This window comes from Ornithodoros turicata, chromosome 2 (genome assembly GCF_037126465.1).
Source record: "Ornithodoros turicata isolate Travis chromosome 2, ASM3712646v1, whole genome shotgun sequence".
Classification (NCBI taxonomy): domain Eukaryota; kingdom Metazoa; phylum Arthropoda; class Arachnida; order Ixodida; family Argasidae; genus Ornithodoros; species Ornithodoros turicata.
The window spans coordinates 92626379-92744123 of NC_088202.1; the positions used below are offsets into that span (position 1 = coordinate 92626379).

Below are 117745 nucleotides of genomic sequence, written 5' to 3' on the forward strand. Positions count from 1 at the left end.
GCTCGTGAGAGAGAGGTACGCATTCGGGCCGCCATGTTGGTGGGCCCTAAAACGCTGTGTGTGCCCATTGGAAACAATGGGAGGCAACAGAGATTGTGAGTATTTATTGCGCTACAGGCGCTGATCATTGTTTGTCGTCACGCGATTTTGTAAGGTGCCAGTATACTGATGTACCCTAACAGTGTTTTGCAGGTGCCCTGCTTTTCGATTCTTAATAACGTTATGTTTTGCATTCCGAAACTAGACTGTCACTGCAGTGCAGCGCTGGGAATTGTACTGCAGCACGTTTCCCAGCCAATATTTCAATCAGAAACGATGTGAGGTTAACAACAACCATGTATATAATATCCTGTGCTGCGTTCTGGACAAATATTTTTCCGTCACGAACGGTCCGGGAAAAGATATACTCATATACTCGCATGACAGAAAGATATCATTCTGTATAGACTCTCAGCCGTTGTTTTAGCCGTGTATGCGTTTAGTATGATTTATATCAAGCATCGCCGCAGAAAGAGTCTTTTAGTGAACGACATGGGTGTCATGCCTCGCACATATGGACACACCGTCAAGCAGCTCAAATAATTACTTCACGCCACTCGTTCGCGCTCGTTAGAACAGTTAGTCAGGTTGTGATGTAAGCTTAATCAATTAACTTACTTAGGAAGTGGTGACACCTGCTTGAGACACAGGACTTATCTCTTTTTGAAGTACAGCCCTTCTATGTTTGTTTGTTGCTTCCTTCATTTGTTCTGCGTATTTGCAGGCGCGGTTGTGCCAAACTGAATGTCCATCCAGCACTGGCTTTGTCATGTTTGTTATGTGAAGCACGTTACAAAAAATGCAGCTCCACATCTGAAACACCAATCAGTATCATCGTCATCTAAAAGGGGCACCGTTGTGAGACCAGACACGCTTTCTGGAGATCTTCTATGGCACTTTCCGCAGTTTGCACAATTTTCTTCAGCATCGAAGTCTCTCATAGGAACCACTTTCATTAATGACTCCCATCTTACCCTTTGATGTGCAGGGGCCCTCTTGCACTACACACGTATGGTCTGCAAATTGCAACAGAACGATTTGGAGCTTGAAACAGAGCTTGGACCTCGTATATCCTGTCTGTGAAGCGTAAACAAAAAAGTCTAACACGATATGCTTTTGTAAAGAAGATCACTGATGATGAGTAAAGAGAGTATACATTTTTCAAGTTCCACATTTATTTCTTGCACTTATGCATTTCAGGATACAATGAACGTGCAGGGAGGTCGCAAAAGACTACATTTATTGTTTTGTGACCTTCCTACAATGACAATATATATTTTAGGGATGACAATGGACAGGTACACTCTCTAAATTTGTAGCACTCAATTTTAGGTTGGAATGAGCAAAGAATAGCAACTTCCCTCCTGATATTTTCTCATATATGCTGAATTTTAAATTTAATGTGATCAACGGTAGATGTAAACAACATCAGTACCAGAGAAATGCATCCTCAATAAATAAATTTCTTCTTATAGCATATATGTGCATGCCTATTAACTGAAACGATTATCACAGTTCCCTGACATGTTTTAATTTCTGAGAGTGTACTGTAGAGGCTGCTTAGATCTACAACAGTTCACACAAGGTATTATATACTGTGAATGCCTTTAAAAATCCCATGTGACACATATGCTTTTACTTTCTGGAGGTGCTGTGGTAGTCAAAGTTTGCGGGCATTACGCAGGTTCTGCACCCATTTCTTGAGTATGTCGAGGCAGCTGTGAAGTAACCTGTATTGATGATTATTCCAATTTTTATGGTGCATCGACAACAAAGGCAATATAATACATCAGAACATTGGTTTGGGTGCAACCAGTTAAAAATGAATGTTGTTTAATAAATGCATTGGACAAATGTTAAAACATCAGTTTAAAACATGGCTTACAATCCCTGTATCTTCTAAAAATTGAAAATATTAAAACCTATTCTAAAAAGAATATGGGGAACTCTTCTAAAAATAATTATAATTATTATATTGCTGGGTGAAGGAGCCTAAGGTGTGTTTCTGATGTCAACATGTATGAAAATGTTCAAATTTGAGAGAGGCTAACCACAGTGCGTGCACTGAGGTGGTTCCTTCCTGTAAAGTAGAAACCAGTGGATGAGGAACTTGATACTTATCTGTACACCCAGTCGTATCACACTGCACAGATTATTCACTGGGTAGTCCACATGACGAAACCTGTATTGACGAGACACCACTTTTGCCTAAAAACTGCTACAAATAGCACGGCACGCTACAAATTATTATTATCGTAACAAGCTGACGGTACAGGTGAGACACAAGGCGTTATCCAAGTCGCGCCACACCACCGTCACGTAGCATTCTGTGTCACAAATCAAACCAAGGCACAAAACAATACCAATACATGAAAAAAGGTGACAATCTTGGTCTAGTTACGACGTAATACCGAACTTGTGCGCGAAGGTAATTCAAAGAAATGAATGTGCACTCGCTTCCGTAGAGAACACCGTGTACCATGCTAGCAATGCATGCAAAAAAAGCGCTCGAGTGCTCGCACATATATTGATGACAACACTACCTGTGTAGTGTAACATGTTCTTTCAAGCATATTATGCACTCAAACAGTATTTGCCACCAGGTAACATGCAAGTGTGCTCGATTGAACCTCGGAAGAGCGATCAAACAACCTGCATCCAGTGCTCGTTTTGAACAAAAAAACACTTCATAATGGTCAACTAAATATACAGAATGGACGCCTATTTATTCCTTGATAAAGAATTACTCACCTGTAGAAATTTAGGCCCTGTATCCTTGCCAGTACGGTTGGTACGACAGTAATTGCAAGAAGTTGCCATGATCGCTGCGGCGACTGTTGTGGGTACAGTAAGATGGCGGCCGGTTTCCTCACGCTCGCGCTCCCCATCCGCGATCCAGCCTTTTACAATCGAGATCAGTGGGTAGAACCGACTGCGGCGGCCAAGGCGGCGGCGAGCCGGCAGCGGCGACTTTTATAGACGGCGCTCGCTATCAACGCTGCTGCGCGTCGTAATGTGGATAGCACAAAGATCGTGCCAAAGTCGCATTAGCTGTCAGTAGCCGGTGGCCGATATCCATTTCTCCATCTGATTCATGTAAATAGTAGCAGGAGGAGACGACGGGTCGGGTGTGATGTGCGCGGTTCATAACAAATTCTAAAGTAATGTGAGCAAACGTTCGCAAAATCTTCAAAATTGTATGTAGGCTGTCGTTCTCACACCCAGAATTACCAAACGTGCGATATCAGCTTTCTCAATATGCGGTTGCAAAACTGTAAGTATCGCCTTATCTGAAGTTCTTGCCTATTTCTCAGCTGTGAGAATTTGAAATTGTTTGAGGTTGTTCGCAACACAGTTGGACTAGGGAGACAGTGCAGGCACGTACGCGTTCGATGACAGATACGAAACAGAGCCACGTAGGGTTATCTAATATGTGCAATTTCATTTCGTTCTATTTTGATGTTATCGATGTTTCGGTGCCGCCCAGTGCTCCGCTATACCTGATTCAAAATTACGGACTTTAATATCGCACACCGCATTCGCCCCAGTGCAAACGCACCGCGCTGCGTGTGCTGTCAATTGACATTCTCATTTAACAGCAGGTACTCTGACACAAATGGCATTGCCTTCCAATGCGTTTCGGTTACTCTCGTTGTGAGTAGTAAAAAACAGAAGCGAAAACAAGATTTTTAAATAACTATTTACTTAAGCAGTTGCAATGAACCCTCAATGGGATGTTAGTGGGTGTACCGTATCTGAAAGGAACGACAGTGGACGCCAGTCCAGATATGGGACCTGCGTTATGGGACCTTGGACCGTTCGATACAGCGCGGCACTGTCGTGACACACAGATGCCTGGAAGAGCCACATCGAAGTTGTCGATTCAAGCCTTACTAACTCGAGACTTGCAAATAGATATTTTTATGAATGGATACAGCAACAGAAGCAGCTGCAGTTAACAGACTGTGTTAGAATATTTAAGGGAACTGCATAAGGATGAGAGTCACTTCCTGCCGCCTGAGCACTTCCCTTCATACTTCCTCATCGGTTTGCCGGATTTTTCACCCGTCTGTGCTAGAATCATGTATTTTGTTGTGCTTGCAATACAATTTCTGTATTAAAAAGGTCTACTCTTTCTTTGTAACAAAGCAGATGGGGGGCCAGCAATATCTCAGTTGCATCGTAGCTCTTGAAGCTGTAGGTTCGGTTAGCCTGCCATATACTAAGCTTATACCACAGGTTTGAACAGGAGTGTAATATGTACACCTGTCTTCAAACCCACATCACATATAATTTATCTTGTTTCAGAATGTCCTAGGATGGGCGCAAACAGGTCGCAGGAGGTTGCGTATCAGGAGGCAGAACCGCACTGGGCACGTTATGGATCCATCAACTTTGACGACGAAGCCCCTGCAGAAGTCCTCAAGGTCGGAGCATCTGTTGGCAAAGAAATTTCACCCGTTCGGCGATTCTTTGCCCTGTTGGCCACATTTGATTTCTGCTTTTGTACCTTCCTGTGGATTTTATGTGCAATGGTGAGTGATATGTCAGCTTGTATTCTGCGTACAAAAAATAGTACAAAATGAAATGGAGTCATGCAGGATAAAATCTGTGAGGAAAAACAAACATGCAGCTTTGCTGTTCAGAAGCAAAAGCTCCAAAAGCCCTGTAAGCTGTAGTGTAGACAATTGGTAGCTGTAACTAGTGAGCATCTGCAAGCAGAGAGAGACAGGGACAAAAAAGCACGCAAAACAGGACAAAACAAGTCGTCTTGTCTTTTTTGTAACTTGCTCAGTACCAACTACCCCACTTCGCAAGTTTGCTCTGTTACCAGTGGTCTCTGCAGAATTGCAAGCATGGGGTTGGGGAGGCATTATTACAGTTACTTTGTAACAGCTTTATGTGTCATTGCAGACATGCGGCTAAAACTGAAATAACAAGGAACCTCTGTAGGGGGTGCACAGGAAAAAAAAGAGATGGGGGTCAGCAAACATTTGGTGGTGGTGGTGGTGGTGGTGGGGGGGGTGAATGTAATGTGGGTGCTTGGGTATATCTCTGACTGTAGCAAAGGAATTTATGTTCTTTTCTGCTCTTACTTTTGGTATGCTACTGTTTTTTCTACTACTATAGTATTTTCTGCTTGATTATTAAAAATTATTTGGTTTCTCATTATCAAGTGTCAAGCTGCTGTCTCTTGCTGCACAACGTGTGTTAAGTCTGTCGGTATTGACGTTCCATGATAAAAGCGTTTAAATAACACAGATGACGAAATAGAGACTATTTCATCACCTGTACTACTTTATCTCTTTTATCATGGAATGGACTTGCTACTTTACATTATGAAATGTCAACCAAAGCAAAAAAAGGACAAAATTGGAAACTTTGTGCACGCATATGGATGACTCTAACGTGCATCAAACAGCATGTAGACGCTGGTGCCAGAGCAAATTGATAGGCCTGTGCTACCACTAGCATAGCAGTAAAAGAGATGGGCAACACTTCAGTGTTTTATTTTAATCTGTGTTATTTTTAACGTTTTTAAAGTAATGCAGCTAAGCAGTTAACTGATTACTTGTCATCTTTGCAGCTCCAGTACAAACTTGTAAGGCTTGTATTTGACCAAGAAGTCCTGGCATACAGTTTTGCCAGCTCATTATTTGACATGGCTGTAAGTATGCATTATGTTGTTTCAATTGTGATATTGCATTCTTAACTTATTTCTGAAAACTTCTCAGTACAACACGTTGAACAAGCCTGCAAAGTTTTGATAACTAGGGCTCTGAGTTTACTTCTTTGCATATTCAGAGGTTTTTTTTTGTGTGTGTTTATTATTTTCAGATAATTCTGAGTTTTATACTGTTGTACAGTAGAATCTCATTAATTTGAAATCGCTTAATTTGAAATCGCTTAATTCAAACTCTCGTCCGAGTCCCGTCCAAACCACATGTATTTCAATGGGGAGACACTCCCGGTAATTCAAACAGACGAGCGTATAAACCGCATAATTCGAACCAACAGCACTCGCGCGTCAGACTGGAACTGGTCACAGTGCCCCCATATCTCCCTGGTTATCTTCCGTATGCTTCCCGTCCTCTTTCTGCTGTTCAAGGACGCTCTGTCCTCTTCACGACAGCAAGGAGTTTACGCGAACGCTTTGATTCTCCCTTTGTCCCTGTCCTCTTTCTCTCTCTTCCTCTTGAGGCCGTGAAGGGTGGAGGAGGTGTGTTCGAGTGCCGTCACTAATTTTTATGACTTCGCGACTGTCAATATCGTTCTACAACTCGTTCACTGCCATAGTTTATTTCCCTAACTTGCACCATGTCAGCAGAGACGATGGCGTGGAGACTGGGCTCTTAACCGCCGCGGACATCATCGACGCCGCGTGCGCCAGCCAAACGAGACCAGATGACCGTTGCGGAGTGTAGCGACAAAGATTCAGGCGACCCAAGCCGCGAACGTGTCTCTCAAACCAGTGCCTTTACCAAGTGCATCTGATGTAGCACCGGCGCTGGATATGACAGTGCGCCATTTTTCTTCCAAGAAAAATGCGGATGCCACGCTTGAACTTGTGTCTGAATCAAAAGCAATGCTAACAGTCCCGCTAAAGGAAACAGTTGCAAGAGCGAAATACTGACTGCTTTCAACCCTAAGTTGCTTCATAGTTTCTGTAAGTGAATTCTTGTGAACATATAAGTCCTGTATTTCCTTCAAAGTCGTAACGGCCGCGACGCTCTGGGAGTTTTCTCCGCATCGGTTCAGCATCAACATCGGTTCGGCATCGGGAACGTAACGGAAACGTAACAGCGGTAGCGGCGGAGTTCGGCAGCAGTAACAATTTGAATTACGCCAATATAAATGCGTCTTGAAGTGACACCGGTAACGCGAACGTAAAACACGACACAAAGTGCGTCGCGACACATCTGCATGCACTCACGGCGCCCCCTTCCAGGAGAGCGTCTCCCGTTAGTTCGAACTCCGGTTTATTCGGACAAATACCCCGGCCCCCTCGAGTTTGAATTAACGAGAGTCCACTGTATGTTATACAGCGGAATCTTTGTCCGAATTTCAGAGGAAAAGTGACTACTTCGAAATGACATACTCAAAAAAGAATGAGAAGCCTTCTTGTAAAACACTTACTGATAAATGGCAAAGCTTGCAGACGATGACATCTGTATCATGCCTAAGGCCCTGGGTTTTCTGCGATTCCGCAAAATATCGTGGAATCCGGAATTTATCGCGGAATCCTTCGTTTGTCACCGAATTTCATGGAATCCCTTATTTTTAGGGGTGTGCGGATATTCAAGTTCTTGAATTCGAATCATATATCAGTCACTCCAAGTCAGGTCCCAAAAGGACGCCATTTTCCCATGTATTTGTTCCTATCCCGATGCGTGCAATGCCGGAGGCCGCCCTTAGATACCCCATTGTTACCAGACGTTGGCTTGCGTTTGATTGTAGCGCGCTAAAGATCCAGTTGAAGCACAATCCAAGCCAGACCAAGTCACCGAAGGAGAAATGGACGACTGCGCCTGCAGCGCCTGGTACGACAGGTACGCTATGTGATGCACGCAGCCGTGCACTAGATCCTTTCGATCGCTCAACACGTTTAAAAACAGGACCAAAAAGTGAAACACGACACAGAAAGTTGTTATACGCGTTTTATTTGGACATATAAAGACTAGATTCATTCGCAGAAACAACAAAAACATTTTGACGCTAAACTTAGCGCGCTGAAGTGATCCGGAACGGCAACAGTGGGGTATCTGGTGGCGGCCTTCTTCGTTGCACACTTTTCCGAGGTGAGTTTGGGGGACCTGCTCCAAGTATTTCATTCGCGAATCGAATACCCAATATTCAGATTTCAGACCCTTGGTGTTGGGGGGGGGATGGAGCTGGAATAGTGGGGGATGGGAGAGGGGGAAATCCGACGCATCAACTGATGTTTTTTGGGGAGCGATCGCCCAACCGCGCGCCCCCTCCCCCCCAGATCTGCCACTGGGTCAGTTGCAATGATTTGTGCAAGTTTGTCATCCAGAGTAGCCCTTCTTCGCGCTGCATGGTTTCGGTTGGTTTAGACTGACGTTGTTTTCCACACTTGTCGTTCTCCCTCTGATAATTATCGAAAATCAATCTGTGCTGCTTCAAATGATTCACTAGAGTCGATATTGCACCTGTCGGTGTCCACAATATATGCTCCACATGCCTTGCATTTTCTGGCTGCTTCAGAGTACTCAACGTAATCCCATGTACGATATCCCTCTTCCTATTTCTATATACCTCTTCGTCTTTGTCGGCGATTCATTAGATGTCTTATCCTTCTTCGTATCCTCTACCTCAAGGTTGATGAGGTTTTTCAGTGTCGAAGAGTGACGCTGTGCGCTTGCTTTCGTTTTGCAAGCGTGTCCCGATGATGCGGATGCCGATTGAGCGGATTGCATTTCGCACATTGGTAGCATTACAAAAATATTCGAAACTTTACATAAAAATCGAGTGTGAATACAGTTCGAATATGGTCATCTATTAGATTCGAATTCGAAGTTCCGAATATTTGCACAGCTCTAGAATAATTGTACGTTATGCCATAATTATTTTGATGTTCCTGATGCACTGTGTTTGGCGCTCGTTCTGTGACACGTGGTTAATATTTTAATATTAGGCAGACAGAAAATGAAATATGCTACTTTTCCATAATGGTGCTCACTTTTGTGACCATCGTCCTATTTCTCCACGTTTTACATATTCTCCATTCCTTCTCAGACGCTTGACACGTTCATTGTTGCCCTCTCAACTGCATTGTCATCTCTGCCCCCACATCATTCTGAATCCTTCCAAGAAAAGTCACAAAAACCCCAGGAAGCATATTCCATAGCTACAGCTAGGGGTTTATTTGACTCTTCTTCCTGCTTTCTGTGCTTTACATGATGTATGTAGTGGAAAGTAGGAGAGGAAATTGAAGGCTATTCCAAGGCTATTCCTATTCCAGGCTTTACTTGCTGCTTTCAGATTTGTTAATTTGTTAATTTTTCTATTGATGGCAAGCAGAAAGTGAGAAAAATGTATAAAGTAGCTGATAATCTGTTGTCATTTTGATGCCTAACAGCACCAAGTCTTACATGATCAAGAGCGAGCTGTCCTTCCTACCAGAAAGTTGTGTAAACGTATTTTTTGTGTCATGTTTTTTTTTCATAACTATTTGACAATATTTATTTTTTCAAAGCTGGTTTCTAGCTATAAGTGGCTTTCTTTTTAAATTATTATTAAATGTGCTTAACCTCTTTGTAGACTACAAAAAAATGATATACTACTTCTCTAGCATTTACACAACTGCTGCTTTTTTGTGCCAATCAGCACTCACCCCAAAGAAGAAGATACAGCAAAAAGAAATGTGACTATGCCCTCTCAGCATACAAGTTTTTACGCATTTCTTGTTTGTATTTTCAAATATAAATTTCGATTCGTTTCGCCATGTTCAGGTAGAAGTGCGGAAATGTTTATTCCGTGGCAGATTAGCTTGAAGAATATTAATCTTGAACGTTCCAGGTGCTTTCTGGAGTGCGATTTGTGGGGCTCGTTGTTGCATACATTATTCTGAGACTCAGACATTGGTCTCTGGTGGCTGTCATGGCAGTTCTAAGTGATGGAGTTGTCATAAGCAAGACATTCTTCTATGACTGGCAGACACAAGTGGCAACCAATTTAGGAGGACTTACTGGTGTACTACTTTTGGTGACTTCGTTTGTGCTTCCGTGGGGCCAGGCATGGTTTTTAGACTACCGTGTAGTGCCCAGTGAAAACAAGGCATCGCAGCTACTTGCACGTGTTGTCAACGATGCATTCCCTCCAGTGCCCTCAACACATCAGCATCTCAGAAGTGATGATGGAGGAACATCTTTCTATTCTCCCGAAGGTGGTGAGGCAAACTTTTTGTATGACTTTGTGTATACACGACGTAGACGCCACTTTTAATTTCAGAGCTTGGGGGAGCTTCAGAGACCGGGATAGTAGAAAGAGATAACACAGGCATGGCATATCGCATCGGGTTTCCGCTGGGATCATACCTTCCCCCTCCAAATTTCAAGAACTGTCTCCTTTTCTACTATCCGTCTGAGGGCTGGGTTTGCAGCTTCCTTTCGCCGAACTGGCAACGATTGCGCTCAAAAATCATCGAGTGCTATGCTCTGGGTGCTCCGAAACGCATGATGTTTGACTATTTTTTCTGATGGGATAGCTCCACTATATTCCTGTCAAGTATCATGAATTTGAGTAAATTCGGCACGCTCTTCACATTGGTGGGGTAAAAATGTGACCTGTACTTGGTAAATTGCAGAGTTCAGTTTGCAAAACACACTTAAATATTTACAAAAACATTTACATAATGAAACTTGCATTACATGACATTCGCATCAGGAGGTGGCAAAAACACAGTAAGAACACATACGGTTGACCGCATGATTCTAGGAGTGAACAAGGGACACGTAACACCAGGTAGTCAGGACAGCATGCCCATCACTTGAGCCTTGGGTGTGAGATGTCCCTTGTTTCCTTTATGCTCTTTTCTGTCATGAATTGCAGTCAGCTTTGCTCTATGTGCATTTCCATTTAGCGGTCCTGCGAGCAAGTTGTGCAATACTTTAGCTGCGCGCTGAACAGTATTAATGTGTGAATAGACACAAAACGATGTCTGACGACAACTTCAACCAGAGAAGGGGGTGTACGGTGTATTTGTACAAATTTGTATGTAGTTATGTGGTGGAATGGTATTTGGAATGCCATTTACACAAGGCCCTATTTACACATCAGCGTGGAAGAGGTGCTTATTTCGTTCAGTCAGCCTGTAGGGTAGTTCAGAGGGGGTAGGCATCTCATTTTGGTTTGGTTGTCTTTACGGAGCTTGAACACTTATTAAACTTCTAACCATTCATGTCACCACATATATGAACCCTGCAACTAATTAAGCAAAGTTGTAAAGCAGGGTAATTCATTTGAACTTGGCATGGCTATATCAGTGCGAAATACACAGACAAGAAAGAACGTAGACGACAGGCTGTTGAATCAACACACACAACAGCGGTGTGTCGTCAACTTCTTGTTTCTTTCCCGTCTGTTTCCTTTGTGCTGATAAGTTAAGTCTATGTAGACAAGAATGTCACTCTGTAACAGTTACATGCTGGTACATGGAAGTTTTCATTTAATGATTCTCCAGCAGAGCACAGACACTATATGAACACACACATGAAACGTTAGTGGAAGCATTGCATTGTATTGAACAGGTGAACATTTTCGTTGAGCTGTGTGGCTTTCCTTCTTTGGTTCTGTGCATTTACATAGCTTTTATTCACTAATGTCGCTTACCATAGGTGATATCATACCAACTTGAGCATTCTATTCTGAGAAATTGTGGTTTTTGCTTCATGTGCCTGTTTACTTGTAGCTCTAATATGTTCTGCCCATAAAATTTTCTTTTGCCACGTTAATTTGAGCTTTGCTATCAAAAGCTGTTGCATGAAGTCAGTGGAGAATTTTTACAATTATTTTGATTTGAAATTAACGGTCAAAAGTCTCAGGATCTTTGAAAACTTATGGTGATAAACATTTCACGTTTATGTAAAAATGAATGGGGTCTTCAGAAATTCATATTTAAAATAAACCTTGCAACATGGCAAACCTTTTTTTTGTGACCCATATAAGATCTATTCAAAACAGTTTCCACTCCATGATGTTCATCGTACAAGTATTGCATTCATTATGAAAACAATTTACTTTGCGACCTTAGAATTGAGACAGGTTGCTATAAATGAGGCTGATGGTAGCTCATAGCAGCATTGAATGAATGTAAACATTGTTTACAAGCTTGGATGCATAGAGAAAGCGTAATCCGTTATGACGATTTTGTCTTGTTCGTAGGGTCAGACAACGAAAGTGTTCCTGAACATGATCTCCATGTAAGAAGTGAGACAAATTATGCTCAGGATAGTAGGGTTCGATTTGAGCAAGACTCACAAATCAAGCAGTTAACCCCTGAGGTTCGTGCTAAGCATTGCATTCTGTATTGCACTGAATAATAAAAACTGTCTAATTTGTAGGAATGGGCATACAGGAAGAAGGCCGAGGAAGCTTTAAATATCGCCTTGAAGATATTTCATGAAAGCAACTGGAAGACCGAGAAGATGGACCATGACGGCTTCATTCAGACATGCAATAATTCGCAGTTTGGAAAAATTTATAAGTATGCGGTACGTGTGCAATTTCATAAGTCAACCCAGATTTGTTTAGGCATTATTACTTCACCATGATCACTACAGGTATCAGATGTATACAGGGTGTCCCAGCTAAATGTGAACATATTACGCAAGAGGCGATAGCGTGCTCTTTCACCCTCTCACGTTGTGGGTGAAGGAAGGTGTCGTCTCCGAAGATGCGCAGTGAACAAAATAAAGAAAGAAATGGTGTTCCTTCACAAATTTTTTTAGGACTATCTATCGAACAGATTTTTGCTCTGAAAACGGCTCCTGTATCAGGTGACCAAGGGGACCAGATGTTCTCATTGGGACAACTTCGTAGCTTTTATAATGAAAAAGTTAATTATTGAAAATTTTCTAATGCCCTCCTAAGGGGTGTCCTTCAGCATATGCTATGTTGCAATTCATTTCATTTTGGAAAAAGTAATGCATATATTAAAAAAAAAAAAGTTCGCATTTAGCTGGGACACCCTGTACAGTGCACCCTAAAGAGCAATAAAGTAAAATAATGCCGGGCCAGGTCTGTAATATGCAAAACACAAATGACGCATTGTATGCACGTTTGGTATGAATATTATTAAAGCCAGTAACATTTCAGGCCAGTATTGTTCTGTTCTATGCACTGCTATGCTGCGTGTGGTGATACACAAATAGACTTGTTTCTGGGCGAAACCCGTTTTTACCCACCTGGTTTTCATCAGCACCACTTTGAGTAAAATGTCTCTAGAAGCTAACTTCCCAGACAGTAGCATAGCCAGAAAAAATATTTTGGGAGGGGTTCTACAGGAACTTTACTTGGGGGAGAGGATTTCACCCTCATTTTCCCTCTCCCAAATGCTCTACCGAAGTACGACGTTGGGTGGGTGGGGGGGTTAACCCTCCCCAATTTGTTGCCACGTTTGAGCCGCTGCTCCCAGAGCACAACTGCGGGCACTTACATGGGCTCGAGCAAACATAGAGTACTTTGCATTCCATTATGCTTTTTGCCATCTCATGTGTTTCTTTTTTTGCACCCGAAGATCTGCTCTTTCACGGGATTGCCCAATTTTTCCCTATTTTATAGCCTCAAAACATAAAACCCGATGTTCCCTCCCTGCTTTGTAAGAAATGTAAAACCCGAAAATATGTACTTCCAGTAGTTTTGGCAGCCATTGCCTCTACAGAGTTTTGTTCATCAATATTGGATGGTAATATGCACTTTCCATGTTTCACCGGGAAAATACAGATCACTACGCAAATGTTCTCATGGCCACTGTAATAGTGAGGTTAGGTTTATCTGTTCTAGTGTAGCTTGTAGCTTTCACTGAAACTATATCCCTTCACAGTAAGGCGTTCCTTATACATTTCAGAATTCTGTTGGCCCTAATTAGCCAATATATATAAGCTAACACAACAATAATTAGCATAGAGCAAACACAAATTTTGGTAGTCATTCTGAGCTTATGTGATGTAATCCAGGGATTTTTCCCAGCATGCCCCAACACTCAGCTAATGCTCCCCCCCCCCCCCCCCCAAAATCTTGCGACATCCCGACAAATTTGCGACGACTGCAACCACAGAGGGGGGAAAAAAAGCTTGGAAAGTGGCAGGGAAATCCTGGGACAATCCATGGCTGTAACCTAAAATTGCTTATATAGGTATATTATAACCAGGGCCTGATCCAGCACTTTCCTGAGGGGGTTGTCTCCTCTGTGCTGCATTCACCACCCAGACTCAATTGAAGCACCCTGTGACAACAGAAATTGAGGGGGTACAGGACATCCAGACCTCCCCCCCCCCTCAATAGTTCCGCACCTGACCATAACTAGTATTGACTGTCACTGAATGCAGACAGAGGTGGCCTTCATTTTAAAGTGAAGCACCTGCAATTCTAGAATTTTTAATGCTTGAAAATTGTACTCGCAGCAATGATGAGACCAGTTGTCCATAAATTTGTTGTTTCTTGTAGGGGTCCCTGCCAGCATCTCCCGAAACAATTTTAGACATTTTGTTCTATAAATTAGAAGAGCAAGTCTACTGGAATCCAAGTGTTAGGGAAGCAAAGGTAACTACTGTACTGACATATCACACTGTTGCGATGTTGGAAGCTGACAGTGGAAGCATGCGTCCAAAAGAGATGGCTAACAAGCAAATATGTTCCTCCCAGGTGATCGAAACTATTGATGCTCAAACAGACATCGTATATATTGTTACAGATGGTGCCAAAGGCTTAGTTTCATCCAGGTGAGTGAAGTTTTGTTAACCGTGCAGCAGTTGAGGTCACAATATGCTAGTACAATACCAAGAATACACAGCTACAAAATTATAAATTTCCATCTCCAGACAGCTATCATGAGCTTGACCGCTTCTTGTATTGTGATTTGTGTAACAAACATACCTCATGGCATGGTTGTGACAGTGCGTGCATAGGCGTTTTAAATGCGTATCGTCCGTGCCTTTTTCTTTTTTACTTTTTCTGCCTTTTTCATCGATAAGTACCGATAAATGCCTGAATGGATATTTTTATTTTGTCAAAACCAAAATTAAAAGAAACAAAACAAAGGAACCGACCAGTCCCTACCTCCTTTCTTCGAAGGAGAATGACAAGGTCGACTGACTAAATGGCCATGGCATGTTTTGTCAATGCGTCCCCACTATCCATGAAGCCAACATAAGGCCCCGGGTTTTCCGCGATTCCGCGAAATATCGCGGAATCCTTTACTTTTCGGGGTGTGCGGATATTCAAGTTCTCGAATTCGAATCAAATATCAATCACTCCAAGTACTTCATTCGCGAATCGAATACCCAATATTCGGATTTCCGAATATCCGACTATTCGCCGAATATGAACGACACCTCCCGAAAGTGGGCTGCACCTGAAGCTTCCCTGCATGAGGCGAAGCCTGCTTTACAAAACCGCCCATGCCGCAGGATCAGCACAGACAGATTGTAGTTTAGCTTAAGATAATGTTAGCACAAGTTTATTGCGCATACTTTGCCTGAGGAAGGGGCAGCATCCCTCCCGTATGCAGGTTAGCGGTGGCAGTGGGAGACTTTGATTTGATGCCTGGGAGTTTGCTACAGCCGAGAAACAAAAAGGGTGTCCTGTAACTTCCACAGGGCATGTATTGTAAGCTCCTTCCTATAATCCTATAAAGTTCCTATAAACTCTGTAGATGCTGACAGATCTTTCAGACGTTAAAAAATGATTGCACGAGACAGACCTCTGTCTTTGTCACAGGAGAACACAAAATATCATGTATGTTATGCTGAGCCACAACCGTGCTTTCTATCTGTAATTTTATAAAATATTTTTGTTCCCATATTATCCGAGAAAATACAGTGTGTCCCATTTCAAGCGGCCTTTGACTGCTTGCCGCGGCAAATCGAGGAATTTACAAGTCGGTGCCACAGAATTTTGAATTTGCCACAGCAGAAAACCAGGGGTGTTAAGCCAACAGTGGAGAACAAACTGGTTTTTATCTTCGCAGCAGCTTCTTACATGTTTGCTGGGCAGCACCTTAGGCCATCCTATCCTGACATTACTTACATCACATGTTTTGAGCACGTGCTTTACAGAGTGCGACAAGATAAGAAATCATTGCATTGCCGTAAACCAGTTTATACCCGCAGTGATAAGAAGGTCTTCCTTAAGTGCCCCTTAAAGACTAACAGCCAGACATTGCTCTACCATTGCAGACCATTATTACCCAGATAGATATATAGATAGACATACACATGGCTGGAAGCAGTACGGTACTTTGCTTCGCTGTCCAACATGTCGTCAGTATAGTTTCTCACAGGACAAAGCTGCTCTCAATAGAACTGCACAGGCTGCTTGCTCCAGAAACACAATTGAAGCTGGTATCTGCTTCCTTAGTGCACGCTCCACTGGGTATGCTCTTGGATAGCATAAAGCAGTTGGAGCGACTGTACAGTGCTATCTACGATGCATTCAAAGTGATAGAAAGTGTATATGTCAAGCACAGGAGGCCGTCCCACAAACTATATGGGGTGCAGAAGGTGTGCAACAAGTAAACAACGTCCTGGAAAGAGATCCTGGTTTCCACGCCTCGACCGTCCTTGCATTTGTGTACTCGTGATGCTTCAACTCGACTCCTGTTTCAGACGATATGCCCTGCAAATACGTTAGTTCACACAAGCGCGCACCGGTCAGTTCGATCACCTAGATCATTATCTGCGTACAAAACGATTCTGGGCGAGAGGAAGCATAACTTTACGTCGAAACACATAGAAATGATGCTGGTTACTTGTGCTTATATGCATTTCAAAGGAGACAACTGACAGTTTCCAAGGCCTGACGTCCCCTATACGAGTTGTTGTGGTTGCTGTCGTGATTGAACTTTGGGGATGGATACCGTAATGCCTGTAGTTCTATTAGAAAGTACAAACTTCCGATGTTTCTTGAAATTCCCGTAGTACGCAACAAACGTCAAGGCTTAGTTTAAGAACTGAGGTTGAGCACCTTATTTTGTGCCAGCTTATCACAGGAGATGGATACGACTATAGAGAACCGGTCTGCCGCACCCTACTTGCAGAACGACATGTCGTACGACTCCTTCGCAGCAGTTATATCACAATATTGCTAGTGCCTTTTTCTAGAAAATATGCGTGCATTTTTTAGCCTTTCTTACTGCCTTTTTAGGTGCCTAAAACACAGTTTCTTTGTGCCTAAAAATATGTTGTCTGGTTATCACAAAAGAAAATATGTGAAAGGATACAGGGCTCTAAAGCAATCCTTAAAATTACCAATGGTCTCAATGGGAATGAAGCTGAGCATGTAGCACACTCTTCCATAATCCTCAAGACAATAAATGAAGGTTTTAACTTGCAGCATGTGTTGTATTCAGCTTTAGCTCAGCTTTGTTGGCAAGGATAAGGCCTGAGTATGGGCACAAATGTTGGGCAACATGAATGCTTATTTATACTTGCAGCACTGGACATGACACAAACTCAGTATGCGTAAAATTAAGTAAACAGCTAAAGCTAAGAAAGCTGTGGGCAGTGATGAACTTTCTCAAGGTGAATATTGTTTCGCATTGAGACTAAAATGTGTAATGCGTTAAAGCCTTTACGATCAAAGCAGTCATATGGTCAGTTTTCGTTGTATGGTGCTATGCAGGTCTGATTTATGCCGCAGTAATATTCTGAGGTACCTCATTTTGCAGGGATTTTGTCAACCTTAGGATGTGGCAGAGAAGAGGAGAATCTTTTTTGATTTGTGTCATTGCAGCTGAGCATGTAAATAAGCCTCCTAAGAAGACTATGGTCAGGTGAGTTCACTGTAAATGTTGTAACTGTGCCAACTATTAATAGGTGAATACATCTCCATTCCAGGGCAGAGCAGGGTCCTCTTCTTTACATGGTTGCACCATCAGAAAGCAATGCTAATGAGAGCAAATTTCAGTGGTTGCTCAATATCAACCTCAAGGTGAGCTTTACCCGCTTTAGTTGACTGTCGGGGTTATACCTATGCTCAGCTTCACGTAACAAGTTGCTTTATACAAGAGGGAGCCCAATATTGTACAGTATTGAGATCTTGCACTGCACAAGGCAAATGTAGAACTCTCTCTCCGGCTTTAAAGCGTCAGATGTAGTAACAGGGGCGGTACAAGTGTTGAAAAACTTGACTGTGAGCAGGATTCCCTAAAAATTACGTGTTAAGTAAAGGCAGAATATTACTGGAGCCTTGTGTTTTAGGGTCAAATCTGGCAAAACCCATTTTTACCCCCCCCCCCCCCAAATTTGCACTGTCGTCTGTAAGGGTAAAACCCTCAAAACAAAGTTGCCACAGTACAAATTCAGGCACGACTGCATGCACTAGAGAGTGCTAAGCACTATGCACTCATCAAAGCTGCTTGGCATCTAGTGTTCATCTGAAATGAATTTTTTTATTTTCCACCCAAAAATTTGATTTCCCACCAGATTTGACCCCATTTTACAGCTTCTAAAATAATACCAGATTTTAACCCCCCCCCCCCCCCCCCCCCCAATTTTTGGAAAACACAAAACCCTGGAATAGAAGGTTTCAAATATTAACGAGAAGAAAAATCAGCTTATATTATCTTCATGCACTACAATGCTGTGGTGAGCTGTGAAGTGTAACTGACCAATCTTTATTGCAAAGACAAATGGTGGGAAGCTCCACTCTACACATATAGTAAATAAAGTTTCGTGGCCACCTGCCTTCACATGCATAGGTGGTGCTTAGTAAAGTTTCCTGAGGCAGGTGTACAAAAGGATCTGTGTGGGAGCTATCTTGCTAAATATGTGTTTTCTTTATAGGGATGGCTACCACAGTACATGATCGACAAAGCAATGTCAAAGAGCATGTTTGATTATGCCGATGCCTTAAAAGCTCACCTAAGGAGCCTTCCTACATCTGAAGTGTGTGCATAAAAGAACGAACCTGCATGTGCACGGAAATATATATTCTTTTACTGCTGTCCACCATCCTGCAGACAGTATTCACTCCTCCTTGCAGTAGATAACACACACACACACAATCTTTTTCTTCCTCACTTTATTGGTTCACCTGCATTACCAGAATCATAAAAACTTACAACGTCCCAAAACATTAGCCTTTTGAGCCACTGCCTTTTTGAAGTTGAGCACTATAATTTGCTTGCAGTTTCTCTTCAAGAGCTCCAATTATAGCTGAAACACAATTCCATAATGTAAATCATGCTTTCCGAAGACAAGAGAAAAAATTTCAGGACAACAAGGAAGTGTATGGGAAGTAGAGCACTGCACGGGCCACATTCTTAGGCCCGGCCTTTCTTTGATTTACCCACTCGGGCCCGGCCCGGCCCAATCCCGAAGGATCCTAAGTACCCGAGAAATTTATAGGCTACATGGCCCAGCCCGGCCCAGTGTATCAGGCTGGAAAATTTGACCGTGGCTAACTAACAGAGGGTAACACAGGCTTGAGCACAACCTAGGCCCGGCCGAGGCCCATAATGGTCAAACCCGAGCCCACCCCAGACCCCCCAAAAGAATGCTTTACCCGGTTTTCGGGTAAGCCTGTGCAGCGCTCTAATGGGAATCCTTACAAAAGTGATGCAAGGCAAAGTGAAGTGGCATTTTGCAATAAGTGTAGTTAAAACACCTCATTTGAAGTGGAGCGTAAAAACTACATGCTATGAACATGCTGTTTGTAGCTGATGGATGTCGTCTTCTCTGAGCCCTCATGATGCTCAGGACACTACCCAACAAGCGGGCACAGAGTATTTAATTCTAGGACTGCTTCTTTACCCTGGAATATGCAGCAAAGTGCCAGAGCTTTGCACGTAACAAAAACTGGAATCACTCAACTTCCAGCATTTGCTCTGTAAATGTCCACCTGCAGTGTGTATATTGCATTTCATTCGTGGACTAGGCAGTTCTCCACCTTAGATGCTGCAAGCCGCATTTGGAGAGCCCTGCATAACTCACTCGAGGACAACTCAGTGGATATCAATCCTTTGAGGACAACCCCCTGCCCAGAAACGCTGTTCACTCCGAAACTCCAGAGAACATCTCTGGGAACGAGTGCAGGCAAGTTGGTAAGAATGCGTACTAGATGCAGCCGACAGGCACAGGAGGACAGACAGGGACAACCACAATCTGTAGGAAACTACTGTTGTGGCTGACATCTGGTTTTCAGAAGGGTTGCAGGGAATTTCTAACTGAAGACCTGCCTGAGAGAAGTGGCAGTGGAGCAATTCCGTCGCTTCAACACACTCCCTAACCTTGCTCCGTGCAACTTCTTGCTGCCACAACTGAAGGGAATGAAGAAGCTAACGAGATTTAAGCCAAATCTTCACAAATGACTGCCATTACGTAGTGACAGCCAGAGGATCGTTTGTTAGTGGCAAAAGTGCCTGAATCACAACAGCAAAGCCACTGCTTCCAAGGAGAGTACGCTCTCTCTCGCGCGCGCAGTCAGATTTAAATTATCAGTCCTAGGAAGTAACAATCCATTGCCATTTCACACTTGATCAATGCAAAACTTCCTGGAAAGCACAAATAGTCTTGCACCACTCTTGTAAAGCTGCAATTATTGAAAACTATGGTAGTCCCAAACATTCTATTCTCCAACTGATTCACAGCAAATAAAAACGCAAGCAGTTTTAACATAACTTACCATCTCTAAGTGAAACCTTCTCCTGAGCAACTTTGTGAATTTGATCGATTTTTTCAGTGAGGTACTTTATTCTTCTCTTGAAGTAGTCCTTAGAGCCAGTAATGTCCTGAAATGTGCAACACAAACTGAGTAAAACTGGCACATTTTGCTGCAGGGTCCCCTCGAACAAGAACGTCCTTACCTTCTCGACGTAATATCCCGTTCCAATATCTAAGGCAAGTTTGTTGATGTCGACTAGTCTACCTGGAACATACATCTGGCATACACACTTAAGGATCAGTCTCATGTAAACATTTCATACGGCTTCACATGTGGGAAGAAAAAAAACAGTCCATTCCAGAGGGTCTTTGAGGATACAGAACTTGTGAGAGGAACCAAGATTTCTTTCCCTTCCGATGAAGGCAGCAGTTTTTCAAGACACTCCGCAGACTCTGAGAACTTGGCCATTGCTAGTTTGAGTCCCTGGAGAGAAGTGCTGAAAAGATCCAATTCCTGCAAAACGTAGGTGTGCTGTACAGAGGACTTGCAAACCAGGCCTTCAGTCATGTATGCAAAGAATCTGTGTAAAGGACTATGCTCCGTAGTGGTGGTACTGCTGAAAGAGTTTGCCACTGTCAGCCTCACAGAGGTGGGCAACATCATAACTAACGCTCTGAAGGAACGTGTGTCCTGGGCAGACTTCTAAGGGAACTGTGCTGACGACAGAGTCTGAGGAAAACCTAGGAAAAATCCCAGACAGCACAGCCGGCACCGCGATTCGAACCCAGGTACCTCCCAGTCTCAACGTGACATGGCCAACATGCCAACCACCCAGCCGTAGTTTGTGTCAGCTGACTAAATTAATCAATTACAGATGCTGACCAATTAGGTGCCCCACGCAACCTATCGAACTGCACCGCTCTACACAATCCCACGCACATCCAAGGGTAATGCAAGAATGTTTCCTCAACGGGTTACTAGCCCGGATGTCATTTGAACAGAAACTTCACGTGTCCGTACCTGCAGTGAACTGGTTAAATAGCTGTAACAGATTAACGTGACTACAAAGATTAGTCGCCAATCTTCGGTGTGTGGGTGTCGCCTAAATGGTGGGGCGCAGGCGTATGGCCGAACAAAAAGAACTACGAAAAACACCGGTTTAAAATATGAAATCGAAGGTGACGTATTTCTTCGTGTTCGTGTGCCCATTTATAGATATTCGTGCTGTGTCCATGTGGGTACAGTTGTGTGTCAAGCTCACTTGGCAAGTTGCACAAATTCTTAACTAACGGCAAAATTGTGTGTAGCTTTGTTCTCGCGGTCTCACCTGATCTACATGTTGCTTTAGCTGAGTTAGAGCACCAATATCTAACATTGAAATAGACAAAACATTAGATTTATCTCCTGCCATGCTTTCGCTACGCGAAAAACAAACTGTTCAAGAAAGGAAAATGTTCAAAAAACAAAAATGTGTTTGCCAGTTGCCAGGCTACCCAGCGTTTTCCACTCGACATAACGACTAGCGAGCGACTACCGATTTCTGATTCACAACAGTTTCAAGCTCAGCTGTTTGAGTTACATAAAGCTGATAGAAACTAAGCTGTTATTACATCGTCATGACATGTCTGGTTTCAGATTTATTTCTTGCATCCAAACGACTGTGTTAAATTGGTTGTCGGTAGTTTCATATGTTTTCAGTACGTAGCGCCTCTCTGTTGTCAAATGTTTCAGCGCTCATAATGGCTGCTCGTTTTGTTTAGTGTGGGATTTCTGCGCCAATAATATTGTTTGTGCAAATAACGTTACGGGATCGCTAACGAGGATACTTTTGACATGGTAAATACGTGAATATGCATTGAATACATTTACTTCTATAGTACGAGTGTTTCGCATTTCCAACATTTTCAAATAAGCGTCACAACGATTTTTTCACTGAAGTTACTCTTGAGGAAACCTCATTTTCAACTTATTCCATTGTCCCGTTTCTTGGGTACCAGTTCGCTGTGTTTGTCGGCTATGAAGCAGCGAATAAAGAAAGAAAATAAACTGGTGACCAAGTGGTTGTACAAGATCGAGTTGATGTCTGCTCCTTATGGCCTTGAACCGCGTTGATAGCCTCCATATGAGAAACAATCATGCGGCATGTTTGTTTTGCTTAACGTCTGTAATGCATCCAATAAAGTTCACAGATGTAGCAATAAACGTCAGTGCAGGTGGTGTGGATGCAGTCCACCCGCCAACGCGTTATTTGTACTTGAAATCGGGTATTGTGCGGTACAGAACCAGTAACAGTGTGTGTAACATTTCTCGTTGCTGTGCGTACCGCCGTTACTCGTCGGGTACCTTGTATATACCAGCATGTGAAAGATGAAAGATTCCTGAAAAGGTTAGCCAGCTGTAGGACATTTTCAGTGACTTTCATCGTTAATTTCTTAGGCAATTTGAGGCTTTCTATGTATTTGTCCTTTCTATGTTGTTCCAGCCTCAGAACATCAGTTCTCTCATATACCAGCATATGTTCTTCTTCTTCCACCACTAGGAACAGTGGCCACCAGCCACACAGGGCATATGTTTCTGATATTCACTCGCGCGTGAACTTCTTTTTCGCATATTCTCTACACGTGCGCATCAACTTAATTTTCTTTCTGTCTTGCTGTATTTTCAAATTTCTTAATTTACTTTTCAGAGAACAACACGAGGCACCTTTCTTTCAGCACGGAACACGGAAAGTGCATTCTGGCATGTCCGATCCAAATAGCAGTGATGATGATGCCTGGTATGCCATGTTGTTTTGTCCTGAATGTTTTCCTGGCATTTTTTATCTTGACATCTTTTTTATTAAGGTTAGGTTAACCGTAATGCACAGTAAAGTACAAGGAATTGGCTAAAAAAAGGAGTTGATGCCAATGAAAGAATTCCTAAAAAATCAAGCGATCCAGTGACTAGAATATGTATTACCAAATCCCAGAGACTACGAAAACAGACACACATGGTTGATGCCATTGAGATCTCGCACGATTGGTATTAAAGTAGTTTTCAGCGTGCGATAAACTGCATGTTTTTTCGTTTCGCTTCTTCTTGAGCATCTTTACTTGCTTTTGAACTTGAATAGTCATGATCAGTACTTGTGCAGTGCATGCAGTGAAGGTCAAGTACGTGGATCACACAAACGCAAAGAAATCCACAATGAAGTGGAAAGGAGAAGGAAAGACAAAATCAACATTGGGATTTTACGGCTTGCGTCTCTGTTGCCAGACAAGGATCCAAAGAAACAGGTATGAAAGGAGCTGCTTTCCTTCTTTTAAGAATTTCTGCTACCAAACAAAAAGGGTAGTTGCACATATTCAACTACACGATAAAAGCTTGGGTTCCCTTTGCATAGTTTTTTTGTTAACGTTTCAGGGTGCATCCACATACAACATTTGTAGAAGTAGTACAGCTTGAGACAAAAGCTTGCAAAACACCGGGATGTCGCATTTCTCTATTGGAGCGACACCCTAGCAGCAAACAGGAGTGTGCACACATACTGAGAGATGGATGGAATAGCCGGTCACCTGTAGGGTGCCGCCCCGATGAAGATATACACCAGTGTTGTGTTCCGTAAACTTTTGTCCCAAGCTGTACTAGCTCCGCACTAACACTATGATAAATTAATCTATCTTGAATGATCGAGTAGCCAAGGGCAAACCATGTTGTGAGGTGCTTGTACAAGTTGCTCTGTTTTTGCATCTGTCCCTAGCAGTGAGGTTAAAGCTAATGAAGCTTGATTGAACTAGAGGTTGTAGTATAAATGAGTTTGCATACAGATGTACAGTGTGGTTCCCATTCTGATATTATGAGGCCTTAGTTTAATAAGAAAGGTGACTTGCACATGAGGGAATTTTGTGCAGCCATGCAGCTGGAGACTGCCAATTATAATCCCAGGTTGAGGATCTGATACTTCAGCCATCTGTATTTGCCTTAATTGACCATAGATGATGTGTACTTTTGGAAGTAAAAAAACTGTCAAACTTTGCTACAGTAAATTCACCATAGTTATGCCACCATATCACACACTTGTTACAGCAGTTTAGAGCAAACTTTGATTGCTGACTAGCATGTCCCTCAACACAATTAGCACACAGGAACATTGTTTCTTGTCGCGTAGAAACACGCTTGGGTTTGCACATGGAGTGTAACTTTGTGAGTCTCAGTAGCTTCTGTCATTTGCCTTTCTCCTCCGACATTTTTGCCTTCTGACTTGTGTAGAGACTATTGATTAATCATACAGCATATGTGGTGCATTGTATAACCTTTCTGTGTTCAAAAACCAAGCCAGTTTGTGGCTGTAGTGGGGGACAAGCAAACTGTATCACAGGTTCACAGTATCTTATAAAGTGATCTATCTGTGCTCAGTGTAACAAGGTCCAACTGTGGAATGTATCAAAGTGTTCCTGTTGTATGCCATTATGCTAAAATGTAGGGGGAACTTCACTTTATTTTTAACCACAGAGCAAGAATGGGATCTTGGAACGGGCATCTAATTACATAACATACTTGAAAAGCCTGAATGAAAAGCTGGTTGCAGATAGAGTCACAGATGTGGAAGGTAAGTTATTTAGGGATGGGGTTTTTATTCTCTTTTGATGTCCTTTAAATGCAATTGGTCACACTGTAAATGATGATGTCAATAACTCATTGAAGGAGTTCTTGAGAAACTTCCAGTGAAGAAAACTATTTGAGGGGACAATTACCAGCCACCCGTATACTACAGGATAGCACCTTCTGCAGTATTTGACTCCAGTATTTGCACTGCAATTAGTAGACTGCAGTATTTGATTTATCCTATGCAGTAATTGAATTTGAAATGCAAATACCAAGTTCCAGGCAAAAGCACACAAAGGGCCGAACCAAATGGTATAGCAGATAACAAAAGTGTTCTAGCAAAAGCAAGATACGAGAAAAGAGCTCTATGCATCCTTTGGCGTTTCTTAATCTCCCCTTTTTAGACGTGGGTCAAAATACAAAGTTACACTGGATTAGAATAAAATGCTTTTCAGGTGTCTCAACCGTAATTTTTCTCATTCCTGCTTTTAAGTTCCACACATTTCTTGCTGCCACCTTTTCCCTTGTATTTGTAGTCAGTTCGCAGTTTGCCATGGTTGGGCCAAATGTTGTGTCATTCATATTCACTGTGTGCACACGTCCTGCCCTGTATTTTCTAACTTTTTTTGCTGCAAACTAAAATTTTCTTAAATAATCACACTAAAAACTGGTTACATGTGTTGGAGTTAGACTTGGAGACATACGTCGTTGATCGTATGTAAAACATGCTGCATGTAAAGTTACCCTTTGTTTCAAGAATAATGAGAGGTCTATTCATGGTACTGATGGCGGAGGAATACAATAGCATGCATACTTTACTGTGCACACGAGCGTACCATACATAGGAATGCATCACCATGTGATACTCAAGATAGTTGGCAAATAACTCTTTCACAGTTCTGTCGCCTGAAACCTCTAATTTAAATGTAAAGACTGTCAAGCAAAAGGTACAGGCCACAGAATTAAAGAAAAACATTTCTTGTGTGAGATGTCTCAATGAGATGGACCCCGTACACCAATATTGAATATGGAGCTAAATTTCAGCCGTGTAACTCGTGTACTCAGTACGGTAACTCTCACCCAGTACTCATGGTTGCCTGTGGTTTCTGGTGCACTATGACACAAATGGTATCTGTCTAGTAACATGTATTTCCTTACATGCCAACTACAGAGGCATCATGCATACAAACACTTTTCATTTTTTCAGGAAACTTCTGTAAATGCCATCATCCATGATTTGATGATACTAAGGGCAGTGCATGGGATAAATGGATCTCCTCTTCCAATTATGAAGCTATTTCCTGTTATAAAGAGGTTTAGCGGAGTTGAACATGCAGAAATGTGACTAGCAGGCTGCGTAACTCAATCATGATGATTTGCAGTAATTGGAATTCTAATCTTGAAAAGAGTATGCGTGAGGTATCAGCACTATTGGTATGCACAGACTCTCAGGTAGAGCAACATAACAATATCTGTTACACCTGTACTTGCGGGGACGCTAAAGTTGAAAATGTTGTAACTTTTAAAAATTACTCCTGTCATGTCTTATAACTTTACCGTCAGCATCCCCATGCACGAAGCGTGACCAGATCATGTAGCTCAATCACCGGCTCACATGTGCACATGAATCAGTGAGGTACTGAACAAGTGGCTCGTATCAGAAATGGCTCAGTATCCAAGTGAGTGTGAGCTCCTGTAATAATAATATTTTAAGACAGGTGTGGTGCCTCTGCAGAAATTTTGTCAGAAAGCCAGTAAAGGATTCTCAAATGGGGGGCCCAAAACTGCTGCCAGAAATGATGAGGTGTCATAATATGACTAATTGGAGAAGTTATATGTCGTCTGGGCTGCTATAATACACACACACACACAATGCATGTGAGCAAGCTGTGTCTATCTTGTTCATACTGTGTGTTCCTCTTACACTGTTCATTGCTTTCAGCTACCGTTTTTGCCAGCTTACGAAAGCAGATCCGGGAGTTGGAGGAGCTGAATGCCAGTTATGTGAAGCTGCTCAGTGTGGCTGGTATTCCCCTCACAAGCTGCCCAGAAGAGATTTGGGAACATGCACCACGCAAGTACACCCTGAAAAACTCTCCAGAGAAGCAGCAGGCTTTGTTATCAGCTGCGAAGGCATTGACTGTCCCTTGTGCTCATCATGGTTCAACCCCAGTAGTGACAGAGTCAACAGGCAATGTGTGTGTGAGTGTTGCAGTGACGTCGGCTACCACGACAACCACCACAACAGCGTGCAGCATGGGTGCTATTGCTACAACAATGGCTCCTACTTCTACAAACAGTATGGTAGTGACACAGGCTCTGCCATCCGCTCCAGTAATGTCGACAACACAACCGCCTGCCATGACTATGTTGCAGCAACAACCCCTGGTTGGCCCCGCGACGGCTGGCAGTGTCATGTCGCAGCCAATTCTTGTTCTTAATGACCAAGGACTGCCTGTGTTGCAAAATGTGGTCACGTTCCAGAATACTTCAATCATCCTCAACCCACAAGGTGCCATTACACGGACACCTGTCTCCGCAGTTTCATTTCCCGGAACTGAAATGCTTCCTGTTCAGATGGCTAACCAACTTACAGATGACCTTAGCCACCATCAGGTAGCAGCACAGTCAGCCTTAGGGGGAATTGTGCAGTGTGACCCCACAAAGCCGAAGGAGACGAGGCTTTGTGGCATGCATACTCCCGTACAAGGAACTGCATTTCTTCCTGGACCAGGAGTTGTTATGAACCAACCTATGCTCTCATTTGGGGCTGGAGCCATGTTAACGAGCCAAAATGCTGCACCAGCTATGGGATCGGCTTTTTTGTTGCCATCGGGCCAAATAATTCCAGTGGTAACACAAGCTCCAGTCATGGCTGCGGCATCGCTTAACCAGCAAAATGCGACGGGCATTCATCCCAGTGGAGGCATTCCCTGTGTCAGTGCGTGTGCCACATCAAACAGTTTTGTGAACGGGATGGGTAAAGTAACAACTGCTCACGATTCCTTGAGGGTAACGGTTACAGGCAGGCCTTGTGCTACAACATGTCAGGATCAAGTTAATAACTGTAGCATATCGTCGGCTGCTTCAGCATGTAGTCCTATGATTGTGCCAGCGGGCTCATCACTACAGATGCCATCAAAGTCTCACGCAACGACCACCTGCCAGTCTGTGCTGTCTTCGAAAACCATCACGTTGCACGAGCATGCAAAGACGAAGACACCATGTGTTGTCCACTCTACCTCAAAGCAGCCATTGTGTTCCATACGACCAAAGCCACAACAGCCTGTGCCGGACTCTAGTCAGAACAAGCCTAGCGGCGTTCGCAAGGGTAACAAGAAGCTCTTGCAGAGGTCACCATCGGAGTCTGTTGCTAAGAAGCCACGTATAGGTGACGCTGTAGCAAGGACAGAAATGGAAGGTGCGAATCGTGGCATGATGCCATTACCAGCTGCCGCCACTTCTCAACCATCGGAGGGCGTAAGCAGTACGAGCAACGTAGTGAGTGGTATGAGCAGCAAGGAAGCGTCTCCCCTGACCACCGACATACTGGCACAAGCGACAGAGTCGATATTCTCTGCAGGCCTGGCAGAGTTACCACCATCTTCGGCTGTAGCAGTGACCAGAGCAGATGCGTGTGGCACAGGTAACAAGGATAGTGCCCCACAGAGCACCGTTTCAAATGCGGACTCGCAGGGAGATGCAAGATCGAGCAGTGTTCGCACATACGGCACTTCAAAATCGGTGGAGAGGCAGAAGGCATCGAGTAACACGCAACACAGCGATGTGTGTGGTAGGCTCGAAGTGGTATCCAATAGTGAACCATCTGTTAGCCAGAACACTGTGCAACATCCTCCTAAGCGAAGTGATATATTCCAACATGCATCAGAGATCACTACAAGAAATGAAGGTGCATGTGTGGAACAGCAAGTAGTTCAGACCTCTGTGCTGAAAGATGTTGACCATTCTGTGCAAGACGCAGTAACGGGGAACAGCGAGCGTAGAGATATTTCAACCTTAAGTTTGCACTCTATTGTGATGGAAGAGAACATTGACATTTCACCTAGTGTAAGCTCCACAACATTCACAGATAGCTATGTCTCTGCGAGTAACAGCCTTTCAGAAAGTATTACAAAGATGTCGGACTGCACTACATCTATCCTGTGTCAGCTCACACCACCAAGCAGCAAGAACAGTGAAGATGGTGGTGGGAAGGCATTTGTGTCCAGCACTGACAGCTTGGCATCTGAGAATGAACTGCCTCTTATTTTGAGTATACCCGATGATGATGGGCACGCGTCACTTAACAGCAACTCCAATCCTGGCCTTTCGTTTCCACCACTGTCTCCTGGAGACCAGCTGGAACAGGAGCTTGGTAACGGCAACAAGGGGGTGGAGAGTTCCAATAACCTCCCCCCTTTCTCACTTACACCCCCAGTAACGCCCGTAGTAACAACAGCAGCGTCTCCTCTTCTGCAGCACCAAGATCTGCCAACCATTACTCCTACTGCAAACAAAGAGAAGAAAACCCATGAGGGCTCTTTTTCAGTCAACTATGCCACTGATGTCTCTGATGCGTACTCTACGTTGAGGAACCAAGTCCAGGCTACACAAACAATCAGTGGCAGTAGAAAGCAACAACAGCAGGGTTGCCAGCATAACGCAGGTGCACTGCAGCCCCTGCAAAGCCTCCCCGCCTCAAAACCGCCTCTGGACAATTCGCACCATAATGCAGGCTTTGTTTCCAGTGCACCTGCAATGCCACAGATGAATGCTAGGAGTCCACATTTCAGCATGGCTTCAAACAGCATTATGCGCAGTTTTGAAACAGAATTTACGACACCAAAAAGTGTTGATACTTCCTTACATTGCAACAAGGCTCCCCCATCTCCGTGTCGAATGGTGAGAGATAACAGTCGATCAGCGACTCCAAACAAAACGCAAGCATCCCAGTTTGCACCTCCTCTCAATCCATACCAAAGTGCACCGACATCGTTCCCATGCACATATCACCTTTCTTCACGTGGGAACATCAACAGCACAGCTCAGAACCACTCAGCAATTTCAAACTACTCAGCAGAAGCGCTCATTGGTCTGTCGACAAGCCAACCACAATCGCTATATCAGGTGTCTCCTGCATGCACTCAGGAGTCTGGTGTTGCACAGATGTTGTCATGCAGTCAATCCGCAAGAGCTCACATCTCTTACTCAGCCGAGAGCCTCATTCAGTCGCAGTCCACTAACAGTAAGAAGGACTCCAGCAAAGATGCATCATTCTCAGGCGGTCCCTCACTTGGTGGAAGACAGCCGTCGTACCAACCGTCTCTGCCACATCAGAACATGCATTCTCATCATGTTGCAGCGAGTACACCTCAGGCTAGTCAACAGCCCATACCAAGCCCAGGTCCCTCGCCCGTTACGCCCGAAAGTAGGCAGCACACGTTGCATCCGTCCTCGTCATGCACTACAGGAAATGCTTCGTATCACACGGTGGTCAGCGCTGCGTCACAGCAAAGCAGCAGTCACCAGCATAACCCCAGTACCATGACACGAGTTCATTCCGAGGGCAGACCACGTTCACAGCGAACTCCATCCTCTACATGCGCAACTGCAAGCACAAGCTATCACACTGTGGCGAGCACTGCACAGCAAAATCTCAGTCCAGTACCTTGTGCTGTGACCTCAGAAAGCAGGACCCACACCCTGCATCCACTGCCACCGTCATCATGTGGATCGCTTGGTACCTACCACATGACAACAGCGCAGAGGAATTCGGCAGGTAGCTCTGTGCGGTACCCTCCTCAAGCATACAAGGACAATGTGCCTCATTCAAGTTCCTGTGCATCGCAGCTGCCCCAACACATGAGTCACAGCTATCAGCAAAATACAGAAAAGAACCCTATTCATGGTGTGATGGCTCAAAACTACCCTTACCCCAACTTTTCAACTGGACATCAAAGCCCATCATGTTTTGGTCCCTATCCACCACCTCCACCTACGTCAGTTGGGAGAATGAATTCGAGCTGCCTCCAAACAAATCCACGCCAGGCTAGCTTTGGAGGCCACGTCCCCACTCCGGGAGGGCAGCAGCACCAACAGCAAGGGTGCTTGTTTTCAAGCACAGCAAACAGCCCCATAATATCGCTTCCTCCAGATCTGAGTGCCCAATGTTCTGGGCCCTCTCCTGTTTTCAGCAGCCTGCCACAGCACTGTAGCCAGCCACCACACCTTGTTAACAACCTCATTCCTACACCATTCCAAATGTCTGGAGCCCAGACAGGAAATTCAGTACCTCCACCAATTTTAGGGGAAGTTGAGAAGCGTCGTGAGAAAGGTGTTGCAGATGGAGGACACTGTGCTGAAGCTGAGAAGCAGAGCAAGTCATCAAAATCAAAGAAGGGCAAATCTTCCTCGAGCATGACCACTCCCGTGGCGCCTCCATACTTCCCGGATTTCTCGAGAAGCGAATCTCATCCCCTGCCACCGCTCCCTCCAGTCTCTTCGTCTCTACAGAAGCCACTTCATAGTGCACCACCAGCGTGGCAGCAGAGCAAGCCCCCGTCACACTGCATTGACAATGAGTGCGGACCCCTGTTTCGGCCGCAGTCGCAGAACAGCATCAACATCAACTTCCATGCGCCCGGTCCACCACCGTTCACGGTAAATCACCATCACCACCATCACCACAGCCCAACGCAGAGGGTCCCACAGGTGGCACCAAATGCAATGCCCAGTGGCGTTTCGCAGAGCCATCGTGGGAACTGTGCTGTTGCTCCATCACATCACGTGCCGAATTTCAACCTCAGTAATATTTTCCCTGATATTGGAACAGGGCCAAACGATGCCGTGATTTCATTGGGTGCGCCAGTTAAGCTTCAGTTACAACAGGAACATGGTGCTGGTGCAGGGCAGCAGTCCAGGGGAGCGTCCGCACATTTTTATCCATCAGGAAGGGTGTTGCACAATTCTTTCAATCCAATCCTTCCGCCGCACAACAATTTCGTTCCTCCGAGTCACCATCCTCCATCGTTCTCTAATGTTATTCCCCCGCTTTCATTCCCCATGCATGAACACTGAATTTCTTGACCCACGTTCAGACTACTCCATTGCTCATGTAGTGTGTTATGGTTACAGATAGAGTCTCTAAGGTGATTTCTCGTGCGTCACATCAGAGAGCATGTAAATTTTTGCTGGCATTACGGTGTTATACATAAGTGCTACGTGCACAGTGATGCTGTGATTGCTAGGGTTCCCAGTGACAAGTGTGATATTTTAGTCAGTTACTGCGAAGTTTTTGTTGCATATTTTGAAGAATAGATTCAGACGTTCTCGTGTCATCCTTAGCACAAGCAGCTGCCTGAGAAATGTATCATTAGAACGCACGAAAGCTTGCGTGTTAGGGTTGGGGGCTGTTAATTTGGGGTGTGCAAATAAAATTTCAATGCAAAAGCAAGTACTAATATCGATCAGTATTTTGGGAGAAAAAGTCTTGGAAGCTTACGTGCTTGCATATTACAAGACCTACTAAAGTAAGTGTCTATACTGGATGCATGTTGAAAGCGATAGTCAGCCTCAGTGAAGCCTGATATTTAAGATTCATCGAGCTTGCCATTGTACATGTTACTTTAAAACTATCGGAACAGATACGTGTGTTCAAAAGTACCAAAAAGTTGCACATGCTTAAAATTGTTAGTACTAGAGCTTTTTTCTTTTTCTGTGTGATATAGCACGTCTTGCAAAAGAATTCATTTCTATTGAAATATGGGATGCGGATGACTCTTGGTGACAGTGATACAGTCACTGTGGAAGTGTAAGTTTAAACGTACTGAGTTTTGATAATAAGCTGATAAAGGCTATGCAAGGGTATTTGGTACCTGTGTAGGTATCGTCAGCACTGACATCCATGGGTACACCAGGAATTGTGTGTTGTATGAGGTTACCATGCATCATGGCCATAACACAATGCAGGAGGTCACTAGGGTGCTGTGTCACACTTTTGAGAACGTCCCTAGTGCAGAAATAAATCTTAATCTATTTCACTAGCAACCGTAGAGCCACTGGAATAGATACATTTTTTGCAAGTTTTCATGGATCTGGTACGATGGATTGGATTGTTTCACTTTTTGCTAAATTAAAATAAAAAATTAAATGTTTTTTGGGCTTTGTGGGGGTGTTACACTCCTTAGAATCCTGCCCAAGTTACTGATGGGTCATTCCAAGTTGAAGGTTTATGAATCTTCGTTTATGCCCTTGTGGGAACACGTTTGTGTCAGCTGCAACTCATATTTTGATACTGATTGCTACTGTTCTCTCAAATACACAATTATAGTGTATATATAATCTGTGTGTAAAGTGGCTCGTAAAGTTCTCCATGTCTGAATTCTCGCATCTGTCAAAGTAGCCAAGTGGCTTTCAAGGACAGTGTAAGTTTTACTGAGTACACTACTGTAGTGAAACTGTTGCAAGAAATGTTTAGGAACGACATACATTTGCATCAAAGTTCTTATTAGCTGTTCTTTGAACGTGTCTGTGTGTGTGAGTGCTGTGTTGTCAGAGAATTGGCACAGCATAAGGAATATCAATATGAAGGGTTTTTTGGCCTGGAGCAAAAGCCAGTTGATAGATCTGACTACTTATAACATCCCCAATACCTTCCACCTAAGGAAAGGGAATCTGAAAATTTATTGCACAAAACATCAGTTGAAAGCACAAGGCATCAAAGCAGCATTGAAAAAGAAAAAAACACTTGAAGAACTGCAGGGGATCCACAACCCACATTCATCTCTTGCACCAATGCGAACAAAAATGTCCCTGCAAACCATCCTGCAATGAAACCTTGCTATTTTGTGACTTAGCATTCAAGTGTAGTTTTCTTTAAAAAATCTCTGATAGCATCTTTCATCATTCAAGTGTAGTTTACAAAAAAAAAAAGAAAATACTAATAGCACCTTTCATTTTTCACTTGTGTTCTGTGCTGGGAATCCTGGATGTCACTGCCACGTATACACAGTCTTTTTCTTGTTGGCACACTAGATCCATCAAAAATATGGGTGAACTTGTGGGGAAGCGTGTCACTATGGTATGCATTACATGCAGTGTGGAAGGTACGCACCATGTGAATGAAAAAATGCGAAATGAAGAGTTTTGTTCTGTTATGTACACTGCTTCTTGTTTTACAATACTCCTCTTGGTATGTGTTATATCTCTTTGAAACCAACGAAACTTGGATTTGGTTATACTACAGCATTATACTCCAATGCAACTGTACCTCAAACAGGAACATTTCTATGAACAGCGTTGTTTGTCACTACGCTTTCCAGCCAGCTAGTTAGGACAGATTGTATTTTAAGCACATGGGTATATTGAATGAATTCACTGGCCCTGTTCTCATGAGATCACTTAGAACAAACTGGACGGAGTTAGTAAACACAGTTCACTCACGTAACAAGCTTCGAGCACTAGCTTGGTCCACTTCTGACTGGTTGGGCCTAAGTAGGTTCACCTGCAGAACCCATGTAAACAACACTTTGGGGAGCACCTAGCTCCTCACAGTAGGAAAAGTGCTCTACAGATCTCTCTGCACATCCTTCCTCCTCCTCCTCCTCCTCATTTTCCAGCCTCTCACCTCCCTTTTCCCTCCTGCTTGGAACGGTCCATGTAGACACATCCTGACGCATTGACAACCATAGTAACCTCGTGCATTCTTTTGCTGTTTTGAGCTGTTTGTTGATGGGACGAGCCTGGTACATTATTGCAAAGTTCCACTGCCTGGAAAGCTCTTTTGAGTTAAGGAATGTGAAAAAGAGAGGCATACACACATGTCAAGGCTGATGATGGCAGGATACATTCAATGACATTGCCAACAGAGTCTGAACTCCTTGGCGTGCTGGATGCAACATTTGTAAATAGGTTTATTTTTACAGAAACATTTTTGGAAAATTTTGACAAATGCTGTACCTTAAATCTTTTACAATGGTAGTCCAGAAGCTCTTTTTTTTATTGTTTTTGGTAACATAAGCTTGCAATTAGACATGCAATACTACTGTTTTACCTGCTGTCACAGGCTTTACGAATCATTGTGCAGAAAATACAAAGATGTTTACAGTGCTATGTTGCTGCTGACTCCCATAAGTAGATCACACAAAACTTTACGTGACATCCTGTACTTTCAAATTTTATGTGCTGTGCCATTATACAGGCAAGACAAAAAGGTTCCACTATATGCCCCCTTACTACATATTTCAATTTGCTTTTGTTCTGCACAGGCAAAACTAACTTCTGGGGAGTGGCGTGAACTATGACATGCGGAGGAGAAATGTTTTTCTTTTCTTACCACTGTCTACAATGTTCTGAGTGGAAATGTCATTTCACCACTGTGTATAGAGTTACTATATGGCGTGTACATAATACTGTAATGGGGAGACAGTAGGTGCACATAATTCCAGTATAGTTATACGCTTGTATCATGTCACAGTAGCAACGTTGTATACTTTCATGTACTACTCTCATTGTGGTTGCAACAACTTTTAGCTGGTGCAAATCTTCGATTTTGATATTCTGCTGCGTGTGCTCAAGACAAACTACACCTTACAATGTGTCTATATTTATTCACCATATTGTCAGATGCTTGCTGCCACACAACCGTGTAAATAGGGCTTGTTCACAGTTGCATTAACATGTGGAAGAGCATCTTCTGCACACTTAATGTGCTCTCCATGAACATCAGGTTCCAGCTGCTCTTGCAGCCACATGGTCCCCCCACTCACACTGTTATTTGCTACACTGTCGTTTGTAGTTGATTTCCAAAAGAATGCTTTGCAATAATGGCTGTGAGATCCTGTAAATATGCTGCTGTAAATTATTAATCATGTACATTATCTCACTGTATAGACAGACATTTCAGAACTGGAATGTTTGCAAGTGTTGATTATTTTAAATGAAAATAAAGCACTTTGTATCTGTCTGGTTAAAATACAAGAGTTTATCTTGTTGGCAAATTTTTCGCTTATATAGGGGTGTGCAAATATTCGAACTTTCGAATACGAATCGCATAACAATCACTAGATTAGGCAGTATTGGCAGTATGGGGGACGACAGAAGTGGGGACCAGCGGGGAGACCGCGCGAAAGGCGCGAGCTCGTCGGTCCCACTCAGGACCGGTTTGGTCCTTTGTGCTACCCACGTGACGCGCGCCGAGCATAGTTCGCTGGAGAGCCGCTACGATACGACGCGTATGTGAAAAGGCCCATTGTTCATATTCGATTCGAGAAATAGGTATTCGATCATTTTCGAATATTCGAAACTGTTTTCGCACGTCCCTGAGGTAAAAAAAAAACGGAACCAAATGTTCAGCAGTTTCGGTTTCCGCATTGTTCAATTGGTTTCATTTCTGTTTCATGCGACGACATTTCGGGATCGGCATGTGACCGCATGGGTCCCTCTCCCCTCCTGCCCGCGCGGAACGCTGAACGTGTCTTTGTTTGTAATAGCGTGGCAAATGCGGTTTCGCTTGCCGTTCAAGACATGTCATGTCACTCCGACAACGTTGTGCCCTGTGTAGCGCAACGGGGGGGGGGGGGGGGGGTTCTGGGGACGCTTACAAAATGCAAAGAACGCAGTAGTATTTGAAGGTACTGTTGGGGACACGGTTGTCTAAAATCAGCACTCCGTGATGTATGCCATCTAAAATGTCCAGTGTTGCATGACTATTCCTTTTGAGTAGAAAACAAGTGCAGCACATGGTCCACCTTCAAATACAATATTCGCACAACACTTTCAAGCACAAGTGAGCTAATATATGGGCCGTGGAACTATACTGACAGAGGACTTTAGCTAACCGTGTCCCCAACAATGCTTTCGGAGCGGTCATCGGCATATGCAAGTTCATGTTGCAAACGCCGACAGGCACGACGACGCCTCTCGTGGATCGAACAACCTTAATCGTATTCACACTAGCGACATTCCCAGAATACTACAGCGGAAGATGCGAAAAACGTCATCCTTCTGCTGTCACGTGAGCACGAGCGCTCAACGTCGGTCTTCACGTACACTGCTAACCGTGGAAAATATCTTGCGACACATCCACACGATATTCCGTAGCAGACGACAGGAAAAGACGCTGACCGCGTCGTCTGCTAAGTGTGCAGGCCGCCAGTCTCGATATTCCTCCCAGTGTATGCTCAACATTACACGGGACGAAACTCTGACTCTATGAGCAGCATTTTCGATTTTTCTTCCACTAGAATCTTCCGTGAGGATGTCGCTCGTGCGAATACAGGGTCTACAGGGTAAGCGTCATACACTGCACTTCTAAGGGAGTACGAACGAGAGACCAACGCACCCAAGAAAGATCAGCCCACGCTCAAAGACCTACCACCTACTGCGTTTGACGGGGCCTCTGCCGGCGAAGAAACGCGCTCTCGATGGCAAGCTTACAACGATGGTCGCCCTTGACCTTCAACAGTAAGCGCATTCTTTTCACTTGCACTGGACTGCACTACCTTGGACTCCACGCAAGACGGGTCTTCGGCAGCTGCACTTTCTAGCTGAAAGGAACTTTATTAGTAATGCCTTTCTTTTCAACAGGAAAGTGCAGCACGCAAATAACGCAGTTGAGATCTGGTGCAGGTGGTGCAAGCGAAAAGAATGCACCTAGTATCGTGGAAGACCGTGGATTCAAGGAACTAATGTCCCTAATTACCGCTTGCCGTGCAGATCTACGTTGTCTCGAGATTTGGTGCCGCGGCTCTATGATGATCCCCGAAAAAAAGTAAAGTCAGAACTCAGGAAAGCCTTGGACGAGGGTGGCCACGTGAGCGCGTTTACCAGCAACATGTGGACGTCGCGCCCCCAAGAACACTCGCGATCCTCAGGACGTCCTCAAAGTGTCATCGCGTCCTCGTCCGTAATGGGATGTTCGGAGGAGATCCAGAGAGTGTCCCCATGGGATCTTCCAGTGATAGTCATTTGCGTACGTCCTGCGGGCGTCAGCCGAAGGACATATATAGGAGAAGTAAATTAGTTTAATACTGCGTTGTGCATTTCAATGCCTCCACCCATTGACTAGCGTTCCGGATTGTTTATCTAACCAAATTCAACCGTACCAGCATTGATCATCTATAAAGTACCTATCAGACCTTTCCTTTTAATAAATTTATATTCCCCCTACGAAAAATACTACAAAGAGAAAATACAAAAAATACAGGGGTACAAATACAAATTGAATGCTATCAATGGATACTCCATGCACTGGTTTAATGTGCGATAACATATAGCTTTCTAGGTCTTTCATTGTGATCTTGTTACCATTAATATCCGAGCAAGGTCCCTGACTGGATGCTACACGGATCATTTCCGTGGAAGGTACAGAAAAGTGATCCCGTGGCTCAGTGGTTAGCGTGCTGGCCATGTCACGTCGAGACTGGGAGGTACCCGGGTTCGAATCCCGGTGCCGGCTGTGCTGTCTGGGGTTTTTCCTGGGTTTTCCTCAGACGCTTTCAGACATATGTCGGCACAGTTCCCTTAGAAGTCGGCCCAGGACGCACATTCCCCCAGGGCGTGAGTCGTGACGTTGCCCACATACGACAAGCCCTATCACCACCACCACCACCACAGAAAAGTGATGGCATATTACAGCGCGTGCTTGACTTTCGATGGGTGCTTGAAATCAACTAAGTAGAAAACACGGACGTTACCCTGGTTGGAACCTAGTACTCCGAGGAATTCGTCACTGCAGTGTTGCTTATACATGAAATTTAATTAAACTTAGGTACCTCACCCTTCGTTTTGACTGCGATGCTAGGACGACTCTCACACATGCGGGAGTTCGCAAGACAAGCCATATATAGTATATAGATGGGTAGAGATGTAGGAAGAGAGTTGCCTCAGGACAGAAGCCGCCGATATTTCGAACAGAGACTGTTCTTCTTCTGGGCACCGTCCTCATCATTGGCATGGTATTTAAAGGGTTAGGTGTGTCGTGTTTAAAGGTTCGTGCGAATTGTGGGTCAACAGCCCGGAGGGAAGAAAGGTCCGTACGGGTTTTTACGGCGGGAGTGAATGGCTGCTTTGTTAGAGTGTGGAGGGGATTATGTGAACGTAGTGATCTAGGCTACAGACCGGTTGCAGAAAAATGGAAGGTTCACGAACACGTGGACGAAACGGGACAACAGGCAAGAATTCGCAAGCATAGCGAAAGATAAGGAGGTTAGTGGTTACGTGGGGAAAATTCCAGAACGAGCAAATTTTTTTTTTAATATATATTTGTAATACAAAGTTGTGGCATGCAATAAAGAGAGCAGAAAGCAGTGGCCATGCAGAACATAACAGATGATAATGGAGGTAGATGGGAAAAGCATATTTTATTTGTGAAGTGTTTCTAGGGTGCCTTGTGATTTGTTGATACCGGACGGGTGAAGAGCGTTGAACTTGTATATGAGATAAGACTCCCTATCACGTCTGTCACGTGTGGATCTAAACCCGGTTTCTAGAATATATAGTTTAATGTTGTCAAAATTGTGACCAGGAACGTTAAAGTGTTCGGCGACTGCTTTGGGGAGTTTGTTGGACGTGTCGGTTCTGTGTCCGGTAAGGTGGTTGTTCATTTGTTGGCCGGTTTCACCAATGTATTGCATAGAGCAGTCGCCGCATTCAATGCAGTATATAACATTGGAGCTTGTGCATGTGAATGCGTGGTTATCACCAGGCGGTTTTCTTTTTGCAGCGGGAGACATTTGGTTGATATACCTACATTACACAAACAAGGAGAAATATATCAGATGCAAGCTGTTTATTACCAAGAGCAATAAAGCATTGTTTTGAGGCAACGTACTAGGTACACGGTACAATACTGGTTGATGAAACACATAAAATGCTGAAGAATAACAAAATAGCCAACGATCAACGATGCAGCAGGGTACAGCAGCAGCATTCAGTAGAGAAAGATCATTGGCAAATGATCAACGATGCAGCAGAGATGACTGTAGCCTCATCAGCTCTAAAAATACAATATGAAAGGTCTGCACCCGAGCTCCTGCCTAAAGGAAAGCACATTGTCCACATTATACATACGTACTCGGAAATAAGTCGGCGATACCCTTTGTCATGTCACGCCTGCGGCTTTGAGCTTGGCTTGCCCCTCTTTTGTTGTTGCCCGTACATGTGGCGTCTTCTTCCTTGTTCAGGTAGCAGCAGACTGCTGCCGCGTGCTTACATTTTCCCGCAATTCCCGCTTTACAGGTACACGACGCAACATAAACTGTCACGAGCACTTGGACACCTGTGATGGAGAGGTACCGAAATTGAGTTAAATCAGCTTTCAGTGCGGGTAAAATGTGCATTCAATGTTTTTCTGATCAGGTATATCATTTTGATGTACAGTTAACAAATCTTACGTACGATCACGCCGACTCACCTCGAACCGGACGCTATAAACGACGCTGTCCTTCACTTCTTCCGAAATGTATTAACGACGATTTCTTTACCGTCCGATGCTTCGTCGACGCCGAAAACATTGACTAGTAACTTGCCCAATCGTCAATGACCTCCAGCTTTTCAAACCCACGCAGGATGCGATACATTGCTTGCTTGCGCCAGAGCGAAACCCGCGAAACCGAAACACTCTTGTGCGGACCATTGTTTCGATTTGCTTCCACATGCGGCGCTGTCGTCCGCTGATCGCAACGCCGCCTGGCCGAGAGCTACAGGCCCATAGGGAGCGCGATCGTGCGGCAACCGGCCGCCATCTTACTGTACCCAAAACAGTCTCCGCAGCGATCATGGCAACTTCTTGCAATTACGGTCGTACCAACCGTACCGGCAATGATACCCGGCCGAAATTTCTACAGGTGAGTCATTCTTTATCAAGGAATAAATAGGCGTCCATTCTGTACATTTATCTGACAATTATGAAGTGTTTTTTTGTCCAAAACCAGCACTGGGTGCAAGTTGTTTGATCGCTCTTCCGAGGTTCAATCGAACCCACTTGCATTTTACCCGCCGGCAAATACAGTTTGAGTGCATAACATGCTGGCGAGCACTCGAGCGCTTTTCTGCATGCATTGCCAGCACGGTACCAAGTGTTCTCTACGGAAGCAAGTGCACAGTCATTTCTTTGAACCACCTTCGCGTATAAGTTCAGTATTACGTCATAATAAGACCAAGATAGTCACCCTTTTTCTTGTATTGGTATTATTTTGTGTCTTGGTTTGATTTGTGACAAAGAATCCTACGTAACGGTGGTGTGGTGTGACTTGGATACCGCCTTTGTGTCTGAGCTATGTTGTCAGCTTGTTGCGATAATAATAATTTGTATCTTGTCGTGTTATTTGCAGCAGTGTGGTCCCTCAATACAGGTTTCCTCACGGGGGCTACCCAGAGGATCGTCTGTGTCATCGAGCATCACCTGTGTCATCGTCTGATGCGATCGAGCTCACAGATAAGTATCATGTTCCTCATTCACGGGTTCCTACTGTACGAGGAGGAACCACCCCAGTGCACGCACTGTGGTGAGCCTCTCTCAATTTTGTACATTCTCTTTATATGTTCACATCATGGAACACATCACTTCAAAGAGCTTTATATACACCTTAGACCCCTTCACCCAGCATTGTGTCTTAGTGATGAAGCTATAATTTCTTTTACAACAGCGTTTAAGCGTTGAAATTTTTAAAAGATATCAAGATTGTAAACCCTGTTTTAAACTGATGTTTTAAACATTTATGCGATGCTTTTACTAAACAACATATTTATTTTTAACTAGTTGCAACCTAACAAATGTTCTCTCCTTCACAGCTGCCTCGACATACGCAAGAAATGGGTGCAAAACCTGAGCAGTGCCCACAAACTTCGATCACCGCAGCAAATCCAAAAAGTAAAAGCATATGTGTCACATGAGATTTTTAAAGGTATTCATAGCAGTGATGGCCAGTAGTTAACTACATGTAGTTAAACTACCTGATTGTAGTTAAAAAGTAGTTATCAACTACTTGCAGAAATGTAGTGTGCAACTACTAGTTAAACTACTATTTCGAGTAGTTGGCTACAGTAGTTAGGTTACTGCAGGCGCCAACTACTTCCGATTTTGCCGCAAGCTTTACGGCATGACTGTGCTTCCGATTTTTACCTTGAGCTACTTGTTTGATGAGAACGGAGGTGCAGAGCAATTGTGCCGTGCATGTGTACTAAATTTTCACTTTTATCACTGCTTGTGATTCATATTTAGGGGTCTTAGAACGCTATAGAATGGGATTGGTGTTGATGGACAACATTAAGTAGTTATAGATGTAGTTAAACTACACTGCAGTAGTTAAAGAAGTAGTTTTAACTACCCTGCCTGAAAAGTAGTTGAACTACTAGTTAAACTACTCCATTGCAAAGTAGTTAGTAGTTATAGTAGAAGTACTTAGTGGCCATCACTGATTCATAGTATATAATACCTTGTATTAACTGTTGTAGATCTAACCCACCTCTACAGTGTACACCCTCAGGAATTAAAACTCGTTGCGGAACTGTGGTCATTGTTTCAGTTACTAGGCATGCACATATATGCTATAAGAAGAAAATTATTTCTTGAGAATGCACTACTGTTGATCAAACTCATGCAGCTGTAGGTTTACCTTCGGCCTCTTTGAACTCTCTGTAGTTGCCTTAGCTGCAGGAGGAGTGTCCTCCAGCATGTAAACTACTTGCAAAAATATTGACGTATTTAAGGTTATGATACAGTTTGAAGGGTTTCAATTCAGGAAATTTGCAGTGGCAGGGCCTGCCAGAGTGAAACCTACTGAATATTTATGGTGTCGAAGGGGCGGTTCCTTCAGGACAGGAATATCTTGGATGGGAGCAAAACGCTTGAAATTAACAAAGTGTTGTTTGCATTACGCAATTTGTAATACACTGAACACATAGGCAGCAAAACAAAAATTTAAAATTCAGCATGTATGAAAATTGGGTGCAACAAATTTACATAGTGTACCTGTACGTTGTCATTTCTGTGATATATATTGTCATTGCAGGGAGGTCACAAAACAATAAATGTATTGTTTTGTCACTTCCCTGCGCATTCATTGTATCTTGAAATGCGTATATGCCAGAATAAATGTTGAACTTGAAAAATGTATATTTTCTTTATTCATAGAGCATAACATCACTTATCTTTACAAAAGCATATCGTGTTAATCTTTGTCACTCAGAATGCACAACCAAGAAAGCCATCTTCCACTAAACATCACATTTGACAAGATTCAGTTGGTATCATTTCATACACAGGGAACACCAGGGCTCCAGTTTCAAGCTCCAAATCGTCATGTTGCAGTTGGGAAACCGTACATGTGTAGTGCAAGAGAGCCCTCGCACATGAAAATGTAAGATGGGAGTCACTGTTAATGCAAAGTGACTCCTATGAGAGAGACTGACGCTGAAGAAAAGTGTGCAAACTGTGGAAAGTGCCATAGAGGGTTTTCAGAAATCGTGCCTGGTTTCACAGCAGTGCTACCACATTCCCAGATGACGATGATAATGATTGGAGTTTCAGATGTGCAGCTGCATTTTTTGCAAGGTGCTCCACATAACTAGCATGACAAAGTCAGCAGTGGATGGGAGGCCCCCATCCTTACGCAGCTTTGTTCACGCTGCAGTTCTATTCAGCAAAAGCATGTGAGTACGCGAGAAGGACATTCAATTTCACCTGCAAATAATCAGAGCAAATGAAGGAAGAAGAAAAAAGAAGTGCTGTACTTCAAAAGGATATAAGTCTTGTGTCTCAAGGAGGTGTTAATACTTACTAAATAACTTTATTAAGTTTACATCAACACCTAGATTAACTGGCCTAAGCGTAATCTAATTGCGTGCAGTAATTGTTTGGGATGCTTCGGTGTGTTCATATTTGCGAGGCATTATATCGAAGACACCACTGTCGTTCACTAAAAGACCCTTTCTTGCTTGATATCAATCAAATTAAACGCATACGCCTGTTTGAAACAACGGCTGTGATTCTACGGGGCGATTTCTTTCTACCATGCGGGTATCCCTTCTGGGACCGTTCTTTGTGGAACAATTTTTGTCCAGAACGCAGCACGGGATATTATATACATGGTTATTGTTAACCTCACATCGTTTCTTATTGAAATATTGGCTGGGAAACGTGCTGTAGTACAATTCCCAGCGCTGCACTGCAGTGACGGTCTCGTTTCGGAATGCAAAACATAACGTTATTAAGAATCGAAATGCAGGGCACCTGCGAAACACTGTTAGGATACATCAGTATACTGGCACCTTACAAAATCGCGTGACGACAAACAATGATCAACGCCTGTAGCGCAATAAATACTCACAATCTCTGTTGCATCCCATAGTTTCCAATGGGCACACGCAGCGTTTTAGGGCCCACCAACATGGCGGCCCGAATGCGTGCCTCTCTCCCACGAGCCCCTCTCCCATACGCGATCCAGCCTTTATACATAGAGATCAGTGGATGCAACAGGTGTGCCCATACTTGTACCGTGTACTTGTAGGTAGTATTCACCATTGAACTCGAAGTAGTTCAGTTTAAGAACCAAGTCCATTAGAGCGTTTCCGTGTCTTTTCTAGTGTTTGTAGTAGAAAGGGTATTGCAGAGGGCTGTGATTCCGTCGTTGTGTGGGATGTTAGTATACAGTGATGTCACATCCAGCGTGGCTAGTATTGTGTCCCTACCAAATGTACGAGTGTTGTTTATATCTCTGATTATTCTGAGGAGGTGGGGTGTGTCTTGTACATGCGATGGCAGTGTTGTCGGAATATGGTTTAAATAGTGGTCCAGGAATTTCGAGAGTCTTTCTGTTGGTGTGTTGTTATTAGATACAATTGGCCTGCCGGGGATGTCAGCCGTATAGAGCTCGTTGGCGTGTACCTTGTGGATTTTGGGCAGTAAATAGAAACGACCTGCGTCTGTGTTTGATGGGGTGAGATATCTGAGGTCATCACGTGTGATGAGCTTTCGTTCGTGGAGGTCCTGTATGGTATGGGTTATTAGCGCCGTGTACTCCTTTGTTGGGTCATGGTCCAGTTTGAGGTAGTGTTGCGTATTGTTGAGTTGCCTATGTGCTTCAGAGATATATTTATCTGTGGGCCAGATGACGATACTCCCACCCTTATCTGCGGGCTTGATAATGATACCATCTCTGTCAGCTAGCGCATTGATGATGTCACGTTGTGTTTTAGTGAGGTTGTGACCACGCGAGCTTTGGGAAATACCGCGAAGGATGTCGTTGCTTACTTGTTTAATGTACAGGTCTAGTGCGGGTTCTCGGCCGTGATTTGGTGTCCAGGTTGATGGTATAGTCGGAGGTCGTTGTTGTTTTCTTGTGTTGTATGAGCGAAGAATTCTCTAAGGCGTAGCCGTCTCGCAAAGTCTGATATGTCTTTGTGGATTTCGTATTCGTTAACAGAATTGAGTGTAGGGCAGAATGTTAACCCCTTAGAGAGGACTTGTAGTTCGTCGCTGGTTAGTGAGCGTGATATATCTATTACGGTGCTTGCGTCAGCGTTTTCTCGGGGTGGCTCAGCGATGTTGCGAAGAGTTGTGGTTGTGGTGCTGGAAATGATTTGTTCGGCTGCTGCGTGTGTCGTGTTAGTGGGTCCGGTATCCGTGTCGTTGTTGGAATTAGGTTTTCCGAGTTTTGAGTGTTCCTTGTTAGCTAGCTCGCGGTTAAGTTGTTGAATGTGTAGTTCCAGAGTGCTTGCCTCCGCGTCGGTGAGACTGATATTGTTCATATGGGCCTGGATCGTAGCGAGTTGCGCGTGGCACTGTTTCTTTAATATTTCAAGAAACGTACGGGCTGTGTTGTTAAGGGCTGATGCCCACTCTAGCTCTAGTTCAGGTGTCAGTTTTCCTAATGCAGGAACTGTTTTAGGGGTGAGGCCTTTAGGTACTGTGTTGTGAGCCAGGTGGTAGGTGTAGATCCGTAGATGATGTAGGTATCGGCTACGTTTCTCCATGAGTTTCTCTCATACGTTTCTCCATCTGGCCCACAGATAAATATATCTCTGAAGCACATAGGCAACTCAACAATACGCAACACTACCTCAAACTGGACCATGACCCAACAAAGGAGTACACGGCGTTAATAACCCATACCATACAGGACCTCCACGAACGAAAGCTCATCACACGTGATGACCTCAGATATCTCACCCCATCAAACACAGACGCAGGTCGTTTCTATTTACTGCCCAAAATCCACAAGGTACACGCCAACGAGCTCTATACGGCTGACATCCCCGGCAGGCCAATTGTATCTAATAACAACACACCAACAGAAAGACTCTCGAAATTCCTGGACCACTATTTAAACCATATTCCGACAACACTGCCATCGCATGTACAAGACACACCCCACCTCCTCAGAATAATCAGAGATATAAACAACACTCGTACATTTGGTAGGGACACAATACTAGCCACGCTGGATGTGACATCACTGTATACTAACATCCCACACAACGACGGAATCACAGCCCTTTCTACTACAAACACCAGAAAAGACACGGAAACGCTCTAATGGACTTGGTTCTTAAACTGAACTACTTCGAGTTCAATGGTGAATACTACCTACAAGTACACGGTACAAGTATGGGCACACCTGTTGCACCCACATACGCAAATATCTTCATGGGGTTCCTAGAAAACAAAGTTCTCAGCGCCCTCTCATTAAAACCCACGGTGTACCTTCGATACATCGATGATATACTGATAATATGGGAACACGGGGAACATGAATTTCAAAAGTTCGTAGATCTACTGAACACCGCGCATAGCAACATAAAGTTCACATCACAAGAGTCAACTCACTTAATTAACTTCCTCGACACCACGATATCACTAGACAACGGCAACCTCGTCACAACCCTGTACAAAAAGCCAACTGACAAACAACAATACCTTCACTTCAAGAGTCACCACCCGCGTCACTGTAAGGTTGGAATTCCTAATGGGCAGAGTGTAAGACTACGCAGAATTTGTTCAAACGACACAGATTACGCTGAGAAGCTTGACGAACTCTGCAGTACACTTGCCCAAAGGGACTATCCAGACTCCCTCCTAACCGAATTCCGTCGCAAGGCACTCACACTCGATCGAAACGAGGTTCTGGAAAACCGAAAAAATCTCGACGCGTGCCAAATAAGCTTCATCACAAGATATTCCAACGCACTTCCAAACATCAAAACCATTCTACAGAAGCACGAGCCCCTCCTCCAAAGCAGTGACCGACTTAACAACATATTCACAAATCCCATACAGGTGACATACCGACGCGCAAGAAACCTGGCAGACTCCTTGGTCAATGCCAAAATCAGCAAAACGAGCGCCCCGTACACGGGAACACGACCCTGCAACCTCCCGCGCTGCAAAACATGCAAGCACGTTCAACACGCTAACTCCATCAAAAGCACTGCGAGCAATTACACCCACCCCGTTAACCACGCATTCACATGCACAAGCTCCAATGTTATATACTGCATTGAATGCGGCGACTGCTCTATGCAATACATTGGTGAAACCGGCCAACAAATGAACAACCGCCTTACCGGACACAGAACCGACACGTCCAACAAACTCCCCAAAGCAGTCGCCGAACACTTTAACATTCCTGGTCACAATTTTGACAACATTAAACTATATATTCTAGAAACCGGGTTTAGATCCACACGTGACAGACGTGATAGGGAGTCTTATCTCATATACAAGTTCAACGCTCTTCACCCGTCCGGTATCAACAAATCACAAGGCACCCTAGAAACACTTCACAAATAAAATATGCTTTTCCCATCTACCTCCATTATCATCTGTTATGTTCTGCATGGCCACTGCTTTCTGCTCTCTTTATTGCATGCCACAACTTTGTATTACAAATATATATTTAAAAAAAAAATTTGCTCATTCTGGAATTTTCCCCACGTAACCACTAACCTCCTTATCTTTCGCTATGCTTGCGAATTCTTGCCTGTTGTCCCGTTTCGTCCACGTGTTCGTGAACCTTCCATTTTTCTGCAACCGGTCTGTAGCCTAGATCACTGATTGTATCTCATTACGGCCGAAGTCTCATTACGGCCGATGTCTCAATACGGCCGAAAGTCTCAATACGGCCGATAATCCTTTAATCCCCAAGTGTCTCATTACGGCCAAAGTCTCAATACGGCCGAAGGCAGTCTCATTACGGCCGAAGATGTCTCATAACGGCCAAATGTCAAAATGTGTATTGTAACCTGCATTGATATGCAATGTCGCAGCCAGGTATGGATATATATTCAGCAGGGTATAAGCCATGCACTGTGCCCTTATCATATTTATATACACATATTGCGAGACAAACGGTATGTTTTCATACCACAGCACAATGCAACATATTGTGTAATGTGTACTCCCACAAGGTAGTGTAGGCTGTGAAGCAGGCTACTATGTGGAGTTAGCTACTTGTAGAGAGCTAGATGAATATTGGCTTTGTTGTGACGCTTTTGGAGCCATCCTACAGTCATTGGCCATGACAGAGCACCTATCTCAGTCGATGTCAGTTTATTTCCATTCGCCTTACAATGATACAATTCTTGCTTCTGGAATGAGTAAACCTGCAAGAAGCGATGAGCAACCATGAATAGGCTAGAATATTAAAAACAACAACAACAAGCATTTGTCTCTACATGGCTCGTTTTAATGTGCACAAGCTGCACACGTGTTGATACGTGTCTGCTATTTCATACAAGGTTAACATAAATATTCATTTAGACAAAAGAATGACAAGCCTTAAAAATGTGACTTCCTGGTAAACACAGAGCATGACCATGATATGAATATAGGTTCAGTAGTTCATTCCCTTAATGGAAACATGTGAATATCAAATAGTAATACATTACAATTCATGAAATGATGCATGCATAACTTTCCATTTCTGGTTTCTTTTTTATAAAAGTAGTGCACGAATTAACATTCGTGCACTACTACAAAATTTCTCACTTCACAACAGAACCTTATGATGATCTTAACAGCTCACCTCTTCGCCAGGACTCCCTGGGCAGCAACATCCTATTAGCCATGTTGTTGTTTTTCTTTTTCGGAATCCTTCGTGCAGCCACATACCATGCCTGGAATGGAAAACCAGCTATAAATAACAATGTATCTGAATGACTTCCTCTTGAAGTATTTATTCTAATCAGATATGCTTTGTGCCTACTATGGTGCGCGAAGGCACATAAGTACAACATTTGCAGACGTTCGACGTAAGCAGTTCTTGGAGATCAATTCAAGTACGCCGACTTGCGCTTTTATTTTTGAAGAAATACGACGACAAATTTTAACAAATGAAATATGGCTCACAATGATACTAGTAAATGCTGCTGTACGGTGATGCATTATCGGTATCTTATCGTCTTCGAATAAATTTGTTGTTCCTAAACGCGCAACCAACTAGAAACTGCGCAAACCTACGAACGGATACCGAGTTACATCTATTACAGGCACTTCAGCTGTTTTGATTAATTTAAATTACTCTTATGAGAATCCAACTATGTGTGGACAGCACACTACTAAGACAGGCAATCTACGAAAGCATTACTCACCAGAATTCCTGCTTGACTTGGTCTTGGTCAACACTGCGCGATATACGTTGGGGCTGTGGCGATTCATTCAACTCGATTTTTACCGGAACAACAGGCGCTGCTCGAAAGACAACGACGGAAAATAGAGAGCCGCTATAAAGTCCGCTAATTTGCACATTACAGCACTACAAAGCGATATATGAACAAGTCGTAAACAGCAACCGCTCGCTCACACACACAAGAAACGAGGTACCCAACGTTGCTAGACACCATCCGAACTCCGAAGTGAGAGTAGCAAAACAACAAGATATCAAAACACGAAAGGAAGAGTATTGATCCCCCCTCCTTCTATAGCATGCAAAACGTGATTTGCGCTGAGATGAACATATATGTTCATGACGCGAGTAATTTTCACTTTTCACTGATCCAAAGGAGGTCACGTGGGATTGCTCGACGCTTGCGAAATTGCGAAATCAACAATGAAAATGGCGAAACGAAACTTGTGAATCGTGCATTTGCTCTTCATGGTAGCTGCCAAAAAATCGAATCAAACTTATGGGACACTGGATTACAGGTATGTTGGCATCTTTTTCATTCCTGCATATCATTACACTATACGTGAATACATGGTGTCATGTCTCACGATGCTGGGGAAGTAGTTGCATGGGGAAGTGTGCATGGTTCTAGACTTTTAATTCTTGATCGCGTAATCGAAATATCGGCACCTCTCGCATTGTGGCTTGCATGTGACCAACCAAGTGCTGTTCCCTTACTAGCGCTTCCTACAAACGACAAAACGAAACATGTGGGAATGTATATTTTTGATTACTCATATGTAACAAGAAAATGTATCGTTTTCAGGTTGCTGCCACTACTCCATGTGCCCGCAATTGTCTTGCGTGTATGATTACACTAACGGCGTCGCCCACCACGGCGGAAGTGTTTTGCGTACACGCGTTTCAGCATGAAGCCTGCAGGTAACATCTGATGTTTACCCTTCGGATATTCTGAATTTACATATTGTCGCTTAGAGGAATTCCGAATGCCCAGAGTGACACACACTTTTAACATTGTGACATCAGTGCAGTGGCATAAGCTCTAATGTAGTGCCCCACGAAAATGAACAAGGGGTAGTGGTTTATCCAGAATCCCAAGCACGAGAAGGGTGTTGGAAAAAATTGTTGGAATAGTTACGTCATTACAGCTTAACATATCATTACAGACGTATCTGAAGCTGAAATCGCAAGGGCACCCCCTGTAGGGGGTGCACAGGCAAAAAAGTTAGGGGGGGTCTTGATAAACCACTGACGAGTAGGACTCCTCCACCCCATGTCAAGCCTCATAAAACACCTCCTGAAATAGTTTCCTGGCTATGCAGCTGCATTATTATGACGTAATTGTCATTGTTGTCCATAATTCTTGAATATGTTTTGAATATATGAAAAAAAAAGTCTGCTTGACAGCATATGCCTTATAGTCATCATCAAACAAGAGCATATGTCATTTTGTTCAGTGGCTTATGTACTTTTTTGTAAATTTCAGGTGGACGTAAATTGTAGAAGGCCGCTAGTGGGGGAGAAGATCATGGTCATAGGTCATGTGACTCCTGGAGCTCCCAGTGGGCTCCCTTGTGGAGTACTTTTCAGAACACACACACATACAGTTTGCTCACAGAACCAACGAGTAGGATGTTGCTTGAATACTGAGAGAAAATGGCGTAACACATACAAATATCGTGTGACACATATGACAATAAAAACATTTTTCACAAGGGATGCATGAGACACTGTCGCAATATTGTGTGCATGAACCATTGTGTGTGACACAAGCCATGGGGGCACACCGCCTCGGACACATTTTGGGAAGCATAAAACACAGTATATACAGAGCTACTATGGTGGATGCTTCTTTTTTCTTTTTGGCCGTTATGAGACATCTTTGGCCGTAATGAGACTACCTTCGGCCGTATTGAGACTTTGGCCGTAACGAGACACTTGGGGATTAAAGGATTTTCGGCCGTAATGAGACTTTCGGCCGTAATGAGACTTCGGCCGTAATGAGACTCGGGCCGTAATGAGATGTTACCAGATCACTACGTTCACATAATCCCCTCCACACTCTAACAAAGCAGCCATTCACTCCCGCCGTAAAAACCCGTACGGACCTTTCTTCCCTCCGGGCTGTTGACCCACAATTCGCATGAACCTTTAAACACGACACACCTAACCCTTTAAATACCATGCCAATGATGAGGACGGTGCCCAGAAGAAGAACAGTCTCTGTTCGAAATATCGGCGGCTTCTGTCCTGAGGCAACTCCCTTCCTACATATATAGTATATGTTTTATCTGCGAAAGGAAATGCCACTGCTGCATATTTCTTTCAAGGTGGACTGCCTTAAACACGTAGTGGCGCAGGACTTACTACATTTTAGGTTTTTATACCGCGACACCCATTTCTCGTCATCGAAAACAATCGAAGGGAAGAAACTGAAAATGTCCAGCTGGTGGCCAAGGTTGAAAAACTGAAAAAAAAAAAAGACTTGCTTTCTACTGTAAACGTCTACTCACTACATGAGAGAAATGAAAAAAGATTCACCATAGCAACATGCAGAACAACACGCTCCTATTGTGCTCCTGAGACTATCCCATTTTTGTCCCCAGATGTTGTCCCTAGGATCATCTCTGGAGTCTCATTCTAACACTTATCTAACAAATTGAGGATCCTTTGGGGATATTCCCAGGATGTCATTTCTGTCCTACAGTGACATCCTCAGGATGAGTGAGGGATATCAACGTGTTCTTGGGGCGCACTAACGAGTCACGTGCGCTTCACCTGCCACTTGCTCACGCGAAACTTTTAGATTCGACGCTTCACGCTAAATACCCATCCCATGCCTGGAACTCACAGAGCTGGCAACATCGCAACTGCTATACAAGAAATGTGTACGGAGTCGGAGATTCTAGAAGCATATGGACCAAGTATATTGATGAAGGAACGAATAACCGAGAGACACGGGACACGAAAACAAGCACAAGAGTTGTCGGTTATTCGTTCCTTCATTCATCATGCACCAGTTAGTCTGCGCCCTATCTCTTTTATCGACCAAGTATATTGTTAGGGACAATGGCCGGAACATATACCATATACGCTGCGGTGTGGCAACTTCTCTGGAGCGGAAGGGCGTGTTTTGCACACACTCTTCAACTTGCTATCAACCAGTGGCGTATCTAGGGTGTGGCAGGTGTGGACAGGTGCCATGGGCGCCATTACGTGGTCGGGTGTGAATGTGCCAGGTCGGGTACTCAACCTGGCACATTCATAAATGATCTAAAGCACCCGCCATTAGAGAGGTTGTAGTGTGAAACCTAGTGCGGACCACACGAAAACGCATCCCCAAGGACATCATGTTAACCATGTTGCCACGGGCGCAGGTAGCTCTAGATACGCCACTGCTATCAACGACGCGCGCACGTGCACGCCCGCCGTCGATCAGCTCTGCCAGCGGGCAAGAAACATTGTAGGACGCTACAAGCACAGTTCATCAGCTCAGAAACGGCTCGATGAATATCAAAGGCCAAGTGGTGCTTAGGCTAGTACAAGATGTTGTGACAAGGTGGAACAGCCAGTATCTGATGTTGTCTCGCCTGCTAGAACTGATCGACAGACTCACTGCATCTGAATGGAAACATGCTTCAGAGCTTGTGGAAGCACTGAAACCTTTGTTCGATGCCACAGAAGCACAGAGCAATACCCATCACTGTCGTCTCAGATACCCATTATTTTTGGCGTCCCGCACCATCTCAACAATACGAGTGATACATCTGGGTTCTCTACAAATTTGGCAAGGTGTATCAGAGCAAGGTTCTCAGCCTATGAACATCATAGAGAGGCATGCCTCGCAATGTTCTTGGATCCACGGTTCAAGTCAATCATTTTCAAGAAAAACATACAGAAACTGAAATGGTTAAAGAGACTCTTACTGGATGAACTAACTGCCCATACCACGTGGTCTGAACTTTAAGGTGAGCTCAGTGACTCAGAGCAAACAATGTGGCAGCCCCTTCGTCACAGGTATGGAACACATTTGATGCCCTGGCAAAGTCGGCCGTGGACGAAATGTTTGCTGAACCAGAGAAGGAAATTGAAATATATGCAAATGATGTGCTGCTGAAACGGGACTTGAGCCCTTGTCACTGGTGGTAGATGACTGGTCAATACAGGTATCCCAACCTTGCAAAACTTTGCTACCGTTACCTGGCACTTCCAGTTACCCCAGTGCCCAGTGAGAGGGCATTCTCTGCAGCCGGGTCTGTGGTGTGCGCGCGGTGGGAACGTCTGTTACCTGACCATGTGGAACAACTCGTCTTCTTGCATAATAACTTGTGAAACTGCAACTTGTACCCCCTCTGGTCTTGCAGGTGAGGGTGAACCTTGAGTGAGGGAAAGTTTGAGCCCCAAAGCGGGCTTCTGTCACTTACTAGTCACTACACACATTACACATCCCATTCTTTGCTTATGTTATGCCAGTTTTTCAGATAAGGAAAATAAAATTGTTCATAAATGCTCGTCTACTACAGTACTGTGGGTATATCCACATCCTGTATGCCGACGATTCGATTCGCATTCGGCCCCAATTATTCGTGTTCGATTAGTATTCAAAAAATCTACTATGTATTCGCACACCCCTAATTATGAACTTTAAACAACTGCAAGCTGATCACGAACACATTGGGCCCCTCAGTTGCAGCCGGGCAGGGCGTTACTTCTAACGAAGAGCCAGTTCTTTGGGCTTACGTGGGTAGTGCACTTGGAGACATCAAGTGATAGCCACCATTACTTTATTCCTTGAATCAATTACTATATTTGTCCATTATTTGTTTTTATTCATCGTGCATGAGCATGTGATGAGCAGCCAACATGGAGCTAGAGGTGCAAAACTGAGCACCTGATACTGAATTTGGCAACAAATGAACGTAACACTAAGCTGACGAAGTGGCTGCACCCTTTGAGCACCCTTTCTTGCGTTTTTTCTTGGGCGGCTGCTTTTCTCCTTTGCTCAATGGCTCCTTGTCGTCGGGGGTTTCTTCTAGGGTACGCTTCGCAACAGATTCGTGGTCTTCCTGCAGTTTGCAAGACTCCACCAACCAAGCGTCGTCTTTGGGCAGCTGTCTAATGTCTTTAGAAAATATTATAGCCCTGTTTTCTCTTCTCCTTGTTTCTGAATTAGAGAATAGGGACACATTTTAATTGCTTGACAGGTATCACGAGAGTAGGGTTACGCGAATAGCAAAACATGGGTTCAAATCTAATCTAATAGTTATTGTTTCGAATAATAGCGAATCAAACACGGTCGAGCATTGCGCCATGTGTCAAAAGCTAATTTAAAAAATAAAAATAAAAATTTGTGCCAGTGTTTGCATCGGCAATTAACAGAGCCATTCTCAGATTTCATGCTGGAGTCCTATATGTTGCATATCCTTTTGGAGCGTAACGACCGTTCCACATATAATGTTATTTTCACTTATAGAGAACAGTCCTCTAGCCCAGCGTTTCCCAAACTTTTGGCGGTGACGGACCCCCGGAAGCGATGAGAACCAATTCACGGACCCCCCCCCCCCCCCCCCACACACACACACAAATATACCGGGATACGCGCTGTGTACACTGCATTGCAGACCGCGTTTAATATGCGCGACAGGGTATAACAAGGAACGAAATTAAATTTGTGCAAGCATAAACATGGTCAAGTGACTGTCTAGACAGAAGCGAAGTTGACTTCCAACGCCGCGTTCAGTGCGAAGGATGATGCTGCTTGCTGGATGCTACAAGGGCACTGATGTCAGGGGTTCGATTGAAGACAGGCGGAGTCGTAAGTCCGGCTCGACCTCGATTCTATTCCGCGACTTGGACTTGATGTGCACGAGTGCGGAGAAGGACCCCCGGACCCACGGACCCCCACGGACACTCTCGCGGACCCCCAGGGGTCCGCGGACCACACTTTGGGAAACACTGCTCTAGCCCATGGCCTCTTTGAAACCGAAATATCAGAATAAGCTGGGGAAAAGGAAAAAAAAAAAAAAGTATCACACGAAGTTTGTGCAGTCTTCCATATGTCATACATACATCATAGGAGATATGAGAATCATGAATACAACAGATAAAGCCGCTTTTCACCATCTCTTGTAAGAAGTGGTGGTTTTGTATTTCTGTTAGCAATTTAAAGGTTTTTTGTTTGGTGAAAATTCATAACATTTCACTTGTAAGACACTGTTCCAGATTTGTGTGCCATGTTACATCATCGCTGTAGGCTGCTGCTTTCAAGCTTCTTGTAGCTCAGAAAAAGCAGAAAAAAAATACAAGTGCTATGTAAACCAGCAGTAAATAAGTAATTGTTGAATTGACGTGCGTCGTCATGATTGATAGATTGCATGTTGATGCTACAAAGTGCTCTGTACCATTCAGTCCTTTAAATGTCGTTTAATCATAATATAATAGGACAGAAGCTACGCTGTTTCATGTTGCACTGAGAAAGAAAGTACATACGAGGCATGGCACAAATGGTACATGTCTTGTTTCAAGTAATTATGCCAGTTAGTACATCCTTGTAACAATTCTGCTTGGTCACAGCTATTTATAACTCCATAAAAAAGAGGCGAGCCACTGGCATTTACTGTCTACTAGATGACCGTTACTTGTAGATGCATTGGTTGACCGTTACGCTATAGTCAGTGACAACATAAGTCATACACTTGACCCCGCCCCCACACAAGAATCGCTCCGACTGCACGAATGTAGTGCGGCGTGGCCAAGGGCGCGCGCTGCCATGGGGACTGGGTGGAGAGAGGGAGCCGGCACTACATCGCGAAGCGGGGTCGTCGTGCAAAGGCTAGTAGCCAATCGCAGAAGCCTTCCGCAGATGAGTGGGCTGTCCCAATTGTAGGACTTAAGTTTTCACTGACTATAGATGTGATGGTTTCTGGGACATCAGACCACTGTCACTGTTGATATCCATGCAGGTATAGTACTTCCTGAACGTCTAAAATTCAATTCACCTTAGAAATCAAGAATATTGCTATTAAGTATGGAAGGAAAAGCGATTTGGTGCGGGTTTTGCAGTATTTTGAGCTTCGTAGCAGGTTACAGCAGGAATGTTTTGGTGCCAGTGAATGATGCAGCTGTCTTCTAGCAAAGAAACATGCTTCTGCTTCTGTGGAACACATATAGAGCCTCATGTTTTCAGATTAGACTCGGTGAAGCCTAGTTTTTATCCCCCTATATTTGTCATCCTCACATGGGATAAGTCAGCCTGATTTGCACTTCCCGAAGTGCAAATCCATCCACCAATATGAGGCTATATGGCACTAGAATGCTACTCACTGCGCATTTTAATTAATTAATTTATTGTTACGCCCCAAAGGCCTTGTTTCTCACCATCTACTTTTCCACGAGAGACTGCCCTTTTCTGCCTTATTTTACTGCACCCGCAATATAACCAGATTTTTTGCCTCCCCTTGATTAAAAAAAGAAAAAGAAAAGAAACACAGGGCCCGCGAAGAACACATACTCGTAGAGAACACAAGCCTTGAAAGTCAAAAGCTACTCACGTGCATGCAAGATTACACTCTTGCAGTTTCCATATGTGGCATCCCGTGCGGTGGACTCAGTCAAGCCGAAAAGGAAACCCCTACAGTAATACTCAGGAAATTTCTTTTCGGAGCGCAACAAAATTCACTGAAAGATGTTTGTTAGCATGCTTACTACATTTTGGCAGATTCTGACAGACTGGAAATTTATGAAACATTCTCAACAAGTATGTTCAGCATCACGCTCAACAAGGGCACTTGTATGCATGTGTACAAAAGTGCCACATGCTTTCAGGATTCATGGCAATTACACTTTCTCACTGATTTTAACAAAACATATAATTTAAAATAGTCAACCTGCCATTTCAAATAATGCAAGGGCTAAGAGTGTAAGCAGAAGGGAAACTTGTGTGTGGGACAACTGTAGAGAGAGGATACAGATTGGCTGCATCGGCTGGGCTTCGTAGATGATATGGCTGATGAGAACAAATACAAGTTGTGCATAAGTCATATGCACATACTAGGATGATAGCAAAGTACCTCACCTGCATTGATCCGCTACTAATCACTATGCCCTGTAACGGAACATAAGGGTACGTAAGGAACGTAAGAAAGAATTTGACACTCATCACCAGCTTTGGCTCAAACCCATAGTAACCCAAACTTGTATATTTACCTTTCCTTTTGTCACTTGCATAAGACTGCAACAGTTTGCTATAACTTGCTGTCGTGCAGACTGGTCATTAATGCAGTGTGCGTACTGAATCTCAAAGAACAGGCCTCTGCTAACTGCCTGATAGGGAGAACACATAGCATGTGTTGCTTAACAATCACTTTGTGAACAACGAAAACATTACGGAACATTATAACATAATTACACATCCAAATTGATAACAGAAGATGAGAGAACTCACCGTACCAAGCTGTTGTCTCTTTACGTTATAGCCCATTCGAGACTCAAATGGTAGTGAAATTATATCAAATTCACCATTATTACATAAATGCTGAAAAGATAAGCAAAGACCAAGCATTGCCACCTGTTCGAAGTTCTACAGAAGTGACAGTGAAAGCAGTGCAGCACTGTGTCTACACAACCTCACACAGATCATACTCATTGCAGAGCACAGTGATCAAGCAACAAAAATTACACCTGTTTAAACATACCTGAGTGCAGTGCAGCAGCTATATAGCTGGACACTTGCCCCTTGGCATTTTTATTTGGTGTTAAGTCTCTAATGCTCCTTCTCATAATTCGAATGCATCTTTCAATTACAAAGCTTACTCCCATTTTTATTTTTAATCTCCATACAACTAATGGAGTACAGCTCTGCGTTACATGTGTGCTCGCCACATAATGTGTATAACTAATGTCAGGCATTACAGTTTTGTCCCTGCTTATTTAAAATCTCACAGACATACCTGTAGAAGTTTCTCGTGGCGAGGCACTATGGCCAGCAGGTCATATTTCTTGGCAACTGCAGACTGAAACTGAGGAAAGGGAATGGTAGCTCAATAGCAGAGAGATTATTTCAGGAGATATTGTTCGCGACTCACCAGTCGATGGCACTGTATGCTCTCGTCTGCTATAGCGGTTAAACGAGTCAGTACCTTAAACCTCCTTTTCTGTGTTTGGTGCTCAGAGAAATCAAAGTCTTGTATATAAAAGAGTGGTGGTTCGGGTATCTGTCACGACAAGAAATATGAAGAGAAACTGTAATATTGAAGGCTACCAACACAATGTGAGAATGCTGAATGTGCGCGTGTAGAAAATTCGTTACTATTTTCCGAAGAAAGTGAAATATGCTACTGTTTTTAGCTAGGCCCATTTATGCAGCTGCATAGTGGGAAAAACCAAAATACGCTGAAATTTTAAAGAGACAGGCTGCACGCAGTAAATTGAACACACTCAACGTGCATTGAGTACTTATCCTAAGTTACGTAATATGTATTGGCTACGCAGAAAACACTTGATTTAAATAGGCTGACTCACCTTACATGTAAATCTACTCCCAATTATTATTACTAGGTTTAAATATTCTACTACTGCAATAAGATTATTGGTAAGATACTGATGCTATAAGGTGGATAGAATTACGGACAACTCTTGTGAGAATTGAGAAGACTCTTGCAAGAGCCTTAGCACCCCCCATGTCCAGCAAAGCCACAAAACAGAAAAATTATGAATGGCAGAGTAACGTGTACCTTGTTCTTCTCATTAAGGGCATCCTCACCAATTACAGTGTTCAGGGCGACTGCTTCATACCCCACTGCAACAACGTGACAACATTAACAACTTCTTATCCCTTATGCAACGTGCATAACAGCACAGGTGTTTGACCTATTGTGGACAGATCAGGGATACATGTACTGCAAGAAGATCCACAGGTAACAGATAGTAATAGCATACAACTTTTTTCTTTTACTTCTCTATACGAGCCTTTCTTCAGGGCAAGGTAGCAGAGCTATCAGGTGACCTGCCTCATGTTTTTGAGCCATGGGCATCCTTTGCTATAGTAACAATTCAAATCGTAATTCGCTACTCCAACAAACCTCTGCATGGTGATGATAATTTGTTGTGTATACGTGTAGAAATCGCCCTCCCCTCCGTACTTGCAATTCCTGCTTTACATCGCAACCTATATTGTTTCATGTTTGCTTCACTTAACCTTATTCCCCCCCCAAATCTTTCCTTACTTCACCCTCAGGGGATCCCCATCGCATAAGCTCAACCTCCCTCATATCAGAGTCCTGCAAATCCAGGATCTCAGGCAGCTCCATGCCCGTGACAGTGAGCACCCAGAGAGCTCAGCCAGAGACGGGAAGCCGAGTCGAAGATGAGTTAGAAACCAGAGTGAGTGAGCAAATGGATTGAGTGAGTAAAAACAGAGCTGAGTGGAGGTGAAAGAGGATGAGTGAGCAAAACAAAGAGGTGAGCGGAGAGCGAGTGAGCATAAGTGAGAAAACAGAGAGCCGAGCATGGGAGTCAGCGAGCGAGGATTCAGAGTTTTTCCTCTTTTATTTATCACATCTCCGTCAATATAGGAAGTTCTGAGAAAAAGCTACAGCTGTGAAACGACATATTCATAAAAAAGAATGAGATGCTGCCTCCCCAAAATCCGCACGTCATGCTGTGGAACTTGCAGACGACGACATGTATGCGACCATGACCTGGCGATGTGAACACCTCGGAATCCTGGTATTCCTCTACGTAATTGTTAGGCACTGTCCGCTTGCATCCAATCATGCTGTCAGTGTTCCAACATAAGCTGCCCTTTCATGAAGGCATCACGAATCATTTATTAAAGAATAGCAAGCTGTCCTTTCTGGCTGACCTTTCCTGTAAAAATAAATCCCTCCCTCCCCATGAAGGCAATTTGCATGCCATCTGTGTTTCCTTGTCTGCTTTGAAAGGACCGCACGATTCACAGAAAAAGAAACACCTTAGGCACTGGACATTTTCCAAGCAGACCTGGGAAAATGGCCTCAAAATGCCCTCATGTCGATAGTGTCACTAAATAAACCACACTATTCAGAGTCCCCAATGGTGAATTACCTCTAGGCAAGGATGGAGTTCACCGCATTACACGGATGCTTCACACTTTGGACAGCTGCACGATAGATTTGTTTAACAGAGGCACCTTTCCTTGTCACAAGCGCAAAGAACACTCTGAATAATGCATATGGATACATAGATCAAATGCCTCTGCTCTCCTTTGGGGTGATTCTTCCATGTCTGATGATAATCACGCTCACTGGCGTGCCAGTGTTTCAGTACACTGTCACCGAATTTTTCTTTCAAATTGAAAACAATGCGTTACCTTTTTCGCTGGCTTTTTCAGCTGCTACTTGACTAAGTCTTTAGTAAGTAATTTGTAACATTGTGTACCGTTGATATTTCTGTCTTGCTTAGCAAATATGTTTATATGCACATCAAATGTCTCTGGTGCGCCAGTGTTTGGTACACCATGACCTAAATTTTCTGCACAAATCGAACGTGACGGTCAAAATAAAAGCAATTAATTGCCTTTTGGAGTAACGTGCTCAACTGGCAACTATGCCGCACGGCGCGCACGCATAATCGACGTCCTAGCCACACACACGATTGACACAGCCCATGCGAACGCTCCCAATCTGTCCCGAACATGGTACGTGGGTTCTTACGTGTGTACGCTGTTTTTATCATCGTCACGACGATATTCTTTGCAATGGGGTCGCTGTCGTTCTGAACAATAATGTTCAAATCCATTGCATATCTCCTGTAAGAATGAAGGGTTCCGTAAGCACAACTTTTACTGTCCTCGACTCTAGAGACTCATGTATCACCTACGTAGTTTATCCACGGGTTCTCTGATGGTTTTCTGCAGAAACTTTCGTTACTAGAAGAAAATAAAGAGGCAATCGAACGAGACAATCACCAAGAGTTTGTGTTGGGGCGCGTATCCCCACGCCGTACCACACAACACAACATCAACACTGCCTACACGTGCGATGCGGCATAGTGGTACACAGGGTACGTAACACTACACAACAGAGCAAGGTTTTTGAAAGAAAAGTATGAGATAATATTGATTAAAAATCTCTAGGTAAAAACAAGTACGCTTCTTGTCAAAACTCATTCATAAGTGGAGTCACAGGCCAACAAATAGCGGCGCTGCACTCGTTTGCGCCACAGGCTTGATCGTGTTTCTTCGTTTTCGGTTTCGATTTGATAATACGTGCCACGGTGTACTCTGTATCTTCTATTGCTTCGTTATTTACTGGTGCGTTGGTTCATAATGCTTCGCACTCGAACAGGATGTAGTGTAGGGCCTCTGTTGTTTTGCTACACAGTTGACAGGTAAGGTTTTCGCCTTCGGTAAGTTCGCATTTGTCAACAGTATTGTATTAGAACATCCGGTCCGTGTTTGGAGGAGGAGAGCGCTTTTCCTGCCTCCTGTGCAACCAGGGGAAATTGCTTGCTTAAACTTGAGTGCGCACTTTGCTAGGGAAGCTTTACTCTTCGCGGCACAGCGTGTAGCGGATTTCACCACTCTCCTCATGAACCATATGTTCGTGCAGTTCTTATTGCTGTTCGAAGCTGCCTTCAGCGGCTGTCATATGTTCATTAAAAATTACAAAACTTGACTGAAGTACCCAATGGAAACCGTGCGAATACCCTTCAAAGTTACAGCTGATCTATGGCGTCGGCGGTCGAAGACAAGCAACTATTTGGAACACTTACACCGCAGGATAGTCAGCTGAAACGCGCGCATTCCAGGAGTTTCTTACCCCCGCACGTTGTTATTAACAGGCTGTTTCATTCTCAATGAACCCTTTCATCGAAGACTGATCAAATCGTAATTCGCAATCCAAACCAAACAAATTTTGATCGAGGCCCAGTCCACAGTCGATTCATTATGATCGAATTCTGTTGCATACTCGAAACCTAACAGGAAACCTTTGACGTCACCGCTATAATGAAAGCGGCATGACTGTTAGACGTATCTTAAACCAACACAACCTGATTTATCCTGCTTAGAGGTCTTCCAACCCAAAGGATTCCCGAAGCTCTTGGCTTTACACCAATACATAAAGTAAAAAGGTTCCCAGGAGAAATGTTTATTTGACTACAATGAAACAGAAGCCCACCCTTCCTCGGATTCTTCGCTCTACGACCTCTCGTGGATTGAATCAGTAACGCAGTAGCTCATTTGGTTTCAAAACGATAAATGACAGCCGAGATATCAAGCTGTCATAAAATTGTTCTCGTTTTTCTCTTTGCTCTAAAACAATTCATCACTACATTACATAGTAATTACATTGCGTACGTAAAACACTTATTCAGACGCAACCAGTCTTTCTTGCTTGTGACTCTGCACGCGGCCTCCGTGGTTCCAGATAAGCGGTGAGTAACACCTTGTGGGATGTTGGCATTATTTCTGTTGTTTATCGTGACCACACGCCTTTGCTTTTTCTTTAGGTCACATTGAAGATATCTAGATACGAATGACGACAGGATCTTTGTTCTTCAACATTCACGGTCTGGTAGACGAAGCCTTCGAATGGTGAGTATTCTTTTTTTTTTTTTTGTCGCAGTGAACTGTCTGGGTTTTCCCATACGGCTCCGGAACAACATTTTCATGTACTGGTGTCTTATATTCGATTTTTGTTGTAATAAAACATTGCTTCCCCGCTTTGTCTTTCCTCGTTCCCTGACACGTAAACATGCACTAGATTACTGCATGGTTGAGGCAGGTAAATTTTGACTGCACCCTTGCCTTCCAGGAACTTCGATAATCTACTGCATCTGTCTTTCAACCTATGTGGACGCAAGATGAGCTTCCGACAGTGACGTGGACCACAATCACCACCTCACGGAGTATCCTTCACATTGTTTTCTTAGCAATATTGACTAATCCTTTGCTTCATTTTGCAGGCGCGTTTCTCTGGAGGGGGGACAGATGGACCTGGAGACAGCTTTGGAGCATTTCCTGTACTTTTCCTTTCCTGTGGAAAAACAATTGTTCTTCATTGGTATCTAACATTAGCGAGGCTATGTCTTCACAAGCCATCTCGTGAACCCCCTTGGATGGAGGGCCTGTAGGAGGGAGACTAGTAAGGGCTGTGTTCACTAGTGGTGACGACAAAGATTGCTATCCAGTTTTATCTCATGCAGTAAGAGCAATAATTGGATGTTTAGCTTCTACCAAATTTAATCGGGATGTCGGACTTTAGTCAGATTGTTATGCACGTGCTCTTGTAGTACAGAAAAAAAAAAAAAAAGTCCGGGGAAATATGCAGCCAATCTTCTTCTTACCTGTTGTAGAAACTGCTAGTAATGTGTGGTGTGCCGAATCCTCGAAACAAGTTCCTATAAACTTTGTATTAGTGTAGCATCCTTGCAGTTTTGACGTGGTATGCATGTGGTGACATGATCGGCGAAACCCAAACTTACACCCCCCCCCTCCCCCCACTGAGGCAGCGCCACGAAATGGATGAAGTTTGAAAGGCTCGTACCTTCAAAACTATTCAAGATATCGCGATATAAGTGAAGTGACGTTCTATAGACAACACAAAAGTTCCATGCGATAATGCACGCGTCTCGGCAATCGTGCAGGGAAGCATGCAGGGTGTGTTCGGCAGTGAGGACACGAATATCGTCAGATGCCCGACAATCACCGCACGTAACACACTTATACCGTGTGCCGCAGCAAAATAGGCGAGTTTGACGAGCGATTAGAGTGGACGAGCTCTATAACCATACGTGTCTATAGCAAAAAACTCAGTTCAAAGCTCACGAGTGCGCCCAAGTGCGAATTTTCTCACAACGTCGGCATGTATGAGACGAAAGTACAATAAAAGTAAACTAAAACGTGTTAATAATAAAAAATAAATAAAAGGTGTCCATCGCTGCTGCAGAACGTTTTAGGCTTCACTGACAGAGAGAGACCAGAGGCATATGCGGCTGAGCGGGCTAAGGCGTCCGTTCGTTGGTGAAAGCCAAGATCGTACTCAAGACTGGGAGGTGGTGGGTTCGAGTCCTATACCCTTGGCTTTCCGAAGACTTTCCAGACGAATGTCGGCACAATTCCCCCAGAAGTCGGCCCAGGACGCATACTAACCCCCCCTGCCCCCCTACTCCTTCCTGTTGTCCCCTGTCCACGTCCGTACGCCGCTCATAGCCACAGTTGCTTCGCGGCGCTAACATGCAATTAAAAAAGCTGACAGGGAAAGAGAAACAGTTCGCCTGACGCAGACATCACAGGCCATCGACGTCGGACGTTACAGCTACAAATCAAGCCCAAATGACTTCCAACCCCAACGACTGTGCCCAAATCACCTGTAGCTTTTGAAGGCTATATTTTTTATATGTGAAGTTTATATTTTACAAAATCAGAGTATATTCGTAAAGTTTTATAGAAGTATGAAATTACTCACAGTAAAAAGGCTGGTGATCCGGCCACTAGCCACGATACTTGGCTGACTCAAAATAAACATTGACGTCCTATGGTGTCCAAAAAGACTAGGAGTACTTTTAGGGCAGAGTGTTGGTGGGCAGGATTTGGCCATGGGCCAAGCAATTTTAATATTGTGTCAACGAAACAGGTAACGGAGAAACTGTTTACTGGGATGGATCCTGGAACTCGCAGAAACGGGAGCGAGCAAGCGAGTGAGTGTGCGGGATACGATGATACGATGACCACGATGGCCAATGGTCTGTCTCACAATTTCCCCCGGCGGTGAAAAGGAGTCAAACTGGCGACGGATGATCGGGTGCGGTTAGGGATTGATGAAAGGCTTAAGGGGGTGACGTGGACGGTTCCAGTGCCGCGGTGTCGACGGTCAGGAGGAGGGTCAACGGGTTCCACGACATAGTTGACCCCTGCGGTACGTCGCAGGACGCGGGAAGGGCCAGTGTAACGGGAGATGAGCTTTTCGCATAGGCCTGGAGTGCGAATGGGGGCCCAGAGCCATACTTTATGCCGAAACCTCCACCAAATGTGGCAAGGAAACAGGTAACGGAGAAACTGTTTATTGGGATGAATCCTGGAACTTGCAGAAACGGGAGCGAGCGAGCGTGCGGGATACGATGATACGATGACCACGATGGCAATCGTCTGTCTCACAATACAGTGAGAGTGCAGGAGTCCAGCTGACTTAGAGACACTGTGTGGTTCTGAAAGGTTGGCAGTGCGGCCAATGGAGAAGGATGTGCTGGAGATCTTCTAGATATCACTGCTGTGAATGAAAGATAGCGAATTCGGCTCTCCGGACGTCTTCGAGTAAACTTATTTTGATGACAATGAGCACGGGGATGATGAACGAGCCAGATTACATTAGACTTTCAACGAAAACTGTACGGACATCTGTTAGAAATACCTGTCGGAAAACCTAAGGCAAACCTCACCACACAGCGGTGGTGGGTTTCAAACCCCAAACCTATGAACGGTGTGCGGATCTGGAGTGATTGAGGAGAATGGCAGGAAGGAGAGCGAAAAGACGTCAGAGTGTGCGTCCCGGGCCGACCTTCAAGGGGAACCCTACGAACATTTGTTAGAATTATCGGCCAGAAAACCCAGGGCAAACTTCACAGCACAGCGGTGGTGGGTTTCGAACCCCAAACCTATGAACGGTGTGCAGACATGGACTTGTTGCGGCCGGTGGACAACGACGAGGATGGACACGCGCCTGGACCACCCGCTCCTGAGTTCCACCGGCGCGGCCATAAAGATAGGCCACCGTCATCGTCTCTCCGTGGCATACCATCACCGCCGGTGGTGAGTCGTGACGTTGCCCACATACGTGAGGCCGACAACGGCAAGCCCTATCACCACCACCACCACCACCATCACCGCCGGTCGGGACTCATGTAGAGGACCAACATCTCCTCTACATTTGGTGACCCGAACTATGAACGCCGGGGCTAGATTTTGAACTTTTCGCTATCCCGTAACGCTTGCTAAACGCTCGTGATCCCGGGTTGACGGCCAATGCGCGTGACGGAATGAGCGCGCAAATTTTGAAAAATAGCTATAACGATCGCTATGTGCACATCAAGATTGAGCCCATGTTCGGCGTAATTCGGCCCTTTTACCATCCCAAATTTGGCAACCTTCCCGCAAGTCCAGCACCGACGGCACGCTGCCGCGCAGCCTGGAAGCCCTCAATTTCCTGTCCGACGCATGGCACGAAGGAGAGGGAAAAGACGTCAGAGTGTGCGTCCCGGGCCGACCTTCAAGGGGAACGCTACGAACATTTGTTAGAATTATCTGCCAGAAAACCCTGGGCAAACGTCACAGCACAGCGGTGGTGGGCTTCGAACCCCAAGCCTATGAACGGTGGGCAGACATGGACTGATTAAGGAGAATGGCAGGAAGGAGAGAGAAAAGACGTCAGAGTGTGTGTCCTGGGCCGACCTTCAAGGGGAACTCTACGAACATTTGTTAGAATTATTGTCAGGAAACCCAGGGCAAACGTCACAGCAAAGCGGCGGTGGATTTCGGACCATAACACTTTGTGGTCCGCACAGGGGTACATTCCTCGCAATTTCATAGGTTCACAAGTTTGCTTCTGCTCCGCCTTCGCTTGCACAGGGTGGGAAGCCGTTAAATGCTCAGGGGCGTGCTCACAGCCACGTCGCGATTTTTTTTAAAATTCCCTGTTAGCGCCGCGAAGCAACTGTGGTTATGAGCGGCGTACAGACGTGGACAGATGGAGGGCGGACAGCGGGAAGAAATGGGGGATAGGGGGTTAGTATGCGTCCTGGGCAGACTTCAGGGGTAACTGTGCCGACATTCGTCTAGAAAGTCTTCGGAAAACCCAGGGAAAACCTCAGACAGCGCAGCCGGTGGCAGGATTCGAACCCGTGTCACCTCCTAGTCTCGCCATGGAAAGCGATCATCCTAACCACTATGCCACGGGAGCTGGTTCCATACTGCACTCATGGGATGCCGTTGCGATGTGGGGAAACAGGAATAAAAATACAATGGTGGCAAAAATATTTTCAGTTCTGTTATTAGTTCTGTAAACTCTTATTAATACTAAACCTGTACACAATCCAATTGGGCTATGTATCGTGCCATATCCTGATAAATGCCACGACTTGTCCGACATCAGTCCAAACTTGTATTATATCTTCCATGCAATATTTTCATGAAACTTTAGTGGTCGCGAATAAGAGACAAGTAGGCAATGGGTGCAGAACAGAATGCTTCTTTCTCCACGCGCTCTCGTTGTTCAGCGTGGTGGCGACGGCACGCGCTGTCGTGCAGCCCGACGATTGGTGGCGGCGGCGATTGAGCGACTACAAAGCAATGTTGTTAGCGTTAAGAAAAATGGCGGAGGGAACACGTCTAACGCGTGCAAGTAGGCACAGACGTTGCTATGGCCACGCACGTGCTCCAGGAAGCAAACGTCGCGCTGGTTCACGACGAAGTATAAACATCTTTTTTTTAGGAGTGAAACTTGCCGCCTTTGCTGAACAGGCAGACCTCACTTCTTTTTTTTTTTTTCATTTATTTTACTTATTGACGTCATCCACCCCAGCACATCAAAGCAAGCGCAGCGTGTCCTAAGCGCCCGATCGCACAGGGCGACACTGCACAAGCTACGTTGTCTGCCGTTGGAGTGCTGAAGAAAAAGTAACAGCGTCATACAGGCTTCGCCAGTCCCCCATCCCGCGTATGTGACTGATATGCGCCCTTTCTCTGTTATGATCGCACGGACGAAACAGTTTAGCGCATAGTACCTTGACATCACATGCTTTCCACTAGCACAGTACTGGCCCAAACTTTTTCTTCTTCAGGACTCCCTGTTGCGAAGTAAGCTCAAGAACACGTAATGCATTCATTGGTGGACAGGGGAGTGGAAGAGCGTCCTTTTGCGCTTCACCGCGACCAGCTGCGACAAAAATATGTAAACCGAAACCAATTAGTTACTGCAACAAATGACTCGCTTGGGTGCCACATTTTATCGAAAAGGTGTCCACTGAAGGTCCCAAAAGGGGTAGTACCCATTTTAATGCCGACGGCGCCCTGATTTAGAAGTTATGTTTTTCACGAAACTCATTTGAATTATTTAAATAATGAGCGCCTCCCACTCATTCACACGGTACGCAGCTTGTAGGTGGTATCGGACAGATACTTGTAAAAGTTATTCGATTGGTGCACCCGTTCGTGAATTATTTAGCCCAGACGTATGGCACAGTCTAAAAACAGAACTTCACGCATAGCACGCTGTCCGCCAACCATTGCCAAGAATGATAGGGTTATCGCTTCTGGTTCGAAGAGAGAGGGGCGTACGCCTTTTTGTGGCAATTTGAATATATGAAAATTGCCACAAAAAGGCGTACGCCCCCCCTTTTTTTCTTCGAATCAGAAGCGATAACCCTATATCATGCGTGGCAATGGTTGGAGTACAGCGCGCTATGCGGTGAGTGCAGTATTTCTACCAACTGTAACCATAGAAGAATACGCGTTTGTCTAGCGGGTATATGTAAGTATTTGACGGTCCGTGGAATACTTTTGAGAAATGGTGGCTATTGCTATGTGCAAGTTATGTCCTACACTCTCAGAAAAAAGGGTGGAGCAGTTACACCTTTTAGGAGGTGATAGTTGTCGCATGTGTTGCGCCTAAAAGATTGAAAAGTTCTACCTGATACCTACGAATGATAGGGTTACCGCTTCTGATTCGGTGAGCGGGGGGGGGGGGGGGGGCGTACGCCTTTTTATAGCAATTTGGACATATGATAATTACTTTTACCACCCTTTTACACCCTTTATCAGGTGCTATGCTGACCTACACTCTTAGAAATGAACTTCACCACATAGCACGCTCCTAGCCAACCATCATCCCGAATGACAACGTTCTCGCCCCTGATTTGCTGAAAACGGGAGGAGGATCCTATTTTGTGCCCATTATGGACGGCACAAAATAGGCTCCTCCTCCCGTTTTCAACAAATCAGGGGCGAGAACGTTGTCATTCGGGATGATGGTTGGCTAGGAGAGTGCTATGTGGTGAAGTGTATTTTTAAGAGTGTAGGTGGTAAATATAGAAGTCACCACCTTTTCGCACCCTTTTTTCTTAGGGTGTGGGTATCTATTTTTTGTACACAGCGTACGGCAGTACATTCGTAATATACAAAACTTCACCGGAAAATTGTTCCAATCCCACACTCTTAAAAATGAACTTCACCGCATAGCACGCTCCGAGCCAACCATCATCTCAAATGATATCGTTATCTGCCCTGATTTGTTGAAAACGGGAGGCGTACGCCTTTTCTGTGACAATTATGAACAGCATAAGTGTCACAAAAAAGGCGTACGCCTCCCGTTTCCATCAAATCAGGGCAGATAACGATATCATTTGAGATTATGGTTGGCTAGGAGCGTGCTATGCGGTGAAGTTCATTTTTAAGGGTGCACGAGGCGATTGTCTTCCGACCTGTTCTTGTTTTTGTTGTAACTTCTCGCCATAATTTGTACTGTTGGTACATGTGGAAATACACTGGAAGGACTTGCCGTGCCAGGTTAATAATTCGGTTAGTGTGAGAGAGAGAGAGAGAGAGATTATGGTTTTAATGGCACAAAGGCAACAAAGGCCATAATTCGGTTAGTTCGGTTAATAATTCAGCCAGGTAAATAAGAAAAATAGTCCGCCTACATGCACTTGTGTGGCTACATGTCCCACGTGCCGCAGGGTAGAACTACAGATAATTTCGACCTCCTGGGGTTCTTTAACGTGAGGAACACCGCGCTGGCAGCGATCCTCCACATAGCTACCGTTCTCGGACGAGACCGAACCCGCGATCTTGAGCTGAGCACTGCAGCATACAGACACCGGCCCTGCCGAGTTGTCCTTTCGTGTTGTATTTTGTCATATGTTTCATTGCCTCAGCTACTAGCTACTACTTTGAGAAAGATGCCGCCCGCCACGTGTATTCGTCTCTGCGAAGTGAGGGTTACCGGCCACATGTAAGAGGGCATGTGCTGAGTGTGAGGGCATGTCCCAGTGTTTCCTGGCGTGGCTTTGTATACGTATGTTGTCGAAAGGTAAATAGGCAGCATTCCTGACCGGAAATATGAGGTTGTGGGTTCGAATCCCAACTGTTTGTGACTTTTCAACTGCCGTTAATATTATACTTCCACGCAGTAACATCATAGCACAGACACGCTTCATTTGCAGTTCTGTTCTCACATCGTTGCGGAGTTTCTGCCGTACACTTACGGCCGTATTCTTAAACGATCCTCAATTCGGCACCCCTCTTCGACTCCACTGAGTGTGGGACAGAAGCGCTCCTTCCCTTAAAGGAGCTAGGAAAGCACTTTAATCACTAGCATTTTTTGAACCAATTGGTTAATAAGCATACTAAAATGCACCATGCGAAGTAATACTATCAACAGGTGCATAAATATCGCAGAATTCGATTTTGAAAATCGCGACCGTGCGCAACGGTGGCAATACCCGGAACGAGCCGTCGAGCCGCTTGCGTCATTTTGACGTCAGAAAGGTGGAGCCCCTGATTGGTTTCGAAGAACGTAGTCTGCTATTTTTCACTCGGAACCCCGCTGCAGCGGTGGAAGAAGTTTCTTTTGCTTTTTCTTTGGTTTATCAGATACAGTAAACGAAGACTGGTCTACAGACACTGTTCAAGGTTAAACCGTGAGATTGTAGAGGCCTCCTCATTGAACTCCCCGATAGAGTCACTGTACCCGGGGGAACAGTAACAGTCCCCCGGTACAGTGACTCTACTCCCCGAGCGAAGTCAACCAAAAATCGGTCAACCTCTCCCTGCTTGACCTTGCTTTCCCTAAAGCGACCTTCCGGAGTAGGTGGATTATGAAAATAAACTTCAGGTGCCAGTTAGGGTTGCCACCAGGCCGGTATTATACCGGCACGGCCGGTTATTTGCTCTCTCTGCCGGTTGCCGGTAGGAAGGTGATACCGGCAGCCTTTTGCCGGTATTTGTGGCTCAACACCTTTCATAGGGGCTTTTACGGGGTTTTCCTTTCAACATTCCACTGCAGCTTCAATAAATCTGGTGCACAGATCCAACTCCGTAGTCACCAGCCGTTTTCTTCGTTATTCATTATTATCATTGTTGTCTTGAGCCAGTACGCTCGTTCTTTCTCTCTCTCTGTATACTGTCCACCCCTCACTTACTTTCCCTTTCCCGCGAACATTTCTTCCTTTCCCTCTATTCCACCTCCTCTCCCTCCGCCGGTATTTTTCACTACGAAAGGTGGCAACCCTAGTGCCAGTTGAACGCTGTTCTGTCCGTGTCTGTGTTTTGTATGCTGTTCGTTATCGTGGTGACTGTTTCTTGTTGTGTTGTTGGTGGCAATACGTATAAACACAGTGCGGCACTAAGCGCTGCTTCACTTCACGCCTCGAAATGATCGCTGCATGGCTATGACCACTAATTCCGTCCGCTATGTCATTATATCAATATACGCTATATCTCTAATTCGCTATGATCACTATAGTGCCCGTCACTTTGACTAGCAACTTTGTTAGCCATTCAGTTAATTCCTTATTCAGCTGGAGGAGTGTTCTTGCCCATACGTTGTCAGATACAATCCAGTGAAATCTATCGCAATATGCCGTCGCCGGCACATCGTGGCATCAGGAGTTGAACATTCATTGCCTGAGTTACACACCAACATAGCCAAGCAGTGTCATAAGACCACCACAATTTATGGTCAACTTACCAACCATCGAGCTAAACGAGAATTGGCCGATGCAGACTACAAATGTGGACGACGCAGACACGCAAGTTTGAGTTCATCCGTGCTCGGCGCCATTTGTTTTGTCACCATGTACTAGTGCATCAGTTTTATCCACCATATAGTGACCGACAACGCCGGTTAAGTTTGCGTCCGACGACATATCAGCGTGCACTGAAACAACACGTGACTAGCGTAAATTTTAGCTGACTAGAAAATGCAGATGTTGCGCGCGGAAAACTGCCAACGGCAAACTGTGACTAACCCAGCCATAATATTGCAAGCACACAACTAACCAACCAACATGCCGCCCTGCTAAGCCAAATGGCTTCTAAATGTGTCTTTCGTTCGCTAAGGCGACTTGAACACATATAGAAAATTCCTGAATTTGAGTGGTTAAATATTGATGTTATGTTCTTAATCGCGGCATAACATCTTACGAAGCAGCATTTCCCCTTTTCCTTGTTTCCAGAACATGAATTTCGAGAACAGGGGTTTCACGACCATGAATATCGAGGTCCTCCCTTATTCATCCCTTGACAGAGAGAAAGCAGGGTGAAAGAAAACGGAAAGAAAGAAAAAGAAAACCAGTCAGCACTGACCCGGATAGAAGCGCGGTCGCCGCTTTCAACTTTTATTACGTCACCAATGACGTTTTTTTCTTTCTCCTCCTCGTTTGACACGGAGGAGCGAGTCGAGTGGGAACACGCGCGGCGATTTTCAAGTGTCTTTTTTTCTACGAAAAACATCGCGCACAGAGAAAATTTTCGTGTTAATCACCAAGTTAAGTTACCTGCTTCCACAACGCGTTCGGAACGGAAAATTTTTGAGATGGCTTTCAGAGCTCCTTTAAGGAGCCAGCGGGCTTCAAGGAAACATCGACACTGCAGTGTAGTGACTTCCTCTGCTTGGGAGGCGTTTCGAGTGAAGGTGTATGTTTGAAACAGAAAACCGGTGTCGAGGAGCAGCTAGAGTCGAGGGTCGTTACCGTCCTGGACGGAATCGAATAACACACTGACCCTCGCTGGAGGTGTTTTGTACTTGAGAACGTAGGTCGTACATGTCGTCAGACGTGGGATAATCATTACACGCGGTGACCAGGAGTGTTTTTCTAGCGCCACCCTTTAGCCATTCAGGGTCATACGGAACCACAAGTGAACGGTCCAAAAGGATGTCCACGACCAAGCGCCAACTCCTCCGGCAGATGTTTGTGCACCTGGTATGTCATTCATGAAGAAGAAATTCACTCGACAAAATAGTACATTTGTACACAGGGCCCTTTAATGGGAAGTTAAAAGACGATGTAATTTAACGATGGCAGCACCAGCTCCTTCGCTCGCTTTATCTTACACCATTCCAGCAGAATAAGCTAGACGTCCTTTGTTGTCTACGAGGTGACAGGCTTAAAACGATTCTGACTGATATGTATTTTTAAAAACTAAAACGCAGATTTCTGCGACGGGCCGCACTCTGGCAGCAGCTAGGGTCCCCAGACACGGCACTTTTTGGACGGGTTCATCGTACTCCTCTCAGAGCACTTGAATGCTTTCTGGAATTCCGGGCTATTCTTCATGATAAAGTTGACTCTGCGAGGAAGAAAACATTCACGAACGATGTCTACGCTCACACGCCCAAGCTATGAGACGTTAACACACCTGTCTTTTGTTGACATGCGTAACGATCCTGGTTGAGTGAGCGTGTTAGGCGCGTCGCAAAAACTCTGAGAATACGAAACAGAGTATATCGTTTAACACGACAGATCTGCAGCGAACCTCCTACGAGGGCACGCTTACCCATGCATACTCCATGAAGAAGAATTGATCAACAGATGCGTTCACTGCGTTCTTAAAGCTGCTTGCAGAAATTCCTTTTTGATTGATGAAGTCCTTGTATATCTGCCATTAAAATAATCGCGGATAATTACCGAGCGGTACACAAGCGAGACTTATGTTGAATTCCAACGGCAAGTTTAGAGCAGTCAGCCGACTCCATGGGGGAACACCCCGCTCCATCTAGGAGCGCACGACCTGTATCTGAGACTGGAACATTCGTGCACCCGTTAGAGCGAGCGGGAGTGGAAGGGCGCTCGCGCTCGACCGGACACAGCTCTGATCGGATAAGAAAGCCACAGCCACAGCCGAATACCAGTCAAAGCGCTAGCATGTGAGGTGAAATACCAGCAGGCATGGGTGCAAACTTGCAGCGGGAGCTCCCGCCATGTCAGTGATACTGAAGGGAGGGGAGCGGAAGGGACCGGAAGCACAAACCACATGCCACGTGACGCGGGAGTACCAGTCAAACCAGCCTGTTATAGCGAAGCGGTCGGCGTTACTCCGTGTAGCGACCTTGGCCCCAAGACCGCGCCAGAACTGCCGCTGGAGGACCCAAACTCTGCTTCCAATATGCCAATTGAACAGAATTGTTCCAGACAGAGCAGCCAGGCTTGCTTTCAGTTCGCCATTGGAATTCAACAATAGCAACTGCGAAGTCAATGACCTTTTTCACCTATATAATCGTAACTAATGTTTATTAGTTCCGCGTTACAGAGGTATAACAATGCCCTGCCGTATCGTACTGCCTGTGGAAGTTCAGCTGTCCACCGACAGGATGGACACCACACCCCAAAAACAAACCGAGGACATTCTAGAAAGCTTAACGGCTAGTGCGCTTTGTGACGTTAGGGGTGACTTGTCTATAGAGTTGATAAGCCTGTGGAAATAATCCGAAGTCTGTGGACTACACGACAGAACAAAAGAAGAGGGCGGTTTCCATCAGGTGATGTAGTTTTCCGCGACAACTCCACACCCTATGCAGCATGAGACAATATCTGGTATATCTGGGTAGCAGTTCCGGGGTAATCAGGAGCTGAAGACTAGCGTGATGGAGAAACGTAGGCGGTTTTTGAGGAAGCACATGCAAAAGCCTGTGCCACGTTATGATAATAAACACCTACAAACTGTACTACAATATTTTCTTCACTCTTGTACACGCTCATCGGAAGGTAAAAGAAACGTGCATAGCCTTCATCGCAAGAAGTACAACAAACACCTGAACTTACTCGGTACGCTGGCGCTATGGCCCCACTCTGAGACATGATGGAAAGTAGTGTTCCCCAATCCTGCAATACATGACAAGTATTGATTATCTGATTATGCAGCCCCAGCGTAGCGCTGCAGATCGATCACGAAGCAACAAGAGAAGGAGACTCAAGCAACACGATGTATTCAAGTGCACCCTGGGTGCACAACTTGCATACCGGTAGGAAATGAAAAACAGTGAAAAAAGTAGAGATAGGCCGAATCCAGGATTTCTCGAATCCGAATCCGAATTCAAGGAAGGTTCTGCAAATCCACGAATCTTTTGAATCCTTTGTTCGAAAATAGTTTAAAAAGCCAGGGAAAAACTATTCTACAGAAAAGTGTTCGAAGCAGAATTTGATATACGAGGGGCGTTCAAGTCAAACCGGGACTTTCTGTCTCCTGAGTGTAGAAATGGCTCGTGCTACTTCTTTTTCGTCATTTTCACACGCGACAGGCCTCCGCGTTCACCACGTGGTGGTCCAAAGTGTGTGCAAAACAGAAGACACGTGCTGGACAAGATGACCGACAACGAGGTGAGCGCGCACATCGAACAGCGAAGTGTCATGAATTTTCTCGTGAATGAAGGCGTAAAGTCATCTGAAATTCACAGAATACTTCAGGCTCAGTATGGCCACGATACACTTAGCCGCAGCGAAGCGTTTGAGTGGTGCAAACGGTTCTGAGGAGAGCGTACATCAGTGCAGGACGATCCCGGCCGGGGCGGCTCAGAGCCCAGTGTCAGAGTTCCTGAGAACATCAAACTTGTGGAGCGCCTGATCCTCAAGGACCGACGGATAACATGTCTCGAACTGGCTCGAAAGAGGGACCTTTCTGTGGGAACGTTGAACACTATCATTCATGAACACCTCCAGTTTCGGAAAGCCGGACCTCATCACCAAAGGAGTCCTCCTCCTACAGGACAATGCACGCCCGCATACCGCGCATCTCACGACACGCACCTTACAGGAACTTGGCTGGGAGTAGCTGCCACATTCCCCTTACAGTCCAAACCTCACCCCCAGCGATTTCCATCTCTTCGGGCCACTCAAGGCGTTCCTTGGGGTCCGCCACTTCAGCTGCGACGACGGGGTCAATGCGTTCCGATCATGGCTGCTACGCGCCGGTAAGGATTTCTACGCTGCTGGCATCCAAGCCCTCGTGAAACGCTGAGACAAGTGCATTAGTGCAGCTGGAGATGACGTTGAAAAATAAAACTAATTTCTCGCCTGTAAGTTCATTTTACTTTAGCGAAATATGAAAAGTCCCGGTTTGACTCGAACACCCCTCGTATTTAAGAAAAACAAATTTCGAGAGAAGACATACCCATCCATCATATACTTCTTCCTAAGTGTAACTTATTTGACATGTTGTTCATCGACTACAGGAAATACATAAAACTAAGAAACAATCAAAGAAAAACCGTGTTACTTTTAAACTTTTAATATCGGAGCTTTATGTTGTGGTTTTGGCGAGCATCGGGGACCGCCGGCCAAGCAGGCATGGAGGCGACGATTTTAAAAAAGAAACAAACAAACGTGGTTGGTGGATTCGAAAGATTCGATTCGCTGTTTTGGGCACTGGGATTCGGATTCGCGAATCTCGAATCCCTGCCTAGGATTCGAGGATTCGGGTATTCGCGATTCGGTTGGCACATCCCTAGAAAAATGAAAAAAAAAAAAGACGCATCCATCACAACCAAGGAAATGTAACCGTACTGCACAACGTTGCAGAACACGGTGATACACAAGAGACAGTGTGAAAGATTGCGTGGAGGTTTGAAACGGTGGTATTATGGAAGAAATCAAATATTTCGTAAAGTTTCAGTTTCGTGCTCAAACACGATACGTCTTTATCAGTGACGACATTCCGTAAAACAATGAAGCGTTGAACATGCAAACTGCATATAACTACACTCTTAAAAATGAACTTCACCGCATAGCACGCTGATAGCCAACCATCATCTCGAATGATATCGTTATCTGCCCTGATTTGTTGAAAACGGGAGGCGTACGCCTTTTCTGTGACACTTATGCTGTTCATAATTGTCACAGAAAAGGCGTACGCCTCCAGTTTTCAACAAATCAGGACAGATAACGATACCATTCGAGATAATGGTTGGCTAGGAGCGTGCTATGCGGTGAAGTTCATTTTTAAGAGTGTAGGCGAGGGGATCGACATATGCAACCGGGCAATCTAATCATTCGTAAACCTGCTTCAGCATCCCACTTTCACTGAGTGAAGATGTCAAGGACCACGTTCTCGGCTAGACCACGAGCGTGCCGTCCACGAGACAAAAAAAGAAAAAAAAAGAAAGGTTTAGAAAAACAAAGACGGATTGGATAGGATAGGAAGTGTGCTTTGTTGGTCTTAAACAGATTGCAAGATTAATAACGTACCGCCGGGAACTGCAATGACATCGTTCAAGCTCTGTTGTCGAGAGCGAGGGAAAACTGTTGTATTTGTTCCCTTCCTTTCGCATTATTTTAATCTTTCTTATAGCGAATTGAGCTGGTCGTTTTCGTGCAGCGCAGTGTAGTGTACCAGTGTGGGTTCAGCCTAGAAACGAACGAAGAGCGAAGAAAATGGCATAGATGCGGGCGAGTTGGTGGATAGACTCCATACTGAAGGTGTCTGAGCAATGGCCGGAAAACAGAAGAAACAATACACGTGGTGTGTTTTGTGCTCCGTGGTGTGTGTTCCTCTTGCGTCTTCTGTCTTCCGCCTATTGCACGGGCACCTTCAGTAGGGACCAATGAAACGCGACGCACGTTGGATTGAAGCGGCCGTGTGACATGCACGCTCGAGCCAGTGCTACTTTTTCCGCACGAAAGCGACCAGCTGAATTTGCTATTAGATCTATTATCGATTTGCTATGACGTAGGCATATATAAAGCGGGGCTACGTGTTCCAGGGGGGCAATTATGAGCAAGTTAAAGAAAACCGAAACCGGGAATAAAATAAATGATCAAATTCATAGGATTCCCACCGGGAATGGTGCAGGGGCTATCCCTTGTGCTCCTCGCACAAGTTCCTCCTCGCTCCTCCAAGTGCTCCTCGCACACAATTCGCGCGCATTTTCTACCTCGTGTCGGAAACTTATGGAACTACCCTCGTATAACGTCGGCAGGATATCCATTTAATAACAAGATGACACACTCGAGGTAAGATGAGGTAAGATGAGGCAATTAAACATAAACGTATGCAACTGGGCGCCGTTGGCTTCTGTTGTGTATGTCGCCTCATCTTCTACAACGTTATACATAAGAAAGCCGCCACGAGCGTCTTCGTCTATGGGAATTTGAGAGTGACTGGCAAGAATATAAGAGAGAATGTGTTGAGGATGAGTGCGTGTCCCCGTGTTTCCTAGCGTGGCTTGGTACGTTGAAGAGAGGCGGCTAGATGAGGGTGTAATTGGGATCATCTCTGACCAGCCATGATAGAGTGTGGGTTCGAATCCCGCCGCTGATGCGTTTGCTTCAACTGCCATCATTCCATTGAAGTATGGGCGTTGTGAGTCTTGTGTTGTGCTTGTCCTTCTATGTTCAATTGCCTCATCTTCTACAACGTTGCGGTATTTTTCTTTGTCTTCCCACAGGGTCTTTCGTCCTATTTTTACACGGCGGTCATCAGGAAATGGAAGATAAGGGTTCGATGATTCGGGCAACATCTCTTTCCTGGTTGTTGTAAGTAAACTAATTGAAAAAGTTAATTTAGCTTCGCTTTACCCCAGAAAAATCCGGAGCCGAAAATCCATCAGCCATTTGTCATTGGACTTCTCGACAGTGTTGGACGTAACGCAGTTATCGTAATCGATACTTTTTTTTTTGTATCGAAGTACTCACCGCGATACTTTTTTAAATCGGCATCGGAAAAGTATTTCCGTTACAAATTTATCATAACGCGATCTCCGTATCGTTACAGATACTTTTTTTAGTGTCCCACCCTTTCTTAACCAACCATGTTTCTTACTCTTATTCATTGTCATTGGTCGGCCTCGCGCTCGAGAAGAAGCCTGTGGACACACTCCCACCTGCTTCGTAACGGGAATTATACCAAACACGGGTTCATTTTTTTCTTCGAACCTGGAGGAAATAGCCACACACTTAAAAATAAACTCCACCACATAGCACGCTCCTAGCCAACCATCATCCCGAGTGACATCATTCTTTTCCAAGATTTGCTGAAAACGGGGGGCGTACGCCATTTTTGTGGCATTATGCAGTTCATAATTGCCACAAAAATGGCATACGCCCCCAGTTTTCATCAAATCAAGTGAAAGAACGTTGTCATCCTGGATAATGGTTGGCTAGGATTGCTATGCGGTGAAGCTCTGCGGTGAAGCTGTGCGGTGAGTGCATGCTGGGCTCAACAAAAGAGTTGAGGTCAACGAACAGAGGCAAAGTCCTTGACAGTGCGCTCTGGATTCCACTGCTAAGCTGCTGTGTCGCACTGAGTCCCGCTCACATATATACAGGGTGTTTGCTCTAACGTGTCCAGAAATTTTATTTAAAGCGAGCGATAAAAGAGAAACGAGCGCTACTTTTCAGCTACTCGACTAAGAAACAGGTGCTACTAGTGAAGCAGTACCTGTTTCTTACTCAAGTAGCAGAAAAGAACAACTTGCTTTTCTTTTATCGCTCGCTTTAAATATAATTTCTGGACACGTTAGGGCAAACACCCTGTATACTGTGCTATTGTTAACTTCGGATAGGTTTCCTTGGTCAATTGACTCCACGGTATGTATGACACTAACGTAATTGTCATATCTGTCTCTGTCCAGGGTGTCGAACCGAAAGGTGGTTCGTTCCGGTTTCTGTTTCGGTTCAAAGTAAACGGTTCAGTTCCGGTTCAGTTCCGGAGCAAGAAAATAACGGCTCAATGCCGGTTCGAACCGGTTCAGTTTGACATGTCGTAAGGAGAATTGATTGCAGCGAAAATAATCCCCTTTATTCTTTCCAACAGATAAGTTAGAAGGCCCTACCATGTGACCTATGAAAAAAAAAAAAAAAAAAAAGAAAACAAGGAACCCGTCTTTCGCTCTGGCACATTGTTGTAATGTGAGGTTTTTGGAGTTTCCTACCCAGACACCGATGGATGACATGTATTGTGCACTTGAGGTCTTGCGTTACGTGCCCTTGAGGGCCGAGTAGTTCAATTTTCCATTTGAACCGAAAACATATTTTCGGTTTCCCTCCTGCGCATAAAAATTTTGTTTCGGTTTTCGTTCCGTTCCGGTTCGCCCAGAATTAACGTTTTGTTTTTGGTTCGCTCCGGAACCCTGCCTCTGTCAGCTGCCGGAGAGGCCACGGCCTGCTAGGATGACAGAGTAAAGCTTGGAGAATCAGCTATTGATAAAAGTTAAGTAAAGTGTCCGAGCTACACAATAAATATGCTGTCTTTGTGCTGCAAATCTATTATATATAATGGTGCTAATTTGCTATTATACAAAATGGCATGTTCACGTAAACGAGATTTCGATGTTGCATCTTACGTGTTTCGAACAAAAGCATCGGACAAAGAACCGCGTTTCATTTTTGTATCTGTAGCGAGAGTACCGATATTGGAATTTCGATACTTTTTACCCAAGTAACGAGTATCGGTATGGCGATACGATACTTCAGTGACGGGTAACACTGCTTCTCGATGCATTTGCCGGTTTCTCTTGAATCCCTTGAAGTGTTGCAACGTTACTTGCGCTCTCAATACATTTTTCGGGAAGGGTATAAGGCAGCTCAATGGAGGAGGTGGAGGAAATAGAGTACTACGACCTCCGTCCCTGTACGTAAATGGACGGAAATAAATGCGTGTGGGTATTACTTACAATTGCAGACATATTTACTTTGGTCCCGAGTATTTGGCCGGCATAGCACCTCTTCACAGATTCAAATTGGCGCTTTGTACCGGCGCTCCAGCTGTACTTTGAGTAAATGTCATCCGTGTGCTTTGGAGACCCTCCTACGTGGATGAAAGAACGAATTTGTCAAGCGGAACGCAGGCAACACGATGCACTGAAGTTGTTGGTACATGTATAAGAGCACGGGCATTTCCAAGGTTGTTTTTGCCAAGCTCCGCACACATACTTGACAGGTACCCCCTATGCACCTGGACTTTCGTTGTATTGCTTGTGATATGGTAAAAATATAATTGCCAAATTTCCGAAAATTTTGGAAACATTGAAAATTAAACACAAACGACATACCAAACTGGTATCAAGCACACTTATTCTAATGAGAAAGGCAACAGTTCCTGGAAGCTGAAGCGACTTGGAGGAACGAAAACAGAACGAATCGGACAAGACAGACTCGAAACCATTAATGAATCATGTGCTCATTGCAGGTTTTGAGTGCGCGTTGTCCTCTCCGTTCCGTCTCTGCCCTTCCGTGTCGTCTCAAACACAAGGAAATATTTCCCCGCATTCCACTGTTTTGTTCATACGTTTATCCCGTAACATTACAAGATACAGTCCATGCTGAATCTTTACTGACGGGGAGGATACTTTCCGCATGCAGGGATAGACCGAAATGACTGCGTCATTCCGAGTCAGTACCACCAGTAGTAAAGCCATGCAAAACTTGGGCAAACTTGCAGTACTACGGGCTCCTGGCCTTTTGCCCGGAGTCGACGATTCGCACATGGTACAATATTTATACGTTATTTTTCGCGGACAAACAACTTTGAAAAGTTCGCAATACTCAGAAAATGCGCAAGTGCCATTCGAAAATTATGGCGGCACTCTTTCGCTGACTGATGTGTGTTTTTGCTTTCTAGAAGTCATTCCGACACTGACAGTGCATAACTAGACGATACCGCCAGAGAAATTCTGTCTGGAAGTGTGTTTCCCACTTTGAGCCCAACGAAAGATTCGACAAAAAGCAAGATAAAAGCATTCTTCGTTTTCTGTGTTACTTCTTTAGGCAGAAATTCGTAGATAAAAATCAAACATATCTTACCTTCTTCTAGAAGTGTTACCATAAGACACGCAGACAGCTTAGTCACAGCGTTTGGGATGTGAAGTAGCCTAAAAGAAAATTTGTGTGCATGTTTACTTCAATCCGTTTAATGAGCTTCCCCAATTTTAAGAGAAGACGGTAGAGGTCTAAAAAGTAAGAGCTTTTGTTAGTCACTATTATAAGGGCGCAAAATAGAGCATCGCGGCAGAGCGAAAGCTGTCTTCAGGCGTAACGAAGGTAAGTCACAAAACAGATTAAGCGCAGGCTATTTTTCTTCGCTGATAGGAAAGGTAGACAATGGGAAACGCATATCAATGGTTTTCTGTGACGAGACGACCCTCAGTTAGAATGCTAGCAGGGGTTGGAAACTACGTTCGGCCATGATGGGTCGTGGGTTGGTTGTCGATGTTCCTGCCACAAGCTACTACATAGCGTCGACATGACGCTAACGTGACTAAGCAGTTCAATACATTGTGAACGCGAGTACATAGGGTCAACAGTATTTTAAAGGCGATGCCATTGCTTTAGCGCACTTTTGGGGGCTCGGTGTAGCCGCGTCGCGTCACGGAGAGCAGACGTACCCTCACTCTCACTTGCTCTTGCTGATCTCTGTTTTGAGAGCTGCCTTTATCGTACACTTTTCGTAGAGCGCTTCCGAGCTGCTGAAACTTCCCCTTTCAATTTCGTGTTAGCGCCGCGAAGCGACTGTGGCGATGAGCGGCGTACAGACTTTGACAGATGGAGGGCGGACAGCAGGACGAAATGGGGGACAGGGGGTTAGTGTGCTTCAGGGGGAACTGTGCCGACATTCGTCTGGAAAGTCAACTGGAACACCCAGGGAAAACCTTAGACACCACAGCCGGTGGTAGGATTCGAACCCACCACCTCCTAGTCTTCCAAACGACCTTGTCTACCACCAACGAGCGGACGCTTTCTTTTACCCACTCTGGTAGCACATGCCGCTGGTCGCTCAGTGTCTGCACAGCTCGTCTAAGGTGATCTCGTCCACGTCATCTGGCAACACGGACGCTGCGTAGTTACAGCGGGACAGCGGTACAAGCTGTGGGAAGCTCAGCCGAAAGCGCCGCTTCGAAAACAACGTCGCCACTGGCGCTAAAGCCGAGAAGAGCTGTTATTGGCTGCGCCAGCTGCCTTGTTGCTGATTACCGTCAGAACATTGACGTCAGTGTTCTTCGCACCGATTGGATGAGAATCATTTGATTGAGGAGAGCGGTTGGAGACGGGAGAAGTGTCACGCTTGTTCGCGTCTCCTTGCTTTTGCTTGTGTGCCTGCTCCGACCGTTAATTTCCTCACTCGCAGGCGCTTGAGGGTAGTTTCTGTCTTCGCAGACGATTCAACGCTATCACGGTTACCAGGTCGTCGAATTCTTCGTCCTCGCTGTCAGAATCCACAAGTTCGATGGCTGTTTGCACAATTGTTGAACAGTTCATTGTGTTCGAAATTAAAAAGCAGCAATGCACATGTGATTGAAATGTCACACGCGTTCTTACAATCCGTAGCGGCTCTGCACCGCCCGGAACTGGTACAGGGAGTGCACGTTTAATCGAACAGACCTTCTGATACCTAGGCCTAGTGCCCTATTTGAGTGCACCAAAATACGGGCGCCTACTTAACGCAACCAGTGCCATCACATTTCGTACTCGTTTGGCACTGCGCAAAAGAGCAGCGTGATTTTTTTCTTCCGTGTAGCTGTGAAATGAAGCGCTCCAATGTGCTGCTTGGGACTGCTTGCATCGTGAGTTTCTTCTCTCTCTGACACGACAGCGACAAACGAAGGGGAAAGTGCGCATCGCGAGAGTGAGGGGGGCCCCTCTCCATCTCCACCCAGCGTGAAGCGACGCGGCTACATCGAGGCCGCAAACGTGCGTTGAAGAAGTCACCTTCTCTAAGGCGTGATTCACAAGAAACGACGTTTTTTGTGTCACGTTCGGGTGAAAGAGCCGTCTACATTCAGCGTCCGCTCATCGACGTGTCTGATCCACAGAAGCGCGTTTCTTTCTCAGCACGAACACAGGGTCCGTGAAAAACACTGAAACCCGCCAGCACCATAGACTTAAGTGGTCCGTGCGCTGTCCGCGACAGGACACGGACAGGAAACGGACGAGAAAAACCCTCGTGTGAACGAGGTCATAACTGTCTAGAAGTACGATATCGCTGCACAGCTGATTATGCACTTGACTGTATAGAACCATCAGATTTTTTTTTAAATCTCGGGGTCAAGACAATACGGTGCACTTACAAATAGTTCTCGTTAGAAGGCGCGCTGACGTTGAAGAACGACACGGGGACATCTGGAAGTGACAGACAAATAGGATTACAGGAGGAATTCCTTTTTCATGTGGGCTTATTGAGTGACAATTTGCTATGGATAGTACGAGTAACATCGAACTATTTAGTAGAAACTATAGTATTAGTGTAGTACTAGGAAGCCATCGCAACCTTTGCTGTCTGCAAGAGATCATCTGTGAGGAAATCAGCCGTCATAGTTCACTTTTTTCATTGTTTACGGCGGACAGGTCGTTACACAAGATCTGTTGTACGGTCTGATTTTACTTCCAGGGAATTGAGAAAAAGAAAAAAAGAAAGAAAGGAAAGACCAATGGCAGACTTGGGCAAGGGAAATGCCTATCCAGAAGCTCACCATTACGAATGAGACTGGTGGCACATTCCGAAGGTCAAGTCAAGCTCCTGGAAGGCTTGCGCAGTGACGTCATGTTTGGTCACGCGACATTGGAAAACACGTTGCCGCACCGAAGCCACAGTAGGAGGACATGCTGTCAGTTGTTGCGGTATGCGCGCATTTACGAGAGGAAATTGTAAGAACACACGCTCCTGCCTCATACGGCCCCCCAGTAAGACGCCTGGGACGCATCCCCGTGTTTTCCCATGTCACGTGGCTCCAAAGCGCTCAAAGGCTGCGCGTGAAGTCATGTGCACCAGCCTCACTAGCTTAGCATCGACGAGGGAACGAAAGTCTTACCTTGATGGGTTTTGTGTTTGTTTAACAGTGGTGTTCAATGATGCTAATATGTTATGATGTGATGTCATAAATGTTTAATAGATGAAAAGTCGCGTTTCGATAAGTTGGACGCACATGGATTACAATGTATTTAAGAAAATGCGCGGCGTCTTGGCAAACGTGTTTTGTATTTCACAGTATGGCTGCATACGTGTACTCTCCATAGAAACAATATGCATTGACATGCTCTTCGCACCAGCTAATGTAATAAATAGCATAACATACATATCTGCTTCATCTGTACATCGTAGGAGCAGGCTGTATCGAAGACTGTACCAAGCCACCTGCAAACACACGTCTTTAAGACAAATACGTATGCGGCCACAGTTCGCATATCTGATGCCATCGTCTGCAGTGCGTAGGAGACTTCGCAGCACAGAATGGGTTCACTACAATAGGATCAACGAACCGCTACAATACCATCCATACCGTTACAGAAAGTACCCCTTGATATATGGCACCCTTCGCACGTGTTGGAGGGAAGCGAAAGCTCGCTTTAACTTCTATGTTAGGGTTCCGGGCTTTCGGAGTTTATTTTTGGCATATTCGGAGGGCAGTTTTTGATTTGGTTGAACTTGAACAGAGTCACCCTTCGTGGTCACAGTGGTTGGTAACCCGCGATGCCAGGTAATCTCGACACCAAATGAAACAATCCAACCCGTCATCAAAGCATGCCTTTTGTTGCTCAGTTCTCGGCTACTGGAACCCAGAAATGCGGAGTTTTTCGGATAAATCCGAATTGCTTAAAATTTTACCGACGTACGTTTTTTGTATTTTTTTCGGATACATCTGAAAACCCGGAACGGTATCCATAGTGCAGAGAGACCAATTTGATTTGCCTATAATTAACCCCGGAGGCATGTTCATGCCAGATGTGAACGTATCATCGAATGTATCATCTTCGAGTAACAAGGCGAATGCTACATGTACCGCTCGCCGATGACCGAGTCTTCCTTCCTTACTCTGTTGTCAAAGTAGGTCTTACGAACGGCCACGTACGAGCTCAAGCCTTCCCCTTCCACAACCATAGGTACCTGTGTGGATCAAGAGCGAGTCTTACAAAGGCTATGAACAGGAACAGTCCCTTCCACCTACGTTTTCGTGCTGAGCAAACACCTTAAACTTGTCTGATATCCACCGTGGGTAAAACGCGCGTATGTCGCTCTCGGACACCTGCGTGACAACAATGTACAGTATGTGAGTCGCGACGCTTTTCGCAAACGCCACCATTATATGCATGTGGCCGCCAGCTGAGCTGCTCCTGTCTGCTGCGGAAGAAACCATGCATAAGAACGACCATATCCCATGTCAGAAACACTGCACGCGTGGCGCGCGTTCACCATATGCAATCATTTCGTGTTACTAACCGCCGACATCCTACCTGTCGAGGCAGTGACCCATGAAGCCCTCGCAAGGTTCAGTTGAATAGGGTAGAAGTGGTGAGATCATACCACGATATATTCCACGTAATACCAGACCTACAAGCTCGCGACACGACAACTAGTGTTCAGCGAACGCAACTTACTCTTTTCTTAGCCTTCGATTTTGTCCAGTCGTCCATCCAGTGAGTAGCGTTAACCATATTAGTAATGACTTCTTTCGCTGCACCCGTAACGTTAGCGTGCTGTAAAAAGGGAAGCATCAGTCACTATTCTCAATTGATAGCATAGAACTGAACGAAGGGCACCGTTCACGTATTCTCCATTCATTCGTGCAAAGTACTATTAATGGGACGTACAATGAAGCTTTCCAGTCCTGGTTGGAAGGCATGGAAGATAGCGTAGAGAGACATGGCGGGTAATGCCTCAGTGACAACGTTCATGCAGATTTGCTTGCGAAGTGTGCCCCATCCTCTCAGCCTTGCTAAGCTCCGAAGCTGGGAAGGCAGGAACGGTGATGCGGCCACCAGTTCTCGAAAGCCCAAAAAATTGAGCACGACACGCCTACGTGATATAGTTCAATTAGTCTTACTAGATGACTGGCATAGATGAGGCAATAGGCTCAATATCCGCTTTCATCAATACTGAAGCCGTTGAAAGGTGCTTTCATATAGGGGTAAGGTGGGGCAAGATGAGACACGGGGTAAGATGAGATATATCTTGCTCGAATTTCTTGTTCTGTGTTTATCTTAGAATCGGCTACGTACGTTCTGATTTAAAGATCAGAAGCTCTAGACCTCTGAGAATGTGCCTATGTTTTTTTTCTTCCAAAAACACGAAAAATAAAAATTCCATATTCACAAGAGCAGCATTCAGGGACACCCCCTCTGAAACCCGGCTTGACCTGATAGCAGAGGACTACGCAAGGAAGCTAAGTTTACAGGGTGGTGCGTGAGTACGTGAGGAGGAACAGATCTGGGCAGGGAGAGGAGGACATATCTGAGGCGAACAATTCCCGTTTCGCGCCCAGACCTGATAGCAACACCGATAACACGCCCGGGAGCATTCGCGTAAGATAAAGAATAAGACGTGATGTATAACTCAGGGAACGAGCATGAGACTTTCCAGATATCGGGATATTGCCGGATGAAATTGGCAGGTTGGCGCCTGTGATAGCCTTCTGGACGACAAATTCACTAAATGCGAGTTCTAAGAGTGCAGCAAGGACAGCAGCTACGGTCCGCAGACGATACACAGACTACGTAATTTTATGATGATACCGTCAGTATCAAATTGGTATCAAGAGTTATTACGAGCTAAAACAGAGGAAACTGACAAATTGGTGCCAGTGAGTGCCACTTGGGCGACGATTTGGCAAAATGTCTGAAGTATATAGATTGGGCTGGTTGGTGTAAATCCACAAGCGACCAAAGAACAAACACGAAACAACAACAGAGCGACTTGTGTCTGATCTTGTCTCCTGTTTGTTCTTTGGTCGCTTGAAAATGAATGATTTGACCAAACGCTACACTTCGCGGGCTCTGGCAAGGGAACCAGGTATGGGTCGCGGACTCATAGCTATTGAGCATGGATACACAGACTACGTAATTAGGTGATGACATCTTCGATATCACGTTTATATCCAGAGTTATTACTAAATGAAATGGAAGATACGGACAGTTTGGCGTCTGCGAGTGCTGTGGCGATGCGAGTGGCAATAATTTGATCAAAAGCGACTTCTTTGGACCAGATATTTTGGAGCAGAACTAAATACCAGATTTGGAGATAACGCTAAACAAGTGCTACGCGCCCTCGAGTACATTATTTATTTCTCGCTTAAGATGAAGTAATGCTTAGATCAGGGCAATCAGGGCTCTCACACACGCGGGCCGCATGTGCATGGCTTGCAGTCAGCTATTCTGTGTCCCGAGGGCTCTTGACCACTAAATAGAATAAAGCTGCCCCCCCCCCCCACACACACACACACACGCGCGCACACCAATAATGAAGAATTCGGAATGAAACCAGGTTTTCAGGCATTGCTTTTACCCTTGCTCGATGTGTGCTGCTCCTGTCGACGTTAGGAAGGACATTCACATTCGAGCAGTTCTTGTGACTCATGAATGTCAGCTAGTAGTTATAGCGATTAGCGATCTGGTCTGAACGTGCATTTTGATAAACTACACTGTAAGTAATATGATAATTGAGAAGTTATAGTGGAGACAACTGCAGAGAATGACTTCATCTTAATTATTACACTAAGTTTATGGGCTTCCAGCATAGCAGCAGCCTCTCCGGATATCATGCACCAAAAACTGTAAACTGAGCACAGAGAGGCGCAGTGAAAAAAAAAGAAAAAAAAATACATGGAGTAGTTATGTTCGAGGGTCATTGTGTGAATATTTTTAATTATTTCTCTTTCCATGATTTCCTTTTCCTTTTTCACTTTGAAAATGCAAGCAAAATCAGCAATACAGTGTGTAAACCGACACTTTCAGTGCTCCTGAACGTTGGGATAATCGTTCGTGAAGAACTATGTACGAAGAACTTGCAACGCCTTTCAAAATTTCAATGTCTAATTTGGAAAAGAAGCTCATTTGTCTCTGCTGGTGTGTCAAGTGAAGTTTCTCATTGACGAATTGTATATGCGAATGCCTAATAACTATACCGCTCAGCTGTTTACGCTAAGGTACTTTGCTATAATTGCGGTCCTTTCCAGGGTGATTACCCCCACCCCCAAGGGAGGTGTACACTTCCCCTGAATTTTTCCAACCACTCCCCTGTAATTCATTAGATTTCCCTATACACCTTGGCCACCAATGCATATACGCATAGATATGTATCCATATAGATATACCACCCTATGGTTCTCTCCACTCGAAATCACGCAGACATCTTATCACGCCGGGTACCGCATCTTGGCTTCTATGCGCATTGATGATAGTGCCAGCCGCAACAACAATGACAAAGAAGAAATTGTCGTTCTTCTTCGCTGCTGATACGAGTTGCGCAACGGACCAAAGGCTGATACCTTCCGTTTGAATTCAGCGTGAGAGAGCCGCGACGGCAAGGAAAAAAAAACTTGCCAAGATACGGGGCACAAAAGTGAACTTGCACAGCAAATCGCCGGCAGTCCGAACATTTACACGGCAACAGACACCTAGGAGACATCATAGATGAAAATACATATCCGTTACAACAACAACAACAAATAGTTCATGACTATGGCCTGGGGTGGTTCACCGCTTGAGAGCATATCCGTTACGAAGCCGTTTGAATTTCGCTGTTCATGGTAATCAACCAATTTTTCTCGAAGTGCAGCACGAATAAACAAGTCCATGGTTTGCTTACACCTCGACCTGCAAGAAATGACCCACAGTGACCCTAGAAGTCTGCCCAGGACGCACACTTCCCCAGGGCGTCAGTCGTGACGCTGCCCATATACGTGAGGCCGACAACGGCAAGCCCTTTCACCATCACCACCACCACCACAGTATCCTTCTGAAACATTGCATCACTTGCCAACTTCTTTGAGAAAAGTAAAAAGTAACCTTTCTGCAACCCCGATGATGGCAGGGGCATCCAAGGAATACACAACAAAGAGTCACTGGTGTATTCTGCATAGCGAAGCCATTATCAACGACTTATACTAGGCCCTTGTACTGGGATTTTGACAGTGGTGACCGCAAAATTTGGAAGAGGCGCCGGCAGAGCCCTCTAAAACGGGCAAAACCCTTTGTATCATGCTGTCAAAGGCATATTCGAGACGGCTTATGCTATTGCCTTTCCCACTGGGATTGTAACGGAGGCGACCGCAAAATCCGTAAAAGACCGCAGCAGAGCCCTTTAGAACGGGCAAAACCTCTTTAATCATGGTTCCAAACAGATATTATCAACGGCTTATGATGCTCTTCTACAGGGATCGCAACAGAAGCGACCACCAAATGCGGAAAAGGCAGCAACAGATTCTTTTAAAACGTACGAAACCCCTTGTATCATGGTACCAAAGGCATATTAATGACGGCTTACCCTGTGCCTTTCTACCGGAATTGCGCAAGAGGAGACTGCATAATTTGGATACGGCGGCAGCAAGGCCTTATAAAACGGGCGAAGCTCCCTGTATCATGGAGCGAAAGAAAGGAAGTTACCAGTGTCTTGTGCAATCCTATTCTGCTGGAGTTATAACACAGGCGATAGCCAAATTCGGCAAACGTGGCAGCAGAGCCCTCTTAAACGAGCAAAACCCCTTGTGTCATGCTGTCACAGTCATATTATCAACAACTTATACTATGTCATTCTACCGAGATCATAACACAGGCGACCGCAAATATCGGGAAAAGGATGCAGCATAGCCCTTCAGAATGGGCGAGACCCCTTGTATCATGCTGCCGATGACATGTCATCAATGGCTTGTGCAATGCCGTTCTACGGGGATTATAACAGAGACTACCACAAAATACGGAAAATGCGGCAGCAGAGCCCTTTAAAACGGTCGATACCCCTTGTATCATAGTTCCAAAGTCATATAAGTATACGCAACGGGTTCTACTGGAATTATAACGGATGCGGCCGCAAACTCCATAAAAGGCTACAGCAGAGCCCTTTAAAACGGACAAAAACCCCTTTAATCATGGTGGCAGACATTTTACACACCTATAAAGACGCGACGGCTCATGTTATGCCCCTCTCCTGTGATTGCATCGGAAACCACCGCAAAATTTGGAAAAGGCGGCAGCAGGGCCCTTTACAATGACTCAAATGACTTGTATCATTGTGCCAAAAAGATACTATGAACGGCTTGTACTGGGATTGTAACAGAGGATACCGCAACGTTCGCCAGCAGATCGAGCCCTTTAAAACGTGCGAAGCCCCTTTAATCCTGGTGCCAGGCCGTACATGGAGAGGTCGCGTTTGAAGAAACGACACTCCCTAAGCAAAAAGCGTCCTATGCTAATTTTGTAATATGTATATGTCAAAGAAAGATCACGGTGTTTGAACCCCGTACCTTGTTCCCCTGTTGCACCCTGAAAGGTCGCCTTTGACAAAATCGCTTCCAAAACGGCACTCGAAATGTCCAAGTGGCGAATTTCGTCAATTTCGGGGCTTAATATCATTTGATATAAAAATAATATTAAAGATGTCCTAAGCTGATGTTGTAGTATGTATATATGAAAGTAAGATCACGGGGTTTGAACCCCGTATCTTGTTTCCCTGTTGCACACTGAGAGGTCGGGTTTGACAAAATCGCTTCCAAAACGGCACTCGAAATGGCCAAATGGCCAATTTCGTCAACTTCGGGGCTTAATATCATTTGACATAAAAATAATATTAGAGATGTCCTAAGCTAATTTTGTAATATGTATATGTGAAAGTAAGATCATGGGGTTTGAACCCCGTATCTTGTTCCCCTGTTGCACCCTGAGAGGTCGCGTTTGACAAAATCGCTTCCTAAACGGCACTCGAAATGGCCAAGTGGCCAATTTCGTCAACTTTGGGACTTAATATCATTTGATATAAAAATAATATTAAAGATGTCCTAAGCTAATTTCGTAATATGTATATGTGAAAGTAAGATCACGGGGTTTGAACCCCGTATCTTGTTCCCCTGTTGCACCCTGAGAGGTCGGGTTTCACAAAATCGCTTCCAAAACGGCACTCGAAATGGCAAATTGGCCAATTTCGTCAACTTCGAGGCTTAATATTATTTGATATAAAAATAATATTAAGGATGTCCTAAGCTGATTTTGTAATATGTATATGTGAACGTAAGATCACGGGGTTTGAACCCCGTATCTTGTTCCCCTGTTGCACCCTGAGAGGTCGGGTTTGACAAAATCGCTTCCAAAACGGCACTCGAAATGGCCAAATTGCCAATTTCGTCAACTTCGGGGCTTAATATCATTTGACATAAAAATAATATTAGAGATGTCCTAAGCTAATTTTGTAATATGTATATGTGAAAGTAAGATCATGGGGTTTGAACCCCGTATCTTGTTCCCCTGTTGCACCCTGAGAGGTCGCGTTTGACAAAATCGCTTCCTAAACGGCACTCGAAATGGCCAAGTGGCCAGTTTCGTCAACTTTGGGACTTAATATCATTTGATATAAAAATAATATTCAAGATGTCCTAAGCTAATTTCGTAATATGTATATGTGAAAGTAAGATCACGGGGTTTGAACCCTGTATCTTGTTCCCCTGTTGCACCCTGAGAGGTCGGGTTTGATAAAACGGCTTCCAAACCGGCACTCGAAATGGCCAAATGGCCAATTTCGTCAACTTCGGGGCTTAATATCATTTGATATAAAAATAATATTAGAGATGTCCTAAGCTAATTTTGTAATATGTATATGTGAAAGCAAGATCATGGGGTTTGAACCCCGTATCTTGTTCCCCTGTTGCACCCTGAGAGGTCGGGCTTGACAAAATCGCTTCCAAAACGGCACTCGAAATGGCCAAGTTGCGAATTTCGTCAACTTCGGGGCTTAATATCATTTGATATAAAAATAATATTAAAGATGTCCTAAGCTGATGTTGTAGTATGTATATATGAAAGTAAGATCACGGGGTTTGAACCCCGTATCTTGTTCCCCTGTTGCACCCTGAGAGGTCGGGTTTGACAAAATCGCTTCCAAAACGGCACTCGAAATGGCCAAATGGCCAATTTCGTCAACTTCGGGGCTTAATATCATTTGACATAAAAATAATATTAGAGATGTCCTAAGCTAATTTTGTAATATGTATATGTGAAAGTAAGATCATGGGGTTTGAACCCCGTATCTTGTTCCCCTGTTGCACCCTGAGAGGTCGCGTTTGACAAAATCGCTTCCTAAACGGCACTCGAAATGGCCAAGTGGCCAATTTCGTCAACTTTGGGACTTAATATCATTTGATATAAAAATAATATTAAAGATGTCCTAAGCTAATTTCGTAATATGTATATGTGAAAGTAAGATTACGGGGTTTGAACCCCGTATCTTGTTCCCCTGTTGCACCCTGAGAGGTCGGGTTTCACAAAATCGCTTCCAAAACGGCACTCGAAATGGCAAAGTGGCGAATTTCGTCAACTTCGGGGCTTAATATCATTGGATATAAAAATAATATTAAAGATGTCCTAAGCTGATTCTGTAGTATGTATATGTGAAAGTAAGATCACGAGGTTTGAACCCCGTATCTTGTTCCCCTGTTGCAAAGTGAGAGGTCGGGTTTGACAAAATGGCTTCCAAAACGGCACCCGAAATGGCCAAATGGCTAATTTCGTCAACTTCGGGGCTTAATATCATTCGATATAAAAATAAAATTAAATATGTCCTAAACTAATTTTGTAACATGTATACGTGAAAGTATGATCACGGGGTTTGAACCCCGTATCTTGTTCCCCTGTTGCACCCTGAGAGGTCGCGTTTGACAAAATCGCTTCCAAAACGGCACTGGAAATGGCCAATTTCGTCAACTTCGGGGCTTAATATCATTTGACATAAAAATAATATTAGAGATGTCTTAAGGTAATTTTGTAATATGTATATGTGAAAGTAAGATCATGGGGTTTGAACCCCGTATCTTGTTCCCCTGTTGCACCCTGAGAGGTCGCGTTTGACAAAATCGCTTCTTAAACGGCACTCGAAATGGCCAAGTGGCCAATTTCGTCAAATTTGGGACTTAATATCATTTGATATAAAAATAATATTAAAGATGTCCTACGCTAATTTCGTAATATGTATACGTGAAAGTAATATCACGCGGTTTGAACCCCGTATCTTGTTCCCCTGTTGCACCGTGAGAGGTCGGGTTTGACAAAATGGCTTCCAAAACGGCACTCGAAATGGCCAAATGGCTAATTTCGTCAACTTCGGGGCTTAATATCATACGATATAAAAATAATATTAAAGATGTCCTAAACTAATTTTGTAATATGTGTACGTGAAAGTATGACCACGGTGTTTAAACCCGTACGTTGTTCGCCTGTTGCACCCTGAGAGGTCGCGTTTGACAAAATCGTTTCCAAAGCGGCACTCGAAATGGCCAAGTGGCCAATTTCGTCAACTTCGGGGCTTAATATCATTTGATATAAAATTAATATTAAAGATGTCCTAAGCTGATATTATAATATATATACGTGAAAGTAAGATCACGGGGTTAGAATCCCTATCTTCCCCTGTTGCTCCCTGAGAGCTCGCGTTTGAAAAAATCGCTTCCAAAACGGCCAAATGGTGAATTTCATCAAGTTCGGGGCTTAATATCATTTGATATAACGATGATAATAAAGATATCCTAAGCTGATTATGTAATGTATTGTGTATGTATATGTGAAAGTACGATCACGGGGTTTGAACCCCGTACCTTGTTCTCCTGTTGCACCCTGAAAGGTCGCGTATGACAAAATCACTTCCAAAACGGCAATCGATATGGACAGTTTTATCAAGTTGTATAGTTTAATATAAAATCGATATAAAATACAAAACGGTATCATTTGTATATTACTCACTGAAAATAAAGTTGTCTGTTCTGTCAGCCACTTCGAGTTCTGGAAAAAATGACCGTTCTCGTTTCGAACTCCTTCAGACCGGCCGTACAGTCTCAGCGCATGCGTATTACGATAATACTGGGACTTAGTCCGTCGAGCGCCTAGGAGGGGAACCCTGTCTGAGTCGCAACTTTGAAGGCCCTGGGTGCATCAGGATTAACACTCACACATCGTGCCGTGGTTGGTATGTGGCCTGGAGGACGTACTGAACGAAAATAGGCGATGACATTTGCAGAATTTGACTGCCTTTGTCGAAAAATCGTAGTCTAAACATGGGCGATGTGCAAAAATCGACGGAATCCCCATAGGCGCAATGCATTAAAATTCATTTGGCCAGGGTGCACTAGGCTTATATTCTGCTGGTGCCTTTCATGTCTCCAGGGGTTCCTTACATGGTGTTCTTCTCTACTAGGCGATGACATCTTAAAAATTTTATTCTGTTTTGCTGTTAATTGGCATAAACGCTGTCTCCCATTGAATTAACATCCTGTAAGGCAGCTTCCCGCATAGCGGCTGAGTATAGTGACGGAGTGCGCCGGCGGGGGGGTGACCGCGAATTTTGGGATTGATTGCAAATTTCTGTCTCATCTTCCCCATACCGTTACGTGAAGAAGACCCTCCTGAATGCAGTCACTGTGGGGAACTTCTCTCAACCCTCCATATACTCATTGTATGCCCAGCATATCAGCATCTTCGTGAAATACACTTTGTTTTCTATAGAAACTTCTTACCGCTCCACCCGGCGCTTTTGCTGGGCGATGAAAGTTTCGTACCTTTTGAAAAGATCTACATGTTTTTTTTAGAGATAGTGGGTTTTTAAAGGATCTGTGATTTTAATTACTAACCCAGCACTTAGCACTGTTTTAGTAAACACCCAAATTTTACGTACATAAAACTTACATTGTCTTGGCGCATTATGGCCTTCGTTGCTTATGCGCCATGAAAACCCGAATCATCATCATCATCATCATCATCTTGCCCCCCACCTTCCCCTAGTAGGGACTTTCATCCCATCAGCTGAGCTGCACGCAATCTATAAGACTGCGGACCGTAGTAGAACTACACCTAGTCACCGTACGGAAATACGGAGAGGTTGATTGGCCTACCTAGGATGCAACGTACCTACACACCACGCAGAACCGCGCTGTCCGTAGAAGCATCCTACTAAACCTTTTTCACCCGGCCACTGAATTGCTTTTGCACTATCACTGGCTTAAGGCGATACAGTACATGTTTCCGCGTAACCCGAAAAATGTGCTGTCACCGAACTGTACTGTGTGCGCTGTCATGAAGGACTTGGGGCACTACTGCGTTGCCCAATTCACCGCCTGCTAGGTCCGTACGTCACCTCTTTGCTATAGGTCACACGTATTCGACTGGACGACGGACGTTTCAGAGTCGAACAGGTGTCGGGATGCTAATGACCATTGCAACATATGCACAATCACTGCATGATCATGTGTAATATCCCATCTTGCAAGAGCGACAAGCCCCATCTATAAATATTCCGACTTTTTTTCATTGTTCCTAAAACTTTTGCAACCAAACACCACCAATAAAGGTTCGGACTTAAACATCCTGTTCGCGAATTCCTCGAATCTAACTAGCAAAATTTAATACTGGCAACCCCCTTTAAAACGTCCGCTCGAAGGCTCGAGGTACAGATATCTCTTGCTTAACGTCCATGTCGGCTTTACACGTGAAGCTGAAGCTGATTGTCGGTAAGGTGTGCTGACAGAGTTCTCGTCGACGAACCAAGGCATCGTAAACGTAGACAAGGACACACATTCACGCTTCCTACCCCCCCCCCCCCCCTATCTACTCTACATATTTTCACATACTCTCACGTTCACATAAACACGCAAGTTTATGTATGCACTCTTGCATCATAAACTCTACAAGTCGATGCTTGGTTTAGTACTTACGGCGGAGTTTTGCTGACGAGTGCAATGAGTTCTTCCACAAATTCCGGAGATTTAACGAGCAGCTCAGTGGTCGACTTGATAGCAGTCGTGTTTTCAAATGCTATCTTCAAGAACTGCACATGAATTGAGTGGTTGGGCGGGTTGCTCCTCACAGGATGCCCTCCAATTAAAAAAAAGCTTTGGAAGACCTACCTCTGTTAGCTGGGACAGCGCACCAACCGTTGTAATGGTTGGTGCTGGATGAGTGCGTGTTATGAGCGCCAGTTGGTGTTCGAAGTTTGTCACCTCTGCAGCGTAAAACGGGTCCGCAATGTGTTCCTTAAAGGGGGATAGCGCTTCCTTTACGGCAAGAGTGTATCGTTCGATGGAGTCGTTCGTCGGTTTTGGCTCAAGTAGTAGCTTCGATTCTCCAACCTGAGGACCGAGTGCATTGACAGTCAAGATGAAAAGAGCTCCCATTGTGAAGGCCTTAGGAGGGCGAATTTTAAAGTATTTAGCAAGTATTAAATTGTGCTCGTTTCCGCCCTTGATCGATTTGGTGACGACATCACTGTTGTACTGCACCACGCCTACAGCGATAGGGCACTGAACAAGAGGACTATACAGGGTGCGTCACATAAGACTGACCAGAATTTTATTCGCTGTCAGCGTTTCTCAACTGACATCAAGCTGTTCCTCAAAGCATGGGGCACACCCCTTCCTAGCCGATACCGTTATTTGTTTTGTTAGAACCTGGTAGAACATACACACTTGTCGAGCAGCGGAATCAGTGATTTTATTTTTGTTATCTGCTCGTTTTTTGGAAGTTATGAATAGGTAGTTTTATTGCGTGACATTTATCAGATGAAATCACCAACTGTGTCTTGGCGGGGGGGTTGAGCAGATCAAACCAGATAATGGGAACAAAATATCAAAGGCGGCGTCTTGGTCATAACGTAGGCTGAGAAACGGCATCATTATTCCCCCTCACACTCACTCCTGGGGACAAAACGGGGCGTTCCGTGCTTTGAGGAACAGCCTGATGTTAGTTGAGAAAGGGTGACACAGAGATGTGGAGAGGAGAAAGTGTTCGCAAAACCCGCGCAGCGGTCCGATATTTTACACTGTCGCATATTTTTTACTAGAGCACAGAAATGCGCTGATGTTTCGATTCTTGCGGGGTAGTCTCCTCAGGGTTGTGCTCTACAACTTTGCAATGACGCTGTCTAATAATTTTCACTAATTATGAAGATTAATTATGAAAGTTAATTAATGGCTTCGCTAATTAGTCATACACCACCACCTTGGGTTCCATCGGGAATAGATATATTCAACAACTTTTGCGAAAGAAAAATAAATCGCGAATTGAATAAAGTTCTGGTCAGTCTTACACTCTTAAAAATGAACTTCACCGCAGAGCACGCTCCTAGCCAACCATCATCTCGAATGATATCGTTATCTGCCCTGATTTGTTGAAAAAGGGAGGCGGACGCCTTTTTTGTGACAATTATGAACAGCATAAGTGTCACAAAAAGGCGTACACCTCCCGTTTTCAACAAATCAAAACAGATAACGATATCATTCGAGATGATGGTTGGCTAGGAGCGTGCTATGCGGTGAAGTTCATTTTTAAGAGTGTACGTGACGCAGCCTGTATAAGGACGGGCACTGACTTAGTCTCTTCATTCATTTGCTCATTACTGCAGAGCTTTCCATCCACAAACCGAATTGTGAGGATATTACACTAGTCCTCTTTTAGCGATTGTACAAGCCCATTGCACTGTAATGGAACAGCTTCTCGTTATTCGAAATCTACTGCTAATCTATTTTGAATTGCAATCCCTCGTCCTCAAACGAGAACAATGCTTGTCATCTAAATATTCACCTAGCTTTGAAGCATTCTGACATTGTTGCACATGGTTAAACACCAGCAGCTTTCATGCGTTGTTCAGAGAGGGAGCCTTCACAGCGGTTTACTTAGGGTGCTTGAATACTAGCTCCCTCTGTGTAGGGTGGAGTCACCCTTTACAGAATCGAGTGCCGCAAAACCGCCATGTTGACGCCCACCCTTACCATGCATGAATGATGTGTGTCGGTTTCACCCACTTTTTCAAATCACCTCTGCTATGTATTTACTCAACTCCAAAATGTAGTGTGTAGCTTAGCGTATAGCTACGCTCTTGTGAGCGCATCGCGAGCTGTGCGTGGGCGTCAAGATGACGGAAATTAGTAGCAGATGCGGTTGTCTTCACCTTATGGAGAGGGAGCTAGTATTCAGGCACCCTAGGTTTACTTACGCTAATAATCCACTCCTGCCGACGGAACGGATGGTGCTCCGTGCTAAGAGACAAAAGCGCGGGCTCGTTAAATATGCGCACAAGGCGGGCCGCTGCTTTCCACACTTGAGCTTTAGGCTGAGCAGCGCTAAAGGGCCATCCAGATAGACCAGTTTGCTCTTGCAGGTCAGCCAGAGGATCCCAGCCGTGCTGGTCGATGTTTTCTGCGATAATGATTGGGCATGAATAGGCCAATGCTTCTACTCGGTATGCACTAAAAAAGCATAGGGCATCGTGACAGAAGCCACCGACTCACTTTTGTCCAAGCATTCTTTGTAAAGCATCCTCGCTGTGATAAGCTCCGGGTAGTTCGCGTTCGCTGTAAAGTACAAAAACTACAGATGTACAGTTCTGGGCAAAAGTTCACGGAACACGGGAGCAACGTTATCCTCTCCATCGTCGACACACCCCGGGGCGAACTGACGTGAGCACGTGCTCCCGTTCAAGGGTGTGAAACCCCTGGAAGCTTTCTGGTGGCTTTAATTAAAATAACCCAGGAGCTTCAAATAACGCTGCCTCGTTCCGTAATCTTTTGTCTAGGACTGTAGATATTGAAGTGTATTCATAAAGACATACATTTAATAACCCTAAGAAGACCATCTTCAAGCGCTTGCTGCGCGCTCTTGGACGCCAATGTGCTGTGCTGCCCGCAGATGTATCCGTAGAAATCTTTGCACGGAGCTAAGGAGCCGTTCCGCCTTAAGGATTTGACGAAAGCCGCTCCTACTATTTGAATAGGAATTCAACAGGTCAGTAGTGTAGCAATCGATTGCTTGTACATTAGAGTGTGAGGTCACTCATTCGAATAAGATTACGCTTTTCACGTTTGTCTCTTTACCTGAAGCTAAGCATTTCGCATCTTTACATGCTGTATGCGGAGCGTGATACAAATCATTGCCTGGGTAAAAGAAAAGAAAATCGTAAGGTGCACAGGTAAGTCAAGTGATGGCCTACCTCCTCGGTATAACCGCTGGACCTCACGCCTATTCGGTGCAAGTCTTGTGATATTGAATGGACTGCGATGATCCCATCCAAAGGCTGTGGGGAAAGGAGCGCGTTAGATAGCACAGAGCCAGCACAATATTGAGAGGAAGGCAAAAGTGCCCCTAAAAGTAATGCGCGTCTGTGCACGGAGTTACGTGAGCCAGTGTGTGCCTTTTAGATGTGGAGTACATGTTTGCATCGCTTACCGTTATTTCCGTGAACTTTCGTGCCAGTTAAGGTTATCAATAGAGCCAGGGCGGCAACGGAAACCACTACCACAACGGAGTAGGCCAGCAGCTCCTTATCAGCAAGACGGTTTTTCTTCTTTCTGAAACACAAAGCACCAGCTGATTGAAGTCAATTCAAGCGGTCAGTTGGCAATGATATCGTAAACGCTGTTCGGATAGGCGATCATGTCCTGAAAAAATAAATAAATAAATAAAAAGTAATAATTCAGGGAGCCCGCGCGTGAGGGGTATTCTACGCCCGAGAGGGGGGGCACCTTATACCGCAAGAAGGTGACCATATCGACGAACACGACGGTGGAGACTTGTGCTACTCTTTTTTGCTTTAGAAATTTCGCTATCAGATTCACGTCGCTGAAATATCTGAATGGAATAAATGCGCACGTATTTAGAAATTTAGAAAATTTACCGCTTGAAAATATGCTGTATTCTGTTCTTGTCTGAACAGCTATAGCATCACATTTCTTGCAGCATGCGCGAAGGGAAACAGTTAAAGGAGATCGGCAGTGCTGTTTGTCTGCGCCACAAATTCCTTACAATAGGGAGACCTTCAATGTTGTACAGGACACCTACCTCAAATGAGTTCTAGCTTGCCCATATCAGGGGTATTCATGATATTTGTGCTGCCTCTACAGGCTTGTCTTAGTTATTTGAGTATATTTGGTAGCGCCCCCTGTCGCAGTTTTCTTCGTTTTCATTTTGGAACTGTGGCTGTTGTGCTGATCCATGTAGCGGAGCCGACGTGGCTGCCGTCCCGCTTAGGAAGACTGTCTTTTTACCGTACTATCGGATGTATGGTTTAGCCTTTTGATTAAATGTGTGCAACTAACCAACGTCCTCATTGAGATCAGAATAGTAAAAAGACACTTCGCTCTGACGGCTGCTCTCCGTACGCAAGGCTTCGGGACCATCATGGAAGCACAGCACTAGCAACGAGGCTGCGGGTGACGCTTCCAGTGTTGGAGCACCTCAAGCTACTCGACCAAAACGCAAGGTGACTTTGTCGCTAAAGGCATTGGAAAGGTTCGAGTCTGATAAAGAATTCGAAGTCAAGTTAGACAGGGCATGGGAGGAAACGGAAGTGTGCCTGTTGAACATTTCAACTAGTGCTTCTGCCGAGGTCATACAACGGACGCTGGATCAGTTAAGAGCCAGCTTCAAGGGGTATCAACTTCTCTCAGAAAAGTATTTTACCTTCCTCACACGGATCGACACCGAGGTGAGCCTCCGAGTACGAGATGTACAAAAGGCTATTGATCAAGAACGCGACACTTTGGTGCAGAGGACAGTTATAGAAGCAAAGCAGCGTTTGGAGAGCCTTGTGGAAACAGCTTCGCTTCGTTCTAATTATTCCGGACATTCCACGTTTTCAAGACGTTCCATGAGATCTGCGCGGTCCAACATTTCTTCTGTGAGTGCGTCAGCAGCGAGAGCGACGGCCGATGCTGAAGCTGCCAAGGCCCGCTCTCCTTACAGTAGGAAGGAGGCAGAAATGAAACTTGAAAGAGCTCGTATGGTGGAGGAAGAACAGATGGCAGCTGCTGCCGCCAGGCGCAAGAGAGTGGAATGGGAGGCCAATTACTTCAGGAAAAATGGATCACGCAACGGTCAAGATACAAAGAAGAAAAGAGGGTAACATTCCCTCCATTCTCCTTTGCAAAGTTCATTCGGGACATTCGGGACCAAAAACGACACAAGCTTTCATTTCGGTTCATCCACGTCTTTCAATACTACTCGGCTGAGAGACGACAGAACCCCACCTAGGAATGCCAGTAACAGGACATAAGTCGCTGTCAAGAAAACAGATATTCTGTCAAAGGCATCCGATCCTGGCCCTACGGCATCTAGAGGCAAGACTGTCAAAGATGCAAGCAAAGAATGCCCTCTGCATCGGAAGCCACATCCACTGAACAAATGCCGTGGCTTCCAAACCAAGCCTCTGACGGAACGGAAGGCTTTGCTCAAGGAGTTCGGGATCTGCTTTAGGTGCTGCTCGTCGTCAGACCACTTCTCCAGAGACTGTGCGCAAGTCATAAAATGCGCGGTGTGTGGCAATGAAGGACATGCATCTGCCCTCCAGCCAGGTCCTGTCCACCAAGACACCAGCACATCCGCAGGTGATGTCCAGCACGGCGGGGAGGATGACGTTCATTCTTTGTCAACTAAAGTGATGTCTAAATGAACAAGTGTGTGCGGAAGCAACACTTGGGGTAGATCTTGCTCGAAGATATGTCTAGTCAGAGTGCACCCAAAGGCTAAGCCGGACCTATCATTCAAGATGTACGCTGTATTGGACGATCAGAGCAGCCGGTCGCTTGCCAGGCCAGCCTTTTTCGATGTGTTCGGCGTGCAGGGATATGAATCCCCCTACACACCCAAAACATGCGCTGGGACAGTTGAGTCATCGGGAAGACGAGCAAGTGGATATGTGGTAGAGTCCATCGATACACGTGTACGAGTTCCACTACCCACACTCATCGAATGTATGCAAATTCCCAACGACAGGGATGAGATTCCTACGCTAGAAGTGGCGCGCCATCACCCACACTTGAACAAAATAGCTAGTTTAATCCCACCTCTGACGCACAACCCAGAAATACTGCTTCTATTCGGCAGGGACGTTTTGCAGGTGCACAAGGTACAACTGAATGGTCCCATCAATGCTCCGTATGCCCAAAGGCTGGATCTCGGCTGGGTGATAGTAGGTGATGTGTGCATCAATGGGATGCGGAAGCCAGACCGTATGAGTACATTCACCACTACACTACTAGAGAACGGCCGCGCGAGCACTTTTACGCCGTGTCCAAGTCACGTGTTCATCAAAGAGAATGTCGCACAAGGTGCTGCGACAGCCAACGTGACGCCGATGTCAGTGGGGTCATGCGATACGTTGTCGTACATCCAAGGGCTGGGTGACTGTGTTTGAGACGTCGAAGGACGACAACAAGCTCGCTCCTTCGATTGAGGACAAGCAGTTTCTGGAAATAATGAACAAGGCATTCACCAAGGATGAAGCAAACAGCTTGGTTGCTCCGCTTCCCTTTCGCACAAGGCGGAGTTCACTAGCAGACAACAGGGAACAAGCACGAACTCGGTTTGCCTCGCTCTGCCGTACCTTGGGCAAAAGACCGGATATGAAAGAACACTTCTTTACGTTTATGGGCAACATCTTTGCCAACGGACATGCTGAGTTAGCCCCGGAACGGCAAAAAGGAAAAGAAGTGTGGTACCTTCCTATTTTCGGCGTATATCACCCGAAGAAGCCGGGACAGATACGTGTTGTCTTCGACTCGAGCGCGAAGTTTCAAGGGACATCCCTAAATGACGTCCTTCTCACTGGACCTAATCTTGGAAACAGTCTTTTAGGAGTACTAATTCGGTTCCGAAAGGAACCCTTCGCCATCACCGCAGACATTCAACAAATGTTTTACTGCTTCATCGTTCGTGAGGAGGACAGGGAGTACCTAAGATTCCTCTGGTTCCGCGACAATGCCCCGAAGAAGGATGTTGTGGAGTACAGGATGTGCGTTCACGTATTCGGAAACAGCCCATCGCCAGCTGTTGCAACGTATGGACTTAAGCGAACCGCTCTTCCAGGCGATTTGCTGGCGACATGCTGGCTGTAGCAAACCTGAGGCTGCACATAATAGCCTCCAACAGCGTCGCAGTGATGAAAGCTTTCCCATCGGAAGAGCATGCGATAGATCTGAAAGATCTGGACTTGGGAACTGGCTCCCATCCGACACAAAGAAGCTTGGGCCTAAGTTGGAACATTAAAGATGATGCGTTCACCTTCCACGTTCCTCCCCACAAGAAGCCACACACCAGGCGGGGTCTTCCGTCTACAGTTAATAGTTTGTACGACCCTCTTGGATTCGCAACTCCTGTCACTGTACAAGGTCGGTTGTTGAGAGAACTGTCCACCTTGACAGAAGATTGGGACGTCGAGCTACCACAAAGTAGTGAATGGGAAGTTTGAACTGACTCTCTATCAGCTCTCGAAGATATCGAGATACCTCGTACCTACTCTGGTATATCTCTCGCCACTGCGTGTCGTAAGGAGCTGTGTATATTTTCAGATGCCTCAACCAAAGCCATTGCTGCCGTGGCTTACTTAAAACTCACGGATGCTCGTGGTCATAACCATGTCGATCCTCGGGAAAGCCAAGCTCGCACCGAAACGTGGACATACAATTCCAAGACTCGAGTTGTGTGGGGCTGTGCTCGCAGTGAAATGGCTGACGTTATCATCAGCGAGCTCGACGTTTGCCTTGACGATGTGAAGTTCTACACCGACAGCAAGGTGGTACTCGGCTACATATACAACGAGTCCAGGAGGTCCTACGTATACGTAAGCAATAGGGTCGAAAGTATCCGGAAGTCATGTCAGCCCAAACAGTGGAATTATGTTCCCACTGAACAGAACCCTGCCGACATTGCCACACGGGCAATAGCGGCTGATCGCCTTGCAAAGACAACGTGGTTAACTGGCCCTAACTTTTTGTACAAGACAGACGATTCGGGCTCAGATTTCGAATGTCAAACGTTTCGATTGATAGACCCTGAGGCAGACGAGGGAGTTCGTCCTGTGGTGACCACCCTTGCTACCAGCGTGTCGTCGCAGCGTCGGCTGTGTGCTCACAGATTCGAACGGTTTTCAAGATGGACGATTCTCATTCGGACAATAGCGAATCTTCTGCACATCGCTCGCTCATTTCATTCTCGGGGTGATACTGCATCGGTGCCCTGTCTGGCACACTGGCACACTTGCCTCGAGCCCCGGACTAATGAAGAACTTTCTGCTGCGAAGAAACTCGTCTACAGAACCGTCCAAGGCGAAATGTTCTCGAGTGAGATTCGATGCATCGAAAATGAGTACAGACTACCAAGGGGCAGCCCACTTTGGAAGTTGAACCCCTATATGGACGAGGATGGCGTCATGAGAATCGGAGGACGACTTCACAACTCGACACTTGACCAACACGAACGGCACCCTGTCATCATGCCTCGTCGGCATCATATTACTACACTACTGGTCCTACACCATCACGAAAGGGTTGAGCATCAAGGCCGCCATTTCACTGAAGGTGCAGTCAGAGCGACAGGATTGTGGAATGTGGGAGCAAAAAGCTGCATCGGCTCGATGATTCACAAGTGCGTCAAATGCCGCAAACTGAGGAGCAGACTGAAGAGACAGACTCAGCATGGGCCCACCGTTCACCTATGTGGGCCTCGACGTGTTTGGAGCCTGGAAGGTTAAAGCGCGCAGAACTAGATGTGGACTCGCACATAGCAAAAGGTGGGCTGTGTTGTTTCTTTGCCTGTCCGTACGTGCGATACACATTGAAGTCATTGAATCGGTGGATTCAATGCAATGGATTCTTCGAGCTTCATCAACGCTCTCAGACGGTTCTTGTCTATTAGAGGTCCGGTTAAACTGCTGCGGTCCGATTGCGGAACCAATTTCGTCGGTGCGTGCAGAGAGTTGAAGATCAACACTGCTTCGCTTGGCCATAACAATGTTGGCAAATATCTGCAAACTCAAGGATGCACATGGGTTTTCAATCCCCCTCACGCCTCTCACATGGGTGGTGCTTAGGAGCGCATGATCGGGATTGGTCGTCGCATCTTGGACTCGGTGCTACTAGGCACGAACAAGTCAGTGCTTTCACACGATATGCTTGTCACACTCTTTGCGGAGATCGCAGCGATCGTGAATAACAGACCTTTGACTCCGGTGTCAACAGATCCGGAAAACCCAACGACTTTGACTCCAAGAATGATTCTCGCTCAGAAGACGGGTAGAAACCCACCACCTCCTGGAGAATTTGGGGATGACAATGTCTACAGAAGGCACTGGAAACAAGTGCAGTCAATGGCCAACACCTTTCGGGACCGTTGGAGGAAAGAATATCTTCCAACATTGCAGGGCCGTCGCAGGTGGCAAATAGCTCAACGAGACTTCCGAGAAGGTGACATTGTCTTGCTGAAGGACAAGGATACCGAGCGAAATGAGTGGCCTACTCTACCCAGTTCTGACGGGAGGGTGCGTAAGGTAGAGCTTAAGATCCACGAGAACGGAGTAGTGAAGCTTTTCCAGAGACCCATTTGTGAAATTTTCCTTTTATTAAGTGATCATGAACTGTGAACATTACATGCTTGTTGGGGAATTCGTGGTATCTTCAGATACCAGACGGCGGGTGTGCTGCCTCTACAGGCTTGTCTTAGTTATTTGAGTATATTTGGTAGCGCCCCTTCGTGGATTTGTACGCGGCGCTTTTCTTCTTTTCATTTTGGAACTGTGACTGTTGCATGGAGCGAAGCCGACGTGGCTCCCGTCCCGCTTATAGAGACTGTCTTCTTACCGTACTATCGGTTATGTATGGTTTAGCCTTCTGATTAAATGTGTGCAACTAACCAACGTCCTCATTGTGATCAGAATAATACTAAGACTTCTTAATCGAAGCCTTAGAAAAACTTTAGCTAAATTCATTGTGTTCAGCTAGCTTGACACTAGCTTCACGCTAGCTATTAATAGATGGGTAAAACGAGGTCTAGCAATGGGAAGAAGACAGTGCTGTTAACTCACCGCTTAAGAAGCCTTTTAGTGGAGCTTTGCGAACACATCATTTGGGACGATTGCAAAGGGTCGTCATCATCATCATCGTCCTCCTGTTTCAGAGTTTTTTCGTCGAAATTCTTGTGAGCATATGATACCAGCATGTTGGGTGTCTTCCAGGCATTCTGGCTCACGGAGGATTGGCTATCGCTGTCCGCGAAATGTAGCCGGATGCGCACCTCGGGTTGGAAGCTGTCATCTACAGTTTTTTCTTCTGTTTGATTCTCTGTACCTTCTTCTCGTTGTTGATAGTTCAGGCGGCTGTGGCGACTGACAACGGTCTGCCGACTTAACGAAGGCTGACGGCTTTGACCGCTTTGATGACTATGTGCGCTTTGGCGGCTCTGAGCGCTTTGGCGGCTCTGAGCACTTTGGCGGCTTTGAGCGCTTTGCCTGCTGGGAACCGCATGACTTGTGCGTGGTGCTAGAATATTCGTATGTACTGGTCCCAATCGTTCCGCACTAACCCTTGTGTAGCGACTGAGGTGGCGCTCTCTCTGGTAATTGTCACTATCATCTTCGTTAGGAGAGGTATGGCTTTCCTCGTAGTAGTCAATGCGGTAACTTTTGGGATCCTGGCCCTGTTTAGGGAGCACGACGTCATTGTAAAGCCCGAAAGGAAAGCCAAATGTGTCAGATTGCGGAGGCTTCGTTTCTGGCTCCGGTTTTGGTTTTGGACGGAAATTCATTCCTGAGTAACGTATTTCTCCGGCCATGGTACCGTCAGGCTGCCGTGTTTCTTCACGCTCGTAGTCATAGCCACACCACGGTAATTTTATAGGAACCGACACCAGAGGTTTTTTCGCCTTTTTCTCGTCCTCATCTTTCTTAGCATCCTCTTTCTTGGCTTCCTCCTGCTCGCCTCCTGTTTTCTGTTCTTTGTTGGTTGTGTCATCATCGGTTTTCTTTTCTTTTTCATCTGTCTTCACGGTGTCTTTATCAGCTTTATCGGCTTCCGCAGATTTACCTGAAGACTTTTCCTCTTCTACCTTGAAAGATTTAGTCTCGCCCTTATCTTCGAGTTCTTCCTTTTTTCCATTTCCCTCAGTACTTACTTTCAATGGTCCGTCAACACCTTTCTTCTCAGCTGACACATCATCTGCACCTTTGCCGCCTTCTTTGACTCTACCGATAGCATTGTTACCGTTGTCGTCTTGCGCTTTTGTAGGTTCTTCTATTTTACCTTTATTATCAGCGCGAGAAGCCATAGCTTTGCCTCCGGCGTCCTTCTTCATAGCACCACCCCCTGACGATTTTCTCCTCTGTCCTTCGGCTGATTTAAGCTGTAACTTCTTGTCTTCGAGAAGCTCCTCTGCTTCTGTCATAGCGCTCACGTCCTCTGTCTGCTTGGGGTCCGGATAAATCCAGTTTATGAATCTTTCATATAGTGACAGACACTGAGAACCTACAGCTGCACCTACGGGTTCCTGGTCGTCATCTCGGTCTTCGATTCTCTGACGAGCGATTTCGGTACCTTTAGGTAACAAATAAGCGATTTTGTATGTTGGCTTTTCCTTCTCCTGGTGATGGTGTTGATGACGTGAATGCTGCGGATGTGACGGCGGTGGAGGCTCAGTCTGAAGAGTCATTGTGAGACCCGCCATTTGTTGGGACATTTGCAAATTCATACTGCGTGGGGCGTTAGGGTATTCGTAAGGGTAACTTTGCGGAAAAGAGGGGTCGTATGGGGACGGTCTAGACTGTACAAAAGGGTAGTCTGGCATTAGGCCCAAGCCTTGCATATTAAAGTCTATTTCGATTTCTGCCTGCACTTCAGCAGGACGAGTCGCTCCTGCATCATGAGTGCCTGCTTCAGAACTCTTAGTCTTAACTCTAGCCATGGTAGCTTTGGATTTTCGTGCATCATCCACTTGTACCTCTTCATTATAAGCAGGGATGTATATGAATCGTTCCTCTTTGGATGTTTGCACATCAGCGTCCCTAACTTCCGGTCCAAGACTTTCGTCCGTTTCTGATATCTCCTCGAAGACTGTTACACTGCTTTTGTGGTCAATTTGAATAATGTTTCCGTCTTGTCCTTGCAGTCCTATGACACGTCGTTGCACGTACTCCATGGTTTTTTCGTCTCGCAAAGAAAATTCTGATTCAGTATTCGATGAACCGTGTTCTTGAAGACATTCCACTGACCGCGTCACTTCCCGCACATGTATCTCGATTTCTTCCGCATCGTTCTCTGGTGTAATTGGCTGCTGAACCTGCAAAGGCTGCTGAACCTGCAATGACTGCAGATGCGGTCGTTGCATCGGAGCTGTTGGTAGCATTTGCATCTGTTGCTGCATTTGCATTTGCTGCTGCATGTGTTGCATTTGCTGCTGTGCCTGCATTTGTTGAAGCAGCATAGGTTGTTGCAGCTGTTGTAATTGCTGCTGCTGTTGCAGAGCTTGTTGAGGATGTAATTGCTGTTGTAATTGCACGTGCTGCATCTGTTGCGGAGCTCGAATTTGCTGTTGTATAGGTGCTTGGATTTGCAGCTGTTGTGGCGGCCGCGTTAGTGTTCGGGACTGTATTGCTTGTGTGGGCTGGAGCGCTTGTGTGGGCTGGAGCGCTTGTGTGGGATGGAGCGCTTGTGTGGGCTGGAGTGCTTGTGTGGGCTGGAGCGCTTGTGTGGGCTGGAGCGCTTGTGTGGGCTGGAGCGCTTGTGTGGGATGGAGCGCTTGTGTGGGCTGGAGCACTTGTGTGGGCTGAATTATTGACTGGTGCATTTGTTGTCCGGGCGGAGCATGTTGCTGTGGTTGCTGTTGCTGCTGCAGAGCTGCTTGCGGTTGCTGCTGCAGAACGGGTTGTGGTTGACGCTGCAGAGTCGCCTGCGGCTGCTGCTGGACAACGTGCTGCGGCTGCGAGCGAGATTGTGGTTCCATTGGAGATTGTGGTTGCGGCGCTAATGGCGGATGCGGGGTTGCTTGCATTTGTGGAGGAGACTGCATTTGTATGGTTTGTTGCATCCCGAGTTGCTGTGTGTTTATTTGCATGTTCGGTTGCATACGCTGTTGAGCCTGCATCACTGGGGGTATGCTTTGTCGGGGCTGCATGTTTTCCTGCAGAACTGGTTGGGGTGACCTTTGTGTTACCAGTTGTGGACACACTGGTTGTGGCATTCTCAACTGCGTCATTTGAATTTGAGCCTGTGTACAAGGAAGAGGTGGCACTGGAGATGGCGGTCTTGATGACGTCTGCATATGAACTTGTGCCACCATGGGAGCAATAGTCGGTTGATTCCTTATCTTGGCTTTCGTCGGGGGTACGGAAGGAGGTTCTAACAACTTCTTAGGAACAATAATAAATTTAGAGCCTTCAAGGTTACCAACTTGTCCTAGAGCCTTCTTGGACATGAGGTACGTTTTGCCTTTCTTCACTGGATCTTGCATCTTTTCGACATCCACTGGCGCAAGCGGCGCTGCTTTAGACATCTCCGGGGAAGCGCCAGTGTACGCTCTGCATTGAGGGATATTTGCGTCGCTAGTCTGAAGAACGATATAGTTTTCTACACCAATATATTCCCGCCTCCCTACTGAATCCGGATGCATAGGATGGCCAATGGCACGATAGTCGTGTTCTCCGTCTCGGAACGTTTCCGGTGAGCACCTCCTCGTGCTCAAATGTGGCAGCTGCCGTTGATCAGTGAAGGGAGGCCAGCGTTTCGGAGCGTCGGGGCTCTCACGAGGCCCCTCCCCAGGATATTCCCGGACGTCAGCATCATATCTGTACATTGGTGCATCAGGATACCTACGCCCATCCATATCAGGGTACTGTCGCAATTCAGCCGGATGAGGCATGTACCTTGGTACATCAGGGTACGCACGTCGTTCCATATCATTGTACTCGCAGTGGTCAGTTCCAGGCAGTCTGTACGTTGAAGCATCAGCATATCCCCCGTACTCCATACCAGGAGGTCTGTATTGCGGTGCGTCAAGTTGTCCACGCCGCACCATGTCACGTGGGTCAACAGGAGGTGAACAGGGTCTTTGAGGTTCCTGCGACAAACCGCGTCCTGTAGGGTCCTGCGACACTCCTCGTCTAGTAGGCTCAGGAGATTTGCGTTGTTCGTTATCGGAGTATCGGCGAAGTTCAGGTTTAGGTGGCTCGCGACATTCAACGTCAGCATAGTCGTGCAAGTCAATATTAATATCACAGTACAGTGATGGGGATGGCTGTGTTTCGGGAAGCTTCTGTTTTACGTCATCTGGATGGATGTGTCTATCCGGATCTCCACGGTCTCGTTCACGTCGAATGTCGAACTCCCGATCCCGTGATCTTCTTTCTGCGAACTCTCTCTCTCGCAGCATTCTATCGTCCAACGCACGGTCGCGGTCTCTTCGTGGATCAGGTTCCCGTTCCGGGGATCTCCTGTCGCCAAACTCACGCTCACGAGATTTTCTTTCGTCGAAGTCACGGTCCCTGTACCGCCTGTCATCACGGTACTTGTTATCGTGGAACCCATGCTGTCGCTTTGCTTGTACACGCGGGGAGCGTGTCGGCCTTCTTGGGCTTCGTCTTCCACGAGGAGATCCGCGGTACGGTCGACTGCGGCGGCGTCCTCTGTGTGCACCACCTTCTTCACGCCTGTCCCATTCTGTTCTAGAGCGACGTGACCGCGGTGATGGACGCACATCCTCGTACTGTGTAAGTTCCTCTTCGCCATTGTCATCTCCCCAGAGGTGCCCAGAGGGATACCCTTGTCTTCGGTTGTCAGAAACCTCACGCGCCTGTAGCGCGAAATCCATCTTACCTTTTGGGTCAGGGTCTGATTTCACTTGCAAGCCGAACTCTTGGTATTGTTTCTTTGATTTCTTTTTCTTTTTTGTTGGCTGAATTTCTAGTGTAGCTTCGACAGATACAGCGTCATTGTCAAGTGGAGTAGCCTGCAAGACGAAACCTTCTTTCGGAGGCTCTGGTGGACATGGTTCTGGTTCTGGTACTTTCTTTGGTGGTGGAGGCGGTGGAGGGGGAGGCGGTGGAGGGGGAGGCGGTTCAGGAGCCGGTTGGGGTATATAAATGGGAATGTATTGCGGTACAGGTATGTACTGAATGACTGGCTGAGGAGGTGGCTCAGGTTTCTCAGTCAGGCGGGTCGTGCTGATCTTGGTCATCATGCGGAACCCCTGCATGCCTCCGTCCGCTGCCACCACCATGGCTAATTCCTTTGCTTTGTCCGGGGCTTCTTCAGATTTTGCTTTCTTCCCGCTTCCTTCAGCAGCATCTTGTGCTCCCTCTTTCTGATCTTTCTCGGGATCGACATCCTGTGACTTTTCATCTGTTTTCTCATCCTTCGGGTCTGGGTGCTCGTTGTCTGGAGGATTTGCATCGGGCACCTCCGGTGACTTTTTTGCAGCAGGTTGAGCAACAGGGATAATGCCAGCTGGTCCTGCTGGCAACGCCGCGGTAGCCGGTACGGGTATTCCAACTTGTTGGTTGGTCCACAGTGGTACCGTTTCGTACCTGAAAAACGCTACCGCTCCAGGAGGGTACCCAGTACCGGCATCCCCCTTGATGTGGGGCTCAAACTCGTGCTTATCCTTCCGTCCTCTTTGGGCTGAAGTTCTGTCATCGTACACGTCACTTCGGTCGAACTTGTTTCTTGATTCAAGCGTTCCAGAGTCTTCACTGTACTTTCTGTCACATCGCAATGAGGTTCTGCGTTCATCCCCGTCGTCATGTCGTTCATGTCTAGACCTTGATCGCGCTCGATAGTCGTCTACACCGGCGTCAGACCCGTTTTTCTGACGTTTTCGGCCATCGTAGTCATCATACCGATCACCAACATCTCTGGAGCTCCCTCGCTGGCGAGAGCGACCCCGGAGGTCCCGGGAACTCGCACGCAGCGGTGGACGTCGCTCATATTTGTCAGACTGTAAGTCATCGCTGGACCTTCGACGGGTCCGGGAACGTCTTTCATCTACGGACCTATCCCAGTTTTCATCATCGTACATACGAGGTCGGCGATCAACGTAGCTTTCATTTAGGTCGTTGCTTTCTCTTCTATCCCCTTCTTTCCCCCAACTCCTTCGTCGGTCTTCGGAGCCGTCGCTGTGATCGTCCGCTAGTTTACCTCTACCTGGAGGAGCGCGTTTCCTATCGAAGTCGTACTCTCTTGACTTTGGTGACCGCCCCCGTGGTTCCCGGCTGTCGTCCGAGTACACGTCACGTTCCCTACTTCGTTCTCGTGCACGATCTCGCTGGTAAGGCCCGTCCTCCCCATCGTCTTTAACCCTCCCAGAACGGCTCCTACTCTTACTTCTCTGAGTTCGTTTTTTGTCTTCTGAAGATGATTCCCTGTCAGAGGACGAATCTCTCTTAGAACTTTTCTTTGAACCTTTCTTGCTTTCCTTGCTCTTAGGCCGCTTTGACTTTTTAGACTTCTTTGTGTCCTCTTCAGATTCTTCATCATCGTCAGTCTTTCCCTTCTTTTTCTTCGACCCAGCTTTGCTGTCCTTACTTTTACTTTTCTCGGCCGACTTTTTGGTTGCTAGTTCTTTTGCCTTTTTCTCACGTTCAAGCATTCGTTCTTTGTCAAATTCCGCAATGTCCTCCTTGATTTTTCGCAAAATGTTGTCCTTTTGCTCGTCGAGCTTTCTTCGACGGACAAGTTCTTGTTCAATTTCAAACACTGCTATTTCGTCTTCAATCATTTTGAGAACTTCCTCTGCCTCCTGCGCTCTCTCAGAGCCAGTCTGCTGATCTTGCGGCGCATTTGGAAGGTAACTACGCGACTGCTGTGGCTGATAGATATTCGTTGTGAGCTCGAAAGTCTGCGATAGTTGCCGGACAGGTTGCACAGCAGGCTTACTCTGAGGAGCATTGGAAGCTGTCAGTGCGGGCACTTGACTACCTGCTTGGTCTGCTTGCTGCCCGTAGATATTCTGTGTCTGCTGTTGCGTAGGCTGTCCATAAGGAGTGGGCGATGGATACGTTTGTTGTACGGTCTGGCCATACGTAGCCGGTGATGGGGTGTACGGTTGTGGTGCTGGTTGTCCGTACGTGGCTTGCATTGGACTCTGCGGCTGCGGCATTACATTGGGGTATCCATAAGATTGCTGTGCCACCTGTCCATATGCGACCCCTTGTGGACTATACATTTGCGCTGCACTTTGTCCATAATACATATTAGCATTCTGGAGTTGGGTCTGCGACGTCTGTCCTAGCAACGGCTGCTGACCATACACTTGTCCTTGAGCATATTGCGCAGGGTAGTAACTTTGCGGTGAACCAGCCATACCTGCCATCATGGTTGGTTGGCCGTAATAATCCTGCATAGTACCTTTCGCTTGATTGCGTTCACCCGCGAAGTCTTGAAACCCTTCATTAAGCTTTCCGCTAAGTTGCCTACGATTGCCATCCTTGTCAGCAAAAGATCCCACAGGCTTACTTTCGAAAAACATTTTCCCACGCATCAACTGCTCACCAACCAGTTCTTCGTACGTCTTAATGGCAGCTACGTACTCCTTAATAGGAGGAACACTGCCCGGAGTTGTAGAAGCCAGGGGCGGTGAAAGCCGCTGTGCTTCGGGTTGCGGAATAGACACCCGTTTCTGTGCATCGCCCATGGGCTGAGCACTCTCCGGATTTTGCGGAGCTTCACCCACCCCGGCGAAAGGGCCGGGAGGCAGATTGACGTTGGCGCTTTGAGGATCTGCCATGCCCAGCGCAGCACGGAGATCTTAGAAGACAGTCAGCTTGGCTCGAACCATTACCGGCCCAGTTATCATGCCGATACCCTGCGTGCGAAATATGTGAGAGATGTCGAAAAATTGAAATGCAGCGATCTGGTGAAGGCAAGTTAGCGAAAGGGGTCCGGTCTAGAGCCAATATTTCCAACACGAGACCGTGTCTGGCACCAAGTAGGAGTCTCTTTTCCGAAATATTGGCTCCACACCTGACGTTTTTGCATCTCAAGGAACATACCAAGCTGTCTTTCATCAAAATCACGAATTTCTTAAGGGGTTTCCCGAGATTTTAACATAGGAGAGTGCAAAAAGGAGACAGTCCTGCACTGCAGCATTGCAGCATCTTTCTTATCCGTGAGATTTCCTTTTTTGTTGTTGTTGTTGTGAAGAGCTATCAGAGCAGCATAGATGAGATGATTTTGCAGTTGAGTTATACGACTTCTCAGACATCCTCTCGGAGAGGGTATGCAACTACAAGATAAATAATTACATATAATTCATTAACCAACTCTTTAATCAGGGGATTTCGGACAAAAGCATTCCACTTTTTAAAAACGTCAAACGGGCGTTGGAATATTCATAGCCGAATTTTGCAATGCAAATGAGCGAAAACCGAAAGCGCGGCCATCGGGAGCGCAGGGAATACAGCGCTTCATTACATGTCAGAGAATCACGTGCTATAGATCGATGACGATGATTGGAGTAGGTGTTCATCTGTCGGCCAAATCACCCGTTCTGCGTCCAAGACGAGCCTCCGTCAGCAAGGTCATGCGGTTTTGTTCTCGGTTCCATAACGAAATTCGGCGATCGATATTTAACGGCACGCGCTGGTTTCGAGATCTTTAAAAAAATAGAATGGCTTTCAACGAGGATTGTCTCTCATTCTGCGATCTCGCTTTTGCATGAAATTTCCTAATTAAGAGTTACTTAATGAATTTCGCGTAATTAGACATCGTGTAGTTTCATGCTCTCTTCGAAAGGATGTCCGCCTGGCCGTAGAACTCACCTGCAGAAACGACGCCCTATCCTGCTGTCATAGCTTTTTTATAAACAATCTGTAGCGGATAAAATGAACACCGTGCACATCACATTACCTTGTTCTTCGCAGAATAACTAGAATCATGTGACTGAGTTTACAAATAAAGATTGAGGATGTATACTCTCACTCCGTGACACTCCTTACATAATTATGTGCAGAGACCGGATACGATTCACGCAGGAAAAAGGAAAACAATGGAAAATGACCCTTGCACATACATTCAGTGCTACTACCACGAAGCAACTGTGGCGAAGAGCAGTGTACAGGTCTATAAAGGTGAGGAGATGACCGCACAAACAACTGAAGACGGGGAGGTTAGTACGGGTCCTGGGCGAAGTCAGGGGGAACAATGACATGTCTGAGAAGTCTACTGGAAGACCCAGGCACAATGTCAAGTAGCACAGCGAATGGGATCCTCCGCTCCCTAGTCTTCAGTAGACACCGTGATGCTCAGAGAGAAACGACTTCTCTCTAAGTTACGTGGCAGGCAAAAGGGGGCAAAACAGAGACTGCATCATCATCAAAGAGGCATTTCGTAGTGGGACGTTAATATGGCTCGTACGCGGCCCCTGGATTGCGAAACAAACACCTGTCGCTATCTCCCTTCATCAACCAAATACCGCTATGATTTCGAAGATTCCTGTGCTCTCGTCATGTGGCTTAGTGAGCGCTACCACGATGAACTGCTGTGTAATAGCTTCAGAACTGATTTCAACTCAAGCTACAAAGCAAGATTGATTAACTGGGATTGAGTTCTCACTGAATGCTGAATGGATTTGCGTACTGATGTTTATCGCATACGAACGTCCATGAAGGTCAACGGCAAGGGTGTTCATTGTGCAGCAGAATGACGTTTTGGGGACAACCGCGAAGGGTGCAAGCGGTATTTAGGCGCGTATGCGTTCGATGATAATAAATTCAAACATCTCCACGAAAAAAGAAAACGAGAGAAAAAAAAAACGAACAGACTTCGTCAGTGATAATCATGCCACACGTGTGAATAATAATGTGCCCATAACAACGAGTCACTTACCGATTCTGAGTGCAATTTAAGAATCCCGTAGTGCGTTAAAACAGGTCAGCACCCAGCACCCTTCCAGAAGGAAGAACCATTTCGTCGTCTTCTCCAAAGCCGTCAAGCGCGTCTTCTTCTTTATCTCAAAAGATGGCCGTGAGTCACTAAGGGAGATTGGCCAGAACGATTGAATGGAAGTACGTGTATGTGGCCGTGATCACATGTAAAGGCCATAATAGCGTGAACACAGGTGTCAATTGACGTATACAGGACGGATGTGAGTGCAGAGTATATGTGCAATTGGGACTGTGTAAGGGTATGAGTGAGAGAGGATGGAGAAGTCGTTTAAAATCGGTTAATGGTAATGGTTACGGTACCGTGATGTTAGACGTAAGGTTTGTCTGCGCAGTGTGGCGACATGTTGCACGTGCCGCAGGGTAGGACTGCGGATAATTTTGACCACCCGGGGTTCTTTGACGTGCGCCGGAAATCTCCGACACACGGTGCTTGCAATGTTTACCTCCCCCACGTTGCTACCGCCTTGGCCGGGGTCGAACCAAAATCGGTTCGAGAGAATGATATATGATACGAGTTCTGCTGCCACAGACATATTTCACAGCGCGGTAT

The 117745-nt window shown here is 45.4% G+C and overlaps 5 protein-coding genes and 4 long non-coding RNA genes across 12 annotated transcripts; 4 read left to right on the forward strand and 5 right to left on the reverse strand.

Annotated features, from left to right (window-relative positions):
* Positions 1–1545: 1545 nt before the first annotated feature.
* Positions 1546–2952, reverse strand: LOC135385790 (uncharacterized). The gene is made up of 2 exons (XR_010420496.1): positions 2791–2952; positions 1546–2221 (listed from the first exon to the last, which is right to left on the reverse strand). It is a non-coding gene; the product is annotated as an uncharacterized LOC135385790 (long non-coding RNA).
* A 124-nt stretch (positions 2953–3076) lies between these two features.
* LOC135385791 (stAR-related lipid transfer protein 3-like) lies at positions 3077–18731 on the forward strand. 2 transcript variants are annotated; one of them, XM_064615308.1, is made up of 11 exons: positions 3077–3313; positions 4348–4574; positions 5627–5707; positions 9580–9946; positions 11944–12062; positions 12123–12272; positions 14227–14322; positions 14425–14501; positions 17447–17551; positions 17616–17709; positions 18564–18731. In XM_064615308.1, the coding sequence occupies exons 2-11, from the start codon at positions 4359–4361 to the stop codon at positions 18675–18677; spliced, it is 1419 nt and encodes a 472-aa protein (XP_064471378.1). In that variant the 5' UTR covers positions 3077–3313; positions 4348–4358; the 3' UTR covers positions 18678–18731. The 2 variants fall into 2 exon arrangements, with proteins under 2 accessions (XP_064471378.1, XP_064471377.1); XM_064615307.1 differs by having other exon boundaries at positions 3081–3313; positions 9580–9949.
* Positions 18732–18783: 52 nt separating this feature from the next.
* On the reverse strand, positions 18784–21874 carry LOC135385792 (prefoldin subunit 5-like). Of its 2 annotated transcripts, none has more exons than XM_064615310.1 (5): positions 21710–21874; positions 20761–20895; positions 20585–20659; positions 20404–20509; positions 18784–18935 (listed from the first exon to the last, which is right to left on the reverse strand). In XM_064615310.1, exons 1-5 carry the CDS (start codon positions 21791–21793, stop codon positions 18856–18858), a joined length of 480 nt encoding a protein of 159 aa, XP_064471380.1. In that variant the 5' UTR covers positions 21794–21874; the 3' UTR covers positions 18784–18855. The 2 variants fall into 2 exon arrangements, with proteins under 2 accessions (XP_064471380.1, XP_064471379.1); XM_064615309.1 differs by lacking the exon at positions 21710–21874 and adding an exon at positions 21403–21606.
* A 239-nt stretch (positions 21875–22113) lies between these two features.
* Positions 22114–35945, forward strand: LOC135385793 (mucin-5AC-like). The gene is made up of 5 exons (XM_064615311.1): positions 22114–22218; positions 23069–23158; positions 23516–23657; positions 24874–24970; positions 26909–35945. The coding sequence occupies exons 2-5, from the start codon at positions 23124–23126 to the stop codon at positions 32041–32043; spliced, it is 5409 nt and encodes a 1802-aa protein (XP_064471381.1). The 5' UTR covers positions 22114–22218; positions 23069–23123; the 3' UTR covers positions 32044–35945.
* Positions 35946–48299: 12354 nt separating this feature from the next.
* LOC135383844 (uncharacterized) lies at positions 48300–49809 on the reverse strand. The gene is made up of 3 exons (XR_010420102.1): positions 49555–49809; positions 48990–49080; positions 48300–48567 (listed from the first exon to the last, which is right to left on the reverse strand). It is a non-coding gene; the product is annotated as an uncharacterized LOC135383844 (long non-coding RNA).
* Positions 49810–50004: 195 nt separating this feature from the next.
* LOC135383843 (uncharacterized) lies at positions 50005–51613 on the forward strand. The gene is made up of 3 exons (XR_010420101.1): positions 50005–50107; positions 50395–50510; positions 51076–51613. It is a non-coding gene; the product is annotated as an uncharacterized LOC135383843 (long non-coding RNA).
* A 2743-nt stretch (positions 51614–54356) lies between these two features.
* On the reverse strand, positions 54357–61743 carry LOC135385794 (ribonuclease P protein subunit p30-like). The gene is made up of 11 exons (XM_064615312.1): positions 61446–61743; positions 61280–61374; positions 59321–59385; positions 58673–58801; positions 58538–58606; positions 58033–58122; positions 57795–57911; positions 57664–57693; positions 57557–57594; positions 57140–57219; positions 54357–54753 (listed from the first exon to the last, which is right to left on the reverse strand). The coding sequence occupies exons 2-11, from the start codon at positions 61362–61364 to the stop codon at positions 54515–54517; spliced, it is 942 nt and encodes a 313-aa protein (XP_064471382.1). The 5' UTR covers positions 61365–61374; positions 61446–61743; the 3' UTR covers positions 54357–54514.
* Positions 61744–62970: 1227 nt separating this feature from the next.
* LOC135383845 (uncharacterized) lies at positions 62971–63532 on the forward strand. Its single transcript, XR_010420103.1, has 3 exons — positions 62971–63002; positions 63078–63162; positions 63383–63532. It is a non-coding gene; the product is annotated as an uncharacterized LOC135383845 (long non-coding RNA).
* Positions 63533–73581: 10049 nt separating this feature from the next.
* LOC135385795 (uncharacterized) lies at positions 73582–117243 on the reverse strand. 2 transcript variants are annotated; one of them, XM_064615314.1, is made up of 22 exons: positions 117137–117243; positions 107353–115115; positions 100725–100846; positions 100489–100572; positions 100373–100432; positions 100111–100257; positions 99791–99853; positions 99496–99698; positions 97412–97633; positions 97220–97332; positions 87132–87336; positions 86919–87017; positions 86489–86566; positions 86324–86427; positions 85619–85677; positions 84614–84665; positions 82353–82420; positions 81224–81357; positions 75381–75440; positions 74116–74217; positions 73978–74042; positions 73582–73908 (listed from the first exon to the last, which is right to left on the reverse strand). In XM_064615314.1, the coding sequence occupies exons 2-22, from the start codon at positions 115035–115037 to the stop codon at positions 73803–73805; spliced, it is 9831 nt and encodes a 3276-aa protein (XP_064471384.1). In that variant the 5' UTR covers positions 115038–115115; positions 117137–117243; the 3' UTR covers positions 73582–73802. The 2 variants fall into 2 exon arrangements, with proteins under 2 accessions (XP_064471384.1, XP_064471383.1); XM_064615313.1 differs by having other exon boundaries at positions 100111–100260.
* Positions 117244–117745: the final 502 nt, after the last annotated feature.

Bases quoted from the DNA above. Each gene is read 5' to 3' on its own strand.
- LOC135385793 (XM_064615311.1), top strand. From the start codon at position 23,124: ATGTCCGATCCAAATAGCAGTGATGATGATGCCTG. The intron at 23,159-23,515 runs GTATGCCATGTT...GTACTTGTGCAG, and splicing joins AGCAGTGATGATGATGCCTG to TGCATGCAGTGAAGGTCAAG. The intron at 23,658-24,873 runs GTATGAAAGGAG...TTTTAACCACAG, and splicing joins ACAAGGATCCAAAGAAACAG to AGCAAGAATGGGATCTTGGA.
- LOC135385794 (XM_064615312.1), bottom strand. From the start codon at position 61,364: ATGGATTTGAACATTATTGTTCAGAACGACAGCGACCCCATTGCAAAG. The intron at 58,123-58,537 runs GTATGTCTGTGA...TTATCTTTTCAG, and splicing joins GCCACGAGAAACTTCTACAG to CATTTATGTAATAATGGTGA. The intron at 57,220-57,556 runs GTATCCTCTCTC...GTATTACTGTAG, and splicing joins CCAGCCGATGCAGCCAATCT to GGGTTTCCTTTTCGGCTTGA.
- LOC135385792 (XM_064615309.1), bottom strand. From the start codon at position 21,591: ATGGGCACACGAACACGAAGAAATACGTCACCTTCGATTTCATATTTT. The intron at 20,660-20,760 runs GTATCCTCAAAG...TGTGTATGCCAG, and splicing joins TGGTTCCTCTCACAAGTTCT to ATGTATGTTCCAGGTAGACT. The intron at 18,936-20,403 runs GTAAGTTATGTT...ATTGTGTTTCAG, and splicing joins GAAGGTTTCACTTAGAGATG to CTATAATTGGAGCTCTTGAA.
- LOC135385795 (XM_064615313.1), bottom strand. From the start codon at position 115,037: ATGGCAGATCCTCAAAGCGCCAACGTCAATCTGCCTCCCGGCCCTTTC. The intron at 100,433-100,488 runs GTAGGCCATCAC...TCTTTTACCCAG, and splicing joins CCAGCGGTTATACCGAGGAG to GCAATGATTTGTATCACGCT. The intron at 87,337-97,219 runs GTAAGTACTAAA...TATATCACGTAG, and splicing joins CTCGTCAGCAAAACTCCGCC to GCGTGTCGTGCTCAATTTTT.
- LOC135385791 (XM_064615307.1), top strand. From the start codon at position 4,359: ATGGGCGCAAACAGGTCGCAGGAGGTTGCGTATCAGGAGGCAGAACCG. The intron at 4,575-5,626 runs GTGAGTGATATG...TCATCTTTGCAG, and splicing joins TGTGGATTTTATGTGCAATG to CTCCAGTACAAACTTGTAAG. The intron at 9,950-11,943 runs GTGAGGCAAACT...TCTTGTTCGTAG, and splicing joins TTTCTATTCTCCCGAAGGTG to GGTCAGACAACGAAAGTGTT.